This window comes from Astatotilapia calliptera, chromosome 8 (assembly GCF_964374335.1).
Source record: "Astatotilapia calliptera chromosome 8, fAstCal68.1, whole genome shotgun sequence".
Classification (NCBI taxonomy): Eukaryota; Metazoa; Chordata; class Actinopteri; order Cichliformes; family Cichlidae; genus Astatotilapia; species Astatotilapia calliptera.
In genome coordinates this window covers 7180214-7288292 of record NC_137429.1, presented here as the reverse complement: position 1 = coordinate 7288292, position 108079 = coordinate 7180214, and the positions used below count along the sequence as shown (strand labels likewise).

General features: G+C 40.7%; 1 protein-coding gene across 1 annotated transcript; it reads left to right on the top strand.

Moving 5' to 3' along the window:
* Positions 1-14737: 14737 nt before the first annotated feature.
* On the top strand, positions 14738-53393 carry LOC113028170 (heparan sulfate glucosamine 3-O-sulfotransferase 3A1-like). Its single transcript, XM_026178218.2, has 2 exons — positions 14738-15607; positions 52451-53393. Exons 1-2 carry the CDS (start codon positions 15039-15041, stop codon positions 53070-53072), a joined length of 1191 nt encoding a protein of 396 aa, XP_026034003.2. The 5' UTR covers positions 14738-15038; the 3' UTR covers positions 53073-53393.
* Positions 53394-108079: the final 54686 nt, after the last annotated feature.

Below are 108079 nucleotides of genomic sequence, written 5' to 3'. Positions count from 1 at the left end.
AGAACCATCCATTCACATTAACTTCATTAATTCAGTACATGCAGTCTTTACCTGCTTACAATGCAATACAATGGAATTGAAACAGCAAACAACCCAAGATCATCACACTACCACCACCGTGTTTCACTGTTGCTATGATGTTCTTATTATGAAATGCTTTGTTACTTTCACAACAGACATAACAGGATGCAAGCCTTCCAAAAATGTTTACTTTTGTTTCATTAGTCCACACATTATTTCCCCAAAAGTCTTGTTGATCTTTTTTTGGCAAACATGAGCCTTTGAGTTCTTTGGTCAGCAGTGGTTTGTACCTACTAAATTCTTTTTGAACTTTTGTGTTGCATTATGTCCTTCCACATATGTTTGTCTGCATATTTGCAACAAAACTAATCCAGAGAAATTTAGTAACTTTTAGTTACTTGCATAAATGTACCATACTCTGGACTAAGCATATAGTGTGCACTCATCAGACACTTACATTTTATTAGTTCTGGGATGGACTTCCTTTTGCCTTCAAAACTGCCTTAATTCTTAATCTGTGAACAGACGTGGAAAGATGGGTACACAGTCATAAAGGGATGGAACTGTTGATACAGGGCAGGAAGACTCCACACTTTTTTCATTTTATACACCAAATTCTGAACCTACCATCCAACTGTCATAACAGCAAATGAGACTCGGACCAGGTAATGTTTTTCCAGTCTTCTATTGTTCGATTTTTGTTAGTTCGTGCAAATTGTAGCCTCTGTTTTCCGTTCTCTGCTTCCTGTTGCTGTTGCCTTCCTATCAGCTTGAAGCAGTCTGGGCATTCTCCTCTGACCTCCGGCATCAACAAGGCATTTTTGTACAGAAAACTGCCGCACACTGGATATTTTCAGACCATTCTCTGTAAACCCAAGAGATGGTTGGGTTTTATAGTTTCCACTTCCACTTGTGGACGAGAAAACCACTTTAACTGATCCTGTGTATGTCACTCAGTCTAATTGGCAAGTGAGAGTCTCCTGGTATTATTCCCACAGCAGCAGGAAAGTGTGCCCCGTTAGCCATGAAGTGTGTAGAAAAGCTTAGACTGCAACATAGTAGCTGAAAGTCTAAAGTCTTAGAAAGCCATAATAGTACTCATACTGGACAATTTATGACATCCTTATATGCATAATTAATGATGATATCGTTCATGGTTATGTTAAATACCAACACTGGATATCACGACTTCCCTGGAGGCAGCTTTCCTCAAGATGTAACAAAACAACAGTTAATTGTAACCATGTACTAGGGCATACAGTTAAGATTGAATCATGATCTTGGATTCTATTTATATCAAACTTGATTAAATCTCACAATGTTTAGGTGCTTTTAGGAAAGGACATCAGATCACAAAACACACTATATGGACAAAAATACTGGGCCACATACACATCACGCATACCAGAGATTATCAGCCATGGAAACCCATCACATGAAGCTCCCGGTGCACAGTTCTTCTGCTGATGTTGTGGTTTGGAACTCTGTAGTTATTGAGTGTTGGAGACTTTTATGCATCATGTGCCTCGGCACTCTGCATCCCTGGTCTGTAACTTTACATAGTCTGCCACTTAGTGTTTCCTAAACGCTTCCATGTTGCAATAATGTGACTTACAGTTGCTCATGGAATAGCTAGGCGGGAAGAAATTTAACAAAGTGACTTATTGTAGCGGTGGCATCTAATTACCGAACAAATGCTCGAATTCAGTGAGCTCTTAGAAACCTTCACAAATGTTTGCAAAGGCAGATTGCACGGCAAGGGAACTGAACATATGTGAGGTGTGCCCCAAGACTTCTGTACATGAAGTGAATGTTGAAATGCAGCAGCGGGAAGCCAGTTGCTAAGATATTACACTGGATATGTGACTGTTTATACCAAAGTCATTAGGGTTCATGCTTTGGGTGCGATTGATATCAACAAAACATTTCATGGTAGTTTTGAATTCATACAAACACCACCAATCAAATGACTGACAAGAAAAATAATATGAGGCCCTGCAACCCCACAATAGTGTCGGTGAATATATTGTCACAGCTTGTTATAATCAAAGCATCGCCAAAGTGGTGCCATCACAGACTAGAAGTCTGGCATCGAATTTCAAATTAATATATGCTTCTCTGTATTGAACAACAGTGTAGTAAACAGCACAGGACAGATACTGTACACTTCCAGGTGAATACATCATGAAGTAATTAGATGTTAGAGTGAATCAACCAGCACTGTTAAAAGTTATTTTTACTGTCTGAGGTGATACACGACCATCCTAAAATAAAAGTCTTATCCTTCCTTTGCCTTGCTCGGTAAGTATATGGCTGTCCACATTTTCAAAGGCAAGATGGTAAATCAGCTGTGAAGACTGTGACAGCTGAGGATGTTGTGTGCGTCTCTTTATGTGTGTACATTTATGCACTGTACACATGTGCTCAAAGGTCCATATTTGCTTGTGTGTGTTTGAACTTGGCGTGGCGTCTAAGACCTGCAGACGAGACGGGGATTCATCCTGTCTGACTGCAGCTTATCACCGGATTGGCTGTCACTTAATGAGATATCAGCAACCCAGCATTTAAAATGTGGAGGACAGAAAATACATGCATACACAAACTGACTGTGGACTAACCAGTGATGTGTTTAGACAAGTTCAAAGTGTCTCAGTTAACAATGTTTTAGTCGAGACTGTCTAACATTGTTCCGCTGCTGATTCGCAGCTGTACCGAGTAAAGGAAAAAACAGATGGGCTATTCTATTCTGTTCTGCCTTACTTGCTTAAGACATGTTTTTATTTTCACTGTTTGCAGGATGAATTTGAGATCCATCATGCTGAGGTTCCTCTGAGCTCACTCTGACTTTTGTCATTACAAAGGGAAGAAGCAGGACAACAAATGGTTGTAGTTCAATGAGCCATGTAGTCCAATGATCTTTCTAATAGCAAAGAATGCCCAAGCCACAGTGACAGCGGGTGACAGTCCACATTCAGAGGCTCATCCCCATTAACCCTCACTCTGCCTGTATACTCCATTCCTCTGTAGGCTGGGTGTCAAGCCTATGTGAAATGTGATGTATTAGGTGCCAGCAGGTAAGCATAGGCTCTCCAAAATGTTATTAGGGCTCACTGCAGCAGGATTTAATGGGGGATCCAAGTAAAGAATAAAAGCTAGGCATGCTGGAGTTGGTGGATTACTGTGGAAGGACATTCTTTCCAAAGAATAAGCAACTAAAAGAAGGATGCTGACAACTGCTGCGAGATCCCAGTTGATGCAAAAGGCCCTAAAGAGTGAAGAGAGCTAAAGGCTTTGTTTGAAGAATGGAAAAATGCATGTGTGTGTTTGTAAAGCTGATGTTTTTCCAGCCCATGTGGAGCCGTCATAGTCCTGTCTGTGACCTCTGTCGTGAAGCAAGTGACTGCCTGCAAAATTGATGCAATGCCAGGAGACAGCAGATGTTTGACTGACAAGGGGGACTGGTAGCTGTAGAATAGAATAACAGCGGTTAGATTTTGGTTTGAGATTGCTCAGGGTTTATGGAATAGATTCTCAAATATTCCAGTAATTTTCCACAAGGGTCAGACAGATATGAAATACTTCTGGTATATGTTAAGACTAATGTTAGTTTTGCACAAATACTCAAATTTGCTCAGTTTATGTAAATGCAAAATTATATTTGTTCAACCTTTGCTGTTATTAATGACCATAGCTGACAAATCAGACAGCCTTGTTACCCTTTAAATTCCACATGGCCACCCATCATCCTCATGAATCATAGCTAACAAACTCTAAGCTGTCCTAAATGCACTGGACATGTAAGACACCCATGAAAAGCCACATCCAAACACACACTGACATAAAGTCCCAGGTGCCTGTGCAGAATGACATCACATTGCCTGAACACAATGAGGACTTTCAGAGGTGCCGGTGGGTGAGAACCGTCAGCAAAACAAGCTCCGAACCATACATCAGAAATAAAGAAAGGAGAAAAAAAAAGGTCCCTTCTAAATAGTATGGAAAGTGGAGATGAGAGCCAAAGCAGTTCACAAGCAGCTGAATCCAGTTAACGCCTGGAAAAAATTATAGAAACATTTGACGGGAGAGGAGGGGGCACCAGTGTCTGACAATTTGGAGAGGTGTGTGTGTGTGTGTGTGTGTGTGTGTGTGTGTGTGTGTGTGTGTGTGTGTGTGTGTGTGTGTGTGTGTGTGCTGACAGCTGAGGGGGGTATACATATTCAAAGAAACAACATTCTTTCTCACAACGTGACTCTGTGTAGACACGGACTTCTGGCCTTGTCTATTTTTTGATTCCGAGTCTCTGGAAACAACCGGGTGTTTGTGTGCGAGCCATAAGCTGTCAGCTTTACCTTATTAAAATGTCATTGACTCTTAAACTGCAAATTTATGCAGTGTTAACCAGCGCCTGATGGCAGAGCTCACATATAGTTTCGTTCTGGCGGGCAGGCTGAGTCAGACAGACTGTGTCAACCAGAGATAAGCTTTATTACACAATGTATGCACAGGGCCCGTTTGATTGATGCTTCTCCATTATTATTATGTTCTGGCAAGGTAATGTATTCCAGACTTCCATAAAAGACCAGCTTTAAATTAGTTGTGTCAAATTGTGGCGGCAGAGGTGTTGGCCCTATCTCTCCCATCTGTACTTCGAAATGAGGTTGTGCTGACATTGTGGTGGGGGGCAGAGGTGATGTTCGATGCAGTTCAGGAGCGGGAGATTCAGCTATCCTGGATTTCTTTCCCATTAAATGATAGCCCCCCGCCCTACCCGTTTCTATGTAAAGTAGTCTTTCACTCCTTACAATTTTTGGGTATCAATTAAAAAAAAAAAAAAAAAGAGCATGTACTTGTTAGCTTCCTCTGAGTGCTTGCTGATATGCTAAGGCTAATAGGAAAGATAGGTAAGGTACATTTCAAACACTAAAACATCCAGTTTTGCTTATTCTTTCCTGGGCATCACAAGCATCTAAATTATCCCACTAATTAGCAATGCGACTGATTCCTTTCACCCATCTGGATTCCCCCATGCTCATTACAAATGATGGGTAGCTGACACAACCTTGGCCAGACTTTGATTTTATCTCTCCCTGTCATCTTACCAGCAGTAATAATGATCGGAAAGGCTGTGTTACAAGACTATATTTTATTCTCATTTCACCCCTTTGGCAACTCATCAAGGTTAGAATGGATCTAAGATACTGTGTATGTGTGGAATGTAACAGTTTTGCCAGATTGAGAAATGGAAGAAAACTGAGATTCCCCCAGTACCCAAATGCACAGATATACACAACGCATTGTTGTACCATTGTAGTCTGTGTGAGTGGACATTTGGGTTGTTGAGGTGAATGCCACTGGGAAACCTCCACATACCTAACTTTTAGCCCAGATGTGCTCGAGTTGTCAGAGTGATCACATCTGTCTTGATGTGTGGGTGTTTAAATGTGTCTAACTTTGTATAAATATGTCTCTGTGTTAGTTTCCCAACATATGTGGCTGTCTATATGTTTGTCTGAGAGTATACTATTTGTCCCCAGTCTCATTGCTGCTGATGGATCTCAGTTAATGTTTAGCAGCAAAGGGACTCATCTGTTAATAGCCTTAGCAGTTTCACCACTTTAAGTGTCTAGCCTTTAGAGGGGTGATTACAGTTCGGCTGAGCAATATTTAATGCTTTAATGCATTTACTTACTCAGCAGTGATTAACTTTAACTGACTTTGTTGTAAAGGTAGGCATTTAAAGACGCTATTCCGCTTTCTGAACCACTGGATGAAATGCTGAAGCATAAGCACTGCGTCTCCCCACTCTCTTCCCATTGCATTTATAACTAGCAAGGTGGTGCACATGAGTACCAAAGACAAAAAACAAACAAACAAAAAAACCCACAAAAAGAAAAATAGTTCAGTCTATGTAGACAATGTAAAAATGCTTCAAATGGTTGTGATGTGCATTACGCCATGTGCCAAATCTGCAGTTCTTCCCTTTTCTTGTTGATTCACTGTTTGTATCTCTGCCCTGCAAGCCCTAAACCTGCTGTAATATAAACTCTTATCTTAAAAACATCCCAAAATGTAAAAATGTGGACCCAAAAGCAGACTTAATACTCAAAGTAAAGCAAAGAGAAACAATCCAGCAGTACAAGACTGCAAACAAACTAACAGAACCCAGGAACTTGCTCAGGGACACAATAAAGAGAACAACATATGACCTCATGAAGACAGGACTACTTACACAGAAGGGGCAGATTGTGGATGTGGGGACAGCTGGAAGAACGACACACAGGTGCAGAAAATCAAGACAATCAGAAGTGGCATGTAAAACTCAAAGCAGCTCACAAAGAACAGCTAACTTTCAAAATAAAACAGGAAACAACCCCAAATATAACTACTAAACCCAGTAACAAATAACTCACAACAAGATGAAGTGATAGGAAAGGAGAGGATGCTGGGATTTAAACTTGAGACGGAATTTAAGCAACACAGTAGTTTGTAACATAATCATGACCTCTATCAATTTGTGTTTCTTGACATGGATTTCCCTGTGTTTCCCAAGATTAATTTCATCCCCTTAAATAAGATTTTCCATCTGTCTCATATATACTGACTCATGTCCATATAAAATTATGCTCCACATTGAAAACACAAAAAGGTCCATATTTGGAAGCTGGAGGGATCAGTGGTGGAGTGATTAATTTTGCCACTTACAGCATTGTTGAAGTGATGTCACTCTGATTTAAGTGATATGTATGTTTATGTCGGGGGGAAGAAAAGGGGATTTAAATTATTTTGAATGTGGCACGGTTGTTGGCGCCAGTTGGGCTACTTTTGAGCATTTCTGAAACTTCCGATCTTTTGGGATTTTCCCACACAACCATGTCCAAGGTTTCCAGTGAATGTTCCAAAAAAGAAAAAAAAAACAGCAAACAGTTCCCTGTCTGAAATGCCTTGTTGTTGACAGAGGTCAGACGAGAATGACCAGACTGCTATGAGCTGATAGAAAGGCAACAGTAACTCTAATAACTACTTGTTATAACCATAGATACAGAAGAGCATCTTTGAACACATCATACCTTAAAGCAGAGGGGCTACAGAAGCAGCAGAAGAGCACACCGGCTCCCACTCGTGGCAGTTAAGAAACAGAAACTGAGACTACAAATCACACAGACTCACCAAAGACTTTATTTCAAACCAGTTTTTAGGTTAGTCATCAATTATTTAGTTTTTACATACAACATAACTGGAGGTCTGATATTTTAGTGGCTATTGTAAGCAGCAACTCTAATAGGATGTGACACTCAATAAAAAAGCAATAATTTTTAATCCAAAAGTATCATTTTCAAGCGGTGACGCTAAATAGATAATAAAAAATGATTATGCACAAAGCTAACAGGGTGTTTTTCATGCTGCAACTCTTATTAACGAGTCATTCAAGGCAGAAATTTAATTAGACTTTTGAGGTACCTGGGGGAAAAAAAGACGTCATTTAATAGCAAAAGCCTGAGATCATCTTAGGAGGCACCACCAGGCCAGCTACTGACACTAACAAAGTAGATTTCATTCCAAGATCTTCTTTGATGTATATATTGCCAGTGTTGGGTTAGAGGTTACCTCTTCACCTACGCATGAAGTATGAAAAAAAAAAAAGCACAGCCCTATGAGCAGTGGGAAGTTTATTGTTCAACTGACAAAGAAAAATCACCTCGGAACAGATTTCCTCCTCATCAACCCTCCTAAGTAATTTAATTTAAAATGGGAGTTTGTGGTTATATGAAATATTTAGTCATACTTACCTCCTTTGACTTTATCTAATGTGACATATAATCTGATAGCTGCCTCGCAGATACCGTTTTAATCATTGCCAATAAACTTTTTAATAAATTTAAGATGTTCTGTATAAGTCTTCAACAGGCCCACCCAGGACATCTGGTGGCGACATCAGAAGTAAGCTGATCTCTTTAAACGTCACCCCAAAACATACTCACGGACACGCTCTCACTGCCAGTCATCCCAGTTCTCATGACCTCGCTGACGAGGAGTACCAAACTCAGGTGTTTTCAGAGTGTGTGGTTTCCAGCCGGGCTGCTGCTCAGATGAAGAAAAAAAAATGTCTTCTATATAACAGCTTTAAAACGTTTACTTTAATATATGAGCACATCTCACAGATGGCTTAGGAAAAGATGGAATATTTGTGGAGTAAAATGTTAAGAGATAAATATCTTTCCAGTTACTTCAGCCGTCCATTTGTCATTAGCAACTGAGCTCTCTCTAGAGGTAAGGCAATATCCACCATATCCAGTACTGCAGGCTTGTCTGTTGATGCATCTCCATTCATAAACTCTTTAGAGTGCTCATTAATGGGACGGCGGGTGGGCTACGATCTCCAAACCAGTCTTTTTCCATACATCAAGCTGCACACCTTCAGGTTTTCTGCCATGACAGCAGCCTGTCACCCTCTGCTTTGCTTTCACAAAGAATTAATTTAACTATGCACAATAATCACACAACCTGACGTCTTGTTTGTTTTGGATGTTGTTCTGACTCTCGGATGTCCATTGGGGGAAAGGCTGGGTTACACTCACATATCATGTGGGTTGAGGACCACACAAAACCGAGCTGATTCATAAACAGAAGTGTCAAGACTGATTGATATCACTTCCAAGGAAAAACAGGTGAGAGGGAACAAGAACAGGCACAAGATGATATTGCTAGTGATTTGTATCTACTGTGCAACTCTGAGAATTGCTTAAAATGGGTGTGATTGCTATGACATCATCAAAAACATGAATTAAGTCCCAGTTGTGGTTGCACAACATGCCTTAAAACCACAACATTGCATATTCACTCCTGGTGCTAATATAATTTCCATATGTTCCGTGATACTGTATTTTGTCAATTACTTGACATGAATCATGGTTGAGTGCCAACAAAAAGACAGATTCTGCTCTGCATATATTGCAAATACATCAGGTCAGAGATATTCGGTGGGACACGAAAAAAAAAAATAGAAAAGTCATACCATTGTTGCACCCATGCAGAAAAACACCTGATTCAACAAATGGTTTCTTTAATTGATTTTGCTTGGGTTCCATCATGGCGTTAAGACAGAAAACAGCATGAAGATATTTTGGCCAGATTGTAGGCCCTAACCTCATATTCCACACAATTTCAAGCTCAGTTAGCAACATGGTTAATTCGTACTCACAGTTGGTAGAGCTATGCTTTGTGATTACACTGCCCTGTGGAGGCTAAAACAACCCACAGCTTAGCTGTCGTCTTTGAATGTATGAGCAGATACTAATCTGCAGGAAATGGCAGATCAGACTTTCACATATTGCTTTTTAATGAACACAGCATGTTGTCCAATGATGCTCTAATGGGCTCATGTGATGCATCATCAGTGCTGGTCATTTGGACACCAATATCAATCCCATATTACCCAGCACCATCTCCACATTTTGGCCTCATCCCAGGAACTAAGCAGTGTCAGGACATCAACAGAGTAAGACTTTGTGAGTCTTTTCTATATCGATGTTGTCCACCAGAATGGTTGTAAATGGTAATGCTGAGGAATGAAAAAGAATAAAAGACACCTAAAGTGTCAGGGAACACTTTAAGAAATAAATATCACAAAGTGCTTCAGAACAGAAATACTCCAAAAAACAAAAGAAAGAGTTAGTAAAAAGTAAGCAAGTTTCAAAAGATGTCATTTTAGCTGCTTTTTAAAAGAGATCAAAGAGTCCAAAGATCTCGGGCTCATAGCGAGCGAGTTCTAGAGTCTCGGGGCCATTGTTGCAAAAGCTCTGTCTTCTTTAGTTCACAGCCTTCCATGATGCACAGCAAGCAGGCCCTGATCACATGACCTCAGGGACCTGCTGGGGTTGTATGGATGTAAAAGTTCACCGAATGTGCTGGTGCTTGTAAGTCAAAACCAAAATCTTAAGTTAAGTAGACTCTGAAGTTAATGGAGAGCCAGTGCAGCTAAATGTATGAAGTGATGTGCAAATACGATCCGAGATCATGCTAAATACACTCATCTCTGTCACTTAGAACAGCTTTGGTCATTCCAGGTTAATTCCTTTATTTGTGTTTAGATTCTTGCTTGTCTGGCTGGTTTCAAGTGAAATCTACTCAGTTAATAAACTATAAGACTGCATACTTCTTTATGTATAGTAAACTGAATTTGATGTGATTTGTTGGAGTTATTTACTTAGTTGCAGGCCGACTGCCACATCTGCAGAACCTTCATCTGACCCCAGCATGCTTCAGTTTTTGATTGTTGCTCAGTATTCAGTGTTATAGATAAATACTGGAGATTACAAACCAAGTCTTCAGGGGCTTTAAGTACTGAGAATACACCTCATGTTGAAACAGTGGAGAGTTTAATCCCTGCTACAAATTTCCCATGTGGAGCATTTCTAGGTTATATTTCATACTCAGTGCACTGACATGCCTTGACCATGATTTTATTTTCCAACTGAGCAAAGATTATTCTGGACAGTTGTTCTGGACAATTAACCTTGTTTTAACCACACCAGCCTGATTACCGAAAGTCAAGAGATCTGGACACGCAGCCACGCAACTGTCTGACCCTGTCAGTCCCCTCCCCTCCCCATCCTGCCTGCCTCTCTCATAATCAGTTGCATCCTGCTGCCTCTTCGAGGAAGGAATGTGACACAGAATGAAGCGCTCCATACACAAACTCCAGGATGAGTTATTTCAGTTAGAGTGCACGTCGTTAAGTTTGAATTTATCACCTCCCATTGCCCAAATGTTTGTTTGGCTTTGTTTTAAAATATAAATGACGATAGTTTTGTAGGATATTTAAAAACCCGAGTTTTACAATATTCCCTTTAAAATAATGCTAACATCTATAAATCAAAATGCATTTTTACTGTACGTGTGATGTCCTCCTTTTCTGCTGCTGCTGCTCCAAACATTATCAAACAAAGCTCTGACAATAATGCTTTGATGAGTGGAGAGTAATTACTCGTGTGCTTTATTCAAATTGGATGTATGTTGACATTTTGAGTCTGTTCAGAGAAATAACCCACTTCAGATGAGCATTAATCTGATTAAGAGCACAATTTATTTGGGTTTCCGTGCTCAATAGAAACCCTTCCTGCGCTGCTCACGGCCTGCCAATAGACCAGAAGAGCCCAACCACTATGAATGGCCAACAGCTGTGTATATAGAGGGAGCACATTTCCCCTCGCGCTGAGGAAATAAAACACCCTGTTTCAGGTAAACACTGAGTCAGAGCTCACACAGCATACACATATGTGCAAGGACAGCATTTTAAATTTGCATGCATTATGTAATATTAAAAATGTGTTGCTTATGAGAATTGGTGAATGTCGCTATATTTGAATATATACAATAGGTTGTCATTATATTTACAGTCTGTATGTTTTATGTTTCTACTAATTTATCTAATTGAGCCCCTAAGTGGGTAATGCCACTTCAGTTTCTCTCAAAATGAGATGGTTTTAGGGGACAAACATTTGGTGCCAAGGCGCTTTGCTTGTGTGGAAACTTTTTAACACCGGTTGCAGTTCAAGCACGGAGCATGTCATAAATTATCTCCATACAATTTCCACTTGTAAAACATTTTTACTCACTGCATCTGCTTGTAGCCGTGTTTGCCTGGTGAAACATTATACTTTTGTGACAATATTTCAATATCTATCTCACTCTCTTATCCATTAAAAGAAGACTTCTAATTCCAGTCTAAAAAGAAATATTGCACTGTGAATTCAAAATTAATTTAAAAAAAAAGAATTTTATCACCACAGGTTTCAGGTCAAAAAAATGTAAAGCTGTAATACTGGCAGTAAAGATGTCTCCTCTAAACTGGCAGCCCCCAAACCTCAATTCATAAACCTGTCTTGAGATTATGTGTATGGTTGAGACACACAGTCTAACTACTTGGCCAGCTAAGCAATGGAAACAGTTCCTGCATGAGTATATTCTCACCGTTGATGGTGCATTTGAGAGAGCTAATGCACTAGCCTCGGTATGGTTAATACATTTCTATGAAACAACAATCAGAAACACATAGCCCCGCCATTCCTTATTTGGTTTGTCCCCTGGCGCATGCTAGCTTTCTCACAGCATTTCTTGGGAGTTTATCCATTATGCAAAGTAAAAATGCAAGAATATATTCAAAGCATAACAAACAGTTTGTGTTTGTGCTCCCTTTTTAAACTTGAAACCCTAAAATCTACATCCAAGATTCCACAAAGGCTGCGTCAGTGCAACCATAGTGGTGCAATTTGGATAAATGGTGAAGATGAAAGCAGAATTACGTTTTTACATGCCTTCCAGACTGCTTGCACATTTTTCTAAAAGCACCAATGTCTGGGTGTGTAATTACACACCAAATGCTGTTTTTTGGGGGTTTTTTTTGGCTTTTTGTTTTTTTTAATGGAAGTATGTGTCGGCACACAAACATTAGTCCCGACTCAAAGTAGGCACAGGATACGCCCATGAAAGAGCTCTTGCTCAGGAGCTGCTGATGACAACAGCAGTATCAGAATAATCAACGACTTTGAATTAGTGATTCCTAGCTTAGTTGGTTTAATGAAACATGATATGCCTTATGAAATGTATTTCCCCTTGTCACAAGTTTAATATGTGTGATGTATTGAGCTAATATGAGCTCCCTTCCTCAAACTGTGTAGTAACTTAAAACACATAAAACCTTGGAAAAAGACATTTTTAAGAACTGCCTTGACTGTTTTTGTTCCTTTTATTCTTCTCCCTTGTCTACCTCCATTAAAGCTGATATAAGAGAACATCAAATAGTCATCTTTTAAGAGCCCATTAAAACCAAATAATCAAAATTATCGTGTCAATTCAATTCTATCGTATTCCATAAATAAATTATTATTCCAAAAAATAGTTAATTATTACTTAAGTAAATGTGTTCAAATTGTATCTATGGTACCTTTAAGGGACACATTCACATACATTAGTTACATGAGTTTTTCTGTTTTATGCCATTATTTTTGCCACATTTCAGCAGGAAGTATAGACTTTACTCTATTGATTTCACAATGATCCAAAAAAAAAAAAAGAAAAGAAAAAAAATACAAATATTAAACCATTTGATTGTTTAAGGATTAACTGCCCAATATTAGATGAAAATATTTTTTAAAAAATAACACTAAAATATATATTTTTTACACATTAATGAATCAGTGCGAAGCTGCTATTATATATATATATATATATATATATATATATATATATATATATATATAAAATTATTCCAAGGGGACATTCTGCTGTATTTTGAGAAAGCAAATTATTACTTTGCTAGTAGTACTTTTACACTTTGTGTTTCACTCAAACACTAAGTAATGTTTTGAATGTAAGATTTTAGTTATAACAATGTTTTCTAACATATGATTATTTTTTTACTACGATTATGGATCGTCTAACTGCTGCATAAAACTGCTGGACTAAAAGTGTGAGACTACAGATTTTACAAGCACTGCTTTGTGTGGACATGTATTTTGGATTATCTATTTTCCCATTAATCATGTGTGACCCCTCGGATTTATCTTGTGACCTCTGGTCTTGGAGCAATTTTGGGGAGGTGTGTAAATAAATAAATCTAAAAACTTTGAGCATTTTGATTGTCCTGAGACCATTCTCTATTTGAGCATCATTATTTTAACAGTGTCCGTCTATGATAAACAGAAATGTGAAGCCATTTGACCCCTGCTAGGGAATGCTGGGAGTCATAATGGTTGGTTTGAAGGGGTTGGACATCCCTCCAATGTCAGAGAGACAGAGAAAAGACACGGGGTGTGGTTGGTTAAATGCGAGACACCCCCTTTGTACTGTTTCAACAACATGGGGGGACATCTGGCACTGGCAATACTGCCCAGTGTTGAGGTCTCCATCGGCTTTCTCAAGCAGTGAGCTGTGCAGCATTGAAGCACTGCCTGCACATTCTCATGCTAATACCCAAAAGGCAGGAGCAGATGTGAAACATTTGGTTCTGTTCTTGTTCACTTGTAAAGAAATAATGTGTCCCGTTATCATTATTTCACTTTTTTTGTTCTTCTATGTGTTATAAAAAGGAGTTCATGGCGGAGGCCATCTTCTTTGGTGGCCCCACTTAGGTTGCATGTCTCCCTCTCACTGGCAGAAAAAAGTGAGTGTCTTGGGGATTTGAGGAGTGATTTTGTCATCTGGGTAGATGCTGCCACAGTAATTTTAGAGGGAATGGTGCACTTAACATTTGCAAAATTGCTCCTGCAAGCATGACAGACGAAGTAGTGTGTGTTTAGCTTAATGTGTGTTTCAAACCTTCAAGAGTTTATTATTATGCATTATAATGTTTTGAGAATTTGACTGTATTTTACTAGTTATAGTGTATATGATCATTCTTTTAAAACTCAGAAAATGACCTTAAGGAGGTTAGGCTTATTTAAGCCTAACCTCCTTAAGGTCCTTTCGCGAATCTCTTTGTACTTTTTTCTACCGTGTATTTTAGTGTGTAGCATTCCCCCTGTCGGATAATTTTAACTTTAATTTGCACATGCAGATGCCATCTAATTTCGCAGAGTGGCTGCGCAACAGTGTCCCCGCCCCCACCTGGAATATCATTGGCTCCTATCTGCTTCTCTCTTGATATTATTGGCCAGAGAGGTGCCTCTCAAGAAACTTGACGTGCGAGACAAGTTTACAACTCTATACACGTGCTGCTGGTATGTCAGGGAGAGATGTGGTAGCATCCTTTACAGAGCAAGGATAGCACAGACTTTATTACCTGTGTGTATGATTCGCTGTACGCTCACCTTTCAGGGGATACTGTGGAACAGTTATTGGGGCAAGTTCTTAACACCTGTTCACAGCAGGCATCCATCATTTGGCACTTTTGGAGGAGATTGAGGTGTTATCCACAGCTTACTGTGGATGTAGACACTTTAGTTCCTTCATGGCAAGAAGACTCAGTGATGTGCGCCTAGCATGGCTGTGGCTCCTGCACCGACCACCAAGGGACCGGTATGGCTTTTAGCCGCATCACTAAACTGGACCCCCCGTCCCGAGGCATCTTCAGGAAAGCGGTGGTCATGCTGTGCTCCCTCCTCGCCTCTTTTTTCCTCCTGCACCTCCTCACCGAAAGCTGCACCACCACCACCGGCAACTCACCGCCCAGAGGCTCCTCTAGTCGGACTGCTGGTCTTTTCGAGGACCTGAGTTCGCTGAGGACCAAGAGACTGGTATATGAATGGACTGGCGGATCGGAGTTGAACCGCTACGGGACCGCCGCGCGCACCTCACAGGTCCTCGCGGATGAGCGCGCGACGCAGGATTCGGAGCTGCCCGAAGAGGCTCTCGCGCTGCCACCTCCGGATTTAGTAGTTTCCAGGAGAGTGTCGCCCAGGTTCGCAGGTAAAGTCAGTCCGCTCGGGGAGGGGAGCAAGAAGCTACCTCAGGCTCTCATCATCGGGGTAAAGAAAGGAGGGACCCGGGCTCTGCTTGAGTTTCTTCGGGTTCATCCTGACATCAGAGCCGTGGGAGCCGAGCCGCACTTCTTCGACCGAAACTACCACAACGGGCTGGAGTGGTACAGGTGAATATTTAATAAAGTAAATTTTTTTTATAAAGAGAGAGAGAAAACACACACTCACACACACAATTTAAACACTTCAGTTAATATTACGCCTGAACATTCCCCAACTTTATTATCAGTCTCATTGAAATCTGTGCAATGTTTTCGGTCATTAAATTGCCACGATGATAGATTGTGTTTTTCCAGCATTTTATTTCCCCCCACAACCACATCACTGATAAAGGCTGTTCCTCATAACCCAGAAATCTTTATTTAACATCTCAGCTTTTATAGAGGTAGCCTAATTGCAGCTGGAATAAGCACTGAGGACAGTCTGTTGATTTATGAAAGCTACATTAGGCCTGTTTTCATTAGATGTTATCAGGCTGCTCATTTTGTTTCACATTTTGGGGTTGACTGCCTTTTAAGTTGCTTTGGTTCGAGCCATAGTGGAGTCAGAGTTTAAGGCTTCATTAGGCTGGGAAATAAGACAAGGGTAAATCAAAGTATTTAAAAAAAATCAGAGTGTTGAGGAGTAATTTTCTCTTAGCGCTTAAAATCAATTTCTTTCACCTTTAATAATTTAGTAGTGAATACTTTAATGTATGTGGTAAGTTCAGCGAACACCTTAAAGTTAATTATTTATCAAGGGGATTTAAAAAACAAAAAACTCAGACATGAGGCTTTATCCAAGATTGTCAGTCTCATGTGCTTTTATAAAAACCCAGAGAAAGTGAAAAACTCTTCATCAACAAAAGCTGAAACAAAAACAATTTACTGAAGAAAAATTACAGCAGTGAAGGTTTTTGACTGTGTTTTTGTGGCATCAGGACAAAGTTTGTCCGTGTGTGTAATAAAAAATAAATAACTTTGAATGTTAAAAAAAAACAAAGACAAAAAATAAACAAATAAAAACCCACAACTTCCTTGCCTTGCCGACGTTTTCTTTCTTTTTCTCAACACGCAGCATTACTTGAGTGTTAATTCTGATCACTTTAAATTTTGTCTGGCAAAAGTGGAAGTCTAAACACCGATCCCGCATAAACACACTACCCTCCTTCAATGTCTCAATTTCCCAGTTACGGAGTGCGATGCGTTTTTCTCACTCAAGTCAAATTTGTGATTGATTTCATCTGTCAGTGCGAGTGTGTGTGAGTGAGTGTTTTGTGTTCACATTTCCACAGGCCTGTGGGGAATAATGGCTCTTCCTCTCAGTGGTTCTCTGTGTAATGGGGCATTGCCGACATTGCGGCTCTGTTATTAAGAAGGATTAGGGCCATAATGAAAGGTTACCTGAGTGTCTCAGGAGGTATAATTCACCTTTTGATTGAGTTAGCACTACACGCAGCACCCTCTAAAAGCCTGGAGACAAAACTTTAACTCTCACCAACAACTCCCTCCAGACCCTTCTCCTTTTCACCCTCCCACCCTTCCTCCCCCAAACACTCTGGCTTTCTCCCATCTCCCACTCACACACCTCCCTCTTTGTGCCTCTCTGAGAGTGAACATTCTCTTTTTGCCATCACTCTTTCACACCCTTCTGTTTACCTATTCATCCATTGTGAGGTTTTATATCCATAAGGGTCCCATCTATCCCGAGGAGTTGCCAAGATTCTCTGGAATTTGGACCGTGCCTCCAAGGACAGACCTTAGTGCCGGTTCGCCTTAATGCTGCCCATTTAAAACAGAAAGACCCTTGAAATGAAAGAGGCATAAATAACTGTTACAACAGCATGGCCCACTCTACGGGAGTTCATCTTGTCAGCTCTCCTCTACAGTCTGAGAATCTTCCTGTTTTGTGGGTTTTTGGAAGCGTTTGATTGAGCTGAATCCATTTGAAGTTGCTGGCCCGAGGTCATCTGAAGGTGTTTTTGTGCACTTCGGAAGCACTTGTTGAAACAGGGGAATCGATTTGATTGCTAAAGTCTGCCATCCCCTCTTGAAAATCGGTGCAGCCTCTGTGCCTCGGAGCTACTGTCATTTTACTAATGGTTATAAGATTTCAACGCTGTGGGAATGTTTAAAACATGTCTGACATGCGATAGGCTGAAATCTTTGTGCCAGGACTACACTGCTTGGTGGACAACCCCCCCCACACACACACACACACACACCCCAAAAACTGTTGGTGTTTGTAGAAAACAGGACTTGATTTGTGTGACTAATCACTGTGTCCAATTTCTTGAATTATGTGATTCTTTTCATTAGCAACAGTGAATACTTAAAACACTGGGGCTTCCATTTTAGAAGACTTTGTTTATTGTCAAGGACGCCATGTGTCTTCAGTGTGAATCCCTCGTCTCTGTCTCCTAAGGGAATGCGTGGAACGTATTTTAACACCTCTAAGCTCTTAATGTGACATGGCAACATCTCTGGCATCCTTTTCCAGCTTTCCCAGAATTATACTTGTCTGGCTTGTTCTTGGAATTTCCTTCTACTGCCCTAAAAAGTTGGTTCCGCACCAAAAGATATGATGCAAAAATCTGTCTACCAGGAAAGATAAAAGTTTTAGTATTGACACCACAGCTGTACGAGCATGAAACATGGGGGGGGGGTTAAACTTGTAACTTCACCGCATTTCCAAAAAACTGAGTATTTTTGCAAAATTATGACTCACCATCTCCACTTGTTTAGATTCTGGTTGGGTGTTTTTGGGTGTTCCCAGCTAGCATATCCAACTTGTTGACCTTACCTCAGTTAAAATGAAATGGAATAGATTTTAATAATAGATTTAAAGCAAAAACATATTTTCTTTAGCTTTTTTAATAAATAAAATATCTGGTTTTTCATGCACCGCTCGTCCACAGGAGCATTTCAGATGTCTCAGCTGTGTCCTCGTGGTAGATTTGGGTCTTTTGTTGTACAAGAAACTAACACCCAGCCCAATTGCACAGCCAGTCAGTGTTACATTTCACTACACATTACTCTGAATAACCACACACAACCTATTAGGCTTTTGTTGTGGAAATGGACACTCAGAGTGAACAAGGAGGTCAAGCACAAGTACTCTGAAGTAAAGCAGAGGTCCGCGCTACAGAGTAGTCACTATTATGTTTTTGCCCTACTTAGGTTACTGAACACCCAAGCTTTCACCTGTCTAGACCCTGCCATTGCAGTTTTTTGTTTGATGTCCACAGACCGGTTGGATTAGGCTTCACCTGATCCCTTAATGGGTTAATTACCCTTCCTACAAACATGTGTGACCACAAGGGCATGGGTAAACACAAGGGCAATGTGCCGCCAGCTCTGCTGCACATATATTCATATTACAAAGGTATTCAGTGGAGAAATGCCGGATTTCGTCTTTAAAGCACTAACACGGACACACAGGGCCAAAAACTGGCAGCTTATGTATCAGCAAATTTTTGAAGTCTCCGTCTATGATTTTTCTCATACGTGTAATACTTAAAGCCACGAGAAAGCAAATGAAAACATTATGCTCGGATTTAAAAAAAAAAAGCAAAGCTAAAAAGAAACACATTAAATTAGGGGGTTTCCCCGTTCATAAAACTGGCCATATTTGAAAGGAAGTTCTGTAATGGCTATAAAACAGGTTTTAATCATAAAAGCAGTGACCCAGCGGGGACTTCTGTTAGAAACGAGCCGTGTTTTGTAGCCTGATATGTGTTTCTTTGCCGTACGGCGGTCACAGTAGAGACGGGAATGAACATGGAACAAGTAAAATATTCTCGTTCTGTTTTGAATACACTTAAAGGTCCAGATGTAAATGTGTGTCGTGATAACATGCGTCCGTTCTACATTTTAATCCCCTGAATGCAATGGACTTTATTAGTTTTTAAAATTGATTACAATTTTCTGTATTAGGTTACTCATCTTGAAACTCCATTTGTTAAAATAAAATTTAAAAAGTGAAGTCTGATGGTGAAAAGCTAGTAAATTCCCAGGAATTGAAATGAGGCCAACTTCCAACTTTGTTCTTTCCAGTGTGTTTACAATGGGTTTCAGTGAGTTGTGTGGCAGAGTTTAAACTACAGTCCTGTTTGCTGCTGCCTGATATTCCCTCTTTCCCTCTGAGAGTGAAGCAGCTTGGGGGAACTAGTGGAAAGAATGACACGGCTCAAAAAGGGAGAGGTTAGCTGTTAATAATAAAAAAAAACTGTCTGTCAGCATCTTTAGCCTGTCACAAATTCATACAATTTAGCAAGTATAAAAAATGGAAATTGGATAAAAAAAAAACAAAACATAAAACTTGCAAACATTTTGTTTTGTGCCTGGATCAGCTGGAAGATGAGGAAAAACATGTGTGAGAGCGTGTATACATTTATATTTATGTGCAACTTTAAATACTTTTAAGTGTATCCCGGTCAGGAATGACATGTTCGTCCAAGTCGTAAATAAATCTGCTCACTTGAAAATAATTCGGTTCATGCCACCCACTAGCTTTGCACCTCTGTGTATACCGATTCTACTTCACTTGCCTATCTGGAATTTTGCAATATGATCGGATTTGAAATGTCCTAGACCGTTTGTCTGGCCTTATTAGTCTCTGTGTGCGACATTTAAAAATATATCAATATGGTCTCTTTATAGATGCTTTGAAAGGAGCAATTTGTTGTATCTATTCTCCAAGGCACTGTGAAGATTTTAAAAACAGATTTCAACCATTTCCTCAAATGGAATTCCTGTTTGATTTATCTTGTTTTGACGCCACATTGGAAAATACTAAGCAGTTATAAGTTACCTTGTTAAAGGGCTGTGGAAATTACTGATTTTCTGATGTGGTTAGACATTTTTCGTCATAATTAGACATAATTAGACGTAAGAGTGGAACTTAGTTTGGTAGGGAACGTTTTTTTCCTGCCCAACATAGAAAAATTATACATAAAACTGCTTTACAGTTGGTTTAGCTTGTGAGTTTAAATTTAAATATTTTATTTTATATTATTTTTATTATTTTATATTATATTTTAAGGACTGAATGATTGTAATTTCAGCATAAATCTTCACAAAAGCGTGTTTTAAGGGTTTGTTTTTCCTAGAGCAGAAGTACATTTGCAACATAAAGGCAGGTTTGCCAGAGGCAGGTGGAGTGGAGGGGACGCACAGAGGTGGAGGGGTCATGGCTGAGGTTGTAGAGGGCACACACTCCCACATAGTGGATGTAACATGATCACCAGAGACCTGAGTATGAGCTCTGAGCTGCCTTTGGATTGTGAAAGTGATTATCGTGTGGTATAATTGTAAAACTGGGACGGTCACCTCCTCCCGAAGGCATGCAGCGCACATTGACAGTCCCCCCCTCATCCCCCTCTCGCCAACTTCTTGACCTCCGCCACCCCCTCTAACATCTTTACTTGGCCTTAGCAGCTGACCCTATGGGGCCCCGTGAAGGGGAGGTAGATAGAAGCAAGGGAAATATCCAAAGTAGTGCCTGTCAGCAGCTGCCCTGTGGCATCCTGGGAATCTGCCCTCCAATGGGTGGGTGAGGACAGGCAGCAGGTGCAGGGTGCTCAGCAGACACCACCTGGAGCTCCACTAGGCACTCGCACCTGATGTATTCACCTGACGCACCTAAAATAAGTTGCGTTTGCCGTCTTCTTGAAAGCTAGCAAAGATGAAGGAAGCTTGGAAGTTTCTTTGTTTTAAATATTTCAGGTGTCACAGACCTCTTAGAGCTTTAATGAGCATGTGCGGAAAGGGAGGGTGATTGATCGCAGTCAGGAAGGTCAGCCTCAGAATGTGCCACCCTCAGAGTTCATAAAGCCAACAGATGGTAATGTAACACTGGAGTCAGATTACATTGTTTCTAGGATTCTGTTGTTTATTCACATTTGGGTTTATGTGTACACAAGTCAGCAACCTGTTTGACCCTGTTGTATCTCAGGCCTGTTCAGCTTAGCAGCTGTTGGCCTTTTTATGAGGTATTCAACCGTACATTAGACAATTATTCTGGGATTCAGATTTCAAAAGGAATACTTGTGTCGTTTTTTTTTTATCGTGCTTGACTGTACTAATATACGTTGCACTGTAAACCTGTGAAGCTCTGTAATCACTTCTATCGCTGTATTGTACAGTTGAGATGGTTGACCTTTTCAAAGCATTTTGTTTTAACTCTGAAGGCCGCTGTTCTATTTTCAGCTAATATACCTGAAGCCCTTTGCCGGTTTAATGCTTTAACAGCAATGCCCATGAATGTCAGTGATGTTTATTTTCCTTCAACTCCATGGAAACCTGCCAGGTAATGTTTTCTAACATCGCAGCAGTTTTGCCTCCAGGCACTCTGCTGAGCAGTATGACTGAAAGGATGGGGGAAAAAGTCATGTTTGCAATTTTCTTTCTGTACTACATTTGTGTTTTTTTCTTTTTCCTTCTTCATGGCACTTCAAGGTTGATGGAAGTTAAGAGTTATCCTTCCTTGAACAAAGAAAGACTGTAACCCTATCATTTGGCGCTGAAGAGTCAAGGGGTTTTAGACTAGACCGTCAGCTCTCTTCATAGAAACGAGGTAAACAAACCACAAAACAACCTCCAGAATTCATGCATATTAAGATTTTAGAGGATTTGCCAGAGTGCTTTAGGATTTTAGAAACGTGCAGCCAAAACCGTGTTATTTGGGCACAGAAGGGCTTGGGAAATGATGCATGGATTGAGCATGTACGTGTTACAGCCCTCAGTAGTGCGGATTGGCAGGGTAAACCAACGCCTCTGTGATGGATCTCTCTTTCCCATCTCGCAGGCTACAGATTTATCACAGGACAGGGAGCCTTCTATATTGTCCGCTAGAGAGAACAAGACAGACAGACAGAAAGAGAGGGGGAACCACCGCTATGGAAAGCCTGGGAACCAATAAAAAGAAGGAAGCCCTCTCCTCCTGGGTCCTCCATTTTACGTTCCAACTGTAGCGTTTTTTCTGCCATTTTCTGGCAAAAATCTCAGACTGGTATTTGAAGTCCATGTAAATTAAAAGAAATCCCTACAAATTCTAAGTGTTTATAGTGCTTGCATTCAAGGACGTTGGATGTTCATCTTTCCACCCTTTTGCTTGTGTTCGCTTAGCAGGAAAGCCTTTTTGTATTTTCAAGTGTCTTATTTTAAGCTTGCTGGCTCACTTGGAATCGTTTCCCTTTCTGCCTCTGTGCTTAAAGGCATTGACTTTGTCACACTTGCCATGTGTGCTATCTGCAGCTGCTTGTGTGGTGATAGGATGGCACCAAACAACCTTTTCCCCCTCTCCATCGGGGGCTTGGCCAGTGCCAGTCGCTTTGGCAGAGTTTGCCTTGCAGACATGCAGGGGCAATGCCAGACGGCACCTCCGGCACAACTTTAGTTTGACTGCCCAACCTCTGCCTCCATGCAGAACATTGAATTACACTGTCAGTATACTTAATGCGCACATGTGTGCTTGTCTGGGTGTTTGAGCCGTCTAAAATGAGGGATTGGCATTTTTTTGGCATAGCCAGTTAAGAGGCCAACACATCATTTACTTCAGATGTTATTTTCAGGCTTTCAGCACTTCTGTATCCAGTGTATTTGGTATATTCCTGCTAGATATTGAACAAAGAAGTGTATGGTAGTGATGAGTGAAATAAAACATGCAGAAGATTAGGGTTTGGCAGTACTATAGACCAGGACCAGAAATCCTGCACAATTTTTAAAATAGCTAATAATGGAGGTGCTGAATGGAGAGAGAATGGCAGCCTGGCATATAATCTGACTTGAGAGCTACTTTATTCAGACAGAAGCACCCCAGATCCATTGCATGTGCGGTTTTGAGAAATCTACCTGGTTTCTCAAGGAGAAATCCAGCTGTTCAAACAAACGCTTTACGTGAAGTCTTTTGTATTTCAATTTTAAAAGGTTGCATGTCACAAAAGAGCCATTCATTATATAATGCAGCGGGATTTGTCTTTACAAATCATCGAATAAAATGTATCACAAATTTTCTATGACCTCATACAGAGCCTAGGCTTCAACTCTCAAGTCAAACAAGAGTCATTATAATCACAGGTATACCGTTTTTAAATTTGCTCATTTAGAGAAAAGATGGCACACAGGCTTTTGCTAACTATCGGCCCGATGTCTGGCAGCTTGATTAAGGAGAGGAATGTGTTAGAAAATGAGTTTGCCAGCCAAGACCCGTTTATTGATAGATGGAGTGCAACAGCACAACCTGCGTCTTTTTACATAAAGATGGAAGAGGGTGATAAAGGGTCTGTGTAGCGCAGAGCCCGTGATTGATGTGCCCACAGGGGAGTGCAGAGAAGCCACACAGTAATTCAATTAATCTTAACCTGAACACTAGTAATTGCTACTGTAACTAGGTCTGACTGTACATTAGACAGGAGGAAGATTGCTGTCAAAGAAACATGTTTAGCTAATAGAAGTAGGAAGGAACATTCCCATTGCTCCCATTGCTTTAAAAAAGAGCTTTTTTAAAAAAAATGGAGTGGAGTTTAATAAACTCAGCTGTCTGCTCCTTGCTATCTTAAATATAACAGGACACCGGAGTATATTCTCGAGCATCTCACACTTCTGATAATAAGTTGTCTGCTTGACGTTTATTCAGCTGTGTAAAAACTGTAACTTTAATCTCAGCCAAACCGATTCACTCAGGAACAAATAAAATACTAAAAAAAAAGCCAAATAATAACATTTTGAAGTTATCTAAGTGACTTATATATGTTTAACCTGAGTAGCGAAAGACTGCAGTGGGTTTGAAAACAATTTGCCGGGAGTCCGGTGTTCTCACCGGCTCTAGTGAGCCTTTTCCCCGGCTAACTATTGAGCTAGTGGGTAATAGACGTCTCTGAAAACGTCGGAGCGCTTTTGAAAATATGTGGTGTCTTGATAAACTGAGCAGATATTTGAGGTTTACACAGCTACATTCTCGCCTGAAAATATGTTAAACATTTATTTTGTGACCCAGAAAGGATGATAAGAGTAATATTAACACTAACTAGCTGCCGCCATTGTTGGAAACTGAGCTGGGCCGCGCTATGAATTCTGGGACAAAGCTTCTTCTTCTTCGGGGTTTAACGGCAGCTGGCATCCTTGTACATGCAGTGCTGCCATCTCCTGTTTCAGTCCATTATTACACTCTTAAATCCTACTACTTATTCCTGCGTCTTTTGGGATCTAACAAAGCTTCAAATGACGCGTCGACTATTAAATTAGTCGTCGACGAATAGTCGACGTAATCGTGACTAGTCGACTAATCGTGGCAGCCCTAGTTGTGGACAATAAGTAAGAGATGAAACGTGGCAGGGAAAATGAGGATTCAAATTTTAGTAGAAGCTTTACATTACATCAGTTACCTATAAAGAAAATGTCCTTTTGAGAAGCTGTCAATTCAGTTTCAATTCAACTCAGTTTTATTTATACGGAAATGCAAATCACTGTTGTATTTCTGCTGTTGTGAGATAAAGTACAGCATTTGTCACCTCAAGCTGCTTTATATTGTAAGGTAAGTAACCTATAATAATAAACCCCAACAATTAAATGACCCCCTATGAGCAAGCAAGCACTTGGCGACAGTGGGAAAGAACAACTCCCTTTCAACAGGAAGAAACCTCTGGCAGAACCAGGCTCAGGGAGGGGCAGCCATCTGCCGCCCTGTTGGGACTGATGGGAGGAAGACAGGGCAAAAGACACTGTAAAAGACATCCAGAGATTAATCATCACACATTTAAACTTCTGCTCCACATCGAAATTAGGCAGTTGAGGTGCTTCTGTAATATTGTGAAGTTCCTTGAGGACATCAGTGTTTTAAGTTCTGGCTATTTCAATTAAAAGCATTTTTTTTCTCCTAATGTCTTATATCCATTAAATACATGTATTGAGATTTAATGAAGTGACTTTTCCACAGAGCCAGGTTACCTGCGTCTTCCTGTTTTGGCTAACACACAACTTAACAGACAAGCGTGACAGCCGTATTGATTTTCTCTGCTGAAACACCGACAAACCACAGCAGAAGGCCCCATTTTCAAATCCTCGGCTTCATGTTGTGCCTTTCTGCTCGTCATCAGATAAACAAAAAGTGTAGTGTTTTATATTCTTTTGTGATCAAATCAGTGTATTGTTTTTCTTTTCTCTTGTGACTACCCCCTATTGAGCTCTACACCAAAGGTTTTTGGATTGTCAGAAATCTTTTGAGATGCACCCTGAGATATTGACCCTATTATTTCCTGTAGGAGCAGAGCAGTACTTTGAAGGTGTTGATCCATAAAGACAGAAAGACAAGACTTCTTTATGGGCTGGTTTTATGAATTCTCTGGAAACTGGATAGCTCGCGAACAGCAAGATAAATCAAGTTAACAGTAAAATCTATTTTTCTTACCCTCCTATGTCCCATTCCTTTGCCAGACCTATTTCTTTTGTTCAGTACGCCTCTGAAGAGCATTAGTCCTCGTCACTTAATTCGAAGCGAGGGGGTCACCGAGCTCCAGATACAATGCTAAGCATTTGTAAAAACTGACCGTGTTAAATCAATAGCTTATGTTTCATTTCTGCGTTATTGCAGTCATTTTTATTTACGCAGCTGGCTAGAGCTGGGTCAACCACGGTCAGTTTGGACTAAGGGTGTAACAACATTGTAGAGCCTGTGGGACTTGTCATGAGCCCAAGTCATTTTAACCGTCAAACATGTGGTTGGGCTGGGGCTCATTATATCATTATGTTGTCAGGGTGATTGTTTATCCTGACATCTTCGTCTCACATAGACACATCCTACCATACAGTCGTATCATCAATAGGCGGAGCAAGCCACCAACATAGACAGATGTACAAGATATACCATGCAGTGTCTTCTCTAATAAGATGGTAGCTGTTCTATATCCACTGCAGTTCGTACTGCTGCTCCTCAAACAGGCTACCATCAATTATTAATCCAGCCAATTAGCAAGTCTGCATTATTCACCAGGAACCTGTGATCACATCCATTAACTTCACTGTCTCCCCTATTGTGGCTCTCCCAAATGGCAGTCACACATTCCACAGTTCCTCCTACCCAGCTGACGTACTGTAGTGTATTTGTATTTATGCTGTATTACTTTCTTCACCTCTTCTTATTACACGTCACACTCTGCACATACTCAGTAATCCCAAAGTAGTGTAACTTTTGTTTTGTTGGGCCAATCAAATAAAGAAACACCCTTTTAATGCTTCCTTTTAAGGCGTTCTAAGCCTTGGTAAAGACTTATTTGTAGTGGTATTACTGTGCTAAATTCACAAATAAAAAAGGAAAGATATTGGAAATGTAGGATGAATAAACATATTACAATTCATTAAAGTGTTATTACAATATACACGTAACTGATAAAAATTTATAGACAATCGATACGTCTGACTAAACTGTGTGCATCATTAGCACAGAATGTAAAGTTAACATGATGTTTTTTTTGCACAGACTTTCAACTGTTCACACAAGAGGATCAGTTCAGAATATCTTTGCTTTCTCACATGTAGCATGCAGCAGGGGTTCACTTCAGAGGCATTCGCACTACAGGAAATTTAGGCAAGGGAGCTGCCTGGGTAGAATGTGCATGAATGTAGCATGCACGATGCACACACACTAGTAGCAAATGCCTGCGCTACTCTCACATCAGCACAGTCCAACATTACATGGACGTTTTACCAATGTCCCATACTGACTGCAAGTGAAAACAGTTCTACTGTGTGGTAAAGTATAGTATAGTATATAGTAGTGCATCAAGTAAGTAAGTGAGCCTTACTTTATTATGTATAAGTAAAACCTTTAAAAAAATGTAGGTCTCTTTTATTCTTATAGATAGATAATATAATCTTGAGTTTATAGATTATTCATTAATGATGATAATAATGATAATAATAATAATAATAAGACTCCTAAGAGCTAGTAGTGTGACAATCACTATCTTTGCTGTTATGGAATTCTACCATAGATTTCCCATAATGCATAGTGCAATGTCCCTGTCATGTAAAAAGCAGAGTTGGTGACAGCTGGACCTTTAATGAGAATAAAGCAAAAGTATGCAAAGCTCACCAATTAATTTTTGCTGATTAAAACAAGACGAATAAAGTAAATCAGGGGCAAAAATTAATACCCGCTGTCACAAAAAGAAAACAAAAACACATAACTCCTATCCAACTCCATTTGTATTTTCTTCTGAAAAGGAAGTCATGCATTTTCATGTCCGTCCGCTATTTCCCTGAGCTCTATAAACAAAGAGGCAACACTGCTTGTCACTGGGATTTATGGACCCTCAAATCGCAGAACAAAATCACTTCCCGTTTTTCCTGTGTTTACCGGACACACAAGCAGGCGGCTGCACATTTGATAAAAAAGTGATTTATTTTCATTTTGCTTATCTGCTTAATTGATGTCCCCCAGGCCTCCCTGACAGTCATAATTTCATTATACAAACAATTTAGAGAAGTTTGATTAACACAAATGAGAGTTCAGGGGCACTGCCGGTTTCCATGTTACCCTACACATGCTTTTCTTCACACTGACTCCGTCTGGCTCGGCCCGCATACTTGAGTTATAAATAACAACTCCTTATCACAATAAACAGGAGGAACAAAATAAATCTGCACTCACGATGAAATGTCGCTGTGCCACTTTAAATCCTCTTGCTGGAGCCACACGTTTATATGGTGAGAATGTGTGTCGCCATGCTGTAATTTTACATATGTTTCGCACCCAGCTGAGATTTAGTTCACTCAAAGGAGCCCATATGTGGCTGCTTCAAAATCTTCAACAAGCTTCTCATTGAGACACAACTGCATTGATTTTCTTGTTCGGGATTCACCACAGCTATTGATTTAGGGCTCTTCTGAGACAACAGCGTGATTAGGCCTATATTGTGAAGGGTTCGCCCCACTATTGCCTCATTGATAGGCCTGTGCTTTTTTTTTTTTTTTAGCCCCACCAAGTGTTACACAAGCACTAATGGAGAGACCTAAACACACGTACACTGCGCATATATATGCACAGACTCAGCGGCTGTCGTGGGCAGGTCTGTTTCTGACATCCCATTTATTACATCATATTATTTTCCACTCAGCCCAGCAGCAGTGGATATTCTTTTTCACCACCCTGTTTTTGCTCGTATGGGTTTTTTTTTTCCCCCTCCTCTTTCTTGTATCCAACTAGCTTTAAAACAGGGTCGGCTCTGGCAAGGCGTAAATCCAGCTAAAGGGTTTTCCCCCTCGCCCATAAAGCTTTTACTTCAGGCAGTCGAGTGATTCTAGCTCTCCCCAATGAACTCCTGAATGCACATTGTAGCAAAAGTGGGTTTTTGGAAGAGATTTTTTGAGTCTCTAGGTGAATGTGTAAAACATGCACTTGCAGACGGTTGCTTTAAATGTAATAGGTTCGCATTCAAGACACACATGAGCAGATAAACTTAAAATTTACACTTTAACAAATATGGTTAAATACTGCGAGCTACAATCTAAAACTTATATTTCTGCAGAGCATGAAGTCTCACGGAAATGCTAATTTCTTTTTTGTTTTAAATCGTTACTTTAAAGATGCTGTGATGGTTAAGTTGTTTTGAATGTGTGATGTGGTTTAAGCCTTTGTGTTCCTGAAAACTTGAATTTATGTTTAGCAAGGATTGCGCCTCCATGTCTGTGACTTTTATAACAATTAATCTCATCTGCCAGTGTTATTCAGTTGTTAAACTACAACAATAGCAGCATTCCTGCCTCGGAACAATGCAGAGAATAATGGAATTGCTACTAAGCTGATTTAAAAGTTTAGTTTAAGAAAGACAAGAAAATGATTTTGTGGTACGTGGCAAGAAATATAGCCAAATGTGTTTGTGGTGATTATAGTAAGAACACTAAAATAACAGCATAATTGCAACTAAACAACTAACAGTATTAAAGCTTGTATTCCTTACATCACCCTAATGTAACATTTTTTTTATTGCAAAGAACTCCTGTTGTAATTTATAGCAGGTCCACTGTAAAATAGCAGTTTAATGCTAGCTGTCAATAATCTTATAGTGGATTTGATGCAGTGTTTAGATACAGTTACACAGGTTTTTTTAAAGGAAGCATTCACTGTCATTAAGTCTTTTATTGAAGTCCTGTTGTTTGCACCACATTTTATTTATGCCACAATTTATTCTATGGGTATACAACTGAACTACAGGCCTGTAATGTAAATGCAAATGTGATTGAAAGGGGTTCATAATAACTCCCATTTCAACTGTCATGAATATGAATTGCATTAATGTGCATTTAGTTTTGGTTTGCTTCTTTTTGTATGTGAATGTGGACTCTTGAACGATCGTACACGCCCAGCCCCTCCTCGTTATTGTCTTACACCCAATTTATTTATTTTCTTATTGCGCTGCGGACAGGCTATATTTATTCGTGGCGCAGCCTCTATCTGCATGTGAGGCGCATCAGTCATTCAAGGCTGGAAGAGTTTGACTCAATAACAGTGCAAATATCCAGCCATTATCTCTCTGCGGAGTACTCCCTCAATGTTAATGTGTTTTTAGGACGATTACATCAATGTGAAATATTGAAAAATAACCAGATTGATAACATGAATCATCAAGCCTGTGTCTCCGCCCCCTTAAACACCTCATTTAGCATCTCCATGGCAACATGCCGGTAATTGCCTACATGGGCATTGCAACATCCCTCATGGAGTTAACTGTTAATCTATAGCTGCTCAAGTGTATGAGCCTCAGGCTTCCAGGTCAGCTTCAAGACTCATGTATTTAAACAGGAGATATGCAGTGCTTAACAAATGTATTAGACCACTACCCAATGCAAGGTTTATGTCACAACTGCCCTAATTTAAAAGTATTGATAATTGGCAAATCATTTTATTTTTAATGCTAAAACAGAATTAAAAACAGAAAAAAAACAACAGTAAAGCACATTATTATTTTTTAAATGACGATGCCAAATTACAGTTACTTACAGATGTGTATTAAAAGAATTCAGTTGTTATGATTGATTCATTTCTGACTTCTCAGAGAAGTACAGTGTGTCACTTCAAGGTCAGTTCAATTTTATTTATACAGCACCAAATCACAACAATCACCTGAAGGCGCTTTATATTATATTAAAGAAAGTGTACTTTATTGATCCCTGTGGGGAAATTCCTCTCTGCATTTAACCCATTCACTCAGTGAAGCAGTCATTAGGCGCCCGGGGAGCAGTGTGTAAGGACGGTACCTTGCTCAGGGGTACCTCAGGATAGCTGTTCAGGGGAATCGAACCCCCGACCTTCCAATCATGGGGCCACCACTCTACCTATTGAGCTATCCCTGCAATAATGCATACAGAGAAAAAAAACCCAACAATCATATGACCCCCTAGGAGCAAGTTTGGTGACAGTGGGAAGGAAAAACTCCCTTTTAATAGGCAGAAACTTTAAGGAGAACTCTGCTCACGGAGGGGCGGCCATCTTCCGCAACTGGTTGGGGTGAGAGAAGGAAGACAGGGCAAATGAAATGCTGTGGAAGAGAACCAGAGATTAACAACAAGTAGTGATTAAATGCAGAGAGGTCCATTAAGACATAGTGAGTGAGAAAGGTGACTGAAGAAGAAATACTCAATGCATCATGGGAATCTCCCAGCAGCCTATGCCTATTACAGCATAACTAAGGGAGGATTCAGGGTCACCTGATCCAGCCCTAACTATATGCTTTATCGAAAAGGAAAGTTTTAAGCCTAATCTTAAAAGTAGCGTGTCCATTTCCCGAATCCAAACTGGAAGCTGGTTCCATAGAAAAGGGCCTGAAAACTGAAGGCTCTCCCTCCCAGTCTACTTTTAAAAACTCTAGGAATAACAAGTAAGCTTTCTGTGTGAGAGTGAAGTGCTCTAATGAAGTGATATGGTACCATAAGGTCATTAAGATAAATTGGGGCCTGATTATTCAAGACCTTGTATGTGAAGAGCAGGATTTTGAATTTAATTCAGACGTAGCTATAAAAACATGAATTAATTTTTTGCCAACATTGCTTTTAGTCTTTAACAAGTTTTAAATGTTTTATAAAATATTTGTGTTTTTATGACAGGTGGTCTAATCTAATAAATTTGTCAAGCACTATATTCTGGGTTCACGCTTCATCCCTGCCACTATAATTGCACTTATTTACTTAAAGATTTGACCAAACCATTAAACTGTATGGGGAGTCTCTTAGCAGTGCAATATCCCTGATGCTAGATAATATAATCTAGACTTCAAACATTTTTATTATTATTTAATAATAATAATACTAATAATAATAATAAATCATCGTCATCATCATTATTAATTCAGTTAACCTAATATTCAAGTGACTACTAAAGTAATAGGTCATTTTAATGAACTAGTTCACAGACCAATTCGCCACATTAGCAGGATCATTCTCAGAAAGAAATACCAAGTGTGGCATTGCTTTGTAAAGTACTGTTACGTCCCTCTGCAGCTTCTAATCGTCTCAGTGTTTTCAGCTGGTGCTAATTGGCCACACCTAGTCAGGTGTGGATAAAAGCATACCTGAAGCAAGCTTTCCGGCAGTGCACTAGTCTTTGCCTTGGTGGCACCAGCCATTTTAGCCAACCTGGTTTTCCATTTTAGGATGAAACCTCTTCTCACCCACACTCTGTTGTTCGTCTCCTTTTTTTTAATGTTGCGGCTTTTGAGCCGGGTCGTAACATAAGTGGTGGCACGTCCGGGATCTTTGGACATTTTAGTGGAGACTGAATATCAGTCTTTTGTTTTGCTTTTAAGTGGGTGAGTGATGGTGTTCACTGTAATTGAGCAAACTCCCTTTAGTAAGTGTGTTTCAGCTGGGTGGCTGTGCTGCCCTTCCATCGAAGCACTTGTTTGTTGTTTTGCTTTATTGTTTTAGTTTATTGTGTTTGGTGGCTATCCTGGGTGGGGGTACGCTTCAGAGTTTGGTAGGAGACTATATATCTGGTCTGCTGCCTGCTCTCGAGTTCGCGTTTAAAGTTGCCTCGAGCCTGGTACACCACTGAAGACTAGGGTAGGAAAAGTAAGGGTCTACAGCAAGCTGCCACCCTGGCAGATGGGTTTAGGCTGACTCACAAAGCAAGTGCTGTAGGACAGGATATCCCTCTGCACTATAGCGCATCCTGGACAGGTGAGAGTGGGCCAGCTAAGAAGGAAAACGCAGTTATGGTGTTAAGACCTAGGCCCAAACTGTGTTTTCTGTCACAAGCCTGGCCATGTGGTTGCCAATTGTGTCAAACTGGCACTCAAACAGAAAGCCCACTCAACACAAAAGGGACCTGTTTTGAGAAAAGTCAGTCGTGGCTCTCAAACTGACAAGCTTGCCAGGCCTACGGAAAGGCTAAACCTGGAGCACAATTGCTCGGTAGCACCCCGTAATCAGTGTACGAGGCCAACTAACCCTGAGCTGCCGCTGGTTGATCCTTTCTCCGGTTCATGTTCAAAACCACCCTTCAGATCTGCACCCCTTGCTAACAAGTATGTCTGTGTTTCAGCGAAGCCCGCTAGCTGCCTGCTGGGTTCTCCACACGTGATAGTTCGAAGCCCTGGCTATCCCATGGGACACTGTTTCGAGGGTTTGGGGCCACTCTCTGGGAATGTTGTGAACCCACTGAGATGGGATTGGCAGTTTCCGCAGGCAATGCCTAACCGGTGCTATGGGGTTTGGTAGGTGGAAAGCCTGCAAAATTCGTCATGAAACGGTTATGGACTCATTTTTGGTTATGGTAATTTGACAAACCATGGGTTTGCATTTATGGGAGGGGGTGTTACGGCCCTAGCAGGGCCTCTCTCTCTCTCCTGAGGGTGCCTGTGTGGGCGTGTCCCACTACCTCCTGCCTGAGGTGCCACCTTTCCCTCCTGTACAGCTGACTCCCATCAGCAATTAAGGGTATTTAAGCCCAGAGCAGGGTGAGCTCTGGGCCAGAGTGCCATTTGTGTGGTTTACAGCTAGTGAGCTGAGTGTTTTTGTGGTGTTTCCAGCTAGTGAGTGGCGTTTTCCTTTTGACTTTATGCTTTATTGACCAACGCCTGAGTTTTGTTTGTGTTACTTTTATGGTGATAGCGGCTTGTCCGTCTTTTAGTTTAATTACTTCAATAAAACTGTTTTATTTAACTGTTTCGCCTCTTGACTCCTTTTTCTGACCCGGTCACTTTTGTTACTTCCCCCTCCCCGCCTAGACCCCCCAGGGGAACGTAACAAGTACCTTTGGTATCTTGTTGTCATGAATTTCAAAAAATATGTCTAGACAAAACGCAATGCGGAGTGTAACCTTGTGCAAATGCAGTCACTGAAGTGTGCCAACCCTAAATATTCGTCAATGAAATACCTGCTTCTTGGAGTGGCTGTAGCTTAGGAGGTAGAGCAGGTCAGCTGCTTATTGGAAGGTTGGCGGTTTGATCCCTGGCTCCCCCAGTTTGCATGTCAAACATCCTTAGGCAAGATACTAACCCCGACTGTTATCTATGCTTTCAGGAAGCACTGAAAGCATAGATAACAGTGCTTGTGTGAATGGATGTGTATGGCTGAATGCGGAGTGTTGTATAGAGCGCTTTGAATATTCCAGGAGTGTAGAAAAGCACTATATAAGAATCTGTACATTTACCGTTATACCATTCCAAGAGTAACCAGTAGCTGGGACAGAAATATGTGTTCAGAAATTTTCAAAGCCCTAAAAATTTGCTTACTTTTCTCCAAATTTTCCCCCTGTCTATATATATATAAAAGCAAATTTGAATTATGCCCCCCCAACTCCCCATTTCTGATCGTCAGTGGTGTCAGGAGAGTTCAAAGTTTCACGACACAGTGTCTAGCAAAAGTAACTGTTTTGCATTTGTATTCCTTCGCATTGTTGCATAAACTTTGTTTGTAACTGCTCTGGGAAAACAATTTGCTTCACTGAGAGATCACATTATCCTGCACCAGCAGTTCATTGGTTCGTCTGCACACCTATATTAAATATGGAGGGGATCAAAACAAACTCTCTCATTAGGCCTCTTGGCAATAAAATATTCACCTTTTACTTTCTGGTATGAAAAATGCATAAGTAAAAGACTTTTTTGGAAATAGGGAAATAAAACAGGGAAAAAATTAAATATAGACCTCTTACTTAATTTTAAAAAAGGTACATCATTCAGGTTGCTTTGTGTCACTTTTGTCTCTTTACTCAAAATCACTTTCAACCGATTGGCCTTGTTAGCAGTGAGAAAAAATAAACCTCCACTACAGCATAGGCATTGTTCTAACCCCGACAACGAGGTTCTGCCCTGTAATTACATTCTATTTCTAAAACCATCCGTCTTTGCTCACAGAGAGCTGACAGGCTAAAACATTAGCACGTTGTCGGCGTCTCCTCAGTTCTCTGTTACACTTCATATTATCTTGTACCCTCAACTCAGCTTCCCAGATGGAGTTACCTCTCGGCAGTCTGGGGGGGAAAAAAGGAGGTGTTTTCATGTTACGCAGTCAGTTTAACTTAGCCACAATGGAGCCTCCCGTTTTCTCACTGGGGGTCTGTGGAATTCTGGGTCACAGCCCAGCCTCAGGCAACCACTGGCTCCACTTTAGCCATTCTGTGTCGTTTTAGCTCCTGTGACATTCCACAATGGGTCATTTTTCACCTTTTCTTTCAGCGACAACCTGTTCTCCATCCCGCCCCACCTCACTAGCACCGCTTACAATCACCATCAGCGTGTGCAACTGTTGCTGATAGCATACCAGCCTCGCACATCTCAGCATCACCTGTTCGTTATGCACGGCACTGCTGCCTCAACAGAAAGGAGTGGCGCAAAGTTCCATTTTCTCCAGGCTATTTATTTAATGGATAATGCAAGGGACGTAAAATGGAAATCACGCATTCGACCATGGCTTTAACACTGGCTCCTCCCTGCCTGCCTTCCTGAACTGCATTCATTCTCACACCAGATGAACATAAATCATTTTGGTAACTTGCTATTACCAAGCTCATTATTTATTCTCCTGGATGTTTAAGGGGAAGAATAAAAAAATATATAAAATATTTAAAGCTCCTAGATGTGAGGAAGGGAACATAACCTTCATCTGCTGCTGTCTGTGTCGGTCTGGCACTAAAATTAAGAGGAAAAAAACGAAAAGATTGTGTGAGCATGTACATGTCAAAAGAAGTGATAAGGGAGAGCATTCATATATGCTAATCCCTGCCCCTCTCTGCTTCTTCTGTGGTGGCAGTGCAACGCAGAGGGTGCAAGCTGTGCTGGTGTGCTCTCCTTGTGGTTTGGCACAGCGATGAGGAGAGCAATGTGATGTGCCAGGCGCTTTGTATTCTAAGCCTGGGAGTAGAGGGATGGAGGCAGGAAGAAGGGGGGGAGGAGGGAGAAAATGAAATAGGAAGAGGAGACAGGGAGGAAGAGAGCACAGAGACAGTGTAATCACTTTTACACCCCCCGATACTGCTGTCCGCCTGACACTTGACTCTTACCCCAAGCCTTTTCTGCACTCCCCTCTACAATATCTCACACTGTCTGTGTGCCTTTCCCTTTTTACTCAGTCTAAACAGAAACTTGAGCTCACACGTTTTGGAAGTATTGCTTTTGTCCAGGTCTGTTTTGCTATCTTGTAACTTTTTTTGTTAATTTAGGTAAGCTTAGTTTCCATGTGCTTCCAGAGCTTTTTAAAGTGAACTCAAATATTTGGGTTTCATTATGTTCAAACTATCAAATTTCATATGGAAATTATGTTTTACTGCCTTTTGCCCCCTCCTGCGTATAGGTCCTGAGACAAAGCAGTGTAAGAAAATGAATGCGGTTCTGTACGATGGCATCTGAAACCAACACCGGCTCTCTGCTGTGAGGTAGTCCTAAATGTCTGAGAGAAAAATACAATGATGTTCTGAGTTCACAGCGAAACAATCTGCTAGCCTGTCTACTCCAGCTCTGTTGGCTGAGATTCTACCTGACTAATTTTGGCTTCTCTATATGCTTGCATTTGAACAGAACAATGACTCCTTTTCAGAAGTTGTTCTATTTTAGAAAATCCCAGGCGGTTTACAGTCAGAGTTCTCAGAAGTATGCCAACAAGACTCAGACTTGGGTTTTCAACCTGTCAAGTTCTTACTTTAATTGTGGATGTGGTACAGTATGATGTTGAGTTCAGTTATCCCACTGTATTATCGTCTGTGCATCGATGTGCTTACCTGTGCAGTGGGCATGAGATGAAAATGCTGTTAAAGATTAAAGCAGACTCGCTTAAGAGTTTTCAGGATGCATGAGACATCTTCACAAGCTTTTCATCTTGAGTGGTTAAAGTGAGCAAACTGTCTAATGCAGAACCAACAACACACATGCACACTTAACCACAGTCCTGGCCACACCCAGCTCTTCCTCATTTCTTCCCTTTCTCTTGCCCCTTGATTAAATCTCTTTTTCCCCTAAAGTTCAAGTCTTGTCTGTACAACTAAAACCTAATTTTATCCCTCTATAGTTTTCTAAAAACTGATCAAAAGAACTGATCAGCACTAACTCACATATTCTTCCATGATGAGGTACATGCCTTTTTTTTTTTTTTTAAATCAAACCCTCATATACTAATTGTGTATTCATCTGTGGCTGAAGGTAGTGCCTAACTAATGCATTTTGCAAGGAAAAAAAAAAAGAGAGTGCAGAGCTACTTTACTTAGATATTAAAGGACTTTGGGCTGAGAGCCACAGAGTCGGAAAGCTGGTAACTGATGAGAGATAAAAGCATTGTTACATTGGCAGATGTATCCTCAAATTTGAATGATAAACAGCCACACAGCCTTCTTAAATGCTCTATAGGCAACCATGACACTAATCATTCATATGCAAGATCCCCGCTGGGTGTTAGTGGACTGTTCTGGTGAAACATAAGCCAAATCAAGACATACTACCATGTGTATTACAGTATAATGGGAAACAGATGTGGGGCAAAACTTAAAAGGATTAAAAGTAGCTCAGAAGTTTTAATTGTTCAACTGCCAGAGTTTGAAATAAGCTCCAGTTTATCAAGCCCCAACTGTCCCTAGACATTTATGCTAGAAAAAGTGTTAGGTAAGGGTTACAATACACACTGACAAAAGTTATGATAATTAATATGAGAATAGACATACAGTACACATACAAAAAAATAGTATTAGCAATGAAAAGACAGTATCAGTGCAGAAGAAGCATTTTCTAGTGTAGGCCAAATAAGCTTTTAAGTTCCTCAGTGTTTAGGGGGACTACCCGGTAGGTGGACTGATATACACTGCTCATAAAAATAAAGGGAACACTTAAACAACACAATGTAACTTCAAGTCAAACTTTTGTGAAATCAAACTGTCCACCTAAGAAGCAACACTGATTGACAATCAATTTCACATGCTGTTGTGCAAATGGAATAGACAACAGGCATGCAAGACATCCCCAATAAAGGAGTGTTTCTGCAGGTGGTGACCACAGGACCTATGCTTTCTGACTGATGTTTTGGTCACTTTTGAGTGCTGGTGGCGATTTCACTCTAGTATGAGATGGAGTCTACAACCCACACAAGTGGCTCAGGTAGTGCAGCTCATCCAGGATGGCACATCAATGCAAACTGTGGCAAGAAGGTTTGCTGTGTCTCTCAACGTTGTGTCCAGAGGATGGAGGCACTACCAGAAGACAGGCCAGTACATCAGGAGATGTGGAGGAGGCCGTAGGAGGGCAACAACCCCCTAGCATGACCGCTACCTCCGCCTTTGTGCAAGGAGGAACCGGAGGAGCACTGCCAGAGGGGTGGCATGAGGGCCCGAGGTCCACAGGTGGGAGTTGTGCTTACGGCCCAACACCGTGCAGGACGTTTGGCATTTGCCAGAGAACACCAAGACTGGCAACTTCGCCACTGGCACCCTCTGCTCTTCACAGATGAAAGCAGGTTCACACTGAGCACATATGACAGACGTGACAGTCTGGAGACGCCGTGGAGAACGTTCTGCTGCCTGCAACGTCCTCCAGCATGACCTGTTTGGCAGTGAGTCAGTAATGGTGTGGGGTGGCATTTCTTCGGAGGGGCTGCACAGCCCTCCATGTGCTCGCCTGCGGTAGCCTGACTGCCATTCGGTACTCACATTTGAGAAAGGAAAGGGTTGCTGTTATGGCAACTCCCCCAAAAGTCTTGGTGGAACCTCAGGATCCTCCTACTTTAGCTTGTTTTTAACCCGTGTCGCGAGACTTCAGTGAACCTAGTGGTAATGCCAGACTTAAGGTTCATCTAGCTCGCCTCCGGCTGGAAGCACGGGAAGGGCAGCCAGTGCGTAAAGCAGAGTTTGATCTCAAACTCCAGATTTGCCAGTTGGAGATAGAAGCTGGAGAAGGAAGTCAAGCAGCTTCACATCACAATCAAAGATTTCGAAAGTTTGGTTACCAGTCAGCAGTCTGAGAAGACAAAATGAAATAACAAGGCCATCAAGCTGAAATTGAGGACACCCTTATAAAAGGGAATTCACCTGTGGCTAGAGGCAGTTCTCTCCTCCTCCTCCTTGCTAAAGATCATTTGCCACATGTGTTGAGCTACCCCGGAGCATTTCATTTGTTTGTGTAAAGTTTGTGGTGGGAGTTAGAGGACTAGGTAAGTCTGGGGGACCCTGTACATTTCCTCACGTAGGATGTTTTCTGTTAAACACACTAGGTAAGTAGGTTGGTGCCACCCATGTAATGTTTGAGCAGGGACGTGCAGAGAGGTTTAAAGGGGCGGGTGCTCAAAGTTAAAAAAGGGGCACATTGAACCAGGCTGAATAACAACAACACACATTCATCAAGAATCTAATATGGGAAGGGCGGGGCTGTGTTGATCTGAGACTGTAGACATTAAAAAGTCCACAGGAGAGATGGTAGCTGATTAAACAAGTGTCATGAGATAATAACAAAATGCAAAGATTGGTGACAGCGCTTGGAACCATAAGGCAACAAAAAACTGTGACATAAACTCGGCTCTGCCTGTGAATCACTCTTTGCTTCTCTTCTTCCTTCCTTCCCATCATTTCATATATCACTCTCCACTTGCTGTCCATCTGAGAACAAGGCACAACTTGCTATTGCAATAAACTATAATCTAATTATCCACACCTAACAACTCTTGCACTTAATCTATAATAAAATGATGACAGAAAAATGTTATAGCACTGCCTTTAGTAGCCTCATACAGCGCCTACTGTTTCCTCCTCATGTCCTTACCAGCCATGTCTGCACAATGTTATATCATGAGTAATATTTTTTTAAATCCAGCTAAATAAAACACACACATGCACACACAGTGACATTTTAGACCTTCTTCAGAATACTGTATATACTATGGGCATCATGGTGCTGATCCAGAATCCTTACATTATTATTCATTACTAGAGCTACAATAATAAAGCAATGAGGAGGGGGAAGTAATAAATATGAAATAATGTATTTATGATGATTCCATTTGTTTCACTATCCACTCTGTGCAGGGCAAAGCTTATTACATGTTTAAACTGTAGAGATACAATCATTTTACTGCTGTAAAATCCAACTTTTGTCTTATTTAAAATATAAATCTAATATAATCTGCTTCTTAATGTATGTTTTTTAAAATACAGCTTGTGTTTTTTAATATATTATAATTATAATAATTATTATGTGGACATGCATATTAGATCGTTTTTTAGTGAAATATAATCCCTCCAGAAAGGCAGGAAATGCCCAGAAACTTACTTTAAAACTAAATATGTTCTAAATACTTTAAAACTAAATATGTTCCCTAAAACGGTGACAGAGCTACAGACCCATGACAGCCTTACACAGGTAGCCAGCAGCTATGACCAGCACTACTTGTGCAGTTAATAAAAGGACAGGTAATGTTTGTCGCGCTGTTGCACACACAGCACGCTCGTTTGTTTCAGTTCGTCAGTTGCAACAAGACAGCTTACCAACGTGTACGTAATAAGCTAATACTCCTGTGTGCTACACACTACAGTGTACGCTGTACACCTACTTACTGGTTGTGTCGCATCAGTCTGTGTCTCTGAGTTAACTTGTGTTTCTCCTACAGCTCCGGACCGCAAAAAATGCGCGTGCTCTTTGTGAGCTCGTTCCCGGCTCGTAACCAGCGTGTTCTGCCGTCGAGGGCGATCATTGGTTAATAGTGATCATGTGACTGATGCAAGCCAGATCCTTTTATTTAGCAAAACTGTGATTAATAGTTAAATATTATTGTTGAGGGGCACAGACAGGACTCCGCACGCACACACACATAAAAAAAAAAAAAAAAATTTTAAAAAGTTGCCTCAACAAAAGGGCACTTTGGGCACTCATCAGGAAAGGGGCGGGTGCTCAAGCCCCTCTAGCCCCCCCCTCTGCACGTCCCTGTGTTTGAGCTTATTTTGTGAGTTGAGGATTAGGGCTTTGTTTCTTTTGTTTCTCTCTTAAAGTAAAGCTCAGCTTTCTGGGTTTGTCTTTTTGGTGTTTTTCTTCGGCACAACCAAACGCTCCCTTTCTCCCCCACATTGTTGTATGGCTTTGAGACTTTTTTTTGTTGAGAAATTAACCATTAAAACTCTTTTGCTACAACAGTTGTACTGACCTATTGAAGTTGTGTTACCCCCTCCTGCCAACGAGAAGGCATAACACAAGATTGTCATATCTCTGTTAAGACTCAGAACTTGGTCAGCCTATTTTTTTCCCCCTTTTATTTTAGAAATATCAGTATCTATATTAGTCTTATCCCATTTCGGCTCTACTACACAGGTCTATAAACAGCTGCCAAAACATATTTGGTGACTGATTTTAGAATTTTTTTTATTTTAATTGTATTTTTTTAAGCACATCTAGCTAAAGGGCCAGTGACCTCATGCCATCGTAAAAAGTCGGTCTGTCGATCGAGAAGTAATACTGCTCAGAGTATTGGAAGAGTATTGGTGAAACTTGCAGGGATCACCTAATGGGTCTATACCCAAATTGTGGTCAACAATCGCTAAATCCCAACTGTGTCATTGATGTTCTGCTTATCTTTATCTAGCATGGGGGTCCTCCCAGAAGGCTGACCAGTTACAGCATCAATTCAGATTTTAAGACAGTCTCAAGCCCTGCTGTCTGTTTTGGGATGCAGTTTGTTCACTGTAATCTGGAGTCTCAGTCCAACTAGTGCTTGCAGCAAATTTATATGCAAGCTCACCAAGACTGCAGAGCAGAACAAGGATGACTGTTGCCAGCTGCAGTCCAGAAGGATGGCGGTGGGGTCTGTCTGTAGGACTCACTGGGGAAGCGCCTGAATATTTTACTCAGATTTTTTAATTTGTCACAAAATGCTCAGCATTGAAATGTTGGCACAAAACTTCCTTATATAGTATTCATTAATAATTCATCTAAGAAAGCATCAGTGTGTCTTCTCAGACGCATGAACACACCTTTACATCTGCCACAACTTGAATCTAGTTCTTTGGGAAACACTACACAATGATCAGAGTTTGATGACCAAGTGGTGTTCCTGTACGCGAAACATCTTAATGTCACGTTTCCTTACAATGGTAACTATAATGAAACTGTCATCTCTCGTTACAAGGCTGTTTTTTGATGATAAAGAAAGGGCCATGCCCAAAAGGAGTAAGGTATATAGAGAAGAGAATAAGAGAAAATGAATTTATAGAGCCGTTTCTCGATTGTAGGCCGCAAATTAAAAACCTTTTACAAATGTAAATTTTTGAGTGAGCTCCAGAAATGTTCAGGAAATTTAGCATTGTTGTATCTATGCCTTCGCAAACAGAAAGGATTGTCTTTTTGCCAATCCAATGTATTTGTCGTTGTGTTCATAGAAGGGTCTGTAGTTATCAGAGTTTAGCCTTTATATGTTCAAATCACAAGCCTTTGTCTGTTTTCTGTGTCGTAATATCTGAACTAATTTTTTCTGCAAGAGCAGCATGGAGGCATGCAGGCGGGATCTCTGCCAGCAAAGATGTGGCTTGTAACAGCTCTCTTTTTAGTGACAGTCTATGGCATATTCAGCATCCTCAAATGTTTATATTGAATGTTTCAGAAGCTTGAAAATCACCATGGCAATGGTTCCAAAGACAAAAGCCCTAGCCTTTTGTCATGGGTAATTATCACAGAGTAGGCCCCTTAAAGCCTTCCATTTGGCTCTGAACAAATTCACATTTAATTTTGCTCTCATGCATTTGACACAGGGCTTTTTTGTATTCAAATCAGGCTTAGATGTAGAATTTAAATATTGACTGAAATGAGTTCTGTTTGACGCAAGTAGTTCTTTCTGCTTTTTCTTTCTCCAGATTATTTCGATATTTGGAACCATGGAGAAGGGATAAGAAGGGCTATAGAAAGGCCACTTGAAATTTCCTAACGAAGCCACCTTCCCCATATAAGTGAACATTCGAAAACACAATACCTTGAAAATGAGCTTTGGTATTAAACCCAAGTTTAGGTGTCTTATCTCCCACTAGCTGCTGAGTCTCTAAAAGCTGACTTAGCAGAATGAAGAATAACTGCGAGCTTTTGCCAAAGCCGATCCCACTGAAGTGTCATTTCCACACGCTCTGTTTTAAACTCCATGTAACTTCAAATAAGTAGGTCAGAGAAATATGAAAAAAAGTGCTGTGGGGGAATCGACTCAGAGCTACATACAATGTGATGACATTATGTACAATATAGAGATACATCTTAGGTTATATTTAATGGTTAGGTTCTCCAGCAATTTGGTTTAATTGAACATGAATCACTAAATGCAAAATTAAGCCCCATGTCTGTTGGCTGCTCTCAGTTTGTGTTGGTTTTTCAGGCTCTCAAAGCAATAATCAGAATTGGTTCCACATCACCCAGCTGCTTCGGACGCAAACTTTAATTTTACAAACCAAAAATTTCTTGTTATAGGAAAAAGGTTGTGGTTTGGATTAAAATATACCCCTTCATAGCATTGATCATTAACTTACCCAGTGTGTTTAATTGTGACATTGGGGGGTCTTTTTATAAACTTCTATGTGATGATTGGAAATGAGACCCATTTCAGAATGGCCTTTATCCAGTACATGACATCACCACAGGGCACATGCGCATCTGCCAGGAGAAGTAGAATGACTGGCTAGAACCATGAGGAGACATTAAAGTTTTGTCTTAATGTTATAAAATTATAAAGAGAAATTACACTATTTGTATATAAAGTGTAAACTAATTAAAGAGTGAGAAATCTTTACGTGCATTAACCTTTGTTTTTATTTTATTTTCATTTCATCACAATGTTCAACCTTTTTGCTTAACCTGGACTAGCAGCACAACAGAAATAAATTTTTTGACAAGTTAATTCAACCTTGTCTTTGATTCAGATTGTAATAGCTCAACAATTAGAATATGCATATAAAGATATACAAGCATTTGAAAAAGGAAAATCAAGTATATCTCATGATTCAAAAGCTTAAAGAAAACATTGGCAACAATAACTCGAAGAAATCATTTATGTTTCGAGTTTCCAGGAATTTTTATGCAGATCTCTTTTAAGGTCCGGCCGCAGCAGGTTTGAGGTCTGGGCCATTTCCACACGTTGATTCTTCTCTTTTTTTAGCCATTCTGTTGTAGAGTTATCAGTGTACTTGAGATCATTGTCCTGCCTTTTACCCTGTTTCAGCCCAGCTTTAGCGGCCTCTTAGATTGCCTCACGTTTAACTCTAAAGTACTTTGGTATACAGGAGTTCATGTAGGCGTGTGAGTGTGACTGCAAAACAAGAACAAATAATCATTCCTCGACCACTGTGATTGACATTTGGTATTATATTTGTGAAGTGTGTTTTGATATGCTGTGTTTGGTTTTTGCAAAACATAGTGCTGTGCATTATGTTTAGATATCGCTACATTGGTCTCATCTGTCCAAAAGACAGACAAAAGTCTTCTGGTTTGGTCAGATGCAAACCAAAGCTGTGCTACCTTGCTCTTTTGCTCCTTGCTCAAGAGGCTTTTCTCCTGTCAGCAGTTCTAAAAAAAGCCGTACCTGTTAACTCTTTCTCTAATTACATTGTCATGCTAACTGCGGCCTGTGGAGTCTGAGATGTAGCTCTTGGTCTTATTGCGATTTTTCTAAGCATTGCTTGAGTTGACTTTGCTAGGGTGTTCAGCCCTGTTAAGATTTTGGCATTGTTTTAACATACACACCTGAGTTCTCTGAATAAGTAAACTGCCCAAACCTCTGCTTTTATAGGTGCTCACACATGCTGAGGATCAGTTAATCAAGTGCATTTGATTACGAGCACCTGGCTGCAATTTATTCTCTTAATCTCTATAGACGCTGCAACAGTTTATGTAGTTTTTTTTAGAGGTCTGCACATAGTCCTGTCAAACCTTTGTTTTTCACCTTACTGTATAGAAGAATAAAACACTAGCAGACAGATTATAAGTCAGCATGTGGATAAGCCATCCTACCTAAATGAGTTTATATGGCAATAAAGCAAAAGTGAGTGATCTTCTGTCCTTCATCACCCTGACGCTCATTCATTTCCTTACCTCACCTCCTCTCTGCTCATGTGCAATCTGGATGTTGAAGCCTCTGCTGATGTCTGAAATGTTTCAGACATCAGCAGAGGCTTGAATGCCTCCTGCAACCTCTTTGCCTCCCTCAGTAACTCTTCCAAACGCCGTTAGAAAGGTTCAATAATTCACAAGCTAGTTGCCATAAGGATAAAGCTTATTTTTTCCCCCCATATGCAATAAACTGGAGGACACTCAGCACCAGTGAAAAAAAGAGAGAAGGGTTCTGTTAAAAATACTGCTGACAAATTTATAAGAACATATTGCAAAGCTGAGCCTATAAATTTTTTACTAAATCGTATGGTGGTTGTTGTATGGAAAGAAAAAAAAAAGGAGGAAAACCTCACGGCTCAGTAGTAGGGCGAGTGTCCAGCAGAGAGATTTATTTACACAAGATTATATGAAAAAAGAAAAGTTTTTACTACAGTGCATGATACAATATTATTCTTGTAGTCTATTTATAATCAGGTTCACTCAGTAACAACTTGCAGTGGTCTGATTTTTTTTCTTTACAGGCATTATTTATGAGGTCTCTAATATTTAAATGTGTATAACATTTTCCAAGTTCAGCCTGACATTATATGAATTGCAATGGAAATAGGCCAGCATATATTTTTTCAGATTTTATGTATGAGAGTAGAAAAAAAACGTGTTCAAGTGCTTTAACCAGTCTATTTATAGCCAGCGTGACTGGATCTTAAGTTTTTTTGCTTTATTGTTTCACTCACCATCTCCGTTAAGGAGCGGCTGAAAGTTTTATTCTTCAGTTTTGTCAGTGAGAAGTTATTAACAACAAATATTTTTATAGACCTCTTTGATATTAACCAATATTTTTATATTTTAATATTTCAACCTAATTTCCTGCTTTCTTCTCCCCAACAGAGCCACTACATGACTGTTCATATCCCTTTCATCTACTAATTTTCAAGCAGACAGTACATTTCCTATTTTTTAAAAGTTGCCATTTTACTTAATTCATTTAAACTTTTCTTCTTTCCACCATGACGCTGTTATCTTGTGCGTCCCCAGTGTCCTGCAGAGTTTCTTTCCTTTCCGACTTACTCTTTATCAAAACCTTGTCATTTCCCAGCAGAGAATAGTTGACTATGTCCTCCCATTTGTTTTTCCAAGAATAGACTATGCTGTTATCTGGAAATTGTATGTCTCTCAGAATTACTTCCTGCGTCTTACGATTCCCATGGATCACTTTGGTGTAGCTCTTTATTTATTAGACAGGTGGATAATTTTGATGTAGTCTGTGCTTTTACAAATCATAATCCCAATTGTGTTTTTTCCCTCTTTTTTTTTAGTTGAAATCAGTGTAACCAGCTTCATTATATGAACGTATTTTGGTCAAGAGATTTACTCAAGGATATTTGTGACTGCAGTAAAGAAAAAAAAACACAAAAGGTTAGAAATGATGAAAAATAACTTTTTATTTAAATTAGGAAACTGTCTTTATGTTGAGGGGATGCACACTATAGCATGAATCCCCTGTCTATGACAGGGGTGGGTAACTCCAGGCCTCATGAGTGGTGTGCTGCAGCTTTTAGACATCACCCTGGGTCAACACACCTGAATCAAATGATTAGTTCATTACCAGGCCTCTGGAGAACTTCAAGACATGTTGAGGAGGCAATTTAGCCATTTAAATCAGCTGTGTTGGATCAAGGTCACATCTAAAACCTGCAGGACACCGGCCCTTGAGGCCTGGAGTTGGACACTCCTGGTCTATGAGAAACACAAAACCAGAAATACACACATACACAAAAGTTAACACCTGACCCCCTACTCACACTCGCCCTCTGTTGCCATGGTGAAACAAAGTGAGGTCTTAAAACTGTAAGTGCAGGGAGCCAGGCAAAAGTGACATTATATGGGATTATTCTAAATCCAATAGAGGGGGGAAAAAGGATCAGGTAGATCCTTCAGGACCTGGGATTTAAAAGGACAATAATTCTGACTGGGACTTGCTGGGAGGATAACACCTGTAATCTCTCCATGATAAGTAGTTGTATTTCTTACACCAAACCTTCTGGAGCTGAAAATTAGGGCAAATGCAGAAATTCTAAAACTGTATTTCCTCAAACAGCCACTAGAGACTGGCTTCAGAACCAGGTTTACTACCAGATATGATAGAGCTTCAGTTTAAAATTCTCAAATTTAGAATAGTAGTAAACATATTAATGCCTTGGCATGAACAAGTCTGCACCTTTTTTAAGTGAATGACATTCTAATATTGTTTCATGTGTATGCTAGCAGGTATCAACTGAGCTAGTTAATATCAAATTAAAGCTAGCTAAACTTGACTTAAACTTCATCCTCTTGAACAAAAGTGTTTGCTTATGGCTCCGTAAAACACTTGTTCTTTAACTCTGTACAGAACTGGTGCTATATGAATAAAATTAATTAATTTAAGATATGATATCATGTGGGTACTCCCATCCTTTATATACAGTTCTTGATTAGCCTCCACTTAGTAAAGTCTGAAACATTTTACTTCACACTACTACCATTAAACATTTCATTAATACTAAGGGAGGTGATCCGGAGTTTAAAGAAAACATTATTTTGCCATTCATTGTTTTTCCTATGGGATCTTAGAGAAATTTGCACAACAACATCCCGCCTCACGAGTTTCCTCTCGGATGCCTTTATGTTGTCAGCCTTGCCAGCGATTACAGCCCGCAGGGCAGGTAAAGGGCTGTGTTGTTGCAGAAGGTTGACAGAGAAGAAAAGCTCTGGGCTCAAAGGAATGGGCCTTCCCCTCACCGCACAGCAGCCATTACTCTAAATCACCCCCCTTTTTCCTCCTCCTCCTTCTTTATCCCTGACCTCCGTTAGAATTCACTGACCTGGAAAATATCTGGTGAGTCCAAGCCACCAAGAGCGGCACTGGCCCTAGCGTCGCCTGCAAACAGCAGAAATATTGAGCCAATTACAAGATTATTATCTGGTGGTAGTGGCAGGGGAACACAGTGGGAGTGTATTTATGCCTGCCAGTGCTCCCTGCTGAAAGAGGAAAAATGAATCAGAGGCTTTTGGGAGAGAAGTGGACAGTACTCATTCCCACTTGCCTTTATTTCTTTACAACTCCCGTTTATTAACAGACTTTGGCTCCCATCCAAGCCCCTTTCTAAAAGGTCAAAGATAACACCAGGAAATGGCCCTTTTGGAGCTGATAGTTTGTTAGTATTTTCACCTGGCTAATTCATATGCCGTGCTGTCATATTGTGTGTGCACCTGATTTACAGTAAATATGACCTATGACACATTCAGACTTTTTTTCACCATTTATTTAAGAGACATGAGTCACAGCCTGGATATGAGGGCAGAGCTGAGTCGGTTTGCAAGTGTAATTTGTTCAGCAGGGAAGGGAAAGCATTGATGCATCAGGCCCTTTATTCCAAAGTGGTTGCTTTATAGACAAGCTTACAAAGGGCACATTTAGTGATCTACTGCCTGTTACTGTGTACATTGGATTTGGTTTTTTAATAGGGAATAGAGTTTCCTGAAAGAATCCTGGCCTCTCTTTCCAGCTAGTTAGTTCCATATGAGAGGAATGACGTACATTTACAACTTGTATCATGTTCTGTCATGTCTACAAACTGTTTGTTTGTCATCTTCTAAACATTGTAGTCAGCCTTTGTATTTTTTCTTGTTTTGTCTTCTGTACTCAAACGTATGCCAAAGCATTGAATTTGATTTAAAGGGAAGCCTGGGTTTGCGTGCTCCGTTTCGTATTTCATTTTGGGTCTGCATCTTGTTTCACAAGTCGATCCCACTGCCTGCGTTTCATGCGTCAGTATGCTTAGGGAGTCGTTTTTTAGCAGTGTGATGAAGACATCAAAGCAGAATCTGGAACTGCAGTAAATCTCGAGCACTTGGACGGTTTGTCATCTGTTACATCACCTACCACTGCCAGTAAAGTTTCATTAGAAAGCGCTGCATGCTTCTTCTCTAGAATGGAAAGAAATGTCCTACTACAGTTCCCCTACTGTAAAAAAAAATTATTTCCCCAAGTAAAACTTTAATGTTGAGAATTAAAGTTCTTCTCTTTATGTAACTTTACTGTGTATTAGTCACATTATTGGTTAGACCTTTGACAGCTTTGAGGATTTGTTTTGGAGGTCATCACAAGTACAAAATCTGTGACACCACTCCAAGATACACCAGATGAGCATGGATTTTCTTAATGATCTCTGCAAGCACAAAAACATGCCTGATCTACTCGAGTTGCATTGTGGGTAATATAGACAAAAAGAGAATTGGTTGGAATTAAAGTAACAGAAACTGGCTCTGCTGCATCATTTCATATAGATGCAAATCTGGCTGCAGCCTACTGCTTATCCAGAGTTGGGTCACAGTGGCAACAGTCCTTCTCCTCAGTAATGCCCACAAAGCCATGAGATGGATAAACATTTAACTGAGTTCTGGGTTTAGCCTGGGCGTCTGACCTACTAATTGTGCCCTCTAGACTCCCAGGAGAAGTTGCAAAAAGGTAACAAGCGATGGCTTGGTTTCAAACTGCCTCTGCATATTTAGACTTGTTACCTTTACTTGACTCTTTAAAAGTAATTAATTTTAGCCACTTGTAACCACAGTTGCATTCAGTTGGTCGGTACTCAGAGCTCTGAGAGGCACATAAACAAGAACCCATGATAAGTAAAATCCTTTGCTTAGAGTAAATGGTGTAGCTGTGTAAGTTAGCCAAAGCTAAATTTGGGAAAACCTGGAATAAGTGTTCAAATTTCATTTTTCAAACAGAAACAAATATGCTGTTTAATCAGTATTGCATTTTTCAGGTGACTATAAAATTTATATCACTCTGACTACTACTTTATGACGTCTCTATTTTAACTTCCAAACATGGCTGTCTTCATGTAATCTACATTACACCATGCCACATCCCTCCCTGTCTCCGAAAATTCCCCCCACTGTTTCGAGTGGCCTCGCAGCACCACACCACTGCTGTTAGCGCGTCGACCACAGGACCAGCTCAACGCACACCATGAAATATGGATGCTTCCTTTAGTACAGACTCATTTCTTTTTCATAACGCAGTAATGTTCTCTTTTGCGTCGGAAACCTGTGAGGACTGCTTTGGAAGGTTGGTGGTTCCCAAATCAGCATGTTCCCGATGTAGGCAGGAAGACATTCTGAGTGTCTGCCTGCATGCCAGCGTCTGGAAGTCCTCTTTTATCAATAAATAGTCTCAATGTTCTCCATCAGTGACTTGTCAGCTCTGCAGCCTTTGTAATCCCTGATGGCATTGATTTTGTTTCAAAGTACTATTATACTGCCTCGCTCTGGACTCTCGGTGCGATGGGGCAGAGCTAATGCGAGAGGAAAGGAGCCTTGTCCGGGATCCTCTTTACACAGCTGTAGGAGAGGTCGCAGTTACTGAGAGGACTCCGGAGGTCAGCTGACGGTCAGTGTTGCAGGAAGATGTCGAGACATCGGTGCACCTGTGTTGACGCTGTTGCTCTTATCGACCACATCCTGCTTGTCCCCACTGTGCTGACCTCGTGAATCGTCCCTCAAAGAGGGGATTCACTCAGGATACTGGATGTGTTTTGACATTGGCCTGAAGGTATTGACTTGTAGCTCTTAGATCCATTTCACCTCACACACTGAGATCAGCCAGCAGCTGTTTTAAAACCTGAGACAACCATAAAGAAAACTGACAATGCCATTCTTGTTCTGTCATTTCGGTGATCCAACCTGCAGCAGCTTTACTCACAAAAACAGTACATTCAGCAGCTTTACCTAGTTTACTGTTTTCATTATGCTTATAGTATGTTTTCTTTTACAACTATTGCTGCATATTATAAAAAATCTATTCGAAAAGTTTGAGCGTGCACACATTTATTCCAATTTCCATGCACTTTCCTGTACCTGTGCAGATGGCAGATTAATCTAAATCTAAATCTTCAGGCCGTAACAGCGACAGATCCGACAGATCTTTAATGTCTGCACCTGTTATCTGTTCGTTGTCAACCCACCAGTTAGAGCATTTGATCAGAAAGAGCTTGTATTTGTCATTATAAAGAGTAATTGCAAACAGCCCCGAGCAAAAACAGCCATCACGTTCATCTCGGCTAGTGTCTTTTAGAAATGCACTCTGTTTGTTTAGCACTCCGTCTCGGCAAACATGCCCTCTGTCTTATTTCATACTGTGCATGCTAAACGGAGCATGATTGTATACCAGTGTCTTAGCAAGGATGAAAAACGGTGCCTGTCACATCAGAAATTAAAACGTGCCTACTGTCAGGCAGAAGCTGCACTGTGATTGTATATGTTACTATGTATTTTACTACATGGTATTACACGCAACAGATTCAGTTGTCGAGCACTCTCCAGAAATTTATGAGGACCACCCTCTTTGATGGTCTTCTGTCACAGGTGGGAAACTTCATCTACCTTGGGAACAGGCCGGGCCACTTAGTCGGTGCCAGTCCTTGCTTTACGCAGCAGCCAAGCAGATGAATAATTGACACTTGCATTCTGTACTTTGGTGAATTTTAAAGCTGTATTCTGCAGAGACTCTAAATGGTAGAGGGAGGGTGCGTTAATCATTCATGGGCTGCTTTTACCCACTTTTGCTTAAGGTCGCTGTCCTGAAGGCGGCTGGACAGAAGGAGAGTGGAGGTAGAGAGATGTGAAAGAAAATGGTGAAAAGATGCCATTTATAACTACGACCAAATATTATAATTTCAGGGATTGCTCTAGCTGAACTTTATCACCAGGATTTCATTTCATTTAGGATCAGTATGTGGCTATGCATTGTGTTCAGATTGCTCAAGTGGAACCATTTATATGAGAAATTTTCCAAATTATGCTTGAAATAAACATAATGTTGAACCATATGTGAACCTTGTGAGGAGGAAAAAAAGTCTCCCTATCCACTTGAATGGATTTTTTGGATACTTTTTTTTTTCCATTTGTTGAAAAAGAATGGCAAGAAGGTGATCATACTGCGAGGGCATTGAGTATTAATATTTTATAACTGGCATTACCATAGTAGAGGTATAGAGATTGACATTCTCTCTTTTTTGCTCTGGACAAGAGTGAGGAATACCCCCTTTCAAATGCACCCAAGGGAGAGCCCCCTCTTTTATAACCACACCACATCTCTTTACATCCAGAGGCGTTCCTGAAAGCGGAGCTGCGGCAAACCTGCCAATCAACATTTGGTCACGCATGAGAGAAATCCAATAAATAAACTTCTGCAACCAAACTGTTACTAGTGTTATTCTTGATTGATTGGATTCAATGTTTTTGATGACTTAGCTGGAGTTCGTCCAGTTTTAATGTTTATTGTTGTAAGAGCGGTTGTGTAACTGCGACAGTTGCTTAGTAGGTTTCGGTGAAGAGTGCAGGTCAAATAAATATTTCACTTCCTTTTTTCTCTCTCACTATTTTCTCTTCTCAGAGAGCTGATGCCCAAGACCCTGGAGGGTCAAATCACAATGGAGAAAACTCCTAGCTACTTTGTGACCAGGGAAGCTCCTGCCCGAATCTCCGCCATGTCCCGGAACACCAAGCTGATCGTCGTAGTGAGGGATCCTGTCACTAGAGCTATCTCCGACTACACACAGACACTGTCTAAGAAGCCTGACATTCCCTCGTTTGAGAGCCTCACCTTTAAAAACAGGACTACAGGGCTCATTGACACATCATGGAGCGCCATCCAGATTGGCATCTACGCCAAGCACCTGGACAACTGGCTGCAGTACTTCCCCATGGAGCAGATCCTGTTTGTGAGCGGCGAGCGTTTGATCAGCGACCCAGCTGGAGAGCTGGGCCGTGTGCAAGACTTTCTCGGGCTCAAGAGGATCATCACAGACAAACATTTTTATTTCAACCAGACCAAGGGATTCCCGTGCCTGAAGAAAGCAGAAGGCAGCAGCAAGCCCCACTGCCTTGGCAAAACCAAAGGGCGAACCCATCCAAACATTGACCCTGAGGTGGTGCAGAGACTACGAGACTTCTACAGGCCCTTCAACATGAAGTTCTACCAGATGACAGGAAGATTTTTTGGTTGGGATGACTGAATGTTTAGTTTAGTTTTGGTTTTTTCTCGTGAAGTTGAGAACTATCAGACTGCAAAGGATCACAACTGACAGAAAATCAATATAAGATTCTGAGAATAAAGTTTTGTTGTTATGAGAATAAAGTTTTAATTACAATAACATAGTTATTGGGGAAAAAAGGCTACTTTGGCAAAAAAAAAAAAAAAAAAGTCATGGATAATTCCAAACATATATAATTATCATATTAAATTTAGTTTATTAAAAAAATTATATAGAAATATTTATATTTTAAAAAATATTTTATGACATAAAAACGATTAATTAATTTTTAATAATACTTAATTATTTGAGATATATTTGATTGATAGTACTTTTATTTATAGTAGTCAACCCCCTGCCAAAAACAGGTCACTAGGGAAAAATGTGTGTTCTGCAACCGGTTGGTGAGTGGTTGCCGGAGGTTGCTGGATGTTACCAAGTAAAATCTGGCCACAGATGTGAGGGTGTACCAAAAACCTTCTTGATTGTTTCAGAGGCTAACAGATTGCAGCGTTGCCTGTGGAAGACCCCAGCTTATCTCTAAACACTCACCAAACATTTACTGAGAAGAAAACATTCTGCTTCAAAGCATCTTCATTACAAACTGCATGAGATGGCTGCCACTCGCTAGCGACCTAAGCAGTTGCAACACATGGCTGTGAACTGAGCCTGGTTAGAAGGAAACAATATACTGATTTAAAAGAAGTGATAGCTTTTATTAGTTAACTTGCATATGCATCATCTGGTATTTGTTTTTTACGAGTACCTTACTGAGGGTGATACAAAATGGTATAAGAAAAAAAAAATTTTTTTTCTGCTACTTTTGTTCAAAAACCATGGAGATTCCTTACACTTTCTCTAAATATTATTTCCCTAGTGGTTTTTAACCCCTTATAAATGGCATAGCTTTATGCTAATTTTGTATTTTTCTCAAATTAGTGCAAATTAATATTCAAAATTAATAAAACTATATACGTAAAATTATTATAATAATAATTATTATATTATCAATATTAGTATTGCCACTTTTAATGCCTAATTTTGTTTTTTTGCCGAGATATGACATTTTTTCCTAATAGGTTTGAAGAATATTTACACTTTTTCAAAGAACCAGTACTTTTATTCACTCGTTTGCTTACCGTTCTCTTAGATTCCCAAATCTGTTCTCAAAGTCTTGTATTTTTTTTTTCCAAACAGTGTTTCCACCACTCCATCCTCAGCATTAATACACTAGCAGCAATACAGGGCTGTTAAAAAAGATCAAGATGCCCTATCTCACCTCAGTGGCAGTTTTGATATGCAATATTTCTCTGCTACATTTTCCATCCTCAGAACTCGTTGTGATCCACGCTCATGGAGATGTTTTCTTCAAAAAAAAAAGAAAAAAAAAAGAGTGAGTTGTTGGAGGATTTGCATCATATCTGCCTGCATTATCTGGGGAAACTTTTTTTCTTTCACGTTGCAAGTCCTCGGCTGTGAAATGGAAATTATTGTGTGCTGTGCTTCCGCAAGAGGATGGGTAAAATCCCATAGTGTCCAGGAGCTTCTGATAAAAACTAATGCCATATATTAAACATGACTGCTTTAAAATGTTCACATTTTTTCTAGCAAAAGTAATATGAAAAGATAAAACATAGTTATTTTTTGAAATGTATTTATTCGAGAGGTACACGAGAAGCAAGTATGCATTTTGAGCAACTCCTCGGTGAGTGTGTCCTCATTTATTATTATGTTTTCCATGCTTTTAGAGTTTTGTTTGTTTTATACTGTGTGCGCTAAAAAATTGTTATCCTCGTTTTAATTTCAGGTCGTTCATTTCATTATGTATTTACTATACATGGATGAATGTGGTGTTGGAACACTTTCAGTTCCAGAGTTGTGAGTTTGTTATTTCAAGGGTCGTTTACCCACCTTCAGTTAATGAAGCTGCAAGCAAAGATAGCACTCACTGTTATTCAAGAGACATAGACTCCGATGGAGGAAAAGGGCCTTCCCAAACTGTGACTCAGATTTCCTCAACATGCCTCCTTGTGTATTGAATACACTTAATGTCACTGGCCTTCCTTGCCTTGAGGCAGTGTGTGTGTGTGTGTGTGTGTGTGTGTGTGTGTGTGTGTGTGTGTGTGTGTGTGTGTGTGTGTGTGTGGACACTGTGCTAAACCCAGGGAGCATGAGAACAATGACTGAGTTGTGTTCCTTCTTTGTCCACTTGTATTGTGAGCTACTTTCTGAAAGCAGATGTGCCTCAAAAGATAACGCAATCAACAATGTTAACAATGTTATTTTCTGTGTGTTTGTGCGTGGTTGTGCAAGAGAGCTTCAGAGAAGAACCTTATATAGACTTTGGGGAGATTATGTAACAAATCTAACTTTATTGTTGCGACTGTTTCTTTCTTAAAGTGTTGAGGTTTTTTTTCGCACCCGTTGAATAAAAGATGTTATATGTAAATATTTTGTGTATCTGAACCTCTCTCTCTTTTTTTGGGGGGGGGGTGTCATGGCTGTAACTTCATTGCAAAAATCCATAAGGTGTATATCCACACTCATAAGGATGAGCCACTAAAGCTCAGCCTTCTACGGATTGATAACACCCATTGGTTCCTGCTTTCCCATCTCCTCTGTTACACCTTCCCATATTGTCTCAGCTTATCTCTGCCCAGCCTCCATGGAAGAGTGTCAAAAGGAATTATTGGGGATTTTACAAGATGGTTAAAGTCTGACATCCTTTTTGGTGTGGGGAGCATTTTGAAAACTTAGGTACAAGCTTTTTTTTTGGAATAAAGTCCAGGAAGTTGAAGTAGTACCTGTGGGGTCCTTGGGTTGGAAAATGCATTTAGTTTGCATATGAAAAACAGAGCAAATAAACACCTGCACTACCTGGACACTTATTTTTTCTTTTAGTTTGCACATCCATAACTGTAAAACAAATATTGTGTGCTATGCTTCTTAAAGTGGTTTGGTGAAATCACATAGTGTCCAGGGGGTTTTGAAAAAACGCTAATGCCATAAACATAACTGCTTTACTTTTTTTTTTTGCATTTTTCTAGCAAAAGTAATATAAAAAGATATTTTTCACATGTATTTATTCGAGAAGTACACGAACAGTAAGTATGCATTTTGAGCAGCTCCTTGGTGAGTTCTTCCTCTTTTATATTCTAGTGTGTTGGCAGCATCTTGAAGACTCAAGAAAAGGCTTATTGTAGAATAAAGTCCAGGAAGTTGAAGTAATTTTGGGGGGCTCTTTGGGTTGGAAACTGCATTTGCTTGCATTTGATGAATAAGGCTAAATGTGTTGCAATTTTGTTAATCCACAACAAACTTTGTTCGTCCGTTCTGCATGTCAGAAATATCGCAGGTAAGGTTCTCGGCTCTGGTGCTTGCACAGAAACACTAAAGTTGGCCAGAAAAGAGAAAGACATCATTACTTGGATCAAGTCTGCTTTCACCAGGATACATGAAGAAGAAAATGCTGAATGTGGAGATTGTGAACCATGTTCAAAATCTGATAAATGCATTTAACACGCTATTGTAACCTAAGCTTGCACCTCCCGAAGCTTATCCATTGTGCATGCCAACTTTTTAGGCATCTGGGTTAATACACACATCACTGATGGCCGGTTAAACTTGTGACACACCCAACAAATAAAAGCAAAGGTTCTTCGATCTACTGTGCCTACTGTTTCAAAGAAGTCTGCTGTGCGAAACATTGCTTTAACCCTTGTTTCGATGTTCTGCAAAACAGGTGAGCTTTCATCTTATAGGAGTCTGAAACAAGTACAGTACCCTTATAACCTCTAAATTACAGGAGCACACAGTGCTTGTCGACTCTTGTTCTTTTGCATTTTGCTGGCATGCATTGTTTGACAGCTAGTACAGATTAAAGGATGTCAGACTTTCTCTAAGATCTCATGACTGTGGCACCAATGCACAAATAACAGAGTGACAATAAACAGAATGCTGAGTTTTAAAAAGCTTCTGTAACAAGCCTTCCCCTGGTTTAAACCCAAGAACTTCCAAGCCAGTACCCAACCATTTGGACTGCTTTTAACTTGGGGAAAGTGCCAAGTGTGGTAAGGCAGAAAGAGATGTGTGGTATATGTTGGAGAATATGCTGATTCTGAGCGTCATGTTTAATGTTTTAATTAATGCTTTTCCAGAGTTGACTTGTTAAAATGTATCTAATGAGTGACAGTTTAAGCAACATTATAACTTAACTGTGTAAGTAATTATTCTTTCATATTGCGAAAGTGGAGAAGAGGAATCAGCATCTGTACTGCCAGTGGGAGAGTAATGTGTTGCAGCCCACTGCGGAGTTGTTTTCTTCGTTGTCATCTTTAATTTTAGTTTTTCATTTTAAAGTTAGACTTTCATAGTATATGTTTCATGTTTAGCCATTTTTTATTCCTTTTCTTAGACTTGAGGTTTTCTTCAGTTTTTACCCATTTCTGTAAAGAAAAGAGAAACAAAAAATCACTGCTGTTTCTACTGAAACAATGTCATATTTCAAAGTGGACCATCCAATAAAAATGTGCTTCATCTGTTCCAGATACATGTCCATCACGTTATGGAGTGTGATTATTTTGTGCAAATGAACCCCAAAAAAGTGTTCTATCTGTACATTGACTGCACGGCTTTAATAAAAGCCATAACAAACATCCATAAAGCATCCATTTATCCAGTCAGAGAGGCAGGGTGCACCTATCTGTCACATGACTAACACCTCTTTTTGAAAAAAGACAGAGGTGAATGAAAAGCTTCTAAAGAATAAAGAATTGAATTCACTGTAGTGCTAACTTTTGGGAAACACATGTCAAGCCTATTTTCAGCCTGACAAATAACCCCTTTTGGCCTCTGACAGCAATAGGGACTGGTTTCTGCTGTTCTTTGTGATGGTTTTAAGGTAAAACTGAAGGCTTGAAATGGCCAACATGCTTCTGTCTAGCTACAGAGTAACAGTAGACTGAATGTATAAACAGTGTATCAGTCAGAGCCCGTGCCTGAAGGGACAGTCTCCCTTTTTCTTCCACACCTCTGTCTTTTCTTTCCTCTTCTACTGCACCTGCATGTTTTTCTTTGCTCTTGGCCTTTTCCTCCCACAGTCTGCTGATTGATTTGGAGAAATTGCACTCTCAAGCATTTATGAACCGTGATGAGAGGAGGAAACCTGTTGAAAGTCTCTGAAAATCTCTGAAGGAGATTGTCAGTGTGCTGAAAATGATGTTGTGACTTCGACGACCTGCGCAGTGTCACGGGAGCAAGGGGGAAGCGGAGGCTGATGTCCATTTGTTGACTCGTTCAATTTGCTTGTTATTCCTTCCTGAGTGGGTCAGCAGGTCCTCCTTAGTGACGGTTCCTCACAGTAATAAACAGAGACAGTTTTCATCCATCAGCTCAATTCTCCAAAGCTTAGTATGAAAGACGCCGACATCTGCTGTGGGACAACATACAGACCACCCTTGCCAGAGTGTATTCAGCTCGATATCAATGGCACGATTCTGGAGGGAACTTTAAGTCTGTCTTTTGAAAAACAGCTGACCGCATGCGGTGAGATTTTTTTTGTTTTTTTGAGGGTGCGGCAGGCTGCTGCAGAAAGACAGGCATTTCTGGTAGCGTTGCAAATCTCTTTGATCGTCTTTTTCTTTCTTCTTATATTTCATCCTTTATGGTTATTATCCTCATTCCATCATAATAGCATTACGTGCCTCACAAACACACGCAGGAGCACCTGCGTGGAGTCACCTGCGCACAATTAGCTCGCAGCCCACTCGACTTAAAGTAAGCCACCTAAACCTTCTTTCATCCAGATCCCTCTGTCCACACACGCAAATCTGAGCCTGTTTTTGCACACAACAGACGGTACAGAAGCACAGCTAAAGATGGCTGGACTGAGTGTGCTTGTGTGCTTGCATGTTAAGTGCCCTAAGCATCATATAGGCCATGTAAAATGTTGAAGTAAAGGGATCAGAGAGATTACTTTGAAGAGGAAGGCAGCAGTGGGAGAATTTGCACACACCCAGGATCGTTTCTACAACTTCCCGTCAATCACATGCACATATATGCAGATGTGGCTTCACTCTGTGCCGTAAACGTATGAAATCACTCACGCATACATACACACTGACCTATTGATTTCCACACTTGAGCACAGTCACCACCCACTTCTGCCCTGCGGTGAGACATGGAGGGGATCAGATCTGTTTTCTTTGGTTCCCAGAAGAGAAGCCCTTAATCCCTGGCCTAGTCTGGGCAAATATATCCACCAGGCACGCTCCACACACAGTCTTAATCAAAACAGCCGGGGGGCAATAGAGTTGTCTTTTCAGTTTCAAGTTTGCTTTATCTATCATAGACTGAAAAGGATATCCAAATTTCAAAAAAGGACTTTCTCACGTGGTCTATTACTCTCAGATTGAACGAATATACCTGTGTTTTATACTAACTTCCCAGGAGTGCAGGTGATCATGTGATTTATAGTTATGACGGATAATAACCATCAATATTTTCTCTGGAGATGAAAGTGCTTCACGACTTTCTTTTTCATATCCTCCAAGCTGTCATTACTTTATTTTATTTTGACCCTCACTGAAGTTTTTCATTGTGACAGAACAGAGAGACTGTGGCCTGCAAAAGACATACAGAAAGAAATGTTTAGCTATGCTGCAGCAAAATTGCTGGCTTTATGTTTAAAGACATTCTCATGAAAATGACCAATTGTTTGTTCGTGATGAAAAGGCATTTTTACCAATGGTTTGCATGCTAGTAATAAAGCAAGGCACTGCTCTTTGAACTGTCACTTCTGTGCCCACAGTACAGCAGACAACTCACAAAATTAGCAATTAAGATTGTCTGGGAGCAGGACTCTTTCCAGACATGTGTGTTTTGACTTCGAAGTTTTCACGCATCCCTCCTTAAGAGAACCTCCTTCAAAAGGGTTGCTGCTTTTCAAAGGGTGATAATTGATCTTGACACGTGGTTAAAGATGTGCTCATGTTAAGCTCAAATTTTCCTTCCTTTGAAAGAAAAGCAGGGTGACAGAACTCTAAACAAGATGACCAGATTGTCTTAGGGGTAAAGCCAAAATGTTGTTCTGTGAGCCGTGCCACCGCACTGGAACCTTTTTCTTATAGAAGCATGAAGTGCATTTGCATGAATGCTACATTAAGGTCAGAGTTCTGTAGTTTTGGGATAATCCTTTTGAGTGTTTTGCAAATGTAAATGTGGAAGCAGTTTCTAAAAGCCAAATAGACTCGGTGGGTTAATCAGGGAACAAAGGGGGCAGCATCTGAAAACCTCTGGGGTTATTTTTTGGGACTTGTGATGTAGCCAACAGATACCTTCATGTTGCAGGTGGTAAATATTGCATATGTGTGGAAGAAACAAAAAAGCTTGTCATCAGATGATAGTCAGTGATTCCAAGGTTTAGGATTTCCCCACTCTCACACCCACATGAACTCAATTTAGGCCTGTGTAAGCTTTTATCAACGTCTCATTCTCTTTTTCATGCAAACACACGCTTTAGTAAAAGCTCTGAGAACTTGAGGGGTTCGTGATTTTTATGCATTTTATAGCTTAACTGGGTTGGTTCTTGGAAGCTGGGACACACTGCTTTCTTCTTATTATAAATACTGGAAGTTGGGTCTATGCAAAGTTTAAAAATGCTCCTATAATCTGCTCCTTGAAGCTCACTTGCTATGATAAAGCGAGTATAACAGTGGCTATGTCCATCTTTTATACAACTTATGTTGTTCTCAACAGACACTTTTCCTCTTCATTTATATTTTCTTTTTGGACCTCTTTCGTGACTTCTTGACCCTTTTTGCACAAGTTATTCCTGTTTATGCTTGTGTTAAACTGTAAAAGCAATTGCACAAAAGTACAAATTGTTCTGTTTGTTCTTTTGAGATAGTAAAAAGGAGGTACATACCCAGAGACAGTGGGGGCAGAGTTGGATAAAGACCACTAGTTGTTTTAGAAGGAAATTAGCCTGTGTGGCCTGAAACAAATAGCTCTAAATAAATCATCACACACTTATTCCCATTCAGTGCACATCCTCTGTTTGCCTTATGAATAAATAAGAACTCGGTCCTGTTTACCTCCCACTCATTACAGACACTGGCCCATCACACTTGGAGGCCCTTACACAAACACACATACGGGCTGTATTATTGCCGAAAAACACGTCCTCTGAGGCTCTTTGAGCTCCTTATTGTTCTCGTTCAAAAAAAAGAAAGCTCCCAAAATTGTCCCCTTGTCTACTTCATACACACAACAAACTAACAATCAGTCAGCCAGTGCTTACCCTTGCAGTCTAAAGTTCGTCTTTTCTGCCTTTTGTTTTTTCAACACAGAAAAAATCGAAACACACCGAGAGTACACACCAAAGCAAAAGGAGCTTGTTAATAATTGAAGTTGTCAGAGTGCCACAGTGCTGAGTGAAGGGACAGCATGCAAACACCACAGAAGAAAAGTCAAGGTTCCACTAAGTAATTATTTATCACCCAAGGCTATAGCTGTGGAGACAAAGTGTTACTGGAGAGTGCCAACATGATGAACTATCCTACAGGAGACCCTTATGAGGTGTTACAGACAGATTCAATATTACCTTTCAGACTGTATATTTTGGTGGAGAAGGTCATACTTAGGGTTGATGTCAAGATAAAGAACAAGCAATGGGAAATTTGAACAGTTGGTCCTCCACCGCCATGAAAGAGGCTCATTTGTCTCCATGAACAACTAAATTAAGTTTAGCCCATTGACTTTTTTTTGTGTTAGATTAGTGATAGCATGCAATCTGCGGCATATAAAACTTTGTGTGTTTTTGCCGGACCACTCCCTGTTCTGTCACTGAACCCACTGATTTCTCCACCCGTTTATTCAACCTTTTATTTTAAGGTCTGTTTTGTTCTGACAAATGGGAGTGCCAAAGGGGTCAGTGCATGAAGTACGCACCAGCTCTGCTACGAGCAGAGGCCCTTGGACTCACAAATATGACAGGTATGGCAGTTTGTTACCCTTTTCTAAAGAACTGTGTTGCCATTGAGGTTTAGGTGTGCACAGGTGATGAATCTGTTTCTGGGGATGCCATAGTAATCAGCGAGGTTGCATAGAGGATCATTTACACATGCTGTCAAATATTTCCCCAAACACTGACCGTTTTAAGGTGCATTTAAGTGTGATGTATTGCTACACATAATGCCGCCTGGCCCTTAAAAAACAGTCATAAACCGTGTTGACATTCCTTCACATGGTGCTTTTTTTTCTTAGCACGCTTTGTGGTCACGCTGATACATGGTGTGTAACCTTTATTTAACTTGGGGAAACCTCAATGAGATGATAAATAATATTGTTTAAAGACTCTCCTGGTCACAGAGTGAAGGTATTTTGCAAGTACCGGCCAAAGAAGAATTAGCATCTTATAAAATTTCAGAAGTTAAACCAACTTGTGTCCACATTTCAAAGTCATGGGGTTCAAACCTAATAGTGGTATTACCTTCTGCAAAAAAAAAAAAAAAAGAAGAAGCTAAAAGTGAAGAGAGCACAACAGTGCCAAAGACAGAAGTTTCTCTAATGGCCACTTTAAAATCAATCCTCAAAGGCTCCCATGAGAAAGTGCATAACTTTACAGCTGAAATAAATATGCGCACTGCGTGCTATGAAGCAGTTTTTGTCTCTATAGCTTTATTTCCCGCCCTTCATTTGAATAATGGGGTGGCAATCAGATGCCAAGTCACTGCAATCTATAGGCAGCTGCTGGTTTATAAATGTTTGTAATTTCAGCCTGATAAAAAATCTTAGTTGCCAAATACATTATGACAAATGATGGCGCTATACTGTCAGCTGCTTCTCCAATGAATCTCTAATTCTCTGAAAAGGCTCTTTCTCCACTTTTTCGGACTGCTCCGCAGCTTCAGTCAATTCAGTGCAGAAGCACACAAGTGTAGAAACACCTCCAGTTTGCAGAAGGTCTAGAGAGAAAAAAAAGACACTAATGTGCACTGGTATGGTCCAAGATGGTGGAGTTAGTATCCATGCAACTGTGGAACAGAACCCCAAAGAAGGAACTGGGTGAGTTGCAGACAGTTGTAGCAAGCTAGCAAGCCAGAAGGTAAGGACTAGGCCTGATCTTTCAAAATAAGAGAGGTTTATTTTTATTTTTCATTCAACCTTTATGTATACAGGAAGTACCACTGAGACTCAATGTCTCATTTACAAGAGAAACCTCATAAAATTGTCTATTAGTAAAGTGACCACCAGTTCAATTTTACCAATGAAACCACATTAAAGAGAGCTAAAGGTATAAAATACATTTACTGTCATGAGCTACACACCTCTTTGGAAACAGAGAAGAAACAGACAATTGAAGATAAACCCTGGTGAAGCAACATTACCTTCAAAACCAACGTCAAGATGCTGTAATTGTATGTTTGTCCAGTTCATTTATTGCAAGATACAGCCTGTTTTATGCAGCTACATAATGAGATTACAAAAGGTACATAGCAAATTAATATAATGTATGGTTCAAGGCACCAGCTACTTGCAGCACAATACTTGCACTCTGCTGCTGCCCATTTAAAATGCAAACATTGCCAAGCAGGTGGGTAACATGGACCTCTATTGCCTTATGACTTTTGGTGAAACTGAGCACTGGCAGGTGAAAAGAAACACCTGCCAATACCATGTGCAGCTAGAAAATGGCCCAGGCAACCACCCCTAGGCCAGCAGCAGAATGAAACAGGTTGCGGTGAATAGAAAACTGGCCAGATCACACTGAGAGAACTCGCACACAAAGACAGTTCAACCCTAAAACCACCTTGAACACAGCCTAATCTAAAGCCCCATAGCGCTGCCACACAACTGAGACTGCATTCAGTTTCTACAGCAATGTATGGTCTCCGACAGAGAGCCCTGTGTGCATGAGTAGACTGTAGTATGAGTCCGAATAGGATACTGTTGGCATTTGCATCTGTATCTACACACGTGTGCAACACTGACTGAGTGTTTGTGTGCGTCAGGTAAGTTATCCAGGTGGATGGCAGCAGAGGGGCTCGGGTGTCCTGTTTCAGGCAGCAGCTGGTGAGCGAAGCCTGGCCGAGGTCACCCTCGGGGACCCTGCCCCCTCGTCACCTACTCCCTCTCCACATTCACCCTGTCATAGTCATCTGATCTCATTTCTGCATGCATGGGAACAGCAGCTTTCCTGCACGACAATAGAGCTCCTTTAATTATCACGGACAGTGCCCTCGCTCAAGTGATGACAGCTAAAATGTACGGCCCAGTCATGAGACGAGCAGTTCAGGCATGTAGCTTCAGAGGCATGGTGATAACTGATCACGTTGTAGAACTGTGTACGCAATACAAAGGCCATGCAGGTCCTTAGTGTTACTTTTAGCCCTGATTACCACGCTGTCAAAGCCTCATACAGTGGGAATATTGCAAATGAATACAGATATATCTGGGTGTCAGTGGGGCTTTATCCATTTCTGGCAAATCCTTTGTGTCTTTGATCATTTTTGGATCATCTAACTAACTTCTTCAACCTCGTAGACTAGGGCATGTACCCTAAAAAGGGGGGATATGTGTAGGGAGCATACTGGAGTTCTTAATGTGAAACAGGGTTAATTTGTTCAGCCTCATTTCCTTTGCTGACAATTTGTCCACATTAAGATAACAACATAAAGACAGGATGACACAGAAGCATGGAAGAATGCAGAGTGTGTTATTATAATAATGACATAAGTCAAAGCTTTAAAAAGAGCTGGCTGCCACGAGTTCCTCAGCTCATGCAGTCAGGTCTATCCATACCAAAGGGAGAGGTTCAGGAGGATGCTGTATGTGGGACAAATTAAACAGGCTTTATACTCTGGGTTTTAAAGCATGGCCTCTTCAGCTCACCAAGGAAATTGAGTTTGTGACCGAAAAAATGCACTTTCCTCTTAACCCCCTGACCAACCGTCACAGACACACAAACTTTCTCTTTGAAGGCTAAACGGGCAGAAACGAGGGAGGATTGGCTGTTCTGGGGAGTTATGGAGGCCCTGATCCTATTACCCGCCCCCCTGAAAAATGTGTGTGCAGGCCCCAGGAGCTTTTAACCTTTCGCTGCTCTGCGCTTTGATTCATGGGGGCGGTGGTGCTCTCTGTGAGTGTTTTTGTCAGTAGTGCACTGGCCACTGGAAAATGTGGAGCCAGTGGTTTTTGGCCACAAAGTAAGTCTGACTCTGTCTTGTCTATGAGTCGAGGGATTCCCGGTGTCCAGAGAAAAGAAGGAGAAGGGAATCAGGAAGGCCCACTTAATCCTGCTGACAAACAGACACGAACAGCACTGATCGGCTTTCAGCTTATTTAAAGGGAAAAAAGGCTTTAATGAAGCAGATCTCATGCTGCAAAATATGGTTGATAGTCTCAGTTTGGAGTGTCATCACAGAGCTACGTTTTTACATTGGAGAAACTTGCAAGTCAATGGCTGGCATGTAGTCAAAGAGGAGACAAAGAGACTAACATTCTAACATTAAAGAGCAATGCTGTAATAAAATGAGAGAGACACACACAGATATATGAAGAAAACTGCCTCCTGACAAACATGTTTATTTGATAAGAATCCTGAATGATTCATTTCAGTCAGGACTTGAGAGAGAGCGCAGGTTTGTTTCCAAACAAAGATGTCTCATCAGTCAGTCAGGAAATTGGGACACAGTCATTGGAAATGAAGTGTATTTGTCATAGGATTTGGTTGAGAGTGTAAACTGCACAAGAAAATAAAGGCAGATGAAGAAGCTAAAAAAGGATATGAAGGAATTAATATGGGCACTACATATCTATGAATAAATACAACTGATGATGCTGTTATGTTTGCAGAATATATGCAAGGGACTTGACTTCCTATTACATTTTGCTGTTTGGTAAATGGAATTTATTGATCCCATTTGCGATTCTTAGCTATAACTGAATTAATTCTGTTTAATACCAAGAGCCAAGAACTTAAAAAAAAAAAAAAAGCTGACATAAGAAGGTATGGCATCTCCCAAAACTTGAAGGCACGCTTTTTTGTTGCCAGCCAACAAAGAAGAGCCTTTAAGCAGAGCCAATATTTCATGACAATCACACATTCGTTGTCCTCAGCGATATCTACGTGTGTGGCAGTTCTTAAGTCCCCGTGCACCTCAGCTAACGTGTTGGTTCAAATACCGCAGCGAAGCTCTGAAAACAGGCATTAAAGTAGCCTAAATCCCCCAAGTAGCTGTGTGCTTAGCGTGGTCTCTGAAAGGTATCCAGCCGTTTATGTGAAACCCAAGCACTTCTTGATCAAAGGTTTTCAGAAGACTGTGAGGTGAATGAGGAACCTTGTAGAAATCTCAGTTGATTACGTTGGTTTTTTTTTTTTCAGTCAGCACTAGAGATGGAGAGTATGTGTGAGTTTAGTGTCTCTAAAGACAGGAATCTTTCACCAGGGAGAACAGATTAACACATCAGATCCAGCCTTTCAATCAGCTGGGAGTTAATGGAGCGATAGAAAACGTCTGTGCACTGGCTGCCCTCGCACGAGCAGTCTCTTTTGCACAATCCCATAGACACACTGTAGGCCAGTTTGACAAAATAAGACAAAGCTTGAATTTATTATTTTATTCACAAATAATAAAGCAGAGACAGATTATGTTTCATTAAAAAGAAAACAAGAAAATCAGTAGGACTGACTGAAGTTCATATAAAAGATGAAATGTTATGTGAACCATCCATCAACAATCCAGCCATCCATCTTCTTGTCCCATATAATCTTAGCAGACTGTTAAAATGCAAGGCTAATACTTCTCAGTTATGCTGACCGAAGAACTGAAGTCTGCAAAGCTCTTGACAGTAGTTGCAGCAGAGTGAGTTTGTGTTTGCACAAACTTGAACTTTGACCTCTTCCAGCGGGCTCATGACCCCTCTCACTGACCCATCAACAAACTAATTTGTCAACAGTGACCTTCCAAGTCTGAACCAGACACTATGACCTGCCTGTTCCAGCCAACAGAGATTGTTTTTCCTCACAATCAATAAGAGAACTTTACTTAAATGAGAAAAAGACTCTAAAGCACTAAACCATGACACTTTTTTATGCACATACCTGCTTTTTTTGTACACATTGCATCAGCACACACTCGTTTTAAAAAGCTTTAAGCACTGATTTGTATACTTTTACTTTTGTATTTGTATTTTAATGTTTCCATGGCAGCAGGAATTTAGCTTTAAGGTACTGTAGTATAAAAGTCATACCCAAGGTGGCGATACTTTAAAACACTGCAGCAAAACACCGCCTGTTGGTTTGTTTACATCAAAGTATTTATCAGTTATCATTATAAACAGCATAAAAAATTACAGTGCCTTTATTTATTTCTAACAATATATCACAAATTTGGTGCATTTGTTCTGTGAATCACTTGTAAGTGATATAATTAATTCATTTTTATTTATGCACCACCAGTTAACATGTTTTATACAGGACTAGAGAAAAGGCCATGAATCCAATGATGGGCAACAGTGAGAAGGAAGAACTCTATTTTAACAGGAAGAGACGTCAACAAAACCAAGATCAGGGAGGAGCAAATATCTGTTATAAGCAGCTGGGAGGAGGAGGAAGCGCAAAGAGACTCCAAATGTTAAACGGGGCAAAACACAAACTTCAAATTATCAATAATCAATATTTCAAATGATATTGCTAAAAAAAAGAAAAGAAAAAAAACTGTCTGGATTTAATCAAACCACATTGATAAAATCCTTCCACTGGATGATATCAGTAGTGTGCTTCAGCTGGCAGCATGTTATTTAACCCCAACTGATGCTCATTTCTTAAACAACCATGCCAGAAAACATATCTGAAACAATATTACTCCATCTCAGAACGGTGAACTTGTTGGCCTGTATCAAGTAAAGAAAACATCTAAGGAAACTGATTAAAAAGGGGAGAGAGGGTGGGGCACGTAAATGAGAACGAACAACTTGTAGAACTGGGGGAACATATATAGATGAGAACCGGAAGGAGCGTGTTTGGAGGCGTGGTCCCACTCCTGAAATTCAGATGCTTAATCTCCAGTTGGTGAAATCAAAAATCATAAATTCAATAGGGAAAATAAGAGCATTTTTACATGTTGTGCAGGCTTAAGAAACTCAGTTATTGAGGCTAACTGAAACAACAACAACAAAAAGCTTAGGTTTGCTAGTGATAGTAATAAAGATCGGACACTAGGGCAATGGAAAAAGGTCATGTGGTCTAATGAGTCCAGATTTACGAGAGAGATTGATGTATTACAGTTAGAAGAGAGGCAGATGAATGCATCCACCATACCTTGTGCCTACCGCACACGCCTATGCAGGGCAATGTTATAATCTGGGGTGTCTTCAGTTGATCAGGTATAGGTTCAGAAAAATTATGTGCCCAGAAGAATTAAGTCAGCTGACTACCTTAACACTCTGAATAACCAGGTTTATCCATGGATGGATTCGATGTTTCCTTTCCTAATGGCGTATTCCAATGTAATGCCAGAATTCATCAGCTTATAGTTGTGAAGAAGTGGTTCAGAAAGCTTGAGATCTTAAGGTGGTCCAACAAAATATTAGACTGTTCATGAATAAATACCTCAGTTTATGCACCAACAAAGTTAGCTACTTTCAGTTGCTCTCTTGTCACAAGGGGTCGCAGAAAGCGTTAGCGCCACATGTTTGATTTGGCAGTTTTACACTGGATGCCATTCCTGGCACAAGCACAACGGGGATCTGTGAACCGGGTAAGAGAGACTTCATAAATCACTGTTGAATATAATAAGAGTTACAAATTGTGTGCTGCCTTACAAAAGTGTTGAGGTGATTAAAGTATATTAGTAGTAATGCTAAATAATGCTTTGATTACGCTGTTTATCTTGTGAAGCCTTTTGTTTAATATTTGGTAAGATCACACATGTGGAAAACAGGGGGATACTTGAAGCTTTGTGGAAAATAGAAGCAGAAATGGGTGCAAGAGATAAAAACTGCTTATGGCATCTAGGAGGAAGTCGAATCTATGTGGAGTTACAGCCACCCTGGACCTTGGACTTACTGGTGCAGCTACAAACCAGCTTGCTTGAGGCCAGCTGTGGAAACACTACTGTGACCTGAAATATCACCGATACCCTCTTTATGAATTTATGTTATGCAAGAGAATTAAATCTAAGAAAAATTGATAGTATATTAACAGAGTAATAAATGTTCCTTTTCTTTGTTCATCCTCGCCACTCGTGCACAATTTCTCTTTCTGTTTTCATCCTCAGCTTCCATCCCCCTGCTGCCTTGCTGACAGAATATTGCCAATAAAATGACAAACCTATTAATCTAGCTGCTCTTACCGTTCCTTAATCTCAAACACCACAGGGGCTAATGGCATCATTAATGGGTAGTAAGCTCAATGACAAGTGTAAAATGTTGAAAACAGGACATGCAGGAAGGTGCGCAATGTCTCAAGTCCACTGCAGCTCACCCCGGTTGGTTGGAAACGGTGCTTTGCAGCCGTCACTTACTGCTGCTCTAAGCTAATGACCTGAAGCCTGTGATTTAGTCTGTTGTTCCTGGAGCTGGACATGATTGCACTAAGCAGCACAGTGGTGTTAGCTCTTATCAAGCATAAAATGTACCTACATGGGTGTATGCACACACACACACACATGCACACATACACATACTCAGATATATGCAACTTGTGGTGTAGAAGGTTAGTTGTGCAGTGCCAGTGCCTCCTTGGCATGTGTCAGTGTTCAACAACAGATGGAGACCGCCTGCATTAACGCTGATGGTAGAGTGACTCTCTGAGGACTCGTTCCACTCATTCTCTTGTTTTAAGCGCTACAGAATAAAAAAAGAAGCAGTATTTCAAAATTGTCAAAGCTGCAGAGGGGACTGTGTGAAAATGTGATAAGACAAAACAACTGCACTAAGCACCAGGGCACAAAGGAGATTCTGGAAGGTATAAAGACAGACCTCTCTGTGTTTGAGTCCTGACAGATTTTGTTTGCGAGTGATGTCAGGAAATAAACTGGACAGAAATACTGAGGGCAGGATGCAATTTAGAAGTTTAACAAAACAGAGTCCTTTAACCAATCCCTACAATTTTGGAGATGTATAAAATTGTTGGGCGTTGAGGGAAGTCTGGCCTTTGATTTTGCACTTTACTGCAAATCAAACATAATTTTTTTTATTAATTTGAGACAATAAGTTATTGCTTTTTTTAAATAAAGTATTTTCACTTCACTTTTTGCATTAGCTCTGTGATCTTGCCATAAAGGAGACAACCAATGAAAAAAAACATAGCGCTGTGCCCCCACATGGCTTGTGGCAAACTGCAAACGGGACTTCTTATGGTTTTCTGTTAACAATGGCTTTCTTCTTGCCACTCTTCCGTAAAGGCCAACTTTGTGCAGTGCACGACTAATAGTTGTCCTATGGACAGATTCCCCCACCTGAGCTGTAGATCTCTGCAGCTCGCTCAGAGTCACCATGGGCCTCTTGGCTGCATTTCTGATCAGCGCTCTCCTTGTTCGGCCTGTGAGTTTAGGTGGACGGCCTTGTCTTGGTAGGTTTACAGTTGTGCCATACTCTTTCCATTTCTGAATGATCGCTTGAACAGTGCTCCGTGGGATTTCAAGGCTTGGGGAATCTTTTTGTAGCCTAAGCCTGCTTTAAATTTCTGAATAACTTTATCCCTGACCTGTCTGGTGTGTTCTTTGGACTTCATTGTGTTATTGCTCCCAATATTCTCTTAGACAACATCTAAGGTCATCGCAGAGCAGCTGTATTTGTACTGACATTAGATTACACACAGGTGCACTCTATTTAGTCATTAGCACTCATCAGGCAATGTCTATGGGCAACTGACTGCACTGCAGAGACATACCCTAAAAGACTGGCAGCTGTAATTGCAGCAAAAGGTGGTTTTGATTCAGGGGGCTGAATAATTACACACACCCCACTTTGCAGTTATTTATTTGTAAAAAATGTTTGGAATCATGCATGATTTTCATTCCACTTCTCACGTGTACACCACTTTGTGTTGGTCTTTCACGTGGAATTCCAATAAAATTGATTCATGTTTGTTATGATATTTTGATACCACGGTAAGCATTTACAGGATATTGTTTTATACAGGAAAACTTTTACTCAATAAGGCCGATCTACTAGTTGTTTTTCTCTTTCTCTGTGACCCAAGAATTAATGTGTAGGACTCACAAGCTGGTACCTCAAGGTCAAAAACACCACAGAGATGAGACCACTTCCTTACTCCCATCCTCCCTTTTTTTTTATCTCCTGGAAAAGGCTCGTTAAAGGCTAGGTGGTTTGTTTCAGAATTCACTGATGAAAGAACTCTGTATTCTATGTCTAGGAGTGTATTTTGCTGGGATGATCATAAATTATAGCTGAACTGATAAACTACACAAGGGATACTTTGCTCAGAAGGCAGGAAGACGTTTCCTTATTTAGTCTGTACCGGTTTGAACTGGGAAAGCTGACACACGAACCTTTTTTTCTCTATATAAACTGCTGTGTATCAAATAAACCTTTGAGTTGATTCTGGGAAAGCAATCTGAACAGTTTCTGTATCACTTTGTTCTCCTAGCTGCTCCCGATATCGTAACTAACCCCGCTGAACGGCATACCTGAGTGTTACTTTGAATAATTAGGAGTCTTATAAGGAAAGGACAAACTCTGCTTATCGCTCACGCCACGGAGGAAACCCGGGAAGGCAATTTCCTTCAATGTTTGTGGCTGTAATGTGACAAAATGTGGGAAAGTTCAAGGGGGCAGAATACTTTTGCAAGCCACTGTATATGAAATATGAGTGAAAGCCAAAATGCACGTGCAAACTTCACACAGAAAGTCCACTGCTGGAATTTGAAAGGGGAAACGTTCTTAATGTGAGGTGACACTGTTAACCACTGCAAAATCATGCCACCTGAGCTATGTGCATCCCAGGCATACAGCTAAAACTGCGAGAAGAACGATAGCAGCAAGAGTGAAAGGAAAGGTTTAGGAGATGGTAGTGATGGTGGGGCTGAAGATGTTAAAATTTTCATTGAGTGTGACCAGAATTGACATCATTAGAAATGAATTTATCAGAGGGACACCTTGGGTTGAGTGATTTAGAGGCAGGGTTAGAGAGGCAAGGCTGAGAGGGTTTGGACATGTGCAAAAAAGGGATAGCAAAATATGCTGGACAAAGGATGTTGCTGCTGTTATGCAGGAGAAAAAAGAGGAAGACCAAAGAGAAGATTCATGAATGTAGTGAAGTAGAACATGCAGAGGATTGGTGTGACAGAGGAGAATGTTAGGGACTGGATGAGATAAGCTAGTCAGATAATCTGCTGTGGCAACTCCCTAAAGGGACCAGCTGAAAGAAGAAGAAGAAAAAGAAGAAGCAGGTATTTGTCACTTGAGAGAGAAAAAATCCAGTGTTGTGTTGACAATTTCCTACATCTCAGCCTCCTTATTGCCTCTTATCAGCCTGTCATTTTGGGCAATGCTTAAAAAGCTGATGCTACTGTTTATACTAGCAGAATACTCAGCAGGTTTTCACTGGTATATTGCTGCATGTCAGGCCTGCATTTGACTAAAGCTGAACATGAACTTTAAAGGAAGGACTTGTTACAGAACAGGACACTACCTGCATATCAGCTAATGGCCAGAGAACAGCTAAACTGCTCAAAAGTTGTCAAAGTGAACATATGGATGTAGAGGTCAAGGGGAAGCATGAACATTAATAGGCATTAAAAGGTGCAGTTTTGAATGTGTACGGGGAAGGAGGAGAGTCGGAGCAGGCTGAGAGGCAGGGCCCTGGCACCAGCACACAATCCATTTGTTCATGGCACAGGCCTTAATGGTTGAGCAGGTCTGAGCCAAAAACCATAAGGGAGCGCTTTAATCAAAACTCGCATACATTACCTCGCAGAATCTCAGCAAACATTTGCAGAGGGGCAGGAGGTGAGCAAATTCCAGTTTGGCCTCTTAAACTAGTGGATGAAGGGGTGTAACTCTGTCTAACATGTCGAGGGGGGAAATGAGGAGCGTGTGCAGTATCAGAATGGTGTCGGGCAATGGAGGTTTGAACACGGAGGTAGGATTAGGGCTGTCAATAGACCACAGTGTGGCTGATCCTGTCAGAGCTGTGGCTGGGGTTAAAGACCAGGAAATCACTCTCAGAAAGCACACACACACACGCACACTGACTTAATGCTGTGAGAGTGCAGGCTCTTGCTGACTTTCCTCTGGTGGCTGATGAGGTGTCCTAGCTGATTAATGCCACACAGAACTTTGGAGGTCATTTCCAGGACTTTAATTAGGCCAGGCACTAACTAAATCACACTTAGACAATTGAGTTCGCAGTTGAGTATCTTCAATTAGGCTCAGCTGAAGGCCAGGAAACCTGATTATTGTGTTTACTTGAGGAGTAGTCCCAAATTTAAAGGTCAAGGGGGAATAATGGGATACCTACCGTAGATACTGGACATTCAGACAAAATAAAAAGTTATGCAGGGTCTTTATATTAGTTATACATGCAGCAGTTGTTTGGGAGACTCATGTTAAGGTCAGACACACCCAAATCAGATTTACAAGCCAAATTTAAGTAATTTAACAAACCCTGTGGAGAGGTTGATCTCATTACAACACTGACCCATCCTCTCTGAAGCCTTCAGGAACTTGCTTTTTATAGTCTCTAATTAACTGACCATCAAACCTACCCACCAGCACATCTGTGACAAGTTATCTTATTTCCTGATTCATGGTTCATCCTGTTTGCAGAGCTCTCTTCAAATAAACTCGGTTTTGTGTCCAATTACAGTACAGAGCAGAGGTGAGGGAACTGTCATGCTCGAGGCAAGTTTAAGCAGTTTAAAGTTAGTGAAGTGGCTTTTTTTTGTCATCCTTAATTTACTGTATCTATGTTAAAGCTGCACAAACTATCTTTTTTTTCTACAATAACAAAGATTTATTTGATTGTGTGTTATAAGACAGTAATTCTTGTTTTGGTTTCATGGCCCAGAACGTAACTGTTTTGGTTCTCCCTCACTGCTCTCATCAAGCAGCAGCTGCAGGTAGATGTTTTCAGCTGGAAATCCATGACTGAACAAACTGTACACAACCTGCCCTGCCCACTATGAAACAGCAGACATTTAGTTACCATGTGGCGAACATCAAAAGCAATTTTGAGGTATAAGGAAAAAAAAACAAAGCTAAAAGACAGCACTGGACTTACAACTCATTAAACGTAAAGGAGAATGGGTTGTAATGGGGTGAGGATGAGGTCTCTGTGGGTGGCCTTCTACTGAAATACAACTTATATATTTCTACTGATATTTCTACTAATAATACTGTGAGGTCTTCAGGACCTTTCAGTAGTGTTGCTGCAGTATTTTTTGATCAACTGAAGGCTTTCGGGGAGCTTTTAGAACAACCTGATAATAATGAATTACACTAATCCAGCCTGGAGGTAATTAATTCATAAACTAATTTTTTCAGCATCACTCTGTCACAGGATGTTTCTAGTTTTAGAGATTTTGTGCAAAAGCAAGAAAGCAGTCCTACATATTTGTTTAATATGGCATAAAAGGGCATATCCTGATCAAATATTACTCCAAGATTCCTCACAGTGTTCCTGTAAACCAAGGTAAGTATATGGTTAGACACAATGTTTCATGATTTTTAATGTCAGGTACAATAACCTCAGTTTTATGTGAATTTAGAAGCAGGAAATTAGAGGTCATCCTCTCCTTTACTCTTATAAGAGATTCCTGCTGTTTGACTAATTAGTGATATCTGACCTTATAGGTAGATAAAGCTGGGGATCATCTGCATCGCAATGAAAATGCATGCTGTGTCTTCTAATTATTCTTCCTAAGGGAATCAGGTTTAATGTAAATATAATTGGTCTCGGCACAAAACCCTGTGGAACAAAATTAACCATTAATGTGTGAGGAAGATCTCTCATTTATATAGACAAACTGGAGTCTATTAGAAATATATGACTCAAACCAAATAATACTGCTCCTTGGTATCCCAGCAAAAATGTGCTGGGGCCTTTCTCTGTGGAATTTGCATTTTCTCCCTGTGCTGTTATGAGTTGTCTGGGCATTCAGGCTTTCTTCCACAGTCCAATCACATGTATGTAAGTTCGAGTCATAATTCCAAAGGTGTGAGTGTGAGCTTGCTTCCATGTGTTAGCCTTGCCACTGACTGTTAGCCTGCCTAGGATGGATGAATAGATGGATTTTAGTGGCTTGTTCAGCCTCAGTGCCGTTATGTTATTTTGTCTTTGTGCCACTGCAGCTGAAAATGGGAACATACTTCTGACAGTGTGGTGGGTCACAGAACAATGCTTATTTTGCCAATATAACATGTGTAACGTGAGGGTTCTCAAGGTAGCTTGGAATCTCTCTGAAGGACTAGAAACAGCAAGATTGAGACGGATAGCTTTCTTAGCAGCCTCTGTACTCTCAGCACACAGCAACAACAACCAAACACTTCCTTGTACTGCCCTCATGAATAATCCACTGGCCTCTCAGAAGCCAGGGAATCTTGTACTCAGATCAATGTAGGGAAACCAACTAGGTAGATATAACACATACTTATTACTGCTTTCAACATGCATGTGTAAACACATAACCACCAAATGGGTACATAACTAGCTCTATAACCCTTGTAAACACCTCTTTGTGTATCAAATTACATTTAAATTTACTTCTACACTTTACACATGCTTGGAATTAACTTTAGTGATTTCACTGCTGCACTGAAACAAAGAAACATGAATGTCTTTATGTTTTTCAGTTTACATGTTCACAGAAAATAAACTTGAAAAAGTGATGCCACAGTATAAACCGAGCTTTTCTTGGAGTCCATGTCATTATTTATATATGTTTCAGGATAATTACTTTCTCCGGCACTCAGGATATGAGATTGGTGCAAACGAGACTGAATTAGGATTTATTCCTGTACCACAGAGCCGGAACAACACTAATGCAATAAACCTAACAGGGGGAAATAGATGGTACAGCATGGTGGGGTAGTGATCCTGGATTAAAATCCACCAGTTGGCCCGTCCATGTAGAGCGTGCATGTTCTCTCTCTCTCTCTCTCTCTCTCTCTCTCTCTCTCTCTCTCTCTCTCTCTCTCTCTCTCTCTCTCACTCACACACACACACACACACACACACACACACACACACACACACACACTTAACATGGAGTAGGATAGGTGGTTAGGAAAATAGATGGGGAAAATAAACCCAAATTTACACTGATGAGTAGTTAGAGTATATTAAATATTGTCTAGCACCAACACTTGCACGGATGTCTGTCAGTGCAAATGGCTTTGGGTAAAATAATTATGGAGCTGTTAAAAAGGTTGACAGGTTGTGTGTAATAATTTGCACTAAGTGAGGAAAGAAGCTTATGGTCTAACGGACAAGACATATTTTATGTTGCCACTGAAAAATCATTCACTATGTCCAACTTCAAAAGACTAAGAGCCTTAAAGGACCAAATGTCCCACTAAATGCAGCCGTGCTCGGCTACAGATCTTCAGTTGTCAGTTTGTCTACTAAATTTGGGAGGAAGTATGCCAGAATGTAAGCAAGTTGGAACAACTTTTGTTGCTGAAATTTTAAATTACTGATGGATTTAAAAAGAAATTCCTGGGAGACAAAGTGTTGGCATCGTAATACTTTGTTTGCTCATTTCTGTGACTTTAGCTGAGCTGTTCTAACAATGCAGGTGTGTTGATGTGTTGAATTCCCACTGCTCGAACCTACTGAAATAAACCTACTTAGAAGTTGTGACCACTTTTGATCAAACTTAATCTATCTGGAAACATGTCACATTATAGAGAGTAATGACATCTCAGCTGCAATTTCTTCCTGACTTCTGCTATTTGCAGCCGTTGAAAAGGACTGTTAATATAAGACTGCTCTAACTGAATGAACGCTAATCAGAATCTGGAATGAATAAAAAGAAACTTTAAATCAAGTATTGCAGAGACTGTTTCGCTGTTGTCGGCTGCTGTTGATGGGGTGTGTAGTGAGCGCAGCTAAGAGTTGAATGATGAAGGAAAACTGCCGCCAAGCAACACATCAGATTAAACCATGTGGGTGATGAATTTGGCCAAAGTCCTTGTGGTGCCTACTTCTCGCTGCCTCTCTGTCTCTGTTTCAGTCCCACGCCCACACAGCAAAGTTCATCAAGTCCTATCAAAGCGTTGTGCGGTCAGAGGGAACATGTTTTCTTTCCTGGATTCACCATTTTATGAGCGACGGCAATGTATTTCCCATATCTAATCCCTCTTTTTGTCATTCCTCCCTGCCTCCTTTTTCCTGTTTTCCTTCTTGAATACATCCTCCTCTGTCACTGAAGGCATAACGCTCCAAGTGTCTGGCTAATGTTTTAAATGTTCAGTTAAATACTCATACTCTGGTTAAAGTAGGTGCACTCAGGGACAAGGCATTCATTATTTACACAAGAGAAGAGACTTGGGAGGAGAATAGAGGGGAGAGGGCGCAGCAGACAACAACACATTAGTCTGATCACAGTGGGCTATTCCATCTTGTTGAGAAGCAGTGTTTCATAATGCGCCATGGTGGAATGTTTTAACAGAGCTCAGAGGAAAATGTATTGGGAATGGTTTGTGTATTTCAGGAGGTGGGCGGTTTGTGATGGATAAAGGTGAGAAGGAAATAAACACTGCAGACTTTCAAAGAAATCCCCACATTGGCTCAGACTTACAAAGCTTTTCAGAATAATAATTTCATGGATAGGATGCATATTGCATGGAGGAAACCCACTTGAAATAAATATTATGCTACAGCAGCATCACGGGTTAGGAGGTCAAAGCACAACTTCCGAAAAGTTGCAAAACTGTGCAAAGAAGTGCTAACTTTGTTGAATAAAAAATAAAAGCCTATATAAAGAAGATAGCACATGGTACACATTAACTGTTAAAATGCTGTACATACTTTTAACTTTAATGTCAGCATCATGTTGGGATAGGGGCAAGAAAAGACTGGAAAATTGTGTTATGGAAGCGAATAAACCACCCGATGTTTGGTTAGTAACACACCTGGGTATTTAATAAAAGAGACTTTCAGCTCTAGGTAAAATTGCTAAAAAGCTCATTTAGAGAATCTAGAAAAATTGCAGGCCTACACCATGTTAAAACTCAAAACTCTCCAGTGTGCTCGAGGCACAGTCAACACTGTTCAGTGCATAAAAATATAGATAAAATTCTGTCATGCAAAAGAAAAATCATAAACAAATTCCAGTTGCAGAACTTATTTAAGTCACCATCTAGCTAAGCAGGATCCTGTCATGTGATGAATCAAAATGTGAAATTCTTTTTGGAAATCTCTTCAGTATTTGTCACTTCATTCACTACTTTTCCATGACATAATCCTGTTGACATGATGATTCAATTTTTCCCCTGAAGGAAGGTTTCCCACTGAATGATCTACAAATAGCCTGCTAACCCACTGACTGAGCTTTGTGATATGGAGTTGCACGTCTTGTGATCCCCCAGAAAGAGGGAAGGGTGACAAAAGACAGTAATGGAAGCATAAACTTAAAGCAGATGAGGTATCTGAATAAGTCACAATAAGGTTGTGACTGAGAAAAAAGGCAAACACTTGCAACATTCTGCTTGTAAAACTGTTTTTCTGCTCCTTATAGTGAGAGGTTAACGGCCACATGCTTGTCCTCCACTTGTTTTCCAGACAAGTCTTGGAATTCCAATAAAAGTCATCAGATTTTTGTCTGTTCTCAGTATCCTGTGTTTGGACAGAGAAGGAGAGAACCTGCTGAGATCTCTTTCACTAACAGATGGGAACTTGTGGGTCCATTAGGCTGAGAAGCATGCTTCAGCAGGTTCAGTCAAGAATGCTGCAAAAACTATTGATTCTCTGGTGAAAAGAAAATTACAATCCAGACATGTAGTTTACAATTCTTAGGAGCTTGCCGGAAAAGACATCCTATTAATGCGATAGCATTTTGCTGAGAACTTTTACTCATTGGCAGATACTAGGCTTGAGAGATGAAAAATGATGGATGTGTTGCACATTCACCTGTGCATCCACAAACACAACAACAATGAAGTGTTTCAGATTAAGACATACACAGTTAGGTTCCCTGGCATTTTCTTTCCAGTTTTGGATGTACTTCCAGTTTGACATCCTGTACAAGACCCCAGAAGGCTTGGGTCAACCTCATGCACCAGCGCCCCTCCTTTTGGGGGATTTGGGGGTAATGAGGCAGAAACTGAGAGACTGCCTGGTAGGTAAAGGGAAAGACACAGCTGTGCAGATGACTCGCAAAGGTTGAGTATGCTTTAAACATTTAGTTTATGTTAAATATCAGAATAAATCTAAAAAGCAAACGTGATTTTATGAGCAAACCTGGACTAGACTGCAAGAACTTGCAAGGCCAAGTTCATCAGGAGGTTAAAATTAATATAAATTCATCAGCTCACACCCAAGTCTCTATAAAAACAGGCAAAAATGAAGGCTCAAAGTCAGATAAAGTTCCAATAAATGGAAAGGAGACTGACAGAACACAAAGAAAAAAACAAGATTGTCGAAAGACAAAACCTGTCGAACAGAGTTAAATTTAAGGATGATGGTGAAACTTATCCCACCTTGCAGGAAAGAAACAAAGTCAGGAAATGAAACCACAACGCAAAGAGTAAGGTTGCATTTTCTGAACCCCTGACACCAAGACACATCAAAGTCTCTCAATTGTGCTACAAAAAAATCCAAATATAATAGAGTACTGATCAAAAGTCTCCATTCACCCGTCATTTCTTTACATTTTGCTGAGAAGTGGGAAATGAGTGTAATGGTTTTTTGAAACATGCAAATACAAATAGAAATACACTATAAAATGAGTTTGAAAGTTAATATTTGGTATGACCACCTTTGCTCTTCAACTGCCTGAAATCTCTTTTACAAGCTCACTTGTAATTTCTTTTAGTAATCTTCAGGAATAGTTCTCCATGCTTACTGAGGAGCATCTGAAGAATGGCTCTTATTTGGATTTACCAGCTTTGTTTCAATCTCTGCCAGGATAATGCCATACTGCTTGAGTAATGTTGAGGTCTGGGGTCTGCCAAGGTCAATCCATGACTGATAGTATTCACTGTGTGTTTTTTCAATCTCCGTTTCTATGCTTTTACTACAGCGTCAGTGTGTTTGGGATCATTGTCCTGCTGAAAAATGAACCTGTTCCCAATCAGATGCTGTAAACCAAATCTAAAGCTGATTCAGTTGACTAAAATGTAAAGTGGATTTTGCCGTTGAAAGAATATATTTCTCTGAAGTTGGTCAGGTATAAGGATTGGACTCAAAGTGAGTAAAAAAAAATCCAGTGACCAAAGAAAAATGAAAGGCCTTCATAAAGTCTGGTGAGGTAATGGCTAACCTACCAAAGAATATGAAGATTAATGTTAAAGTTACTTCTGTAGAGCTTTTTACAGTATAAAAACATGAAGAATGCATTGCTGTAATGCTGCACAGCCAGTTAATTGCTTGAGAATGTGGGTTTGATTGTTCGTTTTTCGAGATAAAGTGGAGCTTTTTTTTATCCCTTTAACTATTGATCCCTTTAACTTTAAGGACTTTCACTGAACACATTATGTTTCAGCTTTTTTTTTTAATTTCTCCCAAAAAATTGTGCGTTAGTAGATCAACAAATAAATAAATGATCCAGTAAGCAGCAGTTTTTCTAGATGACCTTGTTGATGAGTGAGATCACATTAGAGTACCAACATTTATTCCCACAAATATATGCAAATTACAACTCAGTATGTTGTGATATGCAGGTGTGCATCTCAAAGTGCATGTAACCTTGCCATCTGTCAGCTAACAATAAGAGGATGAGACTGCATTGGGCACATGTTGACCAAAACTGGATAAGTGGAGTGGAAAAGACGGAGTCCTACAGAACATCAGTTTGCATTGCAGTTTGCTGATGGCAGGGTCACAATTTGGCAGAAACAACTTGAATTCTGGAAACCATTCTGCCTGAGGCTGACAGTAAAGTATAAGCCTTTGCTGCTGCTGGGGTTGTTTAAATATTTCATAACATATTTTAGAACTTTTGGTAAAAGCTGTTGTATGCAACTGCTTTTAAATATGACAGTATTGACCAGATATCCGGTATTATGCCTTTTTCAGATCAGTATGTTCATTAGAATAACAGATCGTTTAAAGGAGGCATCGTCTCATCACTGTGAAATTAAATGGCTTCTCCCGCACAGTCCTCAGATGTCTTCCTGGCATTGCTGCTGGAAGCCACCTGAGCTGAACTTTCATATCATTTTGTTGTCTTAGTGAAAACTTCGACACAGTCTAACTGCAATTTGTGAAATACTCACAAAATTTATTCTATTGATTTCTCTTCCTGGACACAATTTTTTTTCTCTTTTTTCATTTAAATGAACAACGTTTTTCATCAGCATGGTCTCGTATCTATTGATTAGTGTCCTTGTAAGCAAAGTTTTTCCAGCTTTAAAGTTCAAAAAGAAACCTGCATTTGAAAGTTCAAGGATCTCACACCAAAGACTGCATTTCGCTCACACGTATGTTGCATTTTCATGACTTGTTTCATAGGCAACAAAAGCTGCTCATGGCTTGGGTCAAAATGCAACAGTAGACACATTTGCAAAGCTGTTTTCCTGGTTTTCAGGGTGACCAGTTCCCTCAGAGGTATCTTGAGAACATACTTGATGTAGACAGGTAACTTGTTTCCAATGGTTTTGGAACTATTGGAAACATTAGTTTCAAAGTTTTTTGTCTGTAGCAACAACAGGACAATTCACCTCTATGAAACAGATGTACAAATACACTGCCATTATGTTGGGACATCACACTGCAGAGTAAAGTGAATTTTAAACTGTAGGCAAACTTGTTCTAAACATCGACCATATGGGCATTGGCTGCAACTGCAGGTCAAATAAGGCCTCATGTCTGGACAAATTCCTTCAATTCAGAAGCACTTCAAGCTACCTTGTTCTGTAATTTCTTTTGAAGAAAACAAAAACTTTGTCTGGCTAAAGCAGGATATGTCTTGCAAGACATGCTGATGCAGTACCCTAGAAAAACAGTTTGAGTTAAAATGCCCACAAGGAAAAACTCTAAAAACCACTATAGTGGAAATGTTTGACAGTAGCAAAAGCAGCAACTAGGTACTGGGTAACAATCTGAGTGTACAGCAGCTTGTTTGAGAATCCCTATCTTCTGTTGAAGCTCCTGCATGAGCTGCTGCTGTGAGAGAGATAATAGGTTTGTCCCTCCTCCAGGGTCCGTCTGCCTCTGGTAAAGCAGACTTGCCCATTTATGAGACAGAAGGGGGGACTGACGGGATGGAGGGATGGATGAAAAGATTGTAAAGGGGGATGCTGAAATTCTGGCCTTAGGCAATGAACAATGTCATACTGCCTTGATTCATATGCTGGCAGTCAGGAGGCAGTATTTCGTGCCTTTTTTGTGGTGGAGGTAGCAGAAATGTTGCATAAACCTGTTTAGGTTGATCGTGTGTGTGCCAACTCAGTCTAGGTTACTATAGGGTGAAGCAATTATAAACCAACATGTCTGTCTCATCATAGCTCACCTATTGCTTGTCAGTCTCAGGTGCTTGTGGTTGCACGTCAGCAGTAAAAATAACAAACAAGGCCAGCAGAATTTGATTTAATGTGGTTCAGCGTGGGAAACGTGGACCAAAGTGACTTGCAAGAGCAGCACTGGGATAATTAGAGGCGTTTGATGAAGACAGACTATGAGAAGCAGAAACAGCAGTTTAGGAGGCCAAAACCAAGCTGCAACCTGTGGGGCTGAAAAATGAAGCCAGTGCAGTTTGGAACAAAAACTAGTATGTGTTATTTAGTATGCTATAGTAGCTGTACAGGATATAAGACTTTTTTCTAATATCTCACCCTTTTAAATCCATGCATGAAGGACATTTTTGGGCACTTGGCCCAGGACAATAGTTTCGTCTTGGGCATTTGCAGACACTAAACTGGATCGCCTGAATATGTTTCTGTTCCTTCACTGGGCTGGTTTCAGTCATTATGCAAATGAACTGTTTCTAAGATTGTGGAAACCTGCAGTCAGCTGAGACTGAAGAAGTCACTTGGATGAGTGACGAAACGTTTCTCCCACAAAACGCTACATCCAGATGAACAGAATCAACTTTTGGAGATTTACTTACCTGGATAATAATAATAATAATGGATTGGATTTATATAGCGCTTTTCAAGGCAACCAAAGCGCTTTACAATGCAACTATTCATTCACTCTCGCATTCACAGACAGGTGGATGATTGAGCATGCAGCAAGACGTTTCTGTCTTTTGTGATATTTTTAATCAAATTAAGGGAAATTTGATATGGTTACTTGGACCAATAGATGGTCCAAGAAGTTTAGACTCCAATTTTGGTGAACAAAAGTGAATTTATTAGGACATTACCACTGTTGTGTGTAATACATTCCAAAGTTACTGCAATCACAATACACTTTTCTGTAATACAGTAATATAATTCATTACTATACTAAATTTAATTATTACTACTTATAATAAAACAATTATGTACAGCATTTACTTGTATTACATGACTTATCTGATTATCTACACGGTAGGCAGAAAAAAATAAAGATGATCAGACACGCTGGTTTTTTCTGCTCTTGAGCTTTTATTACTATATCTATAACATTTATTAAAGTATCTATTACTTTATGTCTTTGATGACTATTTTGAAGTTCATTAACAGTTACTTTTCAACCAGTGAAAATGGACCATGTGTATGAAAATGGTTTTCTATTTTTTTATTTTAATTGACTCCCTATGAGCAATCTGCGAAAGAGGATTGGGGCCACTGGAAAAAGGGGGAAAAAGTGGGCATGTCTTTTTTTTCTTTTCCTGTCTTCTGAGATCAAAGTCAGAATTCTCAGAAAAAAGTCAGAATTCCAACTTTAATCTCAGAATTCTGACTTTTTCCCTCAGAATTCCAACTTTAATCTCTAATCTGACTTCTGAGATTAAAGTTGGAATTCTGAGGGAAAAAGTCGTAATTCTGAGAAAAACATCAGAATTCTGACTTTTTCTTCAGAATTCCAAATTTAATCTCACAAGCAGATTAGAGATTAAAGTCAGAATTCCGAGATTGAAGTTGGAATTCTCAGAGAAAAATCAGAATTCAAACTTTAATTTTAGAATTACAACCTTAATCTCAGAATTCTGACTTTAATCTCAGAAGTCAGATTAGAGATTAAAGTTGGAATTCTGAGAAAAAAGTCAGAATTCTGAAAAAAGAGAAGTGCCCACTTTTTTTTCCAGTGGCCCTAATCCTCTTCCGTAGCAATCACTTGGTGAGAGTGGGAAGGGAAAACTTCTTTTTTAATGGGGATAATCGTCCTGCAGAACCAGGGTCAGGGAGGGGGAAAAATCTCCTGCAACTGGTTGTGGGTGAGGGGAGGGAAACAGGACAAAAGACACCCTGTGGAAGAGGGGCAAAGATGAATAATAACTAATGATTCTATGCAAAGTGGTGTATAAACACATATGGTCTAATTAACCCTCTCAGGCTCAGATTAAGTTTTTGTTGCTAATGCACAAAAGAATACCTGCAGTGGTACTTCTGAGTAACAAAAACTTATAAAATATGTATGTGGGATAATCAGGTTGTTAGCTTTCAACTGTTGCAAATCTGCAACGCCTGCCTTGAGAGGGTTAAAAACTTATGAAGTTAATTATCTGTTCAGTTCAGATTCAAAAAAGTATCATGGCAGTGGCCAAAATACTCAAACTGAGGCATCAAAACTTTACAAACTAATAGATGACATCACAGCGGTTAGGTCTGTCTGGGGAAAACTATCAAAAGTGGCAAATGGTTTGATTGGTTATTAATAAAAAAACAAATTGTTGAAAGAAAAGCTCAACTGCCTTTTTACTTGATTAAAAGTAAGATGTAATAATTCTTCTGCCCTCAGCTGAATGTCTCTATCCAGCTTATGCAGTGAGCTAAACATTAAATGGCTTCAGTAAACACTCAGGAGACCGCGTGCCATTCTTCGGAGCTTTACTGATCCTTATTTTCCTTTTTTTTGGCTGTAATAACAGAAACAGAATACAGTGTATTCACTCTCCATACAAATACACAAAGATTACATTAAATATTGTTGACTTATGTAAACAGTCACTACACAATCAAGAGATACAGAGATGGTAAGAGATACGGCTAACACCACATGCTGGTATGCTTCATGTTAGCAGGCTAAACAAAGGGCTAACAGCTAGCTTGTGCTAGTAATGTAACAAACTCGCTAAACACACAAGAAGCTCATTACTTTGCTGAACAAGGTACTAATAAGTGGGAACAATAAACCGTTTTGCCACACTTACAGATTATGCCTTTTCAAGGGCGTCAGACGCAGGAATTTACAGAGACACAGCCAAATGGACCTTCCCTGTCGAGCGCTGGGAGAAAACCACTGCTTGCGCTCTAACATGGTGCTACCCTGTCAACCCACTAGATGGCAGGCTTTGCCCAGACAAGATCAGGAATAAACATATTTTCTGACATGTTGCAACAGTTAATTACAGAACGAATGATTATGACCCGCCATATAACAAACTTATAAAAAACATGCCTTAGAAATAACAGGAGGGACAGAATACTCCCCGCCTGACGTCTGCAGGACGTCACACCAACTAAAGCTGAATCCCACTATTACAAAGGATATTAAGAGTCTTTCAGACTTAGCTCTTAGGTACCAACAAGACGACTTCACTGATGGGTCTCAGGTACACTCTACATTCGCCACTGCGGATGATCTTGACTTCAATCTTCCTTACTCTGCCATCTTGACTGGGGAAGGTCTTTGTGACTAGCCCTAGTGGCCAGTCAATCCTGTTTTCTTGTCCCTCTTTGAGCAGGACCACATCTCCAATTTGTAGATTGGGCTTTGATGCCCTCCACTTGCGACGACCCTGTAGTCCGCTGAGGTACTCTCTCCTCCATCGTCCCCAGAAGATGTTGGCTAGGTACTGTACACGTCTCCATTGCGCTCTAAACAGGTCCTGATCGTGGAACTGACCTGGTGGTACTGGGGGCGCACCAACCTTTTGTGTGAGTAGCATGGCAGGAGTGAGAATCTCAGGATGCTCTGAGTCAGCAGAAACTGTGGTAAGTGGCCTTGAGTTGACTATTGCAGTGACCTCCGACATGAATGTCACTAACACCTCATGTGTGAGCTTTGCATTTCCGTGCTGCAGCAGCATTACGTCAAGGATCCGCCGACTGACGCCAATCATGCGCTCCCAAGATCCAGCCATGTGCGATGCATGTGGAGGGTTAAATTGCCACTCACAGCTTCTGTCTCCAAGATACTTGTTGATTTTGTCATTATGACAACCCTTCTTGTCGATTTGGAGTTCTCTGCAAGCACTCACAAAGTTTGTGCCGCAGTCGGATCTGAGTAGTTTAACAGCACCTCGCATGGCAACGAAACGGCGCAGAGCATTAATGAAAGATGAAGTGTCCATTGCTTCTATCACTTCGATATGTATGGCACGAGTGCTCATACACGTAAAGATCACTGCCCATCTCTTGGCCTCTGCTTGACCTCCTCGTGTCTTTCTGACTGTAACAGGCCACGGACCAAAAACATCTAGGCCCACACACGTGAAAGGAGGGTCTGTACACATTCTGTCTTCTGGTAGATCTGACATGATCTGCTCTTGTTGCTTGCCCCTTAATCTGCGGCATATGACACAGTTGAAGATGACACTACTGACAGCTCTTTTCCCACCCACAATCCAAAAACCTGCAGCTCTGATTGCACCTTCGGTGAAGTGTCTGCCCTGATGACATACTTGTGCGTGAAAGTGTCTGATTATGAGCTGGGTTATGTGGTGTTTACTGGGAATGAGCATGGGGTGTGTCTCATCTGTTGACAGTTGAGCTCTTGCGAGCCGGCCACCGACCCTAAGGACTGCATCAGCGTCTATGTAAGGACTCAGCTTGCTAAGTGGACTTTGTGTGCGAATGGACTCACTCTGCTCCATGCGCTTGATGTCATCCGCATACACCTCTTTTTGAACTGCACGAATGATAGTAACCTTGGCCTGCTGGAGCTGTTCTTCTGTAGCATAGTTGTTGCACTTGTGCCATCCACGACATGTGCTCTCTGTTTCACCTTTAAACGACTCGGCAATGTGCAGCAGTCTGGCAATAGTTTTTAGCAGACGACTCCAATTTGAGAATCTCTCGAACCTTGTGGTCCCGAGCTCTTTTTTTGACAGAAAGGTGGCACAGGATACGATATCTGGGCGCAGCTCAGTGTCGTTTTCAGGGCAAACAAGGTCAAAAGGTTCTTTCTGTATTTGTCGTTGGCCTGAATCTGTAAGGAAGGCAGGTCCGCTAAGCCATGTAGAGTGAGACAGATGCTCAGCGGGCAGTGCTCGTGTGGCATGGTCAGCTGGGTTTAGCTGTGTGGGTACGTAATGCCATTGGTGGGTCTGGGTAGAACGCCTAATGCGCTCCACACGGTTATGCACATACACATAAAAGCGTCTTTTTTCATTGAAAATATATCCAAGGACCACCTTCGAGTCGGTGTAGAAGTTCACCTCATCGATAGTAGTGTGAAGCTCCTGCTGGACCATTTCCGCCACTTCTACAGCCAGCACAGCAGCACAAAGTTCCAGTCTTGGAATTGTGATGTCTGGTTTTGGAGCCAGCCTGGCCTTTCCAAGAAGAAACCCAACTTCACTGAGCCCATTGCCTGCTGTGAGTTTCAGGTAAGCGACGGCTCCAACAGCTTTTGTGGATGCATCACAAAAAACATGCATTTCTTTTCTCTGAGATTCAGATAGTGAGATGGATGTATACATGCGGGAGATCTTGAGCTGTTGTAAGTGCTTTAGGGAATCTTTCCATTGTTGCCACTTGTCCTGTTTCTCCCTCGGCAGCGGTGCATCCCATTCGCTAATGTCCATAGAGATCTCTCTCAGAATGGAGCGGCCTTCGATGCTGACTGGCACAGCAAAGCCGAGTGGGTCATACAAACTGTTGATGACTGACAATACACCACGTTTGGTGAAAGGCCTGTCATTGATTTCAACTTGAAATGACAATTGGTCTGTCGACAGGTCCCAGCCTAACCCAAGGCTGCGTTGCATGAGTGGGGCGTGTTGTCCACGTTGGAGTTCCTGCGGGCCTGTGGCTAGATCTTCACTTGGGAAGGCACTGACGACTACAGGGCTGTTGGATGAGATCTTGTGAAGGCGGATGTTAGACTGAGCCAGCATCCTTTGTGTTCTGTGAAGGACGTCAATCGCCTGGGTCTCAGAGGGAAATGACTTTAGCCCATCATCTACATAAAAATGGCGCTCAATAAATTCCCTTACATCACTGCCATATTCTTTCTCTCCTTCCACAGCAGTCTTCTTGAGTCCATAGATGGCAACTGAGGGGGACGGGCAATTCCCAAAAACATGGACTGTCATGTGAAACTCGTCCACTTCTCCATCGAGGTCGTGATCGCGGAACCACAGGAAACGCAGATAATCACGATGGTCCTCTCTGACCGTGAAGTTGTGAAACATCTGCTCCACGTCAGCCATCACAGCATGTGGGTCACCTCGGAATCTGAGAAGCACGCCCACAAGGCTGTTATTGAGATCTGGGCCTTTACACAGTACTTGATTCAGAGACACATTTTCGAACTGGGCGCTTGAATCGAAGACTATTCTGATTTTTGCTGGCTTTTGGGGGTGGTAAACACCAAAGTGTGGGAGATACCAGCATTCTTGGTGGGGTTTGAGAGGGGGTGCCCTTTCTGCATGACCTTTGTCGAAGATCCTTTTCATAAACTCCATATAATGATCTTTCATCTCCGTCTTTCTCTTTAATGTCTTCCGTAGGGACATGAGGCGGTTGAGAGCCTGCTCTCTGTTGTTGGGTAAGCGACGTCGGGGATGACGAAAGGGCAGGGGGGCGACCCAGTTATTTGCATCATCTTTAGCAAACTCTTTGTGCATAATGTTCAGAAACGTCTTATCTTCTGCAGAGAGTGCCATTTTGTCATCATCAGTAGTTTGTTGAAAGATGTGTTTGCCCAGTTCATCTTTGACCTGTGTGCTCTCAAAAAGGGGGCATTCTTCTGTGATCTTCACTTTTGTGTAGATTCTGTTGCCACAGGGAGAGAGAAAACTGGGGCGGCCATTATCCAGTATGTTAGTCTTGTAGGAGTTCAATGTGGGTCTGTGAGCTCCCGAGAGGCAAACATCCCCAACAATTACCCATCCAAGATCAAGCTTTTGGGCATAAGGTGCTTCATTGGGCCCATTTGCCTGGCGTCGAACCTTGTGAGCCTGAATTACATCACGGCCTAAGAGGAGGAGAATATCTGCCTCTGGATCAAGAGGGGGTATTTGTGCAGCTATGTGAGCTAGGTGATGATGAGCAGCTGCAGCTTCTGGGGTGGGTATCTCACTCCTGTTGTCAGGAATCTGATTACACTCTGTCAGTGTTGGTAGTGGTATGGACACTTTTCCGTCCACACCCTCAATGACAAAGCCGTGAGCTCTACGGCCTGTTTTGTTCGTTGTGCCAGAGCATGTTTTCATTGTGTATGGAAAGGCTTCACCATGTACATTAAACATGTCAAAAAAGGGAGAACGAGCCAGTGACACATTACTTTGGTCGTCTAAAATTGCGTACATTTTCGTTTTCATTTGAGGGGCTGTGCTGTGATATACTTTCACCATGCAAATTTTAGAACAAGACCGTCCTTGTTGTCCCTGTCCACATACCTCAGTGCAGTTAGATGTAGTCACTGTGGAGCTCGGGACGTCTGGCTCCCCGCCGTGTGCCTCTGGTGTAGAATCAAAGCTCCCACTTCTCCAAGGGGGTGGCCCGGCATGCATGGCGGAGATGTGGGTATCGCTTTTGCACTCCAGACAACGAATATCAGCTTTACAGTCTTTGGCCCTGTGTTCTGTTGATGAGAGACACTTGTAACAGATCGAAAGCCCTTTGAGCAGACTTTTCCGCTCATCCAGTGTTTTCATCCTAAACCCTCTACATTTTGCAAGTGAATGGGGCTTCATGTGTACTGGACACCGTTTGTCGGGATCAAGAGAGTGAGTGTTAGATTTGTTGCTGGGTGTGCCAACCTGTGTTTTGTTTGCTGTTAGCGGGGCTCTAAAATGTGATTGTCTCACCAGCGGCCTTTCTATCCTCATGTGCCCAGTGCTGTAATTTTGTAGGATAAAGCTGGGGTCAGTTTTCATTTCAGCATTGCTATTTACGAACTGGACAAAGTAGGAGAAAGGCGGATAGTGCACTCTGTGTTCTTTCTTATACTTGGACCCCTGTTTGATCCATGACTCTTGCAGGGTATGTGGGAGTTTTTCCACAATTGGGTTTATGCCTCTTGGAGTGTCAAGAAAGCTGAGGCCTGGCAGATATCCTTCGTTTTTTGCTGCTTCAAGTTCCAGGAGGAGATCTGCAAGTTCCTGTAGAAGGTGATTGTCTCTCGGAGTAACTCTGGGAAAGCTCTCTAGGCGTTTGAACAGAGAAGCTTCAATAACTTCTGATGAGCCATAAATCCTGTCTAGCCTTTGCCATAAACGCTGAAGACCTGTTTCTGGATTGTTAACATGGACAGCCCTGATTCTCAGAGCATGCTGGAGAGACTCCCCACTAAGCCACTTAGTGAGCAGATCGAGTTCTTCACTGCACTTTAGGTTTAAATCTTCAGTGGCATTGTGAAACGTAGATCTCCATGCTAGATAAGTCTCTGGCTTGTTATCAAACACTGTCAGTCCTGCTGTCAGTAGGTCACGACGCGAGAGGAGGGCAGCGAGGTCTGATACATCTGCTTGTCGTTGTGGTTTGGCTGCTCCAACATAGTTGGACCAATGGGGAGGTGGAAGTTTGGGCTGCCAAACAGGTGGAGAACTGGGGGGGTACCCACGCGCAGCTGCTGCTGATATGTCCGGCCCTGTAGTGTGGGTGTTGTCTAAGTCACATTTTTGCTCTCTACTGTGTTTTGACTCACCTTCCATATTAGTGTTATTGTGGAAGTGGGTATCTACATACTCTTGAGTGCGGCTGACAGCCGCAGCTATTGTGGCAGGAATGTCTGGTGGCTTCACAGACTCTGCTTGGTCCAGAACTGCAGCCTCTAGGACCCTTGCAGCTGCAAGTGCTGCTTCTGCTTCTCCCTCCTGCTTCAGAGCATTTAGCGCTGCCTCCATCCGGGCCTTTTCGACCTCCATGTCTATTTGGCGTTTGGCATATTCTGCTCTTGCTCGAGCAGCTTCGGCTTCAGCTCGTGCTCGTGCTGCAGCAAGGCTTGCTGCTGAGCTGTTTGACCGGCGTGAAGCTGTTGATCTGCATTCCGACCTGACTTCCAGCTGTGAAAGCTGCGAGGTGTCCCCGTGGTTGGACATGATTGCTGTCGCTGGAGTGTCTCAGGATCCTGGCAGTGCACTTGATGCGTGGACAATCTTTTTACTCTTCTGCCCTCAGCTGAATGTCTCTATCCAGCTTATGCAGTGAGCTAAACATTAAATGGCTTCAGTAAACACTCAGGAGACCGCGTGCCATTCTTCGGAGCTTTACTGATCCTTATTTTCCTTTTTTTTGGCTGTAATAACAGAAACAGAATACAGTGTATTCACTCTCCATACAAATACACAAAGATTACATTAAATATTGTTGACTTATGTAAACAGTCACTACACAATCAAGAGATACAGAGATGGTAAGAGATACGGCTAACACCACATGCTGGTATGCTTCATGTTAGCAGGCTAAACAAAGGGCTAACAGCTAGCTTGTGCTAGTAATGTAACAAACTCGCTAAACACACAAGAAGCTCATTACTTTGCTGAACAAGGTACTAATAAGTGGGAACAATAAACCGTTTTGCCACACTTACAGATTATGCCTTTTCAAGGGCGTCAGACGCAGGAATTTACAGAGACACAGCCAAATGGACCTTCCCTGTCGAGCGCTGGGAGAAAACCACTGCTTGCGCTCTAACATGGTGCTACCCTGTCAACCCACTAGATGGCAGGCTTTGCCCAGACAAGATCAGGAATAAACATATTTTCTGACATGTTGCAACAGTTAATTACAGAACGAATGATTATGACCCGCCATATAACAAACTTATAAAAAACATGCCTTAGAAATAACAGGAGGGACAGAATAATAATCTTTATATTTGAATTTAATAGCAGGCAATCAATTTGTCATTAAAGACACTTGGACCACAACTATTACGTATTCAGGGTCACTTATGTAAGTTACTTACAGCAGTGTGTTTCTGTCATATCCTTCAGAACTGACGCAAGTTTTTACTGGGTGTGTAGTAGAACTGCAGAGTAGCCAGCAAACAGCATACCTGCGGTGTTTCTTCTCACTGAAAAGTACAGGGTGGTGCAGCTGCTCCAAAACACAGAGGTTAGAGCAGGCTGGAGTCCAAAGTTGAGGCTAACTCTCACTCTGGCACCAAGCTTTGGCTTTCTAGTACAGCATGTGGAAGTGCTTTTGGCTTGGAGGAGATCTAGCTGTTAACAAAAAAATAAAAAATAGGAAGAAGAAAGGAAAAAAATGGGCAGTGGCAAAAGCGGCCTCTGCACGAGGATAAAGGAGCCGGGACAAAGCACATTACTCTTCATTTTTGTCACATCCAACATGCCAGCATCCATACGATGGAAAAACAACAAGGCAGAGAATTATGATGAATGCAGTTGAAAGGCAGAAGCGGCAGCTAGCTCATAACAAACAGCTCACATATAATCCTTACATTTAGTTTAATTCAAGGAAGAAAAGCATTTCATGTGAAATTACTGCTGTTGCTAAGTAAATCTAATACCCTGCCAGATTACCTCACATTGTTCTTCTCATTTGCGATCCTGAGAGTCACATACTTTATTTTTGCTTTTTAGTCAAATTCTTAACAATAGTTATCCTTTATACGGCTGCCCCCTCTGACTTCTCAGGCAAAATGAAGCCTTTCGGCAGTACTCGGGGATATCATCAAGTCCACCAGTCTCAAGGCTAATATCAATGTCTCAAGGGTGTGCAGATAACCATCATTTTCCTCCATCTAAACCCTCCTGTTAGTCTCCAGAGTGGAGGTTCAGCTGTCTCCTGAAGCTTGTTTTTAGTTCACCCCTTTGCTGTTGTCACAACATTTTCATTACATAGCAACTTAAGCTCTTAATGACCCCCTTCGAAGACTAAACACGAGGTCAAACAGGGTGTTGCCTGGACAAAAAGGAGAAGAGGTGACAACAGATTCTGTTCATAGTCACCTTTGTCTCTGCCTGCTTAAAAAAAGAGGTAATACCGTACATATTAAAAAATGTCTGAGATATAAGTTTATTATAATACAGAAAATTGTTCAGATTTACAGCTCCGTTAAAAAATTGTTAAAATGAGTTAAAGTCCTCATTTATGAGGAACTCCATGTACCACTTACACTCACTCATACTTGCTACCACTCCACTAGTCCTCCATTGTCATTCATTTATTTTGCTAGGAGAATTGGAAATAAGTGTAGGGATTTACTTAAATCTGTGCAATTATCCCAGGAAATACAGTTTGTAAGGCAAAAATGGATTCTCAAACTTGAAAGTCAATATTTAGTAAGACCATGTTTGTTCTTTAGTACAGCCTGAACTCTCTTAGACAAGCTTTCATGTAATTTCTTTAAGTAGGCCTCAGGAATAGTTCACTGGGCTTCTTGAAGGATATTCCAAAGCTCTGTTTTGGAGGTTGTTTGCCTTTTGTTCTGTTCTCTATCTAAATGATCCCACACTTCACACAGTCCTGGTTCTGAAGAGGCCAAACGGACTGCAACTTAAGAAAAGCACACAAAACACAACGGAAACAGGAAAACAGAAAACAGAAATAAGAAATAAGAAAAAACAGATTTCCAAAAGCACAAGGGAAGTGTTTCTGGGGAGACAATAACCTAATGGACCAGTTGCAGGAACCCAAAACATGCTAGTGTGTTCTATCATGATTCATATAATACTGATGATGGATTTTTTGGCTAATAGTTAGGCTAACACACGTACCTCTCATCTTTTCTTTCCTCACAAAACCAATAGATCCTCCACTTCTTTTAACTGTCTCCCAGCGCAATTCTTAGCATATTTTGGTTCCTGCAACTGGTCCGTTGGGTTATTGTCTCCCCAGAAACACTTCCCTTGTGCTTTTGGAAATCAGTTTTTTCCTATTTCTGTTTTCGTTTTTTTTTTCTATTTTCATTGTGTTGCGGTCCATTTGGCCTCTCAGGGCCACCGTACATTAGCCATCAAATATACTGAAAGTTAATTTTGGGGAATAATGTGTCAATTACCTCGAACTTTTGATCTTAAAAGTAGCATAAAGTATTGTCATGGTAACCTCAGTGGCTCCACAGGTAACTTTTTAATAGAAAGTCATACTGTCATACTGAAATTACTTAGTTTAAAAAACATCAGGATAAAAATGTAAGAACTATTATCAGGGCAGTACTACTGCTGTTTGACAGCGCAAGTCAAAATAAAACATTCCTCTGCCATGATCACAAGAGATCTTATTTGTGGAGATGGAGACTTGAATTGGACTTTTGGCATGTAAAACAGGTTCTGCATTGGACTGATTTCTCTGTAGAAAGTTGCGGTAAATAGCAAGCATTTTTCCATTTAAGAAAAATAACCAAATTTGAAAACATCTTTCAACTATTGTTATCATTTATGCTCAACTACTGTCTGACAACTATTTGAATTCTGGGCAAGAGCCATACAGATAAATCTAGTAGAAACAATACACAACTAAAGGGGGAAATCCAAGCCTTCAACCTTTATGAAGCCTCAGTAATGACATGTAATAAATAAATAAAATGTCTTTTCTGGTCATAGCAAAGTGTATAGACAGTGACATATAGCTAAATTTAGTCTTACCACCTAGGAGCTAGATAATTATCCCTGTAAATTCTTGACATCACTGCTCAAGTTGCTCCTGCTGCCTTGTTGCCTGTGGTGGGAAGTCATTTGGTTGGCTGCTGTCGAACTCAGTCTCCAATTGTTTCAATTTATCTTTTGGGTCGGGTATATATGGCTGCCGGTTGTCTCCTCTCCAGCTCTGTGGTGCTGAGTTCAGCAGAGATTTGAGCAAACTAAGCCCACAGTTGGGTGTGATTTTTGTATTTGTTTGGATGGTTTTCCACCAAAGTCCCAATGAAATGATTAATGGCTGTGAAGGCCGGGCATAGGGCCGTGGCTTGTTTTGCAGCCCACAGGCTTCTGAGTCTGATTAAGTTGTTTACGCAGACATAACGGGAATGGGTGTAGGCGGATGGAGAGACGTGGAGTTTGGATGGAGAATAAGACTGACAGAAAGTGTCTTTATTAGCATGGATTCCAATCCCTTGGAATAGAACGCATTTGGAAAAAAAAAGAGGAACATTTTTTTATTCTAGAAAGAAGCATCTAGGGTTTTCAAGCCATCCATAGTGTTTGCTTTAATGGTTCCCATGGAAAATCTGCCAAACAATGCAAACAATAAGAGGGACAGCTATATTTTGTTGTGGTCAGCTGTATGTAAAACATCCAATCTTAATGATGATATCTAGCTTTTGTTGTAAGCTGTTTGTGTGCCAAATATAAGGTTCTTCATACAAAGCACTGTCTTGTGGTTTTCAGGTTTACAGATGACATAAACCAAAGCTCGCACCACCGCCCGCAAAATACGCTTCAAAGCTGCCAGTCACATTTTCTGTCAGTGTGACGCCATTGTTCTTCTCTCATTTTATAGACAATTTGCAAATCTAATTATAACATTGGACTAACACTGAACAGGGCAAAACATCTTGCTACACTGAACCTATCACGTATGTATCCCTGGGTTTTGTATGGCCGAGTAGCTCAGTGTTATAGCACACATTAATAGAGTCACTTGAACAGCTTCAAAACTACTTGCAATGTTCTAAGTACTTCTTTTTATTGTGATCTTTATGGCACTCCATCTCAGTGAGCTTTTAAAACAGCAGAGTTCTAGTATTTCCTTTACTCAACTCAAATATAACTCCTTGGAGATTTATCGCAATACCCTTGAGCATTTCTTTGTGCTGATAAGAATTCTTCTCTGGCATAAGGAAGATAAGAAATACCTTAGGGCACCTGCACTCAGGGGAAAAAAACCTCTCTTGTTTGTAAGTTTCTGAATAGCTTTTCGTACCTGTTAACATTACACTCCCTCCAACCCGTCCTCAACCGCAATTAGCTCACCTTTCAGTATACGAGTCCTTTTTGGCCGGCTGGCCAAGGCAGCAGATGTCGCATTGGCCTGTTCATGCAGACATGCTTGATCCAAGATGATTGGCCATAATTATAGGCTGTAAGCTGATAGTGGAGGGGATAGGGAGCCTATTGAGATGTCAGTCCTCCCAGTGTTTATGAATGCATTCAGGCACTGCCGTGGCTGTAGCCTCAATAGCATGTGGATTGATAGACTGCAGGGACGTAGCTGTGATTTTAATAGGAACACCTGGAGAGGTGTACTGGGTTAAACACTGGAAGGTTTGTAATTGTGTGATAGTGTGGGTATGTGTTGCAAGGGGACAATGTTTTAGCTGTTATATGTTAGAAAACATGTTCTGTAGATTTCAGAATGGGGTTGAGCAATATGTTTAAATGTTTTCCAAATAGCTGGTGGCCTTCTGACAACTAACAGCAGAGATACATTCAGGAAGATGAAGGGGGCACTAAGAGACAGTAAGAGGGCCACTGCACACCATTTTTGTTTAAAACACACAGAAAAGTCACCTATTTGACTTTATTTTTGATAATTTATGTTGTGAAATAAAGAAACATCTAGGGTGTATATCTATGATTAGATGATGAAAAGACAAGCTGAAACTTGTGGTATTAGTGGAGACCTAGCAATGGAAAGCTAGCTTAGTAAGCACAGGCTAGGAGGTATTCATACTGGTGCTTTGTTCTGCAGCACTGAACACTAGCTTTACAATGTCAGGTCTCCACACAACTACATTCTATTCATATTGTGCAGTGTAAAGCACAAGTACGGCGAAGTAAAAGTAGAGAGCCCCATGAACAAGATATTCAAATGGGGACGTCACCAGAAGCTATATGGTACCCTTCGATTACAAAATTCTGAACTCTTGTTTTGTTTTTTGCTTTTTTGTTTTTCATTTTTTTAGTCCTCATACACACATGTATTGAATATGTACTGAGCAAGGCTGTTAAAAAATAACAATATCATACTTTTAGTATAAGTATACTAACTTATACTAAAAGTTACTTACTAAAAGATACTTGCATCGGTACAGATAGCAATAGTGTAATCTTCCACATGATAGACTTGCAACACTACTACAGAAAGATTAGTGCACAGCCCTTCCCCTCAAAGTTGAATAGGTGAACAGTAGCACAATAAACATCTTAAGCCACATTAGCTGTCTTTGAAGGCTGTGGCTAAAGATGTGTTAACACTGGAAGCAATGTTGCAACCAGGCACCATAGTAGGCCAGTCAGGAATAAACTTTTCTGAACTTCCACGCAAGTAACTGATGCAACTACCAATGAGAGTGATTGACATATATTGGCTTCATTAGAGGGTTATCAAAGCAACCAGAGTCTTAAATGTGCACAAGTGACCAGCCATTAGTTTAAAGCAAATCTCTTCTATTGTGAGATTAAAAAATAATCTTAATGTGGGAGCTGCGCACCAGCGTCATCAGTCCTGTCTGTCTGCAATGTTAATAGACAGCATTAATTTAACAGAATAATATAATTATTTGTGTCTAAGAAGTGTTTTGTTTCTCTGATTAAAGCTGAGAAAAGTCTACCATCAACCAAACTGAAGCAATGCCAGCTTATCTTACCAAGTCTGTTTGATCAGCAGTGAAATATGATGCCAAGTCACCAGAAGCACAGGAAATAAAGACTGACAACCTCCCGTTAATATGGCCTAAATACAGCTGCCATTTCCTATTAACACACTTAGATGAACGTTAAAAGTGAATTATTTTCTGCATAAACAGACCACTAAAGCAGCTACATATAACAAAAAATAGGCTAAAAATGTTGTCAAAAGTCACCACAAAAATACCAGCTGTATACAGACTGAAGTCATTCCACTGGAATATATATATATAAATCATAAACAACAAAAATAATTCCAAGCTGAAATCAAGGTCAACATGATAAAAACAGAGCAGAGTACTATTATTTATTAATTTCCCTGCAAAGAATTATATTTATTATGGCTAGTTTCACTCCATATCCTCCCAAACCTCCCAACCCTGTCATTGACACCCCACCTGCAGTGGCTCGATGCTCCACTAGCGGGGCCCACTCGGCAGTTTGAGAACAAGTGGATTAAACAAATAAGGTAGAACGTGTTAGGTAATGAGCATTGTAAGTCCTTGCAGAGAGTTTTTTAAGGTTTAGACAGACCCAGACTGTTCCTTCTGCTTCCACAAAAATCAGACTGATGTCAATTTTCTCACTAGAAAAGGAAAAATGGAAGTGCAGTGCCCTTAAATTTTAAACTTTTCCTTTATCCTGTCTATTGAGCCCTACTGCGAAAATTTAACTTGAGTAAATTGTTAAACTATAACTCTGTCTTCCATCTGGTGTGTCACCACATGACCAGAAATGTAATTTATTTTAATGAGCTTTGGTCCCAGTAGTAAAAAAAAAAGTTTCAAACCTGCTGCAGGGAGCAATCAAGTGTTTGCCATCAGCTCGTTGAATGAACCACTGGCTTGTTGCATTGTGTCTCACCAAAATAAATTTTAACAAATGACTTAAGAAACTTTGTCCTTGTGTAAGCAGAAGAGAAGCTAGGGAGAACAAGAAGGGGGAAAAAGCACAGCAGAGGAGAGGAGAAAATCAGAGAGGCCTGAATGCTGGGAGGCACCTAATTGTCTACTGCAGCATGTAATGACAAGCTTACTTCGCATCAATCTTTCATTATTAAGAGCTATTTCTGTCTTGATGCAGAAGGCAAACAGATTCATCCTCAGGATGGCGCTGAATTAAGAGGGAGACGCTGGTCTGTCCGCTGAATGAACAGGATTAAAGGAGGACGATAAAAGTCGATTAATCTAAACTTTTTCTGGCTTTTGTGGGAATTCTCGTTTCTCTCTCTGTGTAAGATTCTATCTCCTCAAATAATATTTTGCAGAATTTTTGCCTAAATAGCTTCACAAATGTCAGTTGCTCTCATTTTATAATCATGTTGTAGACAAATGGATGATTTCAAAATTAGCACTTGTAGAATTTGTACTAACCCTACTACATATTTAAACACACTGAGTTATATGAATTATATTTCATAAATAAATGTCACCATAATAGCATTTATTTTAATAGTCACCCACAATTTAAATAATAACTTTTAATGTTTTTAGGACTGTTTCTTGTGGCAGTTTTCCTTTGAGAACACTGCCCCCTATCTTTGAAAACGATATGTCTGTTTAAGCCTCACAGAAATCTTCTCACTAAACAAATGTGACAGATGACAGAAGAAAGAGGAGGCTTTAGTGAAACTTTTAATTAAAACCAATCGCTTCGATTTGTATGTGCTGCACATTGCGTTGGCCCATTCATCAGCTATTAGCGTGAATCAGTGAAACACCGTAAAATGTTGAGAATGAGTGAGCCGGGCACTGTGCCAAAAGCAGGTCGGATGTGGAGATGAGGAGGAGAGAGGATCAAGAGTGGGTAAATACAGAGAAAGAGAGAGAGGAGGAGGAGGAAAGGCGTGTGTGTGTGTGTGTGTGTGTGTGTGTGTGTGTGTGTGTGTGTGTGTGTGTGTGTGTGTGTGTGTGTGTGTGTGTGTGTGTGGATTTGAGACATCTCCATCCCCCTAATAACCCCACTGGATAAAATATGCTTTGAGTGGAGATGATTACCTCTTTATCACTGTTCTCTATATATTTATCCCCCCCACTCTCTTCCTCTCTGCAGCTTGTAGTTCCTCTCTCTCCATCTCTCTGTCTGCCCCCCCCCCCATTTCTGTGCTCGAGGAAATAAGCCTCAGTCTCAGTGATGCTTTTCAGTTCTCCAAAGTCCTGAAGGGATTAGCACTTTGAACTTGTGTGGCTTCATTTAAACTTCGCCACTTTGTTAACTGTTGGAGGTAAGTACATCAGATGACACAAAAGTTTGCTTCAAAGAGCAAGAAACTTGTGTGCAAGCTACTAAAGACACCCAAAGAGAAACTATCACTTAAACATAAACCTGCTCAATATAATATAATAGGTCAATACCTCCCAAACATGGCTCTTTTATCAGAAGCTGCTCTGGTAAAGAGATATGCACTAGAGACGGGCAATATTACCTTGAAGTTATATTAAAAAAAATTTCAAGAATTTTGCAATAACAATTTTTCTAACACTATGCAAAAAAGGATTGAACAACATTTTATTGATAAATACTGGCAGTGTAATTAAATGAAGGTCATGTTTTATCCTTCTTTTTCAATTTTTCCATTGAGCTACTGTCACTGATGACATCTCCTAATTTGAAATGTGACTCTACAGACGTAAGGTGCCAGCAGCAGCCTTATAGAGCAATCGCAGTGATGCAGCATTATTTCAAATGTAAGCACAAAAGTAGAGGCAGTGCTTTCCCTGAAAATGTTAAGCTGAAGTATAAAACAACAGCTTACCTCTTTAGTTTAGCAATAACTAAAACAATTTAACCTTGTAACTCTTCAGGAGCTCTGCTCTAAATCTGAGGATGACAACATTCCTGGGCTTGTCTCATAGTTGCACATACTAGGGAGAGTAAATATATGGTGTTGCTATAGCATTGATATCGTGATATAATTTTTAGCATATGCTATAATGGAAAGTAACACATTTTTCAGTAACTGTACTGTAATTGAACCACAGTAACAATTATTTCATTACTTGCATTAAAAGGTTTTTCATTTATCTGCACACAGGGTGAATGGAAAGAAAAAAATAAGTGTATTAGTGCACTTGTGCTACATTAGTGTTTATGTAGAGCAGTCTACAGAAAAGATATAGACTGACAAGACTTTTTTATTGCACAAAAGGGCCAGAACACTATAGTAAAATGCAAACTGTGTCCAGCACAGAAACAACCATATTATATTGCTAATACAACTTCAACTCTCTGCAAACATCTGCACAGATAGCATGCTAACACAAAGCTAGCCAAAAACCCAGAGTGACAATAAAGCTGAGTGTATGCTGACCTCAACTTTTCTTTGTGTTGTCGACTTTCTGTTCATACGTAACGCTAAAAGAAACTAATATGTGTGTGCCATCATTAAGCCATATATTTCTGCTGGTGTGTTGAACCAACACAAAGGTTTATATTGTTAAATGGTAATAATGAGACAATCAGGTCATTTCAAGTCATTTTAGGTAACAATAGGAAAGTCCGGGAGGGCCCGGTGGCGCCTGTGTCCGGCAGCCTCGCCTCTGTCAGTGCGCCCCAGGGCAGCTGTGGCTACAATGTAGCTTGCTATCGCCAGTGTGTGAATGTGTGTGTGAATGGGTGAGTGACTGAATGTAGTGTAAAGCGCTTTGGGATCCTTAAGGACTAGAAAAGCGCTATACAAATGCAGGCCATTTAATATAATACTATAATTTAAGTAATATAAGACTAGTTGTAACAAATTACTTTTTTCGATGAATCATTTGGTAACATACTGCAGTGAGAACACTCCCACTGCACTGACGCTAAAAGACACCTTCAGCATATCTTGAGACAGCAGCTGCTTTGACAAGGCCACAGCATTTGATGCCCTGGAATGAGAATAGGCCGTTACATCTGTTTTCAGTCCGGCACATCCTGGGTTTGATAAGTATTCATAATAACTTGCAACTTTACAAAAAAAAAAAAAAAAGTATTATATGCAGACATTAAACCAAGTGTAAATTAGTGAGTTACATATTTTAGCAGTGGATTTCACCCTGCATCATCTGCAGCAATGTCAACCTATAACCAAGCAGAATTTTCCAGAAACATTACCAGCTTCAGAATAAGGTAAAGTCAGTCATACGGTTAAAGATGGTTGTAACAACATCAAGAAACACTCTGCAACAGCAGTCACAGCTGGAAGGTTGGAGAGATTACATTTGTAAAGAGCTGTGGAGAACATGGGCAAGAAAGAAACAAGCTTCATGATAACAAGTTGGATACAATACAGTGAAAGCTGAAGTGTTTCTGTAGTGCTGTCTTCACATTCTGATAGCAAGAGCACCAATGTGGGAACACGTTTCATATTAAAAAGGCTGGGTGGGATGTCATTTCAAAAGATATGGCTAGATCCAATAGAACTTCCAGAGATCGTTTTTTTCAGTGGTCTAAACAACATTTAGCCACAACACTTTTGCACGGGCATGGGCTTTTCTGTGGATGAGCAATTGTGGCCTGAGATCCCCATTGTATGTGCAGATCTTTGGGCAGAGACTGTTTTCCCAGCTGTCTCAGGCACAGCAAGCATGAGAGAATGACGGAGGAGTGACGGATCCGTATCCCTGAGGATTAGCATGCAGAAGACATCCTGGTGTTGAGCAGGAGCGGATTTGAAGCCACTTTGCCGATAATAACGCAACCCTCAAGTTGGCAGACTGAGGAGGAGGAAGGCTCTCAGGATCCTGGAAAAAAAGCTGAGGAAAAAAAAGTGCACTGCTGGAGAAAAGAAAACAACCTCATCCCTGCACTCTTTGAACTAGGAACCACCTGCTCGCTCTTAAAACAACTGTCTGGCCTTTTATTATTGTGCTCCTCACTGCTCTAACATATGCTCACATGAAGAAATGCTTCATGTGTGCCTCAAAGGACTTTTTTATGTGATCACATTCTCTCTGTTGAAGCTTTACTTTAAAGTACCTTATTCTGTCGATGTTACGTGAAATGTCTTATCGTATTTTCTGTGCATAAGAGATACTCCAGAGGAACTGTGTTTCATTTAGCTGAAACATGGAGGGAATGCAGCTATTGTCTCTCTTTTGCTTTCCCAAGTTTGCAAAAGCTTAGAAACTGTTCGCAAAGTATTTTCTGTGTAAGAACAGAACTAAGAAAAGAGCTACCTTATGGAAAAATCAAGCGTGCACTGAAGCTGCATTAACAAAGTCATTTAAACTTCTTTAACAATTTTCTTTAATCATATTTTTTTTGCTAGCTTCATAATCATTCAAATATTTTGAGGACTGTTTTTCATTAACGCTTTCTCTTTAACTTTTTCTAGTTTACACAAATGCCTCTGCAAAGTTTGTTTTCAAAGCACTCCGCTGTAGGTGTCTAGACAACTCAATCAGCAATGATATGGAGGCTGTCAGTAAGAGATATGTTCATCCATTGCATTAATCTCAGCAGGCATCAAAAGCCCCCGACAGCAGCCTCCGTCACGCCACAGGTGGAGGATACGCTGTGAAATGGCACCATTGTCATCTCTCTGTACCATCTGCCCCTCTTTCTCGAGCCCCAGTCGCACTGCCACTTGTTGTCGTCACAGAGCAGTCACAATGGGCTGTCACCTTATAATGAACCCTGAGGGTGCGAGGCACTGATTTAAAGTCCCATTACCGTCACAGTGCCAAGGGACTGCAGGAATGATGACTTAGGTATGGCGGTTTGCTGGCTCCAAGCACAGATGGTGCTTTTTCCACACATTAAATGTTACTGGGTAAACTGTGCAGAGACTGTTGGACAATAAAGGTGAAAGTGTGTGCGGAAACAAATTGGTGTTTTTGCTTTTCTCATTTGGATCCTTCTGGTCAGTAAATTTATCCGGAAAGTTGTTGATGAGTTATTTATAAAAACAGAAGTAAAGCTGCAATATTCTGCACCATTGGAGTGGAAAATGAAAACAGCCATTAAAGCTAATACATGACTGAGCAGCTTTAAAAAAAAATATGCAGGTATGTCATCAGCGAGAACAAACTCTTTGTAGTGGTGAAAAAAGGAACACGACTTCTGTTCTGGATGATTGTGCTGACTCTTGTTGCCCAAGCTGCCCCTTGTCTTCACTCTCTCCGTGTGAGCTGTGTTTGAAAAGGCAGCGAGCAGCATGAGGTCAGGGCGACTATGTCCGCTCGTGTCACATGGTTCTTTTCATCTCTCCATGCTGCCATTACGGCAGGTCACAGGGTGAAGGGCACCACAGTGGCAAGGCATGCTGGGATACATGGACTGCGAGTCATTCTCCCACCGGTGCTCGGAGCCCTTGAGAGTTGATGGTACGTGTTGCTAGGGTATGCTGGCAGCTGCATAAGCTCTGCCTGGCAACCAGCCTATGAGGTATTAGTTCTGGTCTGGCCCCCATAGGAAGTCATTTAGCACATGCATTTTAATTCTGCATCTGTATTCAAATGGAGGACTATTGCTGGCTAAATTATAGAGTCATGGTAAGAGGAAAGTACACCCTATGTCATTTATAACTTTTTACATATGACACCCCAGGATTCAGTAGCTTATGCGTTCAATTTTAGTAGAAATAACTTGAAATAACTTGAAAATTTGGTGTTGGTTCTGATATGCTGTGTTTGGTTGGTGCATTATAGCCAAATAACATAACTTTGGTCTGTCCGATGGAGATTGTTTGAGAAAGCTTGTGGTTTATTAAGATACAGTTTTGCAAAGTTAAGCCATGCTGCCATGCAATACAAAATGAGCATGAGATGTCTCCTTTAATGTTCTGCTGTGATTTAAATAAGATGGACTGAATGTTGCCAACAGATTATTGTTGCTGTAAGATTTTTACAGCGACATGGAAACACATGGAATTTAAAAAATATACAGTAGTAATATAACTATGTTTGTGTTTTAGAAAACTAAGCTTGCTTCTTAATTGACTCTTATGAGTCCCCAAAAATTAAGATTTTCTCTTGGTAACTTTCACAATCCTGTGATCCACTTCAGCAGTAGTTGATGCTCACACTGCAATTGAAAAATGTTTCCATATTTCTGCTGCTGTGGTGCTTTCAGTACAAGTTACACCTCATTATCAGTCAAAACAAAGAAATCTCAGGTCTTTTGGCCGTAGTTGTTTTTCCTCAGGATCATTTTCTACACGGAGCCAAACCTCTGCTTTTGACTGACACACGCCTGCCCTGTGAATGTAAAAGGTTGGTATTTATGTTTATTAACTTTTTTTTTCAAGTCAAAACAGATGTAAATTCCATATTTCCATCATGTTTACAGTCTGGCACCTCCTAATTCTTCACCTGTAATAGCACCAGACTGTAGAACCGCTAACATTTAAGGCTCCGTGTTCTCAACTCCTAAAATATGTATAACAGATGTGGATAGAAATGTGAGTGAAAGTGAGGAGAATTCAAATTTCAGTTTGACTCAAGCTTGGGGGATTTCAGCCCATCTGTGATGGACATGCTATGCGTGGATTTTCAAATGAAAACAACCAAGGATTATAGATGCTGAGCTTGTCACATCACTCACCCTGCTGTATGAAGAAACATTTGGATCAAACAAGATCTTATGTCTCGTTCTCTCCCGGCTTTCCCAAGAATCACTGAAATCACTTCTATGAATGGTGTGGGAATGATGGGAAGGTGTTGCGTTACACATAGAGAGAAGCCTGTTTGAAGCACAGTGTCAGCGCTGATTTGTTCATAAGGTTGATGGTTTACATTTAACAGGTTGATTAGTATATCTAACCGCCAGGGCTGCCAGTTTTTTGTTTCTTTTACCTTTTTGGTGTTGTAAAGTTTTTTTTGCCTCATCTAGCAAAATAAGCGACGCTCACTACTTATGAATCCTGCTAACCTGCCAGCTTTTCCACTTAACTCCAGCCATGTTCCTTCTCTTTTCTAAGCCCTGTCTTTATCCACCTTGGCAAGACATAGCAATCCACAGCACAGCTATCAAACGAGCCAAACACATCTCAGGCCGTATCACAAAGAAACATGGAGTCAAACTGAATTTTAGTAAACATGGCATCTTAACAGCATAAAATATATCCATCCCATTTCACTCAAGATTTGAGCCCCGACATCAAACCACATTATCAAGTTAAATCTTCCTTTGGCGAGTGGCCTGACCTTTATGGAGACAAAGCGATCATCTCTGGACACCAGTATGCGCTGAGTTCACGCTGTGAATGAGGCTATGAAAAAGAATGGTGCATCCTCTACTACACTAGCCAGCTCATCAGGCATGCAGTCCCAGCTGGTGTGGTGGCAATATGAAACACATAAACCCTTCTGATATTAATGACTCTGTCGAGCTGAAAGCTTCTGATGCTATTCGGAGATAGGCGCTAAATGTCCCCGAGTACTGAGAACACAACATTATATGCATTCATATAAATATCCTCTCATCTCTGCACAAGACTGGCTGTCCTTGAGTTCCCATGAAAATAATAAGAGGTGGGCCTCATGTAACTCAATACCCAGATATTGCCTGCAGTGGTGGCGCCGAGAGATGAAATGAAACAGAACAAGGTGATGACAATGCTGCCACTTGTGGTCGAGTTGGAGATTTAAGGATTCATTCCCCTTGTTTTTCAATCCCCACTCCAATCTCCACCAGACGTCTTTAGCCTCCTCTTGGCATTTCTTGACACTGTTTTGCTTGTTATAGTAATAATAATGAGAAGCAGAGCCCCATATTGCCGTAAATAAAATAAACACTGCAGATGTTCTAACTTGAATGTAAATTAACGGATTTGATGTGTTGCTTTTCAGAGGAGGGTTAAATGAGAAGATTAAAACTACGCTCATATATTAAAGTAAATTTGACATTAATGCTAAGCACTGAGACTGGAAACAGGGGAGAGGAAGCTCCTCTGGCTCTTTTCAGAGTTAATAAAACTTTCTAATTAGCACCGTTAATACTTTGCAATTAACACATTCTATGGTAAATGGTCTGCATTTATATAGCGCTTTTCTAGTCCTTAAGGACCCCAAAGAGCTTTACACTACATTCAGTCATTCACCCATTCACACACAGGCGATAGCAAGCTACATTGTAGCCACAGCTGCCCTGGGGCGCACTGACAGAGGCGAGGCTGCCGGACACAGGCGCCACCGGGCCCTCTGACCACCACCAGTATGCAAACATGGGGTTAGTATCTTGCCCAAGGATATTTGGCATGCAGCCAGGAGGCAGCCTGGGATCGAACCACCGACCTTCTGATTAGTGGCTGACCTGCTCTGCCACCTGAGCAACAGCAGTTTAAAAACTGAATCAGAAACAAGTTCATGTTTGTGAGGGTGTGCGCCAAATTAATCTCAGGACCACGACCAGTTGCCAAACAACCAACGGGAAAACTGGTTAAATGTGTTAATTTGTGAGATTTTTTCAAAATGTCAGCTGGCTTTAGCTTCGTATTTGCGATACGTTCTCAGATATAACAGTTTTGTCAAAGTCATTGGCATCCCACTGATAATCACATGTTGTCCTTTTGGTGCATAAAGCTAATTTTATAACAAAATTATAAAAACTAAGTAACACAGCTCAATACTCCCTTTCAGTTTGGTTTCATTTGGCCCTTTCATCAAAGTAGCAACCTTTGCGGGAATCTAAAACTGCAGTTACTTATTTTCTCAAAGTCAGAGTAATTGAACTGTTGCTGAACCAGTGCAATATGGAAAAACTGTGGAGGAAGACATGGTTGGGCTTCCCCCTCCCAGCTAGGCCTCTAATCAGTTCTTGAGACAGGCCAAGAGGCTGTCATCTCTGGGGGGTCCCAAACGTTCTTTAGCACCCAGATCTGTCACACACCTGCCACTGTCCTTTATAGGGGGCTCGTACACTGGATCTGTGCCGATGAGACCAGCTATCAGCCCCCCCTGCGGCACTTCAATAGCAACGTCAGTGTCAGGTTCCCCCACAGCAGCACGCTACACATGGATGGGGGACAATCAAAGGCCACTCTTCAACATTAGGGAAGAGTGGCCTGAATTTAACCCTCGTCTC

What these genes read in the sequence shown, in the direction of transcription:
- LOC113028170 (XM_026178218.2), top strand. Translation starts at nt 15,039, where the DNA reads ATGGCTTTTAGCCGCATCACTAAACTGGACCCCCCGTCCCGAGGCATC. An exon ending in AACGGGCTGGAGTGGTACAG is followed by an intron (nt 15,608 to 52,450) that starts GTGAATATTTAA and finishes TTCTCTTCTCAG; the next exon opens with AGAGCTGATGCCCAAGACCC.